Source organism: Pristiophorus japonicus, chromosome 15 (genome assembly GCF_044704955.1).
Source record: "Pristiophorus japonicus isolate sPriJap1 chromosome 15, sPriJap1.hap1, whole genome shotgun sequence".
NCBI classification, from domain to species: domain Eukaryota; kingdom Metazoa; phylum Chordata; class Chondrichthyes; family Pristiophoridae; genus Pristiophorus; species Pristiophorus japonicus.
Genome location: NC_091991.1, coordinates 159,661,264 through 159,805,442, shown reverse-complemented (window position 1 = coordinate 159,805,442; position 144,179 = coordinate 159,661,264). Strand labels below are relative to the sequence as shown.

Below are 144,179 nucleotides of genomic sequence, written 5' to 3'. Positions count from 1 at the left end.
AAATATCAAAGATCTGGGAATTAGAGTAAAACTCATAACAATTCACAGACTTGTCGTTACTTTAATATAAGTTGGGTAAATAACAGCCCTGTCGCTGCATCTGTTTAAGATTCTTCCAATTGTTCTCTCACTGGTATCAGCATTCCCTGCTACAGCAGAAAGACAAGATTGCTTTAAAAAGCAGCATGACTAAGTAGAGGCAAATTAACAGATGTAAATCGTTTGTAGCTGATATTCCAAGGAAATTCCCATCTGAATGCTGATCCTGACGAAGTTCACAAGCCATGCCAAATTCTTAAATCTGAAACTTTGAAACTTTCCCTCGCCTCCAAGTGCAATGAATAGGCAGCCCCTGGTGGTTGTGTCTGGTAGTGTTGCTTTTCCATTAAGATTTCTCATCTGCAGTACTTCCAGAAATATGTAAAAGCATCTGTTAATCTGGTCCTCACACACGTGGGAATTTACCCGGAGCTGCTCCTGCTCCATCGGCAGAAGTGCGGCGTGAGTCGTGAGAGTTTCCACTGCACTTCCAGTGAAGTCATGGTGACAGAGAAGGGGCATTGCTGAGGGAATTCCTGGCAATAGATTTTTAACATAAGTCACCAGTTATTGATCAGGAATACAGACCCTAGCTGATTTTCTTCCTCACTAACCCGGGAATGCTGAGGTCAATTGTATCGCTTCCTAGATCAGCTAGCTCAGCATGGACCAAGAAACAAATTTAGGGCCTTCCTGTCTAAATGTCAGTCAGTGGCTCTGAAACAGAAGGTTGTGGGGTCACGGCTCACTCCAGATACTCGAATGCAAAAATCTAGGCTGACACTCCAGTGCAGTGCTGAGTGGGTGCTGCACTGTCGGAGGTGCCGTCTTTTGGATGAGACGTTAAACTGAGACTCCGTCTGCCCTCTCAGATGAACATAAAATATCTCATGTCACTATTTCAAAGAAGAAGAGCAGGGGAGTTATCTCCGGTGTCCTGGCCAATGTTTATCCCACAATCAACGTAACAAAAACAGATTATCTGGTCATTATCACATTGCTGTTTGTAGGAGCTCGCTGACATCAAATTGGCTGCTGTGTTTAATAAGAACATAAGAAATAGGAGCAGGAGTAGGCCATATGACCCCTTGAGCCTGCTCCGCCATTTAATATGATCATGGCTGATCCGATCATGGACTCAGCTCCACTTCCCTACCCGCTCCCCATAGCCCCTTATCCCTCATTGGTTAAGAAATCGTCTATTTCTGTCTTAAATTTATTCAATGTCCCAGCTTCCACAGCTCTCTGAGGCAGCAAATTCCACAGATTTACAACTCTCTGAGAGAAGAAATTCCTCCTCATGTCAGTTTTAAATGGGCGGCCCCTTATTCTAAGATTATGCCCCATAGTTCTAGTCTCCCCTATCAGTTGGAATGTCCTCTCTGCATCCACCTTGTCAAGCCCCCTCATAAGATCACCTCTTATTCTGCTGTTTCTTACACTTTAAATAGCTTCATTGGCTGTAAAGCGCTTTTGGATGTCCGGTGGTCGTGAAAGGTGCTATATAAATGCAAGTCTTTCTTTCTAGTTATCGAACTGTTGGTTTATCTAGCTGAGCCATTGGCAACACATTACAAGTAGGATCTAATTAAAATAAGTGTACAATTTAAAATATCATTCATTAGATTCAGTGCATCCTGAGTTGTAACCCTGAGATAATATCCAAAGTCCTTGTGGTGCAATATCTGGATAATAGAAATCATCGTATCATTAGAGTGTAACTGGTGTTACAAAGCGACGCATGGGACCGCTAAGTCACACACACCATCCTGATTTGAAAGTATATTGCTGTTCCTTCATCGTCCCCGGGTCAAAATCCTGAAAATCTTACCTAACAGCACTGTGGTGTACCTTCACCACATAGACTGTAGCGGTTCACGAAGGTGGCTCACCACCATCTTCTCAAGGGAAATTAGGGATAGGCAATAAATGCTGGCTCACCATTGATCAGAAGTTTAATTGGACCACCCATAAACATAAGAACATAAGAATTAGGAACAGGAGTAGGCCATCTAGCCCCTCGAGCCTGCTCCGCCATTCAACAAGATCATGGCTGATCTGGCCGTGGACTCAGCTCCACTTACCCGCCCGCTCCCCGTAACCCTTAATTCCCTTATTGGTTAAAAATCTATCTATCACAACACTGTGGCTGCATAACAGAATGCAGGCTGGGTACTCTGTCACATGTAGCTTAACACTTGACCCCTTAAAGCCCTTCCATTATCTACAAGGCTCAAGTCAGGAGTATGGTGGAATATTCACTAGTTACGTGCAGCAGCAATAGCACTCAAGAAGCTTGACACCATCCAGGACAGAGTAGTTTGCTGGGTTGGCATCACTGGGTGAACATTCACCAACACACTATTGGTGGCCAATAGTGTCCAACTTGCAGGACACACTGCAGCAACTCACTAAGCTTTCTTTAACAGCACCCTGATGTCTAGCACCAAGAAGGCCAAGAGCAGCCATGGCTCAGTTAGTAGCACTCTCGCCTCTCAGTCAGATGGTTGTGGGCTTAAGTCCTAGGGTACTGTTAAAGAAAGCTTAGTGACTTGAGCACCAAAATCTAGGCTGACACTCCAATGCAGTACTGAGGGAGTGCCGCACTGTTGCATGTGGTTTCTTTTAGATGAGAAGTTAAACCGAGGCCCCGTCTATCCTCTCAAATGAATGTAAAAGATCCCATGGCACTATTTTGAAGAAGAGCAGTGGAGTTCTCTCCGGTGTCTTGGCCAATATTTATTCCTCAAACAACACCTTATAAACAGATTACTTGGTCATTATCATATTGCTGTTTGTGGGAGCTTGCTTTGTACCAATTGGCTGCCATGGTTTCTACATTTCAACAGTGACCACACTTCAAAAATACTTCATTGGCTGTAAAGCACTTTGGGACATCTTGAGTCTTGAAAGGCGCTATAGAAATGCAAGTCTTTTATCACGGGAACAGCATCACTTCCAAGTTCCCCTCCAAGTCATAACCATTCTGACTTGGACATGTATCATCTTCTTTCGTCAATAGATCAATATCCTGGAATTCCCTGTCTTGCATAACCAGGGAAGCACCATCAGCACAAGGACGGCAGCAGTTCAAAGAGAAGGCTACTCCAGCCTAATTAGGGAAAGTAGGAATGGGGAATAAATGGAGCCTTGCCAGCAGCAGCCACATTCCTCAACCACAGAAGGCCTTCAAATGCAGAGTCATGTGGAGGTAGAAAGAGAATTAGGCATTCTAGTGCATACATCTTTAAAGGTACACGAGCAATGCCATGAAGTGATAGATAGAGCAAATAGGACAACCGAGTACAAGGCAAGACATACTATTTTGTCCTTGAACAAGACCTTGGTCAGGCCACACTTTAAATACTGTGTCCAGTTTTGATCTCCTCACATGGTGGGTGATATTGAAGCTTTGGAAATGGTGCATAGAAGGGCCACTAGACTAATTTTCAGTTTAAAGCATCTCAGTAGCAAGATAGGCTAAAAGAGTTGGGATTCTACAGAACGTAGACTTAGAGGTGATTTGATTGAGGTTTAGAGGATAATGAAGGGAATAGATTGTGTTCCAGTTGACTATTCCAATTAAATAGCTTAGGGAGGATCAGGGGATCACAAATTTAAGTTACATAAGGCCAGACCTAGGTTAGATGTCAGGAGGTGGTTCTTTTCTCAGAGAATAGTGGTCCTCTGGAACAGGCAGCCGTTTCGTGTGGTCGATGGTGATTCGCTGAATTCTTTCAAGCGAGAGTTGGACCTGTTTCTGGCCGGGGCGGAGATCATCTCTTACAGAAGGTAGGTACTATAGGGAAATCCAGGCCAGAGTGACGTCCTGAACTAGTTTCGATCGCCTCGATGGGTTGGAGAGGAATTTCCCACATTTCCCCCACCACCTCACCCCTGTATCAGTCTGGGTTTTTAATCTGTTTTTTCGCCTCTCCCAGGAGATCACATGGTTTTGGGTGGAGTGGACAGTATCATCATCATAGGCAGTCCCTCGGAATCGAGGAAGACTTGTTTCCACTCTTAATATGAATTCTTAGGTGGCTGAAAAGTCCAATACGAGAACCACAGTCTCTGTCACAGGTGGGACAGATACGTGTTGAGGGAAAGGGTGGGTGGGACTGGTTTGCCGCATGCTCCTTCCACTGCCTGCGCTTGATTTCTGCTTACTCTCGGCGATGAGACTCGAGGTGTTCAGCGCCCTCCCGGATGCACATCCTCCACTTAGGGCGGTCTTTGGCCAGGGACTCCCAGGTGTCAATGGGGATGTTGCACTTTACCAGGGAGGCTTTGAGGGTGTCCTTGTAACGTTTCTGCAGCCCACCTTTGGCTCGTTTGCCGTGAAGGAGTTCCAAGTAGAGCGCTTGCTTTGGGAGTCTTGTGTCTGACATGCGAACTATGTGGCCTGCCCAGCGGAGCTGATCAAGTGTGGTCAGTGCTTCAATGCTGGGGATGTTGGCCCACTATCGTTGTTGCGTCTGTCCTCCCAGGGGATTTGTAAGATCTTGCGGAGACATCGTTGGTGGTATTTCTCCAGTGACTTGAGGTGTCTACTGTACATGGTCCCTGTTTCTGAGCCATACAGGAGGGCGGATATTACTACAGCCCTGTAGACCATGAGCTTGGTGGCAGTTTTGAGTGCCTGGTCCTCAAACACTCTTTTCCTCAGGCGGCCAAAGGCTGCATTGGTGTACTGGAAGCGATGTTGGACCGCGTTGTCAATGCCTGCTCTTGTTGAAAGGAGGCTCCCAAGATATGGGAAGTGGTCCATATTGTCCAGGGCCGCGCCGTGGATCTTGATGTCTGGGGGACAGTGCTGTGCGGCCAGGACAGGCTGTTGGAGGACCTTTGTCTTACTGATGTTTAGCGTAAGGCCCATGCTTTCGTACACCTCAGTAAATATGTTGACTATATCCTGGAGTTCAGCCTCTGTATGTGCGCAGATGCAGGCGTCATCTGCGTACTATAGCTCGACGACAGAGGTTGGGGTGGTCTTGGACCTGGCCTGGAGACGGCGCAGGTTGAACAGGTTCCCACTGGTTCTGTAGTTTAGTTCCACTCCAGCAGGGAGCTTGTTGACTGTGAGGTGGAGCATGGCAGCGAGCAAGATTGAAAAGAGGGTTGGGGTGATGACGCAGCCCTGCTTGACCTTGGTCCGGACGTGGATTGGGTCTTTGATGGATCCGCTGGTAAGGATCACGGCTTGCATGTCGTTGTGGAGCAGGCGGAAGATGGTGACGTACACCTACACAAGGTATCTCGATTGTGTGGGACATGCTCAATGGAGCAGAGGGTCTTTAGCTGTCTATCATTGTTCGCATGTTCGTATTTGGGGTTGGGAGACCAAAGGCTAGTTATACCATGCAGGGGTACCCATTAAACGTAACAAATCAAGGGAGGGACCTGGAGGTCATAGTTAACCACTCTTTAAAGGTACACAAGCAGTGTAAGCTGGCTACTTGGAAGGCAAATAGCATTTTAAATTATATTCCAGGCTTAGTGTGAATATGATTGAGGTTTTTAAAATGATAAAGGGATTGAATACTGATAAGCTCATAATAAAGGATGAAACTGAGTACTGTGTGTAATGAGCGACAGCTCCTTTTATTGTAGTTCCAGAGTGCAGCTACCTCGTGGGTGGCCTGCTTATATACCATGCTCCCAAGGGATGCTGGGATCCCTTGGGACTCCAACAGGTAGGCCCTCTGGTGATAGTGTAATACAGGTTGAAAAGGGTTAAATACATAACATTACCCCCCCGTGAAGTCAATAGTACACTTATTTACAAGGTGAGACGATCTTTTTGCTCCCTTGTCGATCGTTTCGGTACAAATGCGGGTGTGGGTGAGTTGGTTAGTTCTTCCCTGGGCTGCTGGGCAGCCGGCCTTGCCGGGCTGCTGGGGATGGTGAGTTCGGCTTCGTGGTCAACCGTGATGTCTGTTGCCACTTGTGTGTGTGTTGGAGGGTCAAAGTTCATGGTGTCTTCTTCGGTTTGTTCGTAGCTGTTGGTGAACCGCAATTTGATTTGGTCCAAATGTTTTCTGTGCATTAGTCCACTGGCCAATTAGACCTGAAACTCCCTATTCCCCTCTTTGGCTGCGACCGTGCCAGTGAACCATTTGGGACCATTTCCATAAGTGAGTACAAACACAGGGTCATTGATCTCAATCTCGCGTGACAAATTTGCGCAGTCATGGTACACACTTTGTTGATGCCGCCTGCTCTCCACGTGATCATGGAGGTCAGGGTGGACAAGAGAGAGCCTTGTTTTCAGCGCCCTTTTCATGGGCAGCTCGGGTGGGGGATCTCCGGTGAATGAGTGGGGTTCGGTGCGGTAGCTGAGCAGCACTCGGGACAGCCTGGTCTGCAGGGAGCCTTCCGACACACATTTCAAGCTTTGCTTGATGGTCTGAACTGCCCGTTCTGCCTGGCGGTAGGATGCGGGCTTGAACGGGGCAGATGTGACGTGCTTGATCCCATTGCGGGTCATGAATTCCTTGAATTCAGCACTGGTGAAACACGGCCCATTGTCGCTGACCAGGACATCAGGCAATGCGTGGCAAACATGGCTCGTAGGCATTCGATAGTGGCTGTGGACATGCTTACAGACATTATCACACATTCAATCCATTTTGAATAAGTATCCACATCCCCACATAGTCCACGCGGATCCTCGACCACGGTTTGGAGGGCCACGACCACAAACTTAGCAGTGCCTTTCTGGGTGCATTGCTCAGCTGAGAGCAAGTGTTGTACTGGCGCACGCATTACTCTAATTCGATGCCGGGCCACCACACATGGGATCTGGCTATGGCTTTCATCATTGCAATGCCTGGGTGGGTGCTGTGCAGTTTACAAATTAACGTATCTTTGCCTTTCTTGGGCAAGACCACACAATTGCCCCACAACAGACAGCCTGCCTGCAGGGTCATTTCGTCTTTGCGCCTGTGGAATGGCTTAATCACCTCATGCATCTTCGCTGGAATGCTGGATCAGTTCCCATGGAGGACACAGTTTTTTACCAAAGACAGTAAAGGACCCTGGCTGGTCCAGGTCCTGACCTGGCGGGACGTGACGGAGGACTTTTCATTCTCGAATGCATCCATTACCATGAGCAAGTCCGCTGGCTGTGCCATTTCCACCCCGGTGGTGGGCAGTGGTAGCCGACTGAGAGCATCTGCGCAGTTCTCTGTGCCCGGTCTGTGGCGGATTACATAGTTGTATGCCGACAGCGTGAGCGCCCATCTTTGGATGCGGGCAGAGGCATTGGTGTTAATCCCTTTGCTCTCAGAGAACAGCGATATGAGCGGCTTGTGGTCAGTTTCAAGCTCAAATTTGAGGCCAAATAAGTGCTGGTGCATTTTCTTACCCCGTAAATGCATGCCAGAGCCTCTTTTTCAATCATGCTGTAGGCCCTTTCGGCCTTGGACAAACTCCTGGGTGCATAAGCGATTGGTTGCAAAATTCCCGATTCGTTAGCCTGTTGTAACACACACCCGACCCCATATGACGACGCATCGCAAGCCAGCACTAATCTTTTACAAGGGTTATACAGGACAAGCAGTTTGTTTGAACACAACAGATTTCTGGCTTTCTTAAAGGCAGCCTCTTGTGAATTCCTCCATACTCAGTCATCTCTTTTGTGCAGTAGTGCCTGTAGGGCCTCTAGCAGGGTGCTTAACCCAAGTAGGAAATTACCAAAATAGTTAAGGAGTCCCAGGAACGACCGCAGCTCCGTCATGTTCTGTGGTCTCGGCGTGTTCTTGATGGCCTCCATCTTGGTATCGGTGGGTCTGATGCCGTCTGCTGCGATTCTCCTTCCCAAGAACTCGACCTCCTGCTCCAGGAAAGCACACTTCGAGCGTTTCAACCTGAGCCCCACGCGATCCAACTGACTAAGAATCTCTTCCAGGTTCTGCAAGCGTTCGATGGTGTCCCGACCTGTAACCAGTATGTCGTCCTGGAAAACCACGGTGCAAGGAACCGACTTTAGCAGGCTCTCCATGTTCCGTTGGAAGATTGGCATGGCCGACCGAATCCCAAACGGGCATCTGTTATAGATGAACAGATCTTTGTGCATGTTGATGCAGGTGAGGCCTTTCGAAGACTCCTCCAGCTCCTGCGTCATGTAGGCCGAGGTCAGGTCCAGCTTGGTGAACGTCTTCCCTCCAGCCAGGGTCGCAAATAGGTCGTCTGCTTTGGGTAGTGGGTACTGGTCCGCAGCGAAAAATGGTTAATCTTTACTTTATAGTCCCCACAAACTCTGACCGTGCCGTCCTCTTTAAGTACCAGGACAATTGGACTAGCCCATTCGTTGAATTCCACTGGCGCGATGATGCTTTCTCGCTGCAGCCTGTTCAGCTCAATTTCCACTTTTTCGCACATCATATACGGTACCGCCCGTGCCTTGTGGTGAATGGATCGCGTACCGGGAACCAAATGGATCTGCACTTTCGCCTCCCGAGAAGCTTCCAATGCCTGGCTCAAACAACGATGGAAACTTGCTCAGAACCTATGCACATGAGGCATCGATGACGGACGAGAGTGCTCGGATGTTGTCCCAGTTCCAGCGGATTTTTCCCAGCCAGTTTCTGCCAAACAATGTGGGGCCATTCTTGGCACAATCCACAGTGGGAGTTCGTGTACTGCTCCATCATAGGAGACTTTGAATTCTGCACTGCCAATTACAGGGATTAGTTCCTTGGTGTAAGTCCTTAGTTTGGTGTGAATGGGGCTGAGTTTGAATCTATGTGCATTGTTGCACCACAGCCTGGCGAAGGCCTTTTTATTTATTATGGACTGACTCGCACCCGTGTCGAGTCCCATCGATACTGGAATTCCGTTCAGTTCAACTTTCAACATTATTGGTGGACATTTCGTGGTGAATGTATGTACCCCATACTCATCTGCCTCCTCGGTTCAAGTCTCCGATTCAGTCTGATCCACAGTGGATCGATTTTCCTCTGCAACGTGGTGGTTTGCAGGATTTGCAGGGTTTGCAGCTCGCCTGCACATTCACTGGAAGTGTCCCATTGTTCTGCAACCGTTGCATGCATAGTGCTTGAAGCGGCATTGATGGGGCCGATGATCACCTCCACAGCGCCAACAAGGTATTAACTGCTTCGCATTAACGATTGATAGCGGACTCTGGGTCACCTGAGGTTGGGCAGCAGCAGCCAGCGTGTACATTCTGCCATGTATATTCCTGCTCGAAAACGACGTTACTTTGTTGACAGTACTGGCCGAAACTTCTTTACTCTGCAAAATCTGTTTGGTGTTGTCGCTGGTGGACATAAATGCCTGGGCTATCGTTATGGCTTTACTTAGATTCGGAGTTTCAACAGTTAACAGTTTGTGAAGGATTGCCTCATGGCCAATGCCCAGCATAATAAAGTCTCTCAGCATTTGTTCTAGGAATCCCTCAAATTCATAATGTCCTGCAAGGTGCCTTAGTTCGGCGACATAGCTCGCCACTTCCTGGCCCTCCGACCATTGACACGTGTAGAACCGATATCTCACCATCAAAACGCTTTCCTTAGGATTTAGGTGCTCCCAGACCAACATACACAATTCTTCATAGGATTTAGCTGTTGGTTTTACCAGAGCTAGGAGATTCTTCATGAGGCCATAGGTTGTTGCCCCACAGACAGTTAGGAGGATCGCCCTTCATTTGGCAGCGTTCTCATCCCCTTCCAGCTTGTTGGCCACGAAGTATTGGTCGAGTCTCTCCACGAAGGCCTCCCAATCGTCTCCTTCTGAGAACTTCTCCAGGATACCTTGTGTTCTTTGCATTTTCGCACGGTTGTTCGTTACCTCGTTGCCAATTGCTACACTCATAATAAAGGATGAAACTGAGTGCTGTGTACAATGAGCAAGTATGACCTTACCTCCTTTAATGAGACTCCAGAGTGCAGGTACCTCGTGGGTGGCCTGCTTATATACCGTGCTCCCAAGGGATGCTGGGATCGCTTGCGACTCCAACAGGTAGGCCCTCTGGTGGTAGTGTAATACAGGTTGCAAGGGATTAAATACATAACAAATACAGTCTGGTTGGATAGGTTATTTGAGATAGAAAGGGGCGCTAGGACTAGGAAGCATGTATATGAAATCCATTAACAAAGAGAAAGATTAGATGTCAGGAAAGATTTATTTTCTCAGAGTTATCAGCCTCTGAAGAAGATTATAAAGCATGAAGTGGGTATAGAATCGCTAGAATCATTTAAAATGATTATGGCACATTCCCAAGAGAAGCGGACATTTGTAGCTAGAGGTTAAATTGCTAGCTAGCTGGGATCATGAGGATTACAAGCTATCATTGATTGCCTAAGGGAGTTGGAAAGGATTTTTCTAGAGTTATTCCCGCATTGGCCGCAGAGTTTTTGTTTCTCTGTTTTTGCCTCTTCCAGAAGCTTGTGGGGTTGGGGCAGGTGTGTGGAGGCCATTTTCCTCACCCTTTTAGATTCTTTGCATGTTCTGTTTCCTCTGGTACATGTGGATTATGCTGAACAAAATCTTGTACATCTTGTTAAGTTGAAAATAATTTTTTTTTAAACTGTATAGCAAAGGAAGAAAATGCAATCTTGGTAACACAACTACAGCCTGCAATTTCTACGGGAGTTCTCTGATCTGTCATAACTATGGCAGAAGAATTACTTTAATGGCTGTTGATGCCATTTCTCCATGAGTTCTGCCAATCTTCTGCCAAAGTTACACATGGGAGATCAGGAAAATGCTGCAGAAATTCTACCTCCAAAATTGGAGTGAAACGTCTTTACTGCAGTGTCTACCAATTCTTGTCATCTGCCTGTACCTTGACTGTCAACGTGTCAATAATTTGTCTGTGTATTTACGTAACGATGTAACAGTAATATGTTATAGGGTGTGTGAAACAACAATTAGGATGTGTATATACTGTATGAGAATGAAATGAGAGGGGTAATTCTGTAATCCACTAGTGAGCTGTGCTCACACGAAGTACAGGTTGGATACTCTGACCTGAGCTTCCTGAGTCACAGCAATTTAGGGGCCGAACTTGGCCGCCGAGAGACCGGGCGGCACTTTGGGCGGGAAATTGATGAAAAATAATTTCAAAGTTGGGCCGGCGACAAACGAGCGACATACGGCGTCAAACTGGGCTGGAGCGGGCGGGAGCTCCCAATCTCGGTGGCAAAAGCTCTTGCCGCCAAAGTGCTGCCGAGGATGGAGTCGGGCCCACGGAGGGTCGAAGACGTTCAACTAAAAATGATTGGGGAAAAAAAACTACCCGGAAGACCTTCAGGGGAACCCATTAAGGTAAGTCGCTGTGAAAAAAGCGACAGCACCTCCCAAATCCGTGACTTCTAGGCAGCAAGCGGATGGGAAGACCACCACGTGCAAGTTCCCTCCGAGTCACTCAGCATCCAGACTTGGAGATATATCGCCGTTCCTTCATTGTGGCTGGGTCAAAATCCTGGAACTCCTTCCCTAACAGCAGTATGGGGAGTACCTTCACCACACGGACTGCAGCGGTTCAAGAGCATGGCCCACCATCACATTCTCAAGGGCAATTAGGGTTGGGCAATAAATCCCACATACCAGGAATGAATAAAAAACAAAGTTAGAGATTTAACAGTTTATAAGCAGGGACAGAGGTAGGAAAAAGATGGGCGTAAAGAAGAAAAGTCTGCGATCTGGTGGAGGGCAAGAGTGATTAAATGACAAAAAGGGTGATGGTGAAAGGTAAAAGGGGGTGGTAATGTGACAATAAAGAAACAAAAGATGGGTTCAGAGGATGTGTAAATGGTCACGGCAGAATCATTACCAGCGCTCGCTCTCCGAGAAAATGGGAGGGGTGATTATGATTTGAAGTTAAACTCAATGTTGAGTCCAGAAGGTTGTAAAGTACCTAATCAAAAGATGAGCTTGCATTGAGCTTCATTGAAACAGTGCAGAACACTGAGGACAGAAAGCACAGAGTGGGAGTGGAGTGGAGAATTAAAGTGACTAGAAGCTCAGGGTCACACTTGTGGACTGAACAGAGATGTTCAGCAAAGATTAAATCAGAATAAATCCCGTGCCCAGTTAGTTTAGTGTTGTAATTATCACTTTACAACTGCAACCAATTTAGAATTCAAAAATATTAACTCAAGAGAACTTTTTTTTTGTACACAATCTATACAGATTAAAACAAAGCTAAAGAAATTTAAAGAATTTCCCCCATTTTTAAATAATTTCTATGTACATGGATATGAGTGGACCATACAGGAAAAAAAGAATTAGAACAAAATATGCAGCTATACAACAATTACTGAACAAACCACTAAATGGCTTTTTTATACTTGTGGATGGACAAAAGTTTCCAAAGCTTGGACTGAGCCTTTCTTTTAGCACAAATATACACCACCTGGCTTTAAATTAATCTATTGAATGTACTCATTTCATGCAATGATCAACTCTGAAAAAATGGCGGAGGATAATCTGTTGAATGAGAAGGCTGGTGGGGTGGAAGTTGAGGACAGGTGAGACACTATCGTGGTTCTGGGAGGGAGGAGAAGGGGTGAGGGCAGAATAGCGGGAAATGGGATGGACACGGTCAAGGACCCTGTCAACCCCAATGGAGGGGAAACCCCAGTTGAGGAAAAAGGAAGCACTGGTTAGAAGGTGGCATCATCAGAACAGATGCGATGGAGACGGAGAAACTGGGAGAATGGAATTATGACCTGACAGGAAGGAAATGTAATCAAGGTAGCTGTGGGAGTCAGTTAGCTTATAGCAGATATTGGTGGACAGCCGATCCCCAAAAATAACAACTTGCTTGTGTCCATTTCTTTCTTGGGGTGCTTTCCTCTAGGATATACAGGAGAAGAGAAACTGTGTACAGGGAAAGTTTAGCTGTGATCTGGGAACATGTGGAGTGGGACTAGCTGAAGTGCTCTTGCAGAGAGCAAGCACGGGCTCGACAGGCCGAATGGCCTCCTTCTGTGCTGTAACCATTCTATGATTCTGTTATGTATTTATGCTTGGGGTCACCAGACACCAGGGGGCACCACTGTCGGAGGTCATTGGGCTGTACGCGTGCTTGCGCGGTCACTGGTATATAAGTGCGGGTACCATGTCATGCAGGTTACTTTGGGCGCGAATAAAGTTGGATCAGGTTTACATCTGAGGCAGTTTACAGTAACGTCTTTTGAGTCATTACATTCATTACATTTGGCGACGAGGTAACTTAAGAACCTTTGCATGTACAATGGGCACTATTGGAATTCCGGAGATATTCGCGGAGAGATGGCGAAGATTGCGCGGATTTTATTGACTGCCTGGATTAGTATTTTGTGGCCAACAAAATGGAGGGAGAGGCTTTCACAGTTCGGCGCAGGGCAGTTTTCCTCTCCATTTGTGGTCCAAAATTTATGGCCTCATGAAGAATCTTCTCTCCCCTTTATGTCCAACAGACAAAGAATATGGAGATGTGTGTGCTTTGGTATGTGACCATCTTAAGCCAAAAGAGGGGATCATCATCTCACGCTATCGCTTCTACACGCATGTTCGAGCTGAGGGCCAGGATGTGACGGGATTCGTCGCCGACCTGCGATGTCTTGCTGAGCCATGCAAGTTTGGGAACATGTTGGAAGACATGCTGCGAGATTTCTTTGTGATAGGCATCAACCATGATATGATTCTTCGGAAGTTATTGGCTGAAGAGAAGCTGGATTTGAGCAAGGCCATTGCAACTGCCCAGGCATGCATGACGATTGATAATAATTTGAGGCAGATATCATCGAAGAGCTCCACGGCAAGTACTGTAAACAAGATTGTGTCGTTATCTGGCATTGCTGCTAATGGCAGGGCCTACTGGACTGCTTATGTGAATCCAGTAGCTGCTCAAAGTCTGCCAACTGATACAAATCCAATTTCACCCTGTTGGCGTTGTGGGAGCAATCATCGGCCTCATCAGTGTCTGTTTAAACAGTACTCCTGTAATGGCTGTTCAAAAGTGTGGCATCTTCAGAGAATGTGCCCACAACTGAGCAAGCGTGCTGCCGCTCGTCACATTGCTGATGATGACCAGTCCAGTGCTAGCCCGGATACACAACCCGAGGAGGAAGTGTATGGTCTGTATTCATTCTTGGAAGGAGCCAGCCAATAATTGTTAATGTGAAGCTGAATAGCGTGCCTGTCTCAATGGAGCTGGACATGGGTGCGAGTTAGTCGATAATGAGCCAAAGGACATTCGACAAGCTGTGGGACACTGAGGCTGTGAAGCCTAAGCTGAGTCCAGTCAATGCCAAGTTGCGTACTTACACTAAGGAACTCATACCGGTGATTGGCAATGCAGTAGTCAAGTTGTCATATGATGGTGTGGTTCATAGAAACATAGAAACATAGAAAATAGGTGCAGGAGTAGGCCATTTGGCCCTTCGAGCCTGCACCACCATTCAATAAGATCATGGCTGATCATTCCTTCAGTACCCCTTTCCTGCTTTCTCTCCATACCCCTTGATCCCTTTAGCCGTAAGGGCCATATCTAACTCCCTCTTGAATATATCCAATGAACTGGCATCAACAACTCTCTGCGGCAAGGAATTCTACAGGTTAACAGCTCTCTGAGTGAAGAAATTTCTCCTCATCTCAGTCCTAAATGGCCTGCCCTTTATCCTAAGACTGTGTCCCCTGGTTCTGGACTTCCCCAACATCGGGAACATTCTACCCGCATCTAACCTGTCTAGTCCCGTCAGAATCTTATATATTTCTATGCGATCCACTTTCATCCTTCTAAACTCCAGTGTATAATGGCCCAGTTGATCCAGTCTCTCCTCATATGTCAGTCCAGCTATCCCTGGAATCAGTCTGGTGAACCTTCGCTGTAACTTTCAAAAGGGAATTGGATAAATACCTGAAGGGGAAAAAATTGCTATTATAATGTGTAAAGAGACAGGGGTTGTGGGACTAATTGGGCAGCTCTTTCTAAGAGCTGGCACAGGCACGATAGGCCGAATTGCCTCCTTCTATGCTGTAAAATTCTATGAATAAATAAAATCAGGTATTGCATTGTAGCACCAAGGTAAGGTGATGGAGTGGTGAGATACGGGTTTGATCTGCTGAGTCTGTGATCTCAGTTGCATCCTTTTTATTGTACACACATGCCTGTCCACAAGGAAAGAAGGGTGGAAAATGAGCGAGGTGGGGTAGAGTAAAGAGAGACTACTCAGTGGGCCATGCAGTTTACTCGAACAATGTAGGGATAGGTGTGGGAACAAATCACTTGCCGGCCATTAGGACACACATGGCTCAGTGAGATAACAAGGGATACAATTAATGCATAATATATTTTCAAACAAGAAGAAAAATCACTTTGGTGTTTCTCAGTTGTACAAGGCCTTGGTGAGGCCCCACCTGGAATATTGTGTTCAGTTTTGGTCTCCTAATCTGAGGAAGGACGTTCTTGCTCAGACAGCGCATTCCAGATAACAACAATTTGCTACGGAATAGAATTCTCATCTCCCATCTGGTTCTTTTTTCAATTACTTTAAGTTTGTGTCCTTTGGATGCCGCCTCTTCTGCAAGTTTCTCCTTAGTTGCTCTATCAAAACCCTTCGTGATTTTGAATGCCTCTGTTAAATCGCCCAATTTCTGCCGCACAGATGTCCTTCTCCCGGGGATGCGGTTGGTCTTTCAAAAGAAATTTTAACAGATCGGAAAAGCCGATGTTCAGTGCCTGTGCATCGCGCCCTGAGAACCGGCTTTTGCGAAGCCTCGCCAGGTCTGTGTGCACTTCACCCAGTGTGGCTGGAATTTTTGGCCCATTGTCACAGTCTCTTAAGCAATTTAAAAGTCAAAATAAGAGCAATGCGGAAAAGGGATCCTCTGATCTGAAAGTCAGCCACATTGAATACATTTTATCAGCAGCTCATATGAATCAGAGAGCTGAACCTGGACTGCTCCTTGGCAAAGACTGTTACCGGTATTTTAGGTCGGCAATGTCATGTTCAAGACGATGGTGCCATTTTCAGTTTTGTCTATTCTTGTTCTCCAGAGACGCAAATCAAAATGGATGTCAAGACTCAGCTTTGCAGGATATGTTGCTTTTCGATTTTCGGCATAATACCTCTAAATCTGTTCATGCAGCTTTTCAACATCCTTCAACACCATCATGATCTACCATTATGGATCATCCCAGGCAATGGTCCAACGCTGTTCGACAGGAATTGGCTCGAGAAAATCAAGTGGAATTGGCATGATATCAAAGCGTTGTCATTCATGGATGACACTTCATGTGCTCAAGTGTTAAAGAAGTTTCCTTCTTTGTTTGAACTGGGCACTGGTAATTTTACTGGAGCCAAGGTGCAGATTCACCTGGATTCTGATGCAAGGCCTGTCTATCATAAAGCTTGGTCTGTTCCCTACATGATGAGGAAGAAGGTTGAAATTGAGCTTGAAGGGTCATATCACCGGTCGAGTTTAATGAGTGGGCCAGTTCTATTGTTCCTGTGTTGAAAAGTGATGGCACTGTCAGGATGTGTGGAGACTACAAGGCTACGATTAACTGATTTTCAAAACAGGATCAGTACCAATTACCGAAGGCTGATGAGGTGTTCGCCATGCTAGCTGGTGGAAAGTCATTCACTAAACTGGATCTGACGTCGGTCTATATGACACAGGAGCATGTCAACACTTTGAAGAAACTCACCTGCATCAACACCCATAAAGGACTGTTTGTCTACAACAGGTGTCCTTTTGGAATTCGTTCGGTTGCAGCCATATTTCAGAGGAATATGAAGAGTCTACTGAAGTCCGTTCCTAGAACTGTCATGTTTCAAGATGACATTCTGGTCACAGGTTGTGACACAACTGAACATCTGAACAATCTTGAAGAAGTCCTACATCGTCTGGACAAAGTGGGACTCAGGTTGAAATGTTCGAAGTGTGTCTTCCTGAAGTTGAACTCCTGGGGAGGAAGATTGCTGCTGATGGCATCATGCCTACTGTTTCGAAAACTAAGGCCATCAAAAATGCACCCAGACTTCAGAATGTGATGGAGCTGCGTTCATTCCTTGGATTACTCAATTACTTTGGTAATTTCTTACCCAGATTGAGCACTTTGTTAGAGCCACTACATGTGCTCCTCAGAAAAGGTTACAACTGGGTCTGCGGTGTGTCTCAAGATAGAGCCTTAGAGAAAGCTAAGAATCTGTTCTGTTCAAACAAGATGCTTGTTCATGATGATCTGTGTAAGCATCTTGTATTGGCCTGTGATGCTTCATCATATGGGGTTGGCTGTGTACTCCAACAAGTAAATGAGTCGGGTAAGCTACAACATGTTGCGTATGCTTTGAGAAGTTTGTCAAAGCCTGAAAGAGCTTACAGCATGGTAGAAAAAGCTTTGGCCTGTGTTTAGGGGGGTCAAAAAGATGCATCATTACCTGTTTGGTCTCGTTTTGAATTCAAAACGATCACACATTTCATTGTTTTCGGAAAACAAAGGTATTAATACCGATGCATTGTCCTGTATCCAGAGGTGGGCGTTGACATTGTCTGCCTATGATTATGTTATTCGTCATAGACCTGGCACTGAGAATTGTGCCGATACACTGAGTCCTCTGCTGTTGCCCACACCTGAGGTGGAGGTGTCTCAACCTGCAGATCTACTGTTAGTAATGGATGCTTTTGAGCGTGAAGGAACTCCTGTCACTGCTCAACAAGTTAGGATCTGGACCAGCCATGACCCTATTTTGCCGGTTGTGAAATGTGTCCTCAGTGCTTATTGTTCTGCAATATCTATGGAAATGTGTGATGAGACCAAACCCTACAACCGTCGCAAAGATGAACTGTCCATTCAGTCAGATTGTTTATTGTGAGGTAATCGTGTTGCTATGCCTAAGAAAGGTAGAGAAAAATTTATACGTGAACTACATAGCACTCATCCTGGTATTGTCATGGTGAAAACCATTGGCACGACTTATGTATGGTGGCCTGGAATTGACTCTGATCTGGAATCATGTGTGCATCAGTGCAATACTTGCATGCAGCTAAGTAAAGTACCAGCAGAATCTCCGCTGAATCTTTGGTCGTGGCCATCTAAACCATGGTCGAGGATCCACATCGATTTTGCGGGCTCTTTCCTAGGGGAGATGTTTTTTGTTGTGGTGGATGCATATTCTAAGTGGATAGAGTGTATTATTGTCATCCAGTATGTCTACCGCTACTATTGAGAGCGTTCGTGTCATGTTTGCTACTCATGGTTTGCCTGACATTGTTGTGAGCGACAACGTATCTTGCTTCACAAGTCTGGAGTTTCAAGAGTTCATGAAACTCAATGGTATTAAACATGTGAGGTCAACCCCATTCAAACCTGCTTCTAATGGTCAAGCAGGGCGTGCTGTTCAAACGATCAAGCAGAGTATGAAACGTGTAACCCAAGGTTCACTGCAATCGCTTGTCCTGAATACTGTTCAGTTATAGGACTAGACCTCATGCGCTTACTGGGGGCTCCCCTGCTGAACTACTGATGAAGAGAAATCTCAAGAGCAAGCTCTCTCTTGTTCATTCCGATTTGAGTGATCGTGTTGAAAACAGACGTCAAAGTCAGCAAGGGTGTCATGACCGTGCTGCTGTGTCACGTGACATCTCGGTCAACGATCCGGTTTATGTACTGAACTATGGTCAAGGTCCAAAGTGGATCGCCAGTACTGTTACAGCCAAAGAGGGTAACAGAGTGTTTATTGTCGTGCCCAAGAATGGGCAAACATGCAGGAAATATGCGGCACACGGATGAACTGGAACCGCTTGAGGAAGATGCAGTCAGTGACTAACCAACCAATGTTCATTCATCAGAGGACTTTGCTGTCATTACTGAAACTGGACCTCCAGTCTCTGATGTGGTCATTACTACTCCCATCAGATCGGTTACTCAGCCCTCAGTCACAACTGACTCAGAACACTCACCTAGAACTGAAGTTCAACTGAGACGATCAACTTGTGAGCGGAAAGTCCCAGACCGTCTTAATTTGTAAAAAGACTGATATTAAGATCTTGAAAGGGGATGTTGTTCTGTATTTATGCTTGGGGTCACCAGACACCAGGGGGCACCATTGTTGGAGGTCATCGGGCTGTACGCGCGCGTGCGCGGTCACTGGTATATAAGCGCGGGTACCATGTCACGCGGGTTATTTTGGGCACGAATAAAGTTGGATCAGGTTTACACCTGAGGCAGTTTACAGTAACAAGTCTTTTGAGTCATTACATTCGTTACAGATTCTATTATGCAATTCAGCCTATCCTGATGGCAAAGAGCTTTAAGGTTAAGTATTATGCCCCACCTGTAAAAGGGACACTTGAAGCCATGAAGGGACATTGTAACCTTAAAGGCCATGCAAGTCTGTGTTAAACAAAGGATTTGTTACTTGAGCTGCAATTAGACCTTGATCAGTAAGTTACAAATGAGAGCTTTTATTTTCATCAACAGAGCTGCATACGAGCCTATGAGCACCACACTGTTCAACATTTGCAATCACTCCAGGAATTATATTTCCTTGGAGTGTTGTTTCCCAGTGACTGTGAAATGTACAGAAATAGAAGACGCACTTAATGACGTTCATTATTTTATTTTGTGGAATTAATTGTTTTCTTTTGCATGGATACTACTTTCTGGAATTTTTGTTTAGTAGGAATATTTTATGCTGATTACCCTGTGGTGCAGCCATAATTTTACACCTGTAGGTGACGCAGGGCTACTAATGTAGATCATGTGAAATAAATTCAGTGAGCAGAAACTCTTACGCTTCCTGATTTCTTCTGTATCCTAGACACAGAGCAGATTCAACTGGAAGAAATCAGTTCCTGCAAAAACAAGGGCTGTGCCAAAAATAGAATAGAAATATATTTGGGTAAAACTTGGGTAGGACATAGACATTCATGGGCCACAACTAATTTTGTTGAAGCAAAATCCTAAAGCTCTGGAGCAAAATTCCATTTTAAAGAACTTTTCTCATTTAAAAAAATATATATATACCTATATAAATTCCTTCTCGGGGTGTGGGCACCTCTGACGAGGCCAGCATATATTGCCCATCCCTCGTTGCCCTTGCGAAGATGGTGGTGAGCCTTCTTCCTGAACCACTGCAGTCCCTGTGGTGAAGGTACTTCCACAATGCTGCTAGGCAGGGAGTTCCAGGATTTTGACCCTGCGACAATGAAAGAACGGCGACATGTGTCCAAGTCAGGATGGTGTGTGACTTGTAGACAGTAAAACCTAATTAAAAGACATTCCAGTCACAAAGCTTTAGTTGCTAAGGTTTTTAAAATTAATTCACAGAATGTGGCCGTCGCTGGCAAGGCCAGCATTTATTGCCCATCCCTAATTGCCCTTGAGAAGATGGTGGTGAGCCACTTTCTTCAACCGCTGCCGTCCGTGTGGTGAACGAACTCCCAAAATGATGTTAGGGAGGGAGTTCCAGGATTTTGACTCTGCGACGATGAAGGAACAGCGATATGTGTCCAAGTCAGGATGGTGTGTGACTTGGAGGTGAACTTGGAGATGATGGTATTCCCATGCGCCTTCTGCCCTTGCCCTTGACCTTCTAGGTGGGAGTAAGCAAGCGAATCCCAGGAGGGCTGAGAAAACGCATCAAGGACATCCTCAAAGCCTCTTGAAAAAATGTAACATCCTCACTGACTCTTGGGAATCCCTGGCCCAAGATCACTCAAAGTGGAGGAGAAGCATTCGAGAAGGCGCCAAACGCTTTGAGTCTCTTCATTAGGAGCACATGGAAGCCAAGTACAAACAGCGGAAGGAGTGTACGACAAACCAAGCACCCCACCCACCCGTCCCTTCAACCACCACCTGCCCCACCTGTGGCAGAGTCCATAGATCCCACATAGGACTCATTAGTCACCTTAGCATTGTGCACATAAACATGTGTCCTACCACTTTGTGGTGTAGTGGTCAGAACTGGTGCAGTGTGCCAGTACAGTGCTCCTCTTTATCTATAGTTTTATTTCCATAGAGATGGAATTCAATTCAGTTCAAGACCCTGTCCCAACCAGGGTATATTTTCTCTTTAGGCCATTCCTGCAGCAGGGAGATTCAATTACTCAGTTGACACAATTGCTGACTTTCAATTTCCAATCAAAATGTATAAATATACAAATGTCAATAGTATTAACCAGATGAATATCTCCAGCTTCCAGTCTCAGACAATCCCAGAAGGGCAGACAAGTAACTTTTCTGTGGATCAGAATCAGATTAGTTTTATACACGTGATTTTGCTTAACAACGTCCTTGAATTTGTCGCTCACGTGCACTTGGAACTATGGTATAAATGGAATATTGATTGGCTGAACAGGTTAGTCACTTAAAATTAGATTTTCTTCTATAGTTGTTCATCCCTTTGATCTGTAGTCTGCACCATAATTACACATTGAGGATCAATGTTTAGTCTCCTAGCAAAATAGCCTCAGAATGTATTCATAACTTTCATAAAAGTGCACAGAGGCTGCTGCGTCATTTTCCTTTAAAGCGTATAATTTTCTTCAATACACTATCTCCGTTATTGTCCTCTGGTTTATATGCATAGCACATGTGCAAGCAAAGAAACTTAGAATTTAGACTTAGGTCACGGCAAATATTGGGGGTAATTTTAACCCCCAAGAATGGGTGGGTTTTGGTTGTTAAAATTTTTAAAATGTCAAACTTGACCCCAACCCGCCCACTTTCGGTTTTAATGGAGTTGGGATGGGCGATCATTCCGCTCTCGGGAGGCAGGTCATGCCTCCATTTTAAAAAGCTTTTTATTGTTAACCCATTTTGGACGGGTTTCCCAGGATTCAGGAAATCTGGCTGGTAAAAGGGTGCATCCATAAGGTAAGTGCATTTACAGCACTGCTTGTGGGCCAGGTGGAGCAGAAGTGATTCCCTCCGGACCAACAAGCTTACCTGCTTCCAGCTGTATAATCCCCAATGCCCTCTGTGATCTCTCCTCTAGCCCCTCCCCCCAACCACAATTTGCCCCCTGACCAGGAGACCCCCCCCCCAATCACGATCTCTCCCCCAACCACAATCTCTTTCTCCACCCCCCACTCCCCACGATCTCTCCCTCCCTACCTACCTACTCTCTGCTCTTCAGCTGCGGCCTTGTGCCGCGGGCTTTCCCGTCCAATAGGCAGCTAAACCTGACAATCAGGCTGGCTGTCAGGCAGGAAACCTGCAAAAAAAATTAAAAGACATCCTGCAGTTAATGGCGTCGAAATCCCGGCCTCCCCGGGTCCGTACTGAGAGTCCACATGCGCTGAAAACCGGCTTTCCCAATCTGTCAAGCTGGAGATTGACAGTTTCTCAGCAAATCGGGAGCGTGGATATTTGCAAGGGTAAGATTGCGGTATTTATCCATATCTTGCCCAGCAAATGTCCTCAAAATTCTTGTGCTGGTTAAAAGCAGGTGCATAGCCTACTTTTACAAGTGCAAGAGAGTTTAAAAACATACAAAAATATAATAAAATTAAATTTAAAAAACACATGTTATTTTTAAAACCCTGCCCATGTTACAGTTAGTTTTAACCATAATTTTAAAAACTTTTTAAAAACTTGGAAAAAAATAATTTCTCTAAGATATTTATTAATTTTAATTTCAATTAATTTTAATTATGTGAGGTGCGTTTTTTATTTTTTATTACATGTGTTTAGTGTCTTTGTTTTTTTTTCTCATTAATAGCAATGAGAACTGGTAGATACGGAGTTCTCAATGCTATTAATGAGAAAGCTGTGGAATACTGTACCTGATTGGCTGAGCAGTCACACGTGACTGCACATTCTGCATGGGAACCTGGAGGGCGGGAGCGCGCTACGCAGCGTGGGAAGAGAAGGCTTCCCCACCGGAATTTCACGCTCCCCCCGGACCACCGGGTAAATTCGTAGAAATGTTTCAGGTCGGAGGCAATTGCCGTGGAAAGCCAGCATTTTCTGTTTTGATTTAAGGTTTCCAAATCACTTAGTGGGCAGAAATATTTTTCCCCTAGGACTGAACTGGACAGGCTGGAAGCTCCCTGGTTTACTGATCTAAGTCAGGACAGCAGCTGGAGTTTACAACTGGCTACAGTGCTCGGAAGTGGAATTATCAGGCAGGGTTCCTGCTCCTGTTTACTATCGAGTAATCCCTACCAGAAAACATAGAGCTGATTTTCATCCTCAGGTCAAGGTCAGTTCTAATTTTATTTACGTTGCTTTGAGCTCAGTCTGAACCTCAAGGACAATCAGCACTCATTCTTCCACTCGAAATGCAAAATCTGATTGGTCTCGGGCTGACACCATAGGGGTGATGGAAAGTTCCCTCCAACTGAAGGAAAGTCAAAAATTGAAAAAAAATTAACCACTTTTAAAATGCACATAGACACACAGACTTTGAAGAATATACAAACCTACGTGTGCTGTGCCTGCAGAATGGCCACAGGGAAAACTTCTGCCCATTACTTTGACCTGCCACTGACTGTGTTCCAGATTTTGGGATTGCGGGCATTTTAATGATAAGAGGCGAGTTTATACTGTACTTATACTTGCAGTAACGTAATGAACTGGAAAAAATGAATCCCCTGAACAGAAACCACATAAATTCTATAATTCCCAAGAGATTAATATCTAGAAAATTGCTACTACAATTATTGTTGGCCTGGCAATAATACTTGGATTCGAATATATGCCATCCTCACAAGATGAGAATTAATGGAAACAGAAGTAGAGCTAAAAGTATAACATGTGTACCATTCCCACATGAACACCAAAAAGCTTTTTCAAACATTGAACATTTGTGTTATCCTATGTTTACCCTTTTTAATTTTATCACAACATTTGCGGTATGTTTTATTTGATATTTCGTAGAAAAATCATCAAGAACACATGGATGGTTTGTCATGTACTGTGCATGTTTTTGTGCCATCTAAGTCAGATTAGATGTTCAGTACCTGAAAACTCAACATTAGCAAATCAGGGGTAAAATTCCTCCCTCGATTATTTTATTGTAGCACAAAATGTGGCAATCGTGTCACCAAGTGGTATTACATCTGAGAATATCAGCATTGCATATGAGAAAACTGTAACAATTGGTTGAATTTACAAAAAATAACAGAAATACAGCTGCTAAGCATGGTGATCTTTAACTAGAAAGGCCATTTTCAAGCTGCACAAAATGAATTGACCTTTTAAAATCAGTTTTGTGATTAAATTCTTGTTTTAATTACATTTTTGATTACAACATATATAACATATCATTCAGTGTGAAAGGGTGTAACAGCCTTGTGTGAATCAATGGCCGATTAATTCAGCTTGGATTCCATGGCAGCCAGTCAGCTCCCACTATCACACTCAGGCTAGCAATCGTTCTTGCATCCTCTACACTTAGAGCTCAGTCATTAGCTACTTTCTGTGGCTTATGTTTTTTTATCCCTTAACCTGCTACATTTGGTTTTCTGCTAGTTATATATAACATTTTCAGGCTTATGGCTTAGACTAAATATAGATCCTGCAAATCATCGCTAATAATTATATGCCGAAAGTTATGCCGGCGATAAATGGTGGTAATTGGGTGTTAGTTTCCATTTTTAATCAAATATGGGCGTTAACATAGAAACATAGTAAATAAGTGCAGGAGCAGGCCATTCGGCCCCTCGAGCCTGCACCACCTTTCAATATGATCATGGCTGATCATGCAACTTCAGTATCCCATTCCTGCTTTCTCCATACCCCTTGATCCCTTTAGCCGTAAGGGCCACATCCAACTCCCTTTTGAATATATCTAATGAACTGGCCTCAACAACTTTAGAATTCCACAGGTTCACAATTCTCTGAGTGAAGAAGTTTCTCCTCATCTCAGTCCTAAATGGCTTACCCCTTATCCTTAGACTGTGACCCTGGTTCTGGACTTCCCCAACATCGGGAACATTCTTCCTGCATCTAACCTGTCCAATCCCGTCAGAATTTTAAACTCAATCTCAGCGGTTAAATGGGCAGTAACTGGGCAATCCCGATGGAAAGTCTAGCCCGATAATTTGCTCTTGTGCTAGCAGAATCATATCAGCCCCGATCTTTACTGGGACAGGAGTTACAAGCGGTAGGCGGGGGTGGGGGGGAGTTCTGACCCCCAATGGGAGTTCAGGCGGGGTCAGTAATTGCGGGTGGGTTGGTGATTGTGGCGGGGGTTTTGATCATGGAGGTGGGGGATGTCCTGTCACAAGGAGGGAAGCAGGTTAGCTTGGGAGCTGGGGGGAAGCATTCCTGCTCCTCCTGGCCCACAAGCAGTGCTGGAAAAGCATTTACCTCTTCCATGCAGCAGTCCTCGCCTCCCTTTAGCTGTCGTGTTTCCTGAAGCCCAGAAAACCTGGCTGTCCGGGGTAAAACCTGGAAGAGAGATAAAACCTGAGGCATGCGGCCTCATTAAAGTATTTAAATGACCAACCAGCCTCCTGGGAATGGGTTGGTTGCCCACCTCCCCTGCCACCTCCGTTAAAACCGGATATGGGTGGGTTCGAGGCCGGCTGAGTTTGGATTTGAGATTTTTTTAATTTTTGCATCCCAACTGACCCTATTGGGGTTAAAATTCCTTCATAGTCTCAGTAACCCTGCAAGAACTCACATATAATTATATTTTCCAAATGATTCTGCTTCCAACCTATCTTGTTAAACTCTCAAATAATGGCAGAGGAATAACGCATCTGACATCCAGGAGTGGAATTTCCTGTGTACTTCTGCCCAGAGACATACATAATTGGGCGTAAAGCAAATAAGCAGAGTAAAAGATCAAGAAAACTTGGGTGCATGTGTTGCAAGTAATTATGCTATGCCCGAATTTCCTCAATCTATTGATCCCTAGCCCCAGAATGCATCTCAGCTCATTATGATGACTCCACCTCCAGGCTAAATAGCCGTACAAGCAAATTTCTTGCAATTACACTGGTTCAAAATGTGTGTCAAAGTATGCCCAGAATTTTAGGAGCAGTAATTTTTTTTTAAGCAATTTTCTTTTATCTTCACTGAGACCTGCACTATATTTTCTGTTTCTTCGAATGCATTTTTGTGTCATCAGTATGAGTCACAATAAAAATTGAAAAGCTTCCACAATTGCATGTTAGATAGTATTACGTAGTATTTACAGCACAGAAACAGGCCATTTGGCCCAACAAGTCCATGCCGGTGCTTATGCTCCACACGAGCCTCCTCCCACCCTTTGTCTCTCAACATATCTTTCTATTCCTTTCTCCCTCATGTGTGCCTTTACCTGGCAGTATACAACCCTGGCTTCGTAACCAATTCCAACAATGACTGGAATGCCCCATATCAATAACTAAATATTGGAATGCATAAAATGAACAGTTTAAACTTACTGTCAAGTACAGTACCCGTGATTGGGTTTCCCTTATGGCTTAATGGGGTAAATTCACTGCCACTAGGTAGTTCTGCTGTGCCATACAGACCAGAAAGAAATAACTTGCATTTATATAGCACCTTTCACGATCTTAGGGATGTCCCAAAGCACTTTACATAGGATTACATATATAGGATGACATAGGTCATACAGCACAGAAACAGACCATTCGGCCCAACCAGCCCATGCCGGTGTTTATGCTCCACTCGAGCCTCCTCCTGTCTTTCCTCATCTAAATCTATCAGCGTAACCCATCTATTCCCTTCTTCCTCATAAGCTCATCCAGCCAACCCTTAAATGCATCTACACCATTTGCTTCAACCACTCCCTGTGGTAGTGAGTTGCAGATTCTCACCACTCTTTGAGTAAAGAATTTTCCTCTGCATTCCCTATTGGATTTCTTGGTGCCTATCGTATATTGATGGCCTCAAGTTATGATCTTCTCCACAAGTGCAGACATTCTCCCTGTATCCATGCTATCAAAACCTTTCATCATTTTAAGCCTTCACAGCCAATTAAGTACTTTTGAAATGTAGTCACTGTTGTAATGTAGGAAAATGTGGCAGCCAATTTGCACCCAGCAAGGCCCTACATCAACAGCAATGAGATCAGTGACCAGATAATCTGATAAAGTGATGGTGGTTGAGAGATAAATGTTGTGGATATCACTGGGAGAACTCCTTGGGACTTTTTATAACCATCAGAAAGGGAGTTAGGGCCTCGGTTTAACATCTCATCTGAAAGATGGCACTTCCGATAGTGGAACACTCCCTCAGTAATTGTACTGAAGTGCCAGACTGGATTTAAGTCTTTGGAGTGTAGCTTGAACCCACGACCTTCTGACTCAGAGATGAGAGTACAAAGGCCTCAAGTTCAATCTCTGGTCCATGGTGTGTTAGCTGATCTTAGTCAGTGTTGTAACAGTAGCAAGGATAATGTTCTAATTCCCTTCATTGTTTTCAAATCCTTTCATGGCCTTGCTTCTGCCTATCTCTGTAACATCCCCAGTTCTACAACCCTCAGAGATCTCTGTTTTCCTTCAATTCTGACCTCTTGTGCATCCCCGATTATCTTTGCACCACTATTGGCAGCCGTGACTTCAGCTGCCAAGGAATTAAGCTCTGAAATTCTCTCCCTAAACCCTTCCACCTTTCTCCTCCTTTAAGACGTTCCTTAAAACCTCCCTCTTTGACCTTACGTGGATTGGTGTCAAATTTTGTTTGATAATTGCTCCTGTGAAGCGCCTTGGGATATTTTACTACGTTAAAGGCGCTATATAAATGCAAGTTGCTGTTGCCTTTGTCCTTCTTGGATGTGGTAAATGTTGGAACTCAACAAATAAGATTTATTCTAACACCACTGCAAAAGCACAACTTTACTGAGATAGGGCAACGTATAGGACTGAATCTGCTGTCCCGCACTCCAGGAGGCAGCTATGCTCAGAATGGCTGCGCAGCCTGTGATTTTCCAGTCATTAAAGTTAACGTATGGAACATCGGAGGCAGCATGGCTATAATTTCCCACCATCCACTTCTCATTCCTCGCTGTAAGTGTGAGATTAGGAAAAGAAAATCATATTTTTATGTAGAATTTAGCTGATTCTTTATAGCTGCGTCAAGTCAAAGCTAGCTTTGCGTTTAAGCACTAACCACATTTCAGAATATACCCATATTATTTAATAGTAATTACAATGTGGTCTTTTTTTTCCACACATGAAATTGGGCCATAGTGCATTCTTCGTGTTGTACGCGGCCGTCTTTAAACAATTTGAAAACTGCACGTCACATTCGCAAATCATCCTTTCACAATTGTTATAGACGTATCCTGTAATAAAAACAAATAAATAAAAAGAATGTCATCACTTGCTGTTAAGTAATTTGGTATTAAGCACTCAGTTGATGGTACTCTTGCCTGAATCAGAAAGTTGTGCGTTCAGACCTTACTTAAGCACCTTACGTAGGCTGAAACATCAGTACAGTACGCAGGGAGTGTTGAATTGTCACAGATGTCATTATTTCAGATGATATATTAAACTAAGGCCCTTCTCTGCCTAGTTAGGTGGGTGTATGAGATCCCACAGCACTATTTCAAGAAGATCATTGTAGCTGTCCTGATGTCCTGCCCAACATTCATCCCTCAACCAACACCAGCAACAATAAAAAAAATAACTGATCATTTATCTCATTGCTGTTGTAGAACCTTTCTATGCACAAATCAACAATGACTGCACTTCAAAAGTAATTAATTGGTTGTGAAGCACTTTGGGATGAAGCAAATTGTGAGGAGGACACAAAAAATCTACAAAAGGATATAGACAGGCTAAGTGAGTGGGCAAAAATTTGGCAGATGGAGTATAATGTGGGAAAATGTGAGGTTATCCACGTTGGCAGAAATAATTTTAAAAAACAAATTATAATTTAAATGGAGAAAAATTGCAAAGTGCTGCAGTACAGAGTGACCTGGGGGTCCTTGTGCATGAAACACAAAAAGTTAGCATGCAGGTACAGCAAGTGATCAGGAAGGCAAATGGAATATTGGCCTTTATTGCAAGGGGGATAGTGTATAAAAGCAGAGAAGTCCTGCTACAACTGTACAGGGTATTGGTGAGGCCACACCTGGAGTATTGCGTACAGTTTTGGTCTCCGTAATTAAGGAAGGATATACTTGCATTGGAGGCTGTTCAGAGAAGGTTCATTAGGTTGATTCCGGAGATGAGGGGATTGACTTATGAGGATAGGTTGAGTAGGTTGGGCCTATACACATTGGAGTTCAGAAGAATGAAAGGTGATCTTATTGCAACTTATAAGATAATGAGGGGGCTCAATAAGGTGGGTGCAGAGAGGATATTTCCACTCATAGGGGAAACTAAAACTAGGGGACATAGTCTTAGAATAAGGAGCCACCAATTTAAAACTGAGATGAGGAGAAATTTCTGTCTCTCCGAGGGTTGTAAATCTATGGAATTCTCTGTCCCAGAGAGCTGTGGAGGCTGGGTCATTGAATATATTTCAGGTGGAGCTAGACAGAGTTTTGAGTGATAAGGGAGTAAAGGGTTATGGGGAGCGGGCAGGGAAGTGGAGCTGAATCCATGATCAGATCAGACATGATCTTATTGAATGGCAGAACAGGCTTGAGGGGCCAAATAGCCTACTCCTGCTCCTATTTCTTATATTCCTATGTTCTTACGATGTCCTGGGAATGTGTAAAGAGCTACATAAAGTCAACTTGTTCTTCTTCATCTTCATTAGATTAAACAACCTTTTAAGTTGTTGCTCCAGGGCTATGCCCCAGGACTAGGTGTGAAAATCATTAATATACTAATTCTGGCACGAATCATTGAAACATGCTTTTTCTTCAGGGAAAATGAGAAAAAACACTCCTGTATACTCATTGGACACACTCAAATCAAAACAAATTCAGAAATGGCAGCTCGGGTGATTTCTTGGTTTTGTGTTGTAAAATGATAAATGCAATAGGCTCACTATCCACATCTGTCACTGCACCTAACTCAAGGTTACCGAAGTTTGGCGAAACTGTCTTTTTTGATAGTGTACTACCTTTAAAAAATCAAACTAAATTAAAGTAAATAAAAGTTTCAGATTTTAAAATGTTCCAATTGGAATTCAATAGGCTTGGTTAAACTCGATTTGCAATCTGATCTGTTTTATTACTAAAAGAGGCTTGTCCACTGCTGAGACCAAACGCACTGTATTGCTGAGGTATTCCAATCACTCAGAAGTTAAGGGAGATGGAAATATCAGTAATAGGAGTCGTGGGTAGCTGGGTCATTAGATGTATTACAAGCTCAGTGATGTTATGTTTCACAGTTTAATTCATTCAAGGTGAAAGTTGGTAAAATGGTGTCTCCATATTTATTACGTGAAGAAATAAAACTTAAGAAAGGAGTTCCAACAGTCTTATTAAAAATCAAATTGGGACAGATAAGGTGCTGACCTTGAGGAATCGATCACTAACTTTCAGTGCAATGGAATGGGACAACTCTCGGTCCGATCCCCGTTTGCTCAGCTCCCTATTTGAGCTGAGCTGAGCTGAGAGGTACCAACTGGAGATTTGGGTGTCATCTTGTAGGGGATAAGGGAGAACCTCAGCTGGGTAATCAGTGCTCGAATGCTCAGTGTCACCGCCTGGCCAATAACCATTTGATTATTAATAGGACTGTTGACTGCGTAACTCGCTCTTTAAACTTTATGGGTTTTTGTTTCACTGCAGAACAAATATGGAGACACCTAAGAATAACGTTTTCCAGCTTTCACGTTGAAAGATTAGCTACACATGGCCCCGTGCTTAACATAGGAGGAGATAGTGAGGGTTCAGAGCAAACATGTTCCCACAAAGATAAAGGGTAGGACTCCCAAATCTAGTGCCCTTTGGATGTCAAGGAGCATAAGGGGACAAAAAAAAGGAAGCTTTTGTCAGTTACCAAGTGCTCAATACTGCAGAAAGGCTGGAGGTGTATAGAAAGTACAGGGGTGAAATTAAAAAGATTAGGAAAGCAAATAGAGGGCATGAAAAAAATTAGCAAGTAAAATCAAGGAAAACCCAAAGATGCTTTATAAATACATAAAGAGCAAGAGGGTAACTGAGATGAGGAGAAACTTCTTCACTCTGAGATATTTGTGAATCTGTGGAATTCTCTACCACAGATACTTTCCTTTATTAGTCGAGACATAGAATATAAGGGCCGGGAGGTTATGCTAGAACTGTATAAAACATAAATTAGGCCACAGCTAGAGTATTGTATATAGTTCTGGTCAGCACATTAGAGGAAATATGTCATTGCACTTGAAAGGGTACAGAGGAGATTTATGAGGATGTTGTCAGGACTGCAGAATTTTAGTTCTAAGGAAAGATTGGATACATTGGGGCTATGTTCTTTGGAACATAGGAGGCTGAGGGGAGATTTAATTGAGGTGTATAAAATGTTGAGGGGCCTAGATAGAGTAGATAGGAAGGTCCTATTTCCGTTGGTAGAGAGGTTAATAACAAGGGTCATAGATTTAAAGTCATTGGTGGAAGGATTAGGGGGAAGTTGGGGAAAATCTTTTTCAGCCAGAGGGTGGTGGGGGTATGGAATTCACTGCCTGAAAAGCTGGTAGAGGTAGAAAACTTCATTGCATTTAAAAAGTACTTGGATATGCATTTGAAATGCCGTAACCTACAAGGCTACGGGCCAAGAGCTGGAAAGTGGGATTAGGCTGGATAGCTCTTTTTCGGCCGGCACGGACACAATGGGCTGAATGGCCTCCTTCTGTGCTGTAAACGTCTATGATTCTATGAAGAACTTTGCTGGGTTTTCAATGTCTCTTGACCCAGCTACCCTTGACTTCTGTTAGAGAGACTTTCAACTGTTGGTGGTGAGGAAGTAGACTATATGCCTACTCTCTCTAACAGAAGGATGAAGGCTTCACAAATCATCTTTTAAAGGGTTACCAAAAATTATAATTAAATCTATCAACCTTTGTGTTCTGTCATTTCCGTAGGCTTACACAAGAAATATAGAAACATAGAAACATAGAAAATAGGTGCAGGAGTAGGCCATTCGGCCCTTCGAGCCTGCACCGCCATTCAATGAGTTCATGGCTGAACATGCAACTTCAGTACCCCATTCCTGCTTTCTCGCCATACCCCTTGATTCCCCCTAGTAGTAAGGACTACATCTAACTCCTTTTTGAATATAAATGAATTCTGGTGACATTACTGAGAGCCCTGAGTTTAAACAGCCGCTGTGCCTTGGGTTGTGGAGATAAATTTAACATACCCAGTCAAAATAAAATAATTACCGAAGCACTTTAGACTCGTGACTATCTTTGATGATGTTAAGTTAGCTGTTGGGTACAGTAACTTCTTCAACTCAGTTCCCTAGATATCATTAGCACTCACTGTTCAACAACAATCAAAAGCTCAGCAGAAGTAGATTAATCATTTAAAAAATGGTAATCTTAAGTAAGTAATTTTTGAAATTACATTTTTAAAAAGGAGTCCTGATGGTTAGACCACCTCTTGAAAATTAAGGGAGGGAAATTGCTCCTTTTTATAGCTCCCATAGACGCTAACAGGGCGCAATGGTGTTTTCGCCCGAGGGAGGGGATGCTACTGCCTGGGGAAATTGTCCCAGAAGTCTGGGGGGGGGCGCTGTTCCGGCAGTGCCACGCCCCGCAATTAGTGCCCCGGGCCGGCGCGTAACCAGCAATGATGTCACCGCCTGCTTAGCGCCCCACCAGGGAAATCGCCCCGTGGGCCGTGAGGCTGGTGCGGTCAGATGTTAATGCCACATTTGCGGGCCACGAAGCTGGCGGACATCCACCGCTGGGGCGTGCCTTAAAAGGGGAGGCCTTGAGTGACCCGGGCCGCCATCTTTATTTGTCAGCCGACTCTTGGGTCGGGCCCGAGAATAGCAGTCCGCGCATCGAGCAGCCCGGCACTCCGTTTTGGGTGCCGGGGTTCTGGCCCGGTTAATCGTGTCCCTGGTGGCCCAGTGGCAGTCACCAAAGGGCCTGCAGTGTGCACAGCGGCCCTCCCTTTTAATGGAAGGGGATGGGCGTTGTAGTATGTCAGCACCGCGCTATCGCCCCGGGAACACCCCTCAAAAGAAGCGGAGCACCGAAGACAGTGCTCCGCTTCCTTTGAGGGGCTTACGGCCCAATTCCACATCGGGGGTAGGAAGTGCCGGCCCTTGGAAGGTTCCCACCCCCAATCTGGGTGAGGGGCAATTTCTAACCCTAAGCATTTGGGATGAAAGTGTTTTTGGAAATAAATCACATTAGTTAAACAATGAGGAATTCTCAGCAATTACTTCCAAATAGTTTGTGGTGCTCATTAGAGTACATCATCCCTGGTATCTGTTAACAGACATGATGCTTTCCCTTGGAGTACTGAATGCCCTTTTCACTACTCATCATGTTCTTTATAACAAACTCAATGAACCAAAACAATTGTGAGTTTTGTATATTGTTTTATCTTGATGTTCAAACTGTGCCGCTGGGCACCTCATTTTCTAATAACTTTCAAGCTGTGAGATCAGTCTCAGGGACTGGAAAGGGAGTTGATTCCCATTCGACTTTAGATTGAAAGTATTCCATCATTCCTCTCCCTCAAATACATTATTGCTCCCCCTTTAATTCTAAAGTAGATTGTTTTTTGCCAACATTGATCTTACATCTGATGTGTTTGAAACCTGGAAGGAAGTTTCAATTTCCTAAAAGCAGCACCATATTTCTGAAATATTTCAATTATTTTGACTTGATTTGACTAAGATTGATTAGAAAATATAACATTCTCAAATACTAGCAATGGTTGTTGCGCAGGACAAACACTCTGAGGCACAGATTGTTGTTACAACCATTGTGGCTTCTCTCCAAAAGAGGAAAAAACAAGTTGAAACAGGTCAGAGGAGAAATTCGGGCCTGCCTCAGTTGGGGCGGTGTCCCTGACGGAGCTGTAAATTTTGAGCTGGCAAATGGCTTGCGTCTGCCGTGGCAAAATTCATCAGCTGGGCCCGGAGTTTGGAGCGGGGCGCTAAGGGAGGCGTTGGACACCTATTTTAGGACGCTAGGCCGGCTGAGCAACTGAAAATCCAGAGTTAAACAGCCGGCCTCGGAGCATCATAACAGAGGCCTGAGGGGGAAACCTGAAAAAACCCAACAAAAACGTTCCCAATACATAGCTCACGTCACCACAACATAAATCACAAAAGAAAATTTTAAAAACACTTATCTGAGGTCGACATTACTTATCTCACTGCAGCCGCTACAGCTCGGAATGCCAGCCTTCACAGGCGGTCCCAGCATGGCGCACTACGGAGCGCTAAGGGTCGGGCGGCAAACAAAAATCAAGCTGGTGTTGTAACCAGTGGCGTTGCACACTGGCTCGCCACTTCCGCGCTCCGTCAATACCAGCATCTAATGTCCCGGGGGGGTGCTGAAGCTGGCCATCCGGGCGCAAGTGCTTTCCACCGCCATTGCCACCCCTCAGGGGCCCTAAGAGGGGCAGCTGAAAACTGAAAATCCAACCTGTTGTGTTTTAACATTGGTAAGCCCAGGACCACTCTCAATACTTGGAGTGAAATATCCAACTATTGATCTAGTATCAAGACACATATTTTAACACTGCGCTATTCATTAAACTAAATCTATATATACTGGTCGTGTTTGTTGATGGTCATCTTAATTTTAAAATTGCAGATGGCTTCCGATGATGTCATCAGGGCCTGACTCCAACATTAGCCAGATGCCTGAGTGGGGCGGGGGGGGGAACAGTGATGGCTTCTCCACAAGGTCAAACCTGCTGGATCAAAGGCCAAGAGAGACTGTGTAAGAAAGGTAAATTTCTTTACATTTCCTTGTGGGTCAGGAGGGGCAAAGTGCTCCTCTGGGCCCCTCAAGGAACCTTGGAGCCCTCCCCTGCACCGGACATCCCTCCCCCGTTCCCTGATCAACCTATCTTACTTTTGGGGACTGCTCCAGCGAGTCCCCGGCAATGGACTCCTACTGCCAGAAATCACACTCACACCGGCTGGGCGGTTGGGTGAGGTACCAGAGGCAGTGGTTTTGGATGGAAAGCCGACAATCTCCATGTAAGTGAGGCCTGGCTGGTAAAATCGGCTGGGTCTTGCTTAGTTCCCGATTTCCGGGTTCACCGCTCACTTCGGGCCCCTCAAGCACCGGTCCCAATCCCGCCTTCTACTAAAATCGACCCCTTGGTGTTTATTACCTTCCGAGGTACTCTGCCCCTTTAAGAGTTACCTCTTGAAATACTCACCACATTTAGGAATCTTGTATCTGCAAACCCAGTTATAATGGTCTGACTTGGGATGACAACCGGCTGACTCTGCTCTCCCATAACAGCAGTCGTGAGCATGGCAGCACCTTAAGTAAAAAGAAGGAATAAATGAACGAGGAAAATAAGTCTAATGTGAGTGTGTGGAGGGACACAATGTGCGGTCAGTGTCTCAACAAAAGATTTCCTTCCATGGATGCCAGTGTCTGCCATAGAAGCAAGTGATAAGTGACATTTTTCTTACCCACCAATTCCCGCCCCCCCCCATTCTTCTTCTGGAAGCACTGACTCGTGCCAGGGGTACAATTCTATGGGTCATCATTATCACCAAGGAAGTCCCTTGAAATCGAGGAAGATTTGCTTCCACTTTAAAAGTGAGTTCTCAGGTGACTGTACAGTCCAATACTGAAATTACAGTCTCTGTCACAGGTGGGACAGACAGGCGTTGAAGGAGTCTGGTTTGCCGCACGCTCCTTCCGTTGTCTGCGCTTGGTTTCTGCATGCTCTCGGCGACGAGACTCGAGGTGCCTCTGCTACCTCACTCAACTGACCATTGTCCATGTGTGCATCGAGACAGTGAGTATCAGCAGAGTTTTTGGCCATCGTAGCTGAGCCCAGCAGCCACACACACACATGCAGATGTTACTGGAGAGTCATCAATAACAGAAATCCTGTCTCAATGCTGCTCTTCCTAACCCAGGGGCACCAAGGCCTCTTGTGGCAGACCCATTGCTGTCCTGGCCGAGATTGCCTGAACTCAGCATTCAATTGTGCACAAGGCAGTGATTTCACTTGCGAGACTATAAGGGAAGTTTATAAGTGGTCTTTTTATTTATAGGAATGGTTTGGGGGTTAATTTTCAGTTGGGCGGGTGAATCCTTCCATCCTACAGAATTAAGGCAGGCTCTGTGTTCTCAGTCGGTGTGATAAGCTCTTCATTTAAATTAATTTGTTATCACTATCAGTAGGCAGGCTTCGAACATTTCAAAAATTTCATTTTAAGAAAGAAGCACACACCAGGATAATTTTTTTACAATTTTCCCGGCGATAAAAGTTAAAATTACCCCCAGGCCTTTAAGGAGCAACTGATCTCTGGGAGGGGGGACAGGATAAACAGGAATGTATTTTTTCTAAGAATGTAGATCAAATTGTTAAATTATTACAGCTAACTTTTCTGTTGCCTTTTACACATCTCGATCAGAAAATGAGGACTGGGGAAAGCAATCTCGTTCCTGGGAGTCTGGTGGTAAATAGATGTTTGCAAGCACTATTGATCTTGTAGGTGCGGACCATATGGGAGCAGCCACTGGTTAGGCAAGTATGTAACAAGTGACCTAGTGGGTGGACTTTATGACTGCACCCAAGAAAAACATTCCTGACTCCTAGCAACTGCAGCCATTAAAAAAGTACAGAAGCCTCCCTTACCAATCTGTGTCATCCCGTGGCCAGCCTTTCCCTCCGATTCCGCAGTAACAACCGTACATGAGGTAGGAAATAGAGCGGCTTGTGCTACACCGAATCATTCCCACCAGGTTTAAAATACTTCTGGCTTGCCGTCTGTGATGTTCTTTCACGGCTGTGATGGGCACTGGATCAAAAACATAAGAACATAATGTTGTGTATGCAATAACTGTTAGACTGAGTACTGTTTAACTCCAAGAGGTATGACCTTGGCTCAGCTTTATTAAGGCCCAAAGTGACTCATATACAAAATGGCTGGCCTTTTTTTTATACTTGGGCTGCACACACGTGCGTGCAGCCCAATGGCCTCCAACAGTGACGCCATCTAGTGGCTAGTGATCCCAAAAGTACATACATGACAAAACCCCACTCTGAGATATTAACACAGTCTTTTACAAATTGAGACGGTCCGGTGTTTTATGCTCCTGGGTTGACAGGTCTCAGTTCAACTCCAGCCTTGGGTGAGTGTTCAGAGTCTGTTGTGACTGGTGGTTGGGTGGCTGACCTGGTGGGAGTGGCAATGGCCATGTCAGGGATTGAAAGTCCCAATTCACTGGTCACCACTGAGTCCTCTGATAACTGGGGGTAGGTTGGTTGGTCGTTGATTGTCTCTTCCTCCGACTATTCTGGTTCGTCTGTGTGCCGCAGCTTTGTCTGATCCATATGTTTCCTGCATGTTTGCCCATTTTTGAGCTTGACAATAAATACTCTGTTGTCCTCCTTGGCCATGACAGTCCCAGTGATCCACTTGGAACCCTGACCATAATTCATAACATATACAGGATCATTTACAGAATTATCGTGTGACACAGCTGCGCGATTGTGATACCCTTGCTGAGTTTGTCTTCTATATTCAACATGATTATTCAAGTCAGTGTATACAAGAGATAGCTTGGTCTTAAGACCTCTCTTCATCATTAGTTCAGCAGGCGAGACTCCGGTAAGCGTGTGTGGTCTTGTCCTGCAACTAAACAGTATGCATGACAGGCGGGTCTGCAGTGACCCTTGGGTTACTCACTTCATACTCTGCTTTATGATTTGGACAGCACGTTTTGCTTGCCCATTAGATGCAGGTTTCAATGGTGCTGACCTTGATGTTTGATATCATTGAGTTTCATGAACTCTTGAAACTCCTGACTGGTGAAGCACGATCCGTTGTCGCTAACAATAATGTCAGGCAGACCATGTGTCGTGAACATGACACTGAAATTCTCAATGTTAGCTCTGGATGTGCTGGATGTCATGATTATACACTCTATTCACTTCAAATATGCATCCACCACAACTAAAAACATCTTCCCCAGGAAGGGACCTGCAAAGTCTATGTGGATCCTGGACCATGGTTTCGACGGCCACGACCACAAACTCAGTGGTGATTCCACAGGTGCTTTGCTGAGCTGCATGCAAGTGTTGCACTGATGCACACATGATTCCAGCTCAGAGTCAATTCCCGGCCACCATACATGAGACCTGGCGATGGCTTTCATCATTACAATGCCGGGATGTGTGCTATGTCGCTCACGTACAAATTTCTCTCTCCTTTTCTTGGGCATAACAACACGGTTGCCCCACAGTATACAATCTGACTGAATAGACAGTTCGTCTTTGCGACAAATGTAAGGTTTGGTCTCCTCGCACATGGCAGACCAATCACCTTTGAGGATGCAACTCTTCACCACGGATAAAATCGAGTCCTGGCTGTTGAGCCATGACAGGGGTTCCTTCACTCTCAAAAGTATCCATAACTAACAATAGGTCTGCCGGTTGTGGCATTTCCACCTCCGGTGTGGGCAACAGCAGACTGCTCAAAGCATCGGCACAATTCTCCGTGCCAGGTCTATAGCGAATGACGTAATCATAAGCGGATAATGTCAGCGCCCACCTCTGGATGCGGGACGAAGCATTGGTATTGATACCTTTGTTTTCAGAGAACAGTGAAATGAGCGCTTGTGATCTATCTCCAGTTCAAACAGAAGATCAAACAGGTGCTGATGCATCTTTTTAACCCCATACACACAGGCTAGTGCTTCTTTCTCTACCATGCTGTAGACTCTTTCCGCTTTAGACAAACTTTTTGAAGCATACACAACTGGTTGAAGTTTACTCGACTCATTAGTTTGTTGGAGTATGCAACCAATTCCATATGACAAAGCATCACAGGCCAATACTGAACGTTTACATGGGTCATAATGTACCAGCAGCTTGTTAGAGCAAAGCAGATTAGTGGCTTTCTCAAAAGCTCTGTCTTGAAACGCACCTCACACCCAGTTGTCACCTTTTCTTAGCAGCATTTGCAGTGGTTCTAATAATGTGCTCAATTTAGGTAGGAGGTTACCGAAGTAGTTGAGTAGACCCAGGAACGAACACAGCTCCGTCACATTCTGCGGCTTGGGTGCATTCTTGATGGCCTTGGTTTTCGCATCTGTGGGCCTGATGCCATCAGCAGCAATTTTCCTCTCTAGGAATTCGACCTCTGGTGCCATGAAGACACACTTCAAGCATTTCAGTCCGAGTCCCACTTTGTCCAGACCATGTAGAACCTCTTTCAGGTTATTCAGATGTTCCTCGGAGTCACGACCTGTGATCAGGATGTCATCTTGGAACACGATGGTTTTGGGAATGGACTTCAGCAGACTCTCCATGTTCCTCTGAAATATTGCTGCAGCCGAGCGAATTCCAAAAAAGCAACTGTGATAAATAAACAGTCCTTTATGCGTGTTAATACACGTAAGTTTCTTCGACGTCTCGACCAGCTCCTGTGTCATGTAGGCCAACGTCAAGTCCAGTTTGGTGAACGACTTCCCCCCGGCTAGCGTTGCAAACAAGTCATTAGCCTTCGGTAACAGGTACTGATCCTGTTTCAGAACCCTGTTGATCGTAGCCTTGTAGTCTCCACAGATTCTGACTGTGCCATCACTTTTCAGCACAGGAACAATGAGGCTGGCCCATTCATTAAATTCAACCGGTGATATGATCCCTTCATGCTGGAGTCTGTCCAGTTCGATTTCGACCTTCTCCCTCATCATATACGGAACTGCCCAAGCTTTATGATGGATGGGTCTTGCATCCGAGTCCATGTGGATCTGCATCTTGGTTCCCGTGAAGTTGACGATGCCTGGTTCGAACAGTGAGGGGTACTTGCTCAGTATTTGGGCACATGTATCTTCCTCCGGTGACAATGCCTTGATGTCGTTCCAGTTGGATCTCATTTTTTTCAAGCCAGTTCCTGCTGAACAGCGTTGGGCCATTGCCTGGGACAATCCATAGCGGTAACTCGTGAACCGCACCGTCATACAACACTTAAATTGTGGCACTGCCAATCACCGTTATGAGTTCTTTGGCATACGTGCGTAACTTAGCATTGACTGGACTCAGCCTGGGCCTCACAGCCTTAGTATCCCACAGCTTGTTGAATGCCCTCTGGCTCATTATCGATTGACTCGCCTCCGTATCCAGTTCCATCGCTACCAGCACCCCATTAAATTTCACGTTGATCATTATCGGTTTGCTCTTAGTTAGGAATGAGTACAGTCCATACACTTCCTCCTCTGGTATCTCGGATTGCATATCCGGATCCGCGCTAGTCTGACCATCATCCTCCACGTGGTGTGTCGCAGCATGCTTGCTCATCTGTGGACACTTGCGCTGGAGATGCCCTGCTCTATATTAAATCGACACTGCTCGTGCTGGTGATGTCCCCCACAACGCCAACATGGAGAAATCAGATGCATTCCCGCTGGCGGACTTTGGGCAGCCACAGGCTTCGTGTACGCAGTCAGGTAGGCCCTGTCTTGTGCCGCTCTGCCGAACGCCGAATCAATCACATTTACAGTACTTGCTGAGTTTCGATTTTTCACTGATATCTGCTTTAGACTTCCATCCGCCGTCATGCATGACTGAGCGATCGTGATGGCCCTGTTCAAGTCCAACATCACCACCGCCAGTAGTTTATGCAGGATCACCTCATGGTTGATGGTGATTACAAAGAAGTCTCACAGCATGTCTGCCAACACAGCCCCAAACTTACACGGTCCCGCTAGACGTCTCAGGTCGGCAACGATTATGGTCCTCTGAGCGAATGTGCATGTAAAATCTGTATCTCGAGATAATGATGCGTTCGTCTGGCTTAAAGTGGTCCTGTACCAGTGTGCACAATTCTTCATACATCTTCTCTGTTGGACTCACAGGCAAGAGTAGATTCTTTATCAAACCATAAATTTTTGGACTGCAAACTGTGAGGAACACCGCCCGGCGCCGATCTGCATCGCCGACCTCCATTTTGTTGGCCACGAAGAACTGGCTCAAATGGCTCATAAAGTCTGCCCAATCTTCTCCTTCCAAAAATCGCTCCAACGGTCCAATTGTGCTCATTTTTGCATACAAAGGTTCTTATCGCCTCATCGCCAAATGTTGTGTGTGCAATAACTATTAGACTGAGTACTGTTTAACTCCAAGAGGAATGACCTTGGCTCTGCTTTATTAAGGCCCAAAGTGACTAATATACAAAATGGCTGGCCTTTTATGCTTGGGCTGCATACACGTGCGTGCAGGAGGAACAGGAGTAGGCCATACGGCCCCTCGAGCCATTTAATATGATCATGGACGATCCAATCATGGACTCGGGTCCACTTCCCTGCTTGCTCCCCATAACCCTTTATTCCCTTATCGGTTAAGAAACTGTCTATCTCTGTCTTAAATTTATTCAATGACCCAGCTTCCACAGCTCTCTGAGGCAGTGAATTCCACAGATTTACAACCCTTTGAGAGAAGAAAGTCCTCATCTCAGTTTTAAATAGGCGGCCCCTTATTCTAAGATTATGCCCTCTAGTTCTAGTCTCCCCCATCAGTGGAAACATCCTCTTTGCATCCACCTTGTCAAGCCCCCTCATAATCTTATACGTTTCGATAAGATCACCTCTCAATCTTCTGAACTCCAATGAGTAGAAGCCCAACCTACTCAACCTTTCCTCATAAGTCAATCCCCTCATCTCCGGAATCAACCTTGTGAACCTTCTCTGAACTGCCTCCAAAGCAAGTATATCCTTTTGTAAATATGGAAACCAAAACTGCACACAGTATTCCAGGTGTGGCCTCACTAATACCCTGTTTAACTGTAGCAAGACTTCCCTGCTTTTATACACCATCCCCTTTGCAATAAAGGCCAAGATTCCATTGGCCTTCCTGATCACTTGCTGTACTTGCATACTAACCTTTTGTGTTTCATGCACCAGGAGCCCCATGTTCCGCTGTACTGCAGCACTTTGCAATTTTTCTCCATTTAAATAATAACCTGCTCTTCGATTTTTTTTCTACCAGAATGCATAACCTCACACTTTCCAACATTATATTCCATCTGCCAAATTTGTGCCCACTCACTTAGCCTGTCTATGTCCTTTTGCAGGTTTTTTGTGTCCTCCTCACAATTTGCTTTTTCTTCCATCTTTGTATCGTCAGCAAACTTGGCTACGTTACACTCGGTCCCTTCATCTGAGTCGTTAATATAGATTGTAAATAGTTGGTGTCCCAGCACTGATTCCTGCGGCACCCCACTAGTTACTGATTCCCAACCCGAGAATGAACCATTTATCCCGACTTTCTGTTTTCTGTTAGTTAGCTAATCCTCTATCCATGATAATATATTACCCCCAACCCTGTAAACTTTTATTTTGTGCAGTAACCTTTTACTCGCCTGAAACAAGTGGAAAGAAGCAGGTGGGCGGCTTCGCGCAGGTCAAAATCACGGGGCCCAGAGGTCGGCCTCCAGCACCAAGGAAAATTGCGGGGGTGCGAGTTGGGGCTGTTTTGTACGTGGGAAAGCGGGAGGGAAGCGTATAGTGCAGCAATGGCATAGACTTTCCTTGTGAGGCCTGAAGTATCATTCTTGCTTCTCCTGCCCCGACGAAGGAATTGTTTTGACTTACCTTAGAGGGCCTCCACTTCTCCTATTGCCTGTTATCCGCTCTGCCCGATATTCACTGACCTCAAAAGATCTAAATATCAGGCAGGGCATATAATGGTTGGAAAATGCGAATGTTTTGCGTCTTCACCCATGCCGAATCTCCCCCCCAGCAGAGTTTGTCAATGGCTGCACGGGGCGGATTTTGAAAATATTGTACTATTTCTGCTGAAAATAGGCATACTCACACGTTGTATATTTTTCCACATCAGTGCTAGGGGGTCTTTGCGTTTGTGTCAGCATGGATTTATGAAGGGGAAGTCATGTTTGACAAATTTGCTGGAATTCTTTGAGGATGTAACGAACAGGGTGGATAAAGGGGACCCAGTAGATGTGGTGTATTTGGACTTCCAGAAGGCATTTGACAAGGTGCCACATAAAAGGTTACTGCACAAAATAGAAGTTTACAGGGAAAGTGTGAAGTTATGCATTCTGGCAGAAAAAAAATCGAAGAGCAAGTTATTATTTAACCATTGCCAGCCCTCCGGGGCGAAAACACAGGCAGCTGGGAGCAGAAAATCCAGCCCCTACTATCTACTGCTTTTTATGGTAGAGAATTCCACACTTATACCACCCTTTGCTTGAAGAAGTGTTTCCTAGCTTCTTTCCTGAATGGCGTGGCTCTGATTTTAAGGTTATGTCCTCTTGTCCCAGACTCCCCTACCAATACAATCAAACATTCCTTCAAATATCTATACGGCTTTCAATTTTTCCACAATATTTGTTTCCACTTTTTCCCTGGGCCGTTTATTCCACACCTACACTATCTTCTGTGTAAAGTAGCCAAATCTAAACTCTCTGTGCACCTTAGCCTGTCTACCATTTTGTTGCTATTCTACAGTGCTCAAACACCAAAGAGGTGGGTGGGACTGGAAGGTGCCACGAGCCCGCACGCTGTCCATTTACTTACGGAGCGTGGGTTTGAATTTGGTCTTTACCGATGGGAAGAAAGTTTCCTCTGTCTGCTGGCTGTAAGGTTTCCACCCATGAAATGTAGGAGTTGTCATTCTACAGCAAGCTGTGCAAAACTTGGCCTGGAATTGCTTTGTGTTGACACTGGGTCACATTTAAAGTTAAAAAAATTCTACTCCCCAGAACTAACATCCTTCCACCGATAAAATAAGTTAAAGAAAAGGTTCCAGTAAGTCTAACTCCCTTGTGCTTGCTGGCTCTGAAAGTCATCTGTATGTACTGCAGAATGTTACGCCTAGTTAGCACTTTAACATTGGTTTGAATGGATACTCACTTAAGAATCCCTGAAGTTTGATTAAAAAATAAACATTTGTTGAAAAAAGATGGCTATGCATAAATGAGTGCTGTACATGCATCAATGTGCAAACAGAGGAGGGAAGCCATGGGCAGGAGAGGTAGCAGCCACAGAAAATTCTGGAAATACACAGTACGCCACTCTGAAAGACAAAGACAGATTAACTTTTCTGACTTAAACAAATATGACTCTGGTGTCTTTGTTGTTGTCCGGTCATATTGTAATCACAAAAATCTGCTGAATTTACAATTTTAAAAATGGAAACACAGCCCAGTGCTCTCTGGAATCTTACTGAGGAAATTATGTGTATTCCAGTCAATCACTGTTGTGTATCAGTGCCAGCTAATCTTGGCAGCGCACAATACAATGGCTAAAAGATAATGCCAGCTTGGGCCACATCGGAGTCACACCGCAAATGGCAAAAGGAACTGAAGCAGACCTCAAATTATGCAACTAAATTATACATAATGAGGACTATATAGAGTTGGAACAAATAAAAAAATCAAAAATCAAAACAGCAACAAAGGAGCAGTAACTTGTTAACCCCTTCATTCTAAGACAGTCAGGTGAATCTGACTGAAATGCATTATCTCGATGGAAGATATGGAAATGGCTATCAGTGAGCACAGAGTAAGAGAAAAGGAGCAATTCTGACAGTGCACTACACTAGAACCTCTATTATCTGTACTCCAACTAGCCACCTTCCCGATTATCCTTCAGTACTTCCACAGGATAAAGCCTTGATGGTACACAGCCTTGCAAAAAATAATCCATCCCAGCTATAGAGTTTGAATATAAAGGGAATCAAGGGATATGGGGATAGTGCAGGAAAGTGGAGTTGAGGTAGAAGATCAGCCGTGATCTTATTGAATGGTGGAGCAGGCTCGAATGGCCTACTCCTGCTCATATTATGTTCTTCCCCCACCCTATCTCACAGTCCCGAAAAATCAAGTTCAATTAATGTTATTTTAATTTTGTACTTAATTCCCAGGATATTGCTGCACCACAGATTTAAGACCAAACTGTAGGAACACTTAACTATCCATCAGTTTCTGTTATCCATCCGAGGTCTCTTCCATTGTGGCAGACAATGGATGTGCCACTGTAGTTAAATTCCCTCACTGACTCACTAGGAGGCTTGTATCTTTAAATATGAAATATTAAAGACATGATCGGCTTTACCCTGATTATTCTTTTAGTGTTTCTTGTAGAACGTTAAAGGCAGTACAGGTTGAACCTCTCTTGTCCGACACCCTCAGGATCTGGCTTGTGCCGAATATGGGATTTTGCCGGACGAGGGGAGGTCACATTAAATTGGATGGTACAGGTACTGAGCAAGAGTATATTAGGATTGTGGCAGAGAGATGGGGGGAGCGGTGGATCGTGGGAGTCAGCAGCGAGGAAGGACTTCAATTTATTCATGTCGGAGCAGCCGGGAATGGTGCTGGACAAGGGGTGGTGCCGGATAAGGGAGTCTCGCATAAGGGAGATTCAACCTGTATTACTTTGAACTGTTGTGTTGGTAGAAATATTCCTCCGAGCAAACAGTCTTAGCGCTTAAATGTCTCCAATTGAAGGAACAAAAGTGAAACAAAATAAGAGCAATTAATAAAAAGTTAGGTTAAGATTGTTTACCTGACAGCAGTAAAAACAGGCCAAGGAGCAGGGATTCCATTGATGAAAGCACAGGCAGGTCTCGGCTCCACTCAGGGTAAGGATGAGCTGATGGTTTACTGGTTTTCTCAAATGGTCCGGAACTAATGCCAGCTACTTAAACCCTCCAGCGCCATCATTTCCTGAAAGCAGGCATATAGTAATATGTCTGTTCCAGCTATGTCCACCAAGCAGCCTCACACTTCCACCTTTGAGTTACATAATTGTTGAAAAGGAACTGAAAGTTAAGACTACTTTTCATATTCAATCAAATGCAAATCTGCACTAGAAAAACTTCTATTCATCATGCAAATATCCATTCCACAGAAAGAATGCCTGGCACTGTCACAAACCGCAGTGTAATTTTAGCAGCAGAAATTCTAGTATTGCAGCATAACGGAAAATCTCACAGGTTTTGAAAATTCAAAACATGCGACACAAGGTTATTTAAGGCTATTGGTACAAAGGAGCCTTTGTTAGTTTCGGCTCCGATGTGGTACATTGTTTCCTGGATTTTAATGTAACGTAAGAAGATTACTTAGTAGAATCTGAATCAGAACTTTTCTGTTGTAGTAACCTTTCTTGTTGTTCAATTAGGTACATCAGAGGTAATTATCACCATTCTGAGTTATTTGAGGTGAGGGATGTTGTACTCAGCCACCCAGTGTCAGAATTAAACATTCCCAGTCAAGCACAGCAAAATAAGACTTTCTCTATCTACTCTGTCTAATTAACATGTCCTGCACCCGACCTTGTAAGTGCACTTTCTACGAGTGCAACATGTTCTCTGCACATCAGCCATTCTTGTGGTCTCTCTGAGTTTGATTGCCAATTAGTGACAGATTGAGATAAAGTTTCATGCTGTGGACCCACACGCACTGGAAACTGGACTGAAAGCGCCCAAACTCATTTCATATTCACAGCTGTCAACTGACCTCTCTCACCATTGACAGATCGCTTCTGTCATCTCAGCCTCACTTGCCATCTATTCCAGCAGTATCGCTGCCCTTGAAAAAATCTGATCTTGGTCTTCAGAATCATAACATAAGAACATAAGAATTAGGAACAGGAGTAGGCCATCTAGCCCCTCGAGCCTGCTCCGCCATTCAAAAAGATCATGACTGATCTGGCTGTGGACTCAGCTCCACTTACCCGCCCGCTCCCCATAACCCTTAATTCCCTTATTGGTTAAAAATCTACTTATCTGTGATTTGAAAACATTCAATGAGCTAGCCTCAACTGCTTCCTTGGGCAGAGAATTCCACAGATTCACAACCCTTTGGGAGAAGAAATTCCTTCTTAACTCGGTTTTAAATTGGCTCCCCCGTATTTTGAGGCTGTGTTCTAGTCTCCCCGACCAGTGGAAACAACCTCTCTGCCTCTATCTTGTCTATCCCTTTCATTATTTTAAATGTTTCTATAAGATCACCCCTCATCCTTTTGAACTCCAACGAGTAAAGACCCAGTCTACTCAATCTATCATCATAAGGTAACCCCCTCATCTCCGGAATCAGCCTAGTGAATCGTCTCTGTACCCCCTCCAAGGCTAGTATATCCTTCCTTAAGTAAGGTGACCAAAACTGCATGCAGTACTCCAGGTGCGGCCTCACCAATACCCTGTATAGTTGCAGCAGGACCTCCCTGCTTTTGTACTCCATCCCTCTCGCAATGAAGGCCAACATTCCATTCGCCTTCCTGATTACCTGCTGCACCTGCAAACTAACTTTTTGGGAGTCATGCACAAGGACCCCCAGGTCCCTCTGCACCGCAGCATGTTGTAATTTCTCCCCATTCAAATAATATTCCCTTTTACTTTTTTTTTCCAAGGTGGATGACCTCACATTTTCTGACATTGTATTCCATCTGCCAAACCTTAGCCCATTCGCTTAACCTATCTAAATCTCTTTGCAGCCTCTCTGTGTCCTCTACACAACCCGCTTTCCCACTAATCTTTGTGTCATCTGCAAATTTTGTTACACTACACTCTGTCCCTTCTTCCAGGTCATCTATGTATATTGTAAACAGTTGTGGTCCCAGCACCGATCCCTGTGGCACACCACTAACCACCGATTTCCAACCTGAAAAGGACCCATTTATCCCGACTCTCTGCTTTCTGTTAGCCAGCCAATTCTCGATCCATGCTAATACATTTCCTCTGACTCCGCGTACCTTTATCTTCTGCAGTAACCTTTTGTGTGGCACCTTATCGAATGCCTTTTGGAAATCTAAATACACCACATCCATCGGTACACCTCTATCCACCATGCTCATTATATCCTCAAAGAATTCCAGTAAATTAGTTAAACATGATTTCCCCTTCATGAATCCATGTTGCGTCTGCTTGATTGCACTATTCCTATCTAGATGTCCCGCTATTTCTTCCCTAATTGATAGCTTCAAGCATTTTCCCCACTACAGATGTTAAACTAACCGGCCTATAGTTACCTGCCTTTTGTCTGCCCCCTTTTTTAAACAGAGGCGTTACATTAGCTGCTTTCCAATCCACTGGTACCTCCCCAGAGTCCAGAGAATTTTGGCAGATTATAACGAATACATCTGCTATAACTTCAGCCATCTCTTTTAATACCCTGGGATGCATTTCATCAGGACCAGGGGACTTGTCTTCCTTGAGTCCCATTCGCCTGTCCAGCACTACCTCCCTAGTGATAGTGATTGTCTCAAGGTCCTCCCTTCCCACATTCCCGTGACCAGCAATTTTTGGCATAGTTTTTGTGTCTTCCACTGTGAAGACTGAAGCAAAATAATTGTTTAAGGTCTCAGCCATTTCCACATTTCCCATTACTAAATCCCTCTTCTATTCTTCTAAAGGACCAACATTTACTTTAGTCACTATTCCGTTATATATATCGGTAAAAGCTTTTACTATCTGTTTTTATGTTTTGCGCAAGTTTACTTTCGTAATCTATCTTTCCTTTCTTTATTGCTTTCTGTGTCATTCTTTGCTGTCGTTTAAAATGTTCCCAATCTTCTAGTTTCCCACTAACCTTGGCCACCTTATACGCATTGGTTTTTAATTTGATACTCTCCTTTATTTCCTTGGTTAGCCACGGCTGGTTATCCCTTCTCTTACTGCCCTTCTTTTTCACTGGAATATATTTTTGTTGAGCACTATGAAAGAGCTCTTTAAAAGTCCTCCACTGTTCCTCAATTGTGCCACCATTTAGTCTGTGTTCCCATTCTACTTTAGCTAACTCTGCCCTCATCCCACTGTAATCCCCTTTGTTTAAACATAGTATGCTCATTTACGACACGACTTCCTCACCCTCGATCTGTATTACAAATTCAACCATACTGTGATCACTCATTCCGAGAGGATCTTTTACTAGGAGATCGTTTATTATTCCTGTCTCATTACACAGGACCAGATCTAAGATAGTTTGCTCCCTTGTAGGTTCTGCAACATACTGTTCTAAGAAACAATCCTGTATGCATTCTATGAATTCCTCTTCCAGGCTATCCCGTGCGATTTGATTTGACCAATCGATATGTAGATTAAAATCCCCCATGATTACTGCTATTCCTTTTTCACATGCCTCTATTATTCCCTTGATTATTGTCCACCCCACCGTGAAGTTATTATTTGGGGGCCTATAAACTACGCCCACCAGTGACTTTTTCCCCTAACTATCTCTAATCTCCACCCACAGTGATTCAACATTTTGTTCATTAGAGCCAATATCATCTCTCACATCTGCCCTGATATCATCCTTTATTAACAGAGCTACCCAACCTCCTTTCCCTTCTTGTCTATCCTTCCGAATTGTCAGATACCCCTGTATGTTTAATTCCAAGTCTTGGCCACCCTGCAACCACGTTTCTGTAATTGCCACCAAATTATACCTATTTGTAATGATTTGTGCTGTCAACTCATTTACTTTATTTCGAATGCTGCATGCATTTAGGTAGAGTGTTTTAATACTGGCTTTTAAACCATGATTTTTAGTTTTGACCCCTCCTGCAGCCCCTTTATATTCATACATATTGTCCCTTCCTATCACCTTGTGGTTTATACTTACCCCAGTGCTACTCTGCTCTGTTGCCTCCTGCCTTTTGCATTCTTTCTTGGGATCCTGTTCATCTGCGCTCTCACCCACTCTAACTAGCTCAGAACCCTCTCCTGGGTTCCGAATACTCGCATTGCACCGAGCTTTCAGGCTTGCCTTTTTATTACACTTTGACCCTTTAGAATTTTGCTGTACATTGGCCCGTTTTGTTTTTTGCATTGGGTTTCTCTGCCCTCCACTTTTACTCATCTCCTTTCTGTCTTTTGCTTCTGTCTCCATTTTGTTTCCCTCTGTCTCCCTGCATTGGTTCCCATCCTCCTGCCATATTAGTTTAACTCCTCACCAACAGCACTGGCAAACACTCCCCCTAGGACATTGGTTCCGGTCCTGCCCAGGTGCAGACCATCCAGTTTGTACTGGTCCCACCTCCCCCAGAACCGGTTCCAATGCCCCAGGAATTTGAATCCCTCCCTGCTGCACCATGCTCAAGCCACGTATTTATCTGCGCTATCCTGCGATTCCTACTCTGACTAGCATGTGGCACTGGTAGCAATCCCGAGATTACTACTTTTGAGGTCCTACTTTTTAATTTAGCTCCTAGCTCTTTAAATTCGTCTCGTAGGACCTCATCCCTTTTTTTACCTATATCGTTGGTACCAATATGCACCACGACAACTGGCTGTTCTCCCTCCCTTTTCACAATGTCCTGCACCTGCTCCGAGACATCCTTGACCCTTGCACCAGGGAGGCAACATATCATCCTGGAGTCTCGGTTGCGGTCGCAGAAACGCCTATTTATTCCCCTCACAATTGAATCCCCTATCACTATCGCTCTCCCACTCTTTTTCCTGCCCTCCTGTGCAACAGAGCCAGCCACGGTGCCATGAACTTGGCTGCTGCTGCCCTCCCCTGATGAGTCATCCCCCTCAACAGTACTCAAAGCAGTGTATCTGTTTTGCAGGAGGATGACCGTAGGGGACCCCTGCACTACCCTCCTTGCACTGCTCTTCCTGCTGGTCTTCCATTCCCTAGCTGGCTGTGAACCCTTCACTTGCGGTAATACCAACTCGCTACACGTGCTACTCAAGTCATTCTCAGCATCGTGGATGCTCCAGAGTAAATCCACCCTCAGCTCCAATTCCGCAATGCGGACCATCAAGGAGCTGGAGGCGGATACACTTCCCGCACACTTAGTCGTCAGGGACACCGGAAGTGTCCCTGAGTTCCCACATGGTACAGGAGGAGCATATCACGTGACCGAGCTCTCCTGCCATGACTTAACCCTTCGATACACTTAATTTGGCGACAACAATGTTAACAGGTTACTTACTGATATAAAAAAGAAAAAGAAAAGCTTGTCACCAATCACCAGTCAATCACTTACCCCTTTGGCTGTGACGTCACCTTTTGATTCCTTTCTACTTCTTTTTTGCTTTTTTTCACAGCTGGAACAGCACCATGCACCTCGAGCTCCCGCCTCTGACTGCCGCCACCTCTCGCAGCCGCTGGGACTTTAAAGGCCTCACCACGCAGCTCAAGCTCCTGCCTCCGATCTGCCGCCGCCTCTCACAGCCGCTGGGCCTTTATAGGCCTCTCTACGAACTTCGAGCTCCCGCCTCTGACTGCCGCCACCTCTCGCAGCCGCTGGGCCTTTATAGGCCTCACCAACGCACCTCGAGCTCCCGCCTCTGATCTGCCACAATCAGCCCCAACACCAACATCACTAAACACACCAGCATCACCAACAACACCAACCTTCTCTGCAATCATCAGATGTGACACAGGACACAGAGCATCAGCACCCGACCACATTGCTGCCCAGGCCAGGAATGGCCTCACCATGGCCACATTTACTTCACTTGATGCTGTGCACCCTGGCTGCCACATGATGCGCCAGTTTGGTACCACACCACACCAGTACCGTAAAACATCCTTGCAATGCCCAAGCCATTCCTTTCACACTCATCACCATTGAGCAGGGGGACCCTTATGTCTCACCATTCACTACAACTCACTAAGACACTTCCAAAGGTGCTCACAAATCTATCCAAGAACGCAAAGTCCTGTTATTGGACATCAGCAGATGCCAGAAATTAGCAAACGGTGACTCTCCATTTAAATTTTTCCTCAGTCTTGCTTGGACACAGAAATCAATAACGAAACAGACTACTATTCAAATCTTCATCTGTACCAGTTCCACACAGCTCAGCCTCCAGGTGTTAACCACTTGGTTCGAAAACTGGGGTTCTTTGTTTTTTTCTCTCTGAGTTTTTCCCTTCCCCTCCTCTCCTGCAGGCGTTGACTCCTCGCTGCGATATGTTCCTCCGGACATTGGTCACCTTTTGCTGCCTCATCCAAATAGTCATTATTGATGTATTGACAGTTATTTGGCAGGTTATTAAAGACGGGGACATCATATCTGAACCTGATCCTGTCTACACATGCATACTTCCCCAGCTGGCATCACTGGATCACAATAGGAATGGTGACCAGGAGCAGAAACCTTGGATGATTTTCTCCTCCCTATCCCTGAACGATTATTTCACTACGTGTCAGCTGTGGCTGAGTTAGTAGTATCCTCACCTCTGAGTCAGAAGGTTGTGGGTTCATTGTCCCACTCCAGGGACTTGAACACAAAAGTCTTGGCTGACACCCTAGTGCAGTGCTGAGGGAGTGCTGCACTGTTGAAGCTGCCGTCATTTTGGATGAGACGTTAAACCGAAGCCCCGTCTGCTCCTTCAGGTGGACGGAAAAGATCCTATGGCACTATTTCGAAGAAGAGCAGGGGAGTTATCCCTGGTGTCCTGGTCAATATTTACCCTCAATTAACATCACTAATACAGATTATCTGGTCATTATCACATTGCTGATTGTGAGAGCATGCAGTGTGCAAATTGGCTACTGCGTTTCCTACATTACAACAGTGACTACACTTCAAAAAGAGCTTAATTTTCTTTTTCCTCAACCCATGGATATTGAAGCTAATTTAAACACCATTACCACCATCCAAGTCAGGGATTTGTTCCAATAATTTTATGATTACCAGCAGACCACTATTATTTACATTATTATCCCATTCAGCTATGGCACTTGCATACATGCAGGTCTGCTGTATCTACTATGTACACTACTACTCTGTCTACTATGTAAGCCCACTATTCCAATTATCCCCAATCCTCTAACCCTGCTTCAGTCGAAGTCTACCCTTGGTTTCAACTCCTTTTCAGCCCGGTGCCATTTTGGTGAATCTGTGCTGTTCCCCCTCCAAGGCCAATATAACCTTCCTGAGGTTCGGTGCCCAGAACTGAATGCAGTGCTCTAGATAGGGTCTAACCAGGGCTCTGTATGTAACATAACCTCCAAACCCTTTGTATTCCAGCCCTCTAGAGATAAAGGCCAATATTCCATTAGCCGTTTTATTAAGATTTTGTGACTGTCCACTAGCTTTTAGTGATTTCTGTCCTTGGACCCCTAAATCTCTCTGCGCTCCATGGAACCAAGTCTCTCGACATTTAGAAAATGCACTGATCTAGCTTTCTTAGGTACAAAGTGGACCTCACACTTTCCCAGGTTGAACTCCATCTGCCACAGTTTTTCCTGCTATCTTAATCTATTAATGTCCCTTTGCAACTTTCTGCTCCCATCTACATTATCTACTGTGCCATCTAACTTAGTGTCGTCAGCAAACTTAGAAATATTGTTCTCTATGCTTAAGTGATTAAAGTTGGTCCTCTTAAAATTTGGCAATTTTGTTTGGGTTTCCGTCACCTTTCCAATTCTTGTAATGTCAGATATGATCATATTATGACCACTGGTACTTTGATGTTGGAGAGTTAATCGGCCCTGTTACTCATAGTCAAATTCAGGAAGGTTTCTCCCTTTATTGGCTCTCTTACAAACTGAGTCATAAAACAGTCTTCCATTAACTCTAGAAATCCCTTGCCTGCCTTACCAGTAGAGACATTATTGTTCTAGTCAATTTAGGCTAAACTGAAATCTCCAACTACTATAGTTGGTTCCTCACCAGTCTCCATCCTTATTGATAGAGAATTCAAACAGGCTGAATTTAGACAGGCTGTGAAAATTCACAGACCCCAAGTCAAAGCTGCTACGTGCAGTTCAGCATGTTGCATTAAGTCATCAATCAACTTGACATTTTAGGACTTTGGGTAGCGAGCCAATTAAAGGTTAAAAGACTATCAAATGAGCCAATAAGGTCAAAGAAGGCGAGTTCTTTTCTGCAACTTGCACCAGGTATAAGTACAGCCGTTTTGACCATGTGGTCTCAGAAGGACAAAGGCCTGGCTTAAAGCCAGAAGCTTGTTGCTGCTGCTCAAATAAAGTTACATTAAAACTACAACCGGAGTTCGTATTTCATTGGAAATTAAGAGATATAACAATTTTGGTGTCACGAACAGGATCGCTGAGGAAAGAAACTGAATTTTGGACATCGGACCTACATACTGAGGTAAGGATTCCTCATTATAAAAGTCCTCGGTCAAAAGTCTAAATTCGCCTCTCCTTCTATGCGATTCCGAAAGCCACCGGTTTGCGAACCCTCCGGTTGGTAGTTGGCTCGAGGTCCCATAGACGTCTAACTTCGGCGGTGTGTTAGTTAATTAATCACCGACCCACTGATCGGCTGGAAAGCCTACGACTCGAGACCCCAGTAAAGAAATCAGTATTATGGCAGCAGGAGATAAGAGTAAAGAATTGCCTACAACTGTTAAAGGTGGGCAGGCACCACCTGAGGTTTCAATAGATGAAATCCTCCAACAGTTGAAAGAATACATAGAGCAACAATTCAACTTATCTAAAACCTGTATTAAGATCGAACAAAAGTACGGAACCTCCAAAGGACAATGGTCCTTGGACGAGATTAAAAGGGTCTGGGGAAAAACGACCCGTATGAAAAATAAAGAGCGAATCACATGGTCCCTAGCGGTTATGGGACAGATTCGAAAGCGGAATGAAATTATAATGCGTTCCCAACATGATCGAGAACTGACCAGTACAAAGGATCAATTGCAAGCTGTTTGTGCGCAGCTGCGACAGAAAAAGCTTGAACTTGAAAAGTCGGAAGCGGAAGTTAAAGATCTTAAAGGTGAAATTAAAGAATGGAAAAAATCATTAGGTCAAGAGACAGTACTAGGAAAAGGAAAATGTATTGGTCAATTCCCAGGGTACCCATGTTTGGATAAATTAAAAGTGGAAACCCGAAGACACGACCGAGGAATAGATACGGATTCTGGATCCTCCGACGATACAGGGTCGGGGGATGACGAATTAGGGGTGTGCTTTGCCCCATTTAAAAAAAGACGAGTTATAGTCAAATCAGAAGAGACTGCGGACGAGGGCGGAACCAAAAAAACGAAGAAAAGGCTGTATAAAAAATACTTAGTTCATGATCCGGCAGACCCAGAGAAAATTGATCAATGGTCCAAGGAATTTCCCAATCCAAAGAAAGGGGGAGTGAAAACATGAGACCAATTGGACCGCTTATGAAATATATATCAACTTCATCCCTGGGACGGAGTGCAAATTTTGACCATAATGGTGCCAAAAGACACAGGGAAGAAAATTGCACGACAAGGTAGAAGAAGCTTTGGAGCAGGATGAGCAAGAATTAAACGCAGGATGGGAGGCGATTAAAAACTGGCTGCAAGCCTTCAGTCCAGCTAAGACAGACTGGGAAAAAATTGCAGCCTGCCAACAGAAAGGAACAGAGGAGGTCCTGGAGTATGACGAACGGTTTAGATGCACTTGGCTAGAACATTCGGGTATGAATAATACGGATGAGGAAATGGATGAACAAGTGTTTGGACCCCTGAAAGCAGCTTTCGTGGCAGGTCTAAAGCCAGAACTGTCCAAAATGCTTAAGGTAGTGTTACCGGACTGGGAAGGTAGAGGAACTACCTTTGCAGCATTGGAGGATCGTGTAAACAATTAGATTGGGATATGGGAGCTAAAGTCCGAGCTGTACAGGCTGTGGGATGGAAATCCCAGGATTCCGATAAACAGTTATTAGGAAAATTACCCGGAAATTACATTATTGTGGGAAAGAAGGTCACTGGGCCAAGACATTCAGGGCAAAACAGCAAGGTCATGGCCGGGGAAGAGGACGCAGCCAGGGATACAATTCAGCCAACAAACCAGGCTTGCCACAAGATAACGACCTCATAGAAGCATTTAAGCGATTGACAATACAACAACAGAAGGAGTTACTTGGGATAGCAAAAAACGATTAGAGCCCACCCTGGCCCCCTTCCTCGCACTAATACAACAGAGGGGAGATGGGCTATATATAACTGTGAGGGTGGGCGATAAGGATGTGGACTGTCTTTTAGACACAGGGGCGGAATTAACATGCTCACCCATACAATATGGAGACTTTTTGTCGTTGGATGGTAGGGCACGTACAGCCTATGGAGTTGGGGGCCATAAAATGGAAATTAAAAGGACAACACCGGTACTTATAGGGCTGGGTCCACATGAACTAACCACGCCGGTCTGGATAGGTCCGGTAGATCAACCCCTTTTGGGAATGGACGTTCTAATCCAAGTAGATTCATCGTTGCATTTTGAGGACGGTCGGGTGACATGGTCAATTAGAACTTTGAAGAAAGAAGAATTAAGGGAACACCCGATATGGGCTAAAGATAAGAACGATTGTGGCCTACTCCAGATGGAGCCTGCGTCATTTACCGGGACCAAGCCTCCATGCACTAAACAGTATCCCATCAGTCCAACTGCCATCGCGGGAATCTTACCGGTTATTCAGCAATTGGAGAAACAAGGGGTGCTTATTAAAACACATAGCTCCTCCAATAGCCCCATGTGGCCGGTACAGAAATCTAATGAGACTTGACATTTGACTGTCGATTATAGGAAAGCTAACCATTGTATTGATCAAAAAGCTCCTTTGGTCGCGAATCCCTCCACCATTTTTAATGCCCTCAAACCGGAACATAAATATTTCTCGGTTATAGATATGGCCAATGGATTTTGGTCGGTGCCTCTGGCACCGGAGGTTCGACAGTGGTTTGCTTTCACTGTCCAAGGACAACAGTATACTTGGACCCGGTTACCGCAGGTTTTCCACAACAACCCTACGGTATTCCACATGGCTTTACAAAGCCATTTGCGCGAATTACCTCCCCTGTCATCCACAGTCATCCAATATGTAGACAATATCCTGCAAGCTTCAAACACGGAAGAAAAGCATGAACACGATTTATGAGCTTTGCTGGACCACCTTCGGCTGAAAGGACATAAAGCCAGCATCGACAAAGCACAAATATCCCAAGAAGAGGTTGTATACCTGGGACAAAAGATTTCACAAGGAAAGAGAGAACTTACCCAGGATAGAACTGCAGCCATTCGGGCTGCTAAAAAACCACCACTATTCAGGAACTAAAGTCTTTTTTGGGATTGTGTAACTTTAACAGAATTTGGATTGACTCCTTCACACAGCTTGCTCAGCCACTGAATGATATTTTAAAGGGGAAACATGGCTCTAAAGAAGCCATCACCCTCACTGAGGAACAGCAAGAGGCTTTCCTGAGTTTGAAAAAGGCTTTGTGTTCGGCACCGGCTCTGGGAATCCCCGACAGTGGTAAGCCATTTACCCTGTTTGTTCATGAGAAAGAAGGATACATGACAGCTATACTGACACAAGAACATGGGGATCGGCAAAGACCTATTGGCTATTATTCGGCAAAACTGGATGCGGTAGCCCTCGGATGGGGAAGTTGCCTAAGAGCCATGGAAGCTACATGTCGAGTGGTAATGATCACTGCGGGTCGAGTCCTCGACCAAAAGCTGATTGTCAAGTGTCCCCACACCGTACGTGCTTTGCTGTCTATGAATAGAATGTCTCAGGTGACGGCAGCTAGATGGACCCGCTGGACAGAAGTTTTGGAAGCTCCTAATCTCCATATCGTCCGGTCCAGCCCGGTTAATCCCGCAACTATGCTCCTGATGTCAGAATCGAGGGAGCAAGAGGGGGGAGAATGTGAAGAGCATGACTGCGTGGAGATTTTAAAAGAAACAGAAGAAGCAGCCTGAGTAGCAGAGGAGCCTCTGCACATCCTGTTTACAGATGGTTCCTCCTTTGTTGACAATGGTACCAGAAAAGCAGGATGGGCAGTTACAACCTTATCTGACATAGTGGCAAAAGGATGTTAACCCTTAGTAACGTCAGCACAATAGGCCGAGTTACGGGCCGTGTCAGAAGCATGTCGAATAGCAGAAGGACAGACAGCAAATGTCTACACAGATTCGCATTATGCTTTTGGAGTCGCTCACGACTTTGGTCTGTTATGGCGGAAAAGAGAATTCCTCACTGCTGCTGGTACACCTATCCGAAATGGAAAAGAAGTCCGAGACTTACTAGAGGCCATACCATTACCTCAGGAAGTGTCCATCCTGTAGTGTAAGGCCCATACCAAGGAAAATACCACAGAAGCACAGGGAAATGCCCTAGCTGATCAGGCAGCTAAAGATGCCGCCTCACAGGGCGTTCCCCCAGAAGAACCAACACAGATGTGCAGATTGAAAGCACTCAGGACTCTGACACGAGACCTTCAAACAATGCAAGGCGAGTGCTCCCGAGAGGAAAAATGGACATGGATTGAGGCAGGAATTAAACTATGCGAAGATGGTGTCTGGGGCCAAAGAGTTACCGACAAGCCAGTTGCGCCACAAGCGCTTATGCCTTTTTTAGCCCAACAGATCCACTCGTGGGGACACTTGGCCTCACAACAGATGACGGCACGGGTCCAGAAAAGCTGGTGGGGTCGGGGATTTAAAAAACATGCCCAGCTGGTAACAGACCGCTGTGTGGTCTGCCAGAAAAATAATTCTGGACCCATCACGGTAATGCCCCAACTGAGGCCCCCTGCCCCTATCGGACCATTCTAGCATCTGCAGGTTGATTATATATCTCTTCCTTCATGCCAAGGATACACTAACATTCTTGTCATGGTCGACAGATGTGACCACAAGACCTACCCTTGGCTGCCCCAGAATTGGACGGGATCCTGCTATTTAGCCTACATTGTGCCTTATATGTATCATATAAAGTCACTGTCGGAACATTTACACCGTCCTAAGGGAGCTATCACAGAAATAGAGAGGTTCTTTGCCATTCTGATCCCCAGGTATGGGACCACCAGACTGGCAAGGGAATCCATTAACATGGCATCCGTTGTGGAACCTCAATGATACCTCAGAGGCCCTAGTTAAAATCAATGCAGAAATGGTAGCAATCCGCACAGTAGCCCTACAGAATAGACTGGCCCTTGACTACATCCTGGCTGAAAAGGGGGGTTCTTGCGCCCTACTCGGAACTGAGTGTTGCACATATATCCCAGATAGCTCCGAAGAAATTACCCACTTAGCGGAGCATATCCAAAAGGAGGTAAAAAAACTTAAGCAACCCCCATCATTCACTTTGTGGAGTGGAGCCACTGAATGGCTAGGTTCAATAGGAACTTCATTGGTGGAAGGTTTAATTCTATTTGTTGTAATTATTTTACTTTTATATTGTTTGTTTATGTTGATTAAATGTTGTTGCGACCAGGCGGCTGTAGCTGCTGTCCCGCAGGTGAGACACCTTGCAGATCCCAGCAGACCATCTGTACGTGGCACAGAGGTATGTTATGCTTAAGCGAAGGTTGTTTACTGGTTGAATTAAGATATTGATTTGGATTAAATTGGAATAAGGTTAATTAACCTACTAACAGCAGACTTCCATTGTGGCCACGATGGAACTCGGGTTGGTGTAAATTTGTGTGGAAGCTACTAGTCCAGACATGTGGCGAAACACATCAACAAATTTTAGAAGGAAACTCTATTAACATGTATGAAATTATTTTGTAGAATGTTTAACCAGTGATACCTGATGTTTTATGATTCAGTTTGTGAAAGAATCAAAGGGGGGATTGATAGAGAATTCAAACAGGCTGAATTTAGACAGGCTGTGAAAATTCACAGACCCCAAGTCAAAGCTGCCACATGCAGTTCAGCATGTTGTATTAAGTCATCAATCAACTTGACATTTTAGGACTTTGGGTGGCGAGCCAATTAAAGGTTAAAAGACTATCAAATGAGCCAATAAGGTCAAAGAAGGCGAGTTCTTGATGCTATTGCAGATCATGAACTCGTTGAATTCTGAGCTGGTGAAACATGATCCATTGTCACTAACAAGGACATCGGGCAAACCATGGGTGGCGAACATGGCCCCGGAGGCTTTCAATGGTGGCAGTGGACATACATGATGACATTATTATACATTCAATCCATTTAGAGTAAGTGTCCACTCCTACTAGGAACATCTTTCCTAGAAAGGGGCCAGCGAAATTTACATGGACCCTGGACCACGGTTTGGAAGGCCATGATCACAGACTCAGTGGGGCCTCCCTTGGTGCATTGCTCAACTGTGAACAAGTGTTACATTGGTGTACGCATGACTCCAATTCCGAGTCAATGCTGGGCCACCAAATGTGCGACCTGGCGATAGCCTTCATCATGACTATGCCTGGGTGGGTACTGTGTGGGTCGCATATAAACGTTTCCCTACCTTTTTTTGGCAAAACTACGCGATTCCCCCATAGGAGACAATCCGAATGGATGTACATTTCATCCTTGCGTCGGTAAAACGGCTTAATTTTGTCTTGTATTTCCCCGGGAACCACCGACCAGCTCCCATTAAGAATGCAGCTTTTTACTAGTGATAGCACATGGTCCTGGCTAGTCCAGGTCCTGATCTGCCGAGACGTGACGGAATGCCCCTCGCTCTCGAAAGCATCCATTACAAGAAGCAAGTCTGCTTTTGCTAGCTGACTGAGGGTATAATCATAGTTCTCAGTGCCTGGTCTGTGGTGAATTACATAGTCATACACAGATAACTTTAGTGCCCATCTTTGAATGTGGGATGAAGCATTGGAGTTAATATCTTTGCTTTCTGAGAAGAGCGAAATGAGCGGTTTGTAGTCGGTTTCGAGCTCGAACTGGAGTCCAAATAGGTATTGGTGCATTTTCTTAACCCCGTATACGCATGCTAATGCTTCTTTCTCAACCATACTGTAGGCTCTTTCAGCCTTAGATAAACTTCTGGATGCATATGCAACCAGTTGCGGTTTGCCTGGAACATTGGCTTGCTGTTACATACAACTGACCCCGTACGAAGATGCATCACAAGCTAGTACTAAACGTTTATGTTGTGTATCTGTAAAGTATGCACTCCCATGTTCCACCATCAGGGAGCGCATCCCCTGAAGTCCCAAGGGATCCCAGCATCTCTTGGGAGCACTGTATATAAGCCGGCCCCGAAGGCCTGTTCCTCACTCTGGAGTGTCTTAATAAAGACGGAGGTCACTGTTACTTTAACCTCCCTGTGTGCAGTCTCATCTGTGTTAGGAACACAATAGTTTACACGAGTCATACAATACAAGTAACTTATTAGAACATAGCAGGTTTCTGGCCTTATTAAAGGCTGTCTCTTGAGAGTTACCCCAAACCCAGGCATCACCCTTGTGTAGCAATAAATGCAAGGGTTCCAGCAAAGTGCTCAACCCCAGTAGAAAGTTACCAAAATAGTTGAGGAGTCCCAGGAACGAAAGCAGCTCTGTCACATTCTGTGGTCTGGGTGCATTCTTGATGGCCTCCATCTTGGGGTCCGCGGGTCTGATGCCATCTGCTGTAATCTTTTTCTCCAGAAATTCGACCTCTGGCATCAGGAAAACACACTTGGAGTGTTTCAGCCTGAGTCCCACTCTGTCCAGTCGCTTTAGAACCTCTTCTAGGTTGTGCAAGTATTCGGTGGTGTTGCAACCAGTGATCAGGATGTCGTCTTGAAACATTACGGTGCGTGGAACCGATTTCAGCAGACTCTCCATGTTCCTCTGGAAGATGGCCGCAGCCAAGCGAATCCCAAAAGAGCATCTGCGGTATATGAACAGTCCTTTGTACGTGTTGATGCCTGTCAATTTTTTCTAAGGTCCAGCCAGCTCCTGTGTCATGTAAGTAGAGGTTAGATCCAGCTTGGTGAACGACTTCCCCCCTGTTAGTGTTGCGAACAGGTCATCCGCTTTGGGTAGTGGGTCCTGTAACGAGACTCGGTTGATCGTTACCTTGTAGTCCCCGCAGATTCTGACCGTCCCATCACTTTTCAACACCGGAACAATTGGACTGGCCCACTCATTGAACTCGACTGACGATATGATCCCCTCTCGTTGAAGTCGGTCCAGCTCGATCTTGACTTTCTCTCGCATCATACATGGACCCGCTTGAGCCTTGCGATGAACGGGTCATGCATCAGCGACCAGATGGATCTGCACTTTGGCGCCTGTGAAGTTGCCGATGCCTGGCTCAAATAACAATGGGAATTTGTTTAGCACTTGGGCGCACGAGGCGTCATCCACCAAAGACAGTGCTTTGATGTTGTCCTAGTTCCATCGGATCTTTCCTAGCCAGCTTCTGTCGAACAGCGTTGGGCCATCGCCTGGTACAATCCACAGTGATAAATCATGCAGTTCCATCGTACGATACCTTCACTGCCGCACTGCCAAAGACTGGTATGAACTCTTTGGTGTAAGTGCGCAGCTTGAATAGAGCTTAGTTTTGGCCTTTGTGCCTTGTTGCCCAGTTTCTCAAAAGCCTTCTGGCTCATAATTGACTGACTCGCCCCGTGTCCAATTCCATGGAAACTGGAATGCCGTTTAATTTGACTTTCAACATTATCGGAGGGCTTTTGGTGGTGAAGGTGTGTACCCCATACACTTCCTCTTCAGCCTCGGGTTGAGTTGCCTCTTTTACTCGTTCAGCGTGATCCGCGCCGGATCGGTCATCTTCTGCCGACTGTGCCACGTGATGAGTCACAGCACGTTTGCACATTTGCTCCGCAGCCTTTGCACACGAAGGGCTTGAATCGACATTGATGAGCTCGATGATTACCCCCACAGTGCCAACATGGTGTTAATGGATTCGCATTCACGTCCCACAGCGGACTCTGAGTCATCCTAGATCTGGCATCTGCAGGTGTGTAGGCCCTTCCATGTACAGTTCTGCCTGCTGAAGGTGTTATTTTATGCACAGTACTTGCCAGTGAGCTTCGATGCTGCAAAGATATCTGTTCAGTGTTATCGTTCGTGGAAATGAAAGCCTGGACTATCGTGATGGCCTTGCTCAAATCTAGGGATTCGGCAATCAGCAGTTTGTGAAGAATGACCTCGTGGCCGATTCCAAACGCGAAAAAGTCCCGCAACATTTCCCCCAAAAATCCAGCAAATACTCACGGTCCTGCAAGGCATTTAAGGTCGGCGACATTGCTCGCCACGTTCTAACCCTCGGAGCGATGGTGTGCGTAAAAGCGATACCTGGCCATTAAGATGCTCTCCTTCGGCTTGAGGTGTTCCGAACCAGCGTGCACAACACTCCATATGTCTTCTCCATTGGTTCCGTCGGTGCTAGCAGATTTTTGATGAGGCCATATATCGTGGACCCACAAACGCTGAGGAGAATCGCCCTGCGCTTAACCGCGGTCTCTTCCGTATCCAGCTCGTTGGCCACGAAGTACTGGTCAAGACGCTCAACGAAGGCTTCCCAATCATCACCCTCAACAAATCTCTCAAGAATACCAACGGCAGCCATAACCACGTGAACGTTTGTGATCTCTTACTCGTCGCCAGTTGTCATGTTCAGAATAACTGTACCTCAAACTGTTGTGACTTTGGTCTCTTTAATGTAACTCCAGAGTGGGGAAGCAGCATAGTAGACTGCCTTTTATACTGCTTGCCCGGCGTGTGCAGGTGACCAAGTCTTACACACTAGTAAAGTTTACAAACATAACACAATGACCCAGCCTCCACAGCTCTCTGGGCAGAGAATTCCACAGATTTACAACCCTCTGAGAGAAGAAATTCCTCGTCATCTCAGTTTTAAATGGGCGGCCCCTTATTCTGAGACTATGTCCCCTAGTTTTAGTTTCCCCTATGAGTGGAAATATCCTCTCTGCATCCACCTTGTCGGGCCCCCTCATTATCTTATAGGTTTCAATAAGATCACCTCTCATTCTTCTGAACTCCAATGAGTATAGGCCAAACCTACTCAACCTATTTTTATACGTCAATCCACTCATCTCCAGAATCAACCTAATGAACCTTCTCTGAGCAGCCTCCAATGCAAGTATATCCTTCCTTAAATACAGAGACCAAAACTGTATGCAGTAGTCTAGGTGTGGCCTCACCAATACCCTGTACGGTTGTAGCAGAACTTATCTGCTTTTATACTCTATCTCCCTTGCAATAAAGGCCTCAGGTGCCTTCACTTCACAAAGGAGGCTTGTCACTGAGCTATTTCACCTGTTGCAGCCGCAACTCGTACCAGGCACTGACAGCCCTGCCTGCAGCTGTCAAGGTCACTGTGAACCTTAACTTTGATAGCACAGGCTTCTTTCAAGCTGCAGCAGGTGACATCAGCGACATGTCCCAGTGTTCAGGCCACCACGATATCAAGTTCACTGAGGCTCTACACCAGGAGGGACACCTACATCTCATTCCCCATGGACAAAGTAAAGCAGAACGAGATCTGCGTGCAGTTTAGGTCACCTTACTTAAGGAAGGATATACTAGCTTTGGAGGGGGTACAGAGATGATTCACGAGGCTGATTCCGGAGATGAGGGGGTTACCTTATGATGATAGATTGAGTAGACTGGGTCTTTACTTGTTGGAGTTCAAAAGGATGAGGGGTGATCTTATAGAAACATTTAAAATAATGAAAGGGATAGACAAGATAGAGGCAGAGAGGTTGTTACCACTGGTCGGGGAGACTAGAACTAGGGGGCACAGCCTCAAAATACAGGGGAGCCAATTTAAAACCGAGTTGAGAAGGAATTTCTTCTCCCAGAGGGTTGTGAATCTGTGGAATTCTCTGCCCAAGGAAGCAGTTGAGGCTAGCTCATTGAATGTATTCAAGTCACAGATAGATTTTTAACCAATAAGGGAATTAAGGATTATGGGGAGCGGGCGGGTAAGTGGAGCTGAGTCCACGGCCAGATCAGCCATGATCTTGTTAAATGGCGGAGCAGGCTCGAGGGGCGAGATGGCCTACTCCTGTTCCTAATTCTTATGTTCTTATGAGACAGCTCTAGGCACTGGCTGCATGGCAAGCTTCCCCAGGGTACAACGTGCCATAGACTGCACGCACATTGCCTTACATGTTCGCAATCACCAGCCTGATAATCTGTTATGGGTGATGAACTCAGAAGTGCCAATTGTTATGTGACAATCCCATGGCGTGAGCTAGAGACTGTTTACATAACTTCGAATACCAGTCTTTTATTGTGGTCACTATGAAATTCAAGTTTTTATAATTTCATAATTTCATCAGCAATTCAGTCTGTAGACTCAGGTTAGTTACCTTCAATTACTTCAGTTCTGTTCTGACCCAAAAATAGGATTCAATGGCTCCAATATTCGCTTGGAGCTGGGAAGAGAGCGGGGTAGGGTGGATTTTATGATGGAAAATCCGGAAGTGAGGATTACCTGCACAACCTGCCAAATTTAACAGCAGGACGTCTTTTACACTTTTTCAACAGGTCTTCCGCCCAATAGCAGGCCAGATTAACAGGTGTTAGACATTGCGGGCGCGGGGGAATTGGACATCACGGGGGGGGTTCGGACATCGTGGGTGTCTCAGACTTCGAAGGGGTGTCGAACATTGCTGTGGGTGAAACATCGTTGGCGGGGGGGGGGGGACATTGCGATGGGGGGTCAGACATCACAAAAATCGGACATTGCGGGGGGTGGGACATTGTTGTGGGGGGTGGTGTTGGACAGCATGAGGGGGGTCAGACATCGCTGGCGGTTGGACATCGCAAGGGGTCAGGCATTGTAGGGGGTCAGCGGATTGCAGGGTCCGATTGCACAGAGGTAAGCTTGTTGGGCCTGGGGGAAGTGCTCCTGCTGCTCCTGGCCCACAATGAGTGCAATAAAGGCACTGACCTCATGGATCCAGCTCTTCTCATCTCCTTTTGCCTGATGGGATTTCCGAAGTCCGGGAATCCCGACCTCCATGTGTTAAAAACAGATTGGGAAGGATTGGAGACGGGTTGGGGTTGGGTTTGTGAATTTTAACATTTTTACCTCCCACCCAGCCCCAACCCACATGACCTTGGGGATTAAAATTCGCCCCAATATCTCAAAATAACACACACATATCTATATATATATATATATATATAAAGTTATAGAACAACCAGTAAATTACATCATCGTCCTCTTGTTCTTTGTTCAGGCACTTTTCTGAATGACTCTAAAATTGCTTATCACTGAAGATAAAGTTAGCTTTTGCAATTAAACAAAGCTTGAAATCTTTAGAACATTCTTAACGTTGTCTCAATTAAAGCTTACCGAAAAGTGCAAACGTCGCGACTGGAAAAGGGGTGGAGCCAGCAGCAACGAGCAGGCTCTCCAAAAGTGAACTCGTTCACAATCATTTTTAAAGCCATAGTACGCTGAAAACAAAAGAAATCCTGCAACCCTTTGTATCATTCTTACCTCCAAACAATTGTCATTTCTGACGTTTGCTGTGAGCTTTTCATCCTAACTTTGTGTTATACTCATAATAAATGGACAGACCGAGTACTGTGTGTAATGAGCAAGTGTGACCTTAGTTCCTTTATTGTAGTTCCAGAGTGCAGGTATCTCGTGGGTGGCCTGCTTATATACTGTGCTCCCAAGGGATGAAGGCCCTCTGGTGGACAGGTGTGATGCAAGTTACAAGGTTACAAGGAGTTAAATGCATAACTCTTTGGACAGAGAGAGGTGTAATGACCCAGAATACATTGGGGCACCAGTCGAAAGTCCGAGTTTATCTGTGCCTCTCTCACTGCTGGTATCAACCCTAAACAGCCATTCCTCCGCATTCCTTTAAGTTATGAATACACTCCCCACATAACTTCTCACTAAATTTATTACAGTGTTGTAACTGCTTGATCAAGACTTGACAGGTTATATATTACCTTTGAACCACCATGCCCTTTTTGGTCTAAGGCCCCCATCATCGAAGAGGGCTCTAACCACTTAAATAGTGTCTTTGTGTCTGAATGTGTCCAATGCAAATTGTGATCCTTGGTGTTCAAGGACAAGTTTTGCTAAATTCTCATCTAGATTAAGATTTTGATTCTGTCATGGCATAATAATTTGCTATAACGTGCCAGCACTGAAGGTCAGTAGAAGGCTCGAAGCACTACCCTACCTATCAGAGAAATCAGGGTGCAACCCATAAGTCTCTGTTCTATGATACATAGAATGACATAGAATTTACAGCACAGGAACAGGCCATTCGGCCCAATTGGACTATGATGGTGCTTATGCTCCACATGAGCTACCTCCCACTCGACTTCATCGAACCCAATCAGCATACCCTTTTATTCCTTTCTCCCTCATGTACTTATCCATCTTCCCGTTAAATGCATCTATGCTATTCCCCTCACCTTCTCCTTCTGGTAGCATGTTCAACAATCTCACCACTCTCTGGGTAAAGAAGTTTTTCCTGAATTCCTTATTGGATTTATTGGTGACTATCTTATATTTATAACCCCTATGGACTCCGCCATAAGTGGAAACATCTTCGCTACATCGACACTATCAAACGCCTTCATAATTTTAAAGACCACGATTCGATCACGCCTTTAGGTCAACATAAACACTACCTTTCTAAGGTGCCTGTAATGTATGTACATAAGGTCTGCCCACCAACAGGGGGCACTACCATCGGAGGTCCTAGGGTCATAGGTACACTCATGCTAGGCCCGGTATATAACCTGAATTTCACCTTTGTATCTTCAATTCTGGAAGCCATTAAAAACTGACCAGGTTACACTTGGTCACTGGTTCACAGTACGGAGTTCATTGTATCATTTCATACACCACAACTGACGACGAGGCAAATACGAACCCACGCAAAAGTATGGCGAGCACAGCACGATCGAGTACTGTTGGAATTCTCGAGAGATTCAATGAGGGAGAGGATTGGGGAGATTTCACGGATCGTCTTGACCAGTATTTCGTGGCAAATGATCTAAACAAAGACAAGGATGCAGAGAAGCGCAGGACATTTCTTCTCACCGTCTGTGGCCCCACAATCTATGCATTCGTCAAGAATCTGCTCTCACCCACTCTTCCTACAGAAAAGGATTACAAAGAATTGTGTGCTCTAGGTCGGGAACACAGTAAACCCACAGAAGAAATCCTCATATCCAGATATCGTTTCTATACGCACGTTCATCCAGAAGGCCAGGACGTAGTGGCATTTGTTGCCGACCTGAGATGTCATGCAGGGCCTTGCACATTTGGGCCTGTGTTGGAAGACATGCTGCGTGACATTTTCATGATCGCCGTCAACCACGAGGCAATCTTAAGTAAGCCGCTGGCTGCGGAAACGCCGGATCTCAGCAAGGTCATCACCATCGCCCAGGCTTGCATGTCCACGCAAAAAAGCACGGAGCAGATATCGCGACAAAACAGGAACTCCACGGCAAGTACTGTGCACAAATTTGTATTGACGGCCGGCAGAGCTGCACATGGCGGGGCCTACTCGACTGCGTACGCGAGCTGCTCAAAGCCCTCCATCGGGCGCAAATCCGAGCTCAACGTGTTGGCGCTGCAGGGGTAATCACCGACCCCTTCAGTGCCGCTTCAGGCAGTATGTATGCAGAGGGTGTGCGAAGACGGGGCACCTTCAGCGGATGTATCCACAGCAGAGCAAGCGAGCTGCGACACACCACGTGGATGATGATCAATCCAGCGTGGATGTGGCAGTGCAGCTCGAGGCATTTGAGAGCTCCGAGGAGGAAGTGTATAGCATATGTGCGTTCCTAACAAAGAGCCAACCGATTATGATGGAGGCAAAATTACTAACAAAAGCCAACCAATAATGATGGAGGTAAAATTAAACAGCATGCCGGTATCCATGGAATTAGACACAGGTGCGAGCCAATAGATAATGAGCCAGAGGACTTTCGAAAAGTTGTGGGAGATCAAGGCAGAGAGACCCAAGCTGAGTCTGATAAATGCGAAGTTGCGTACCTACACCAAAGAGCTCATACCAGTGATCAGTAATGCAGCAGTAAGAGTGTCGTATGAGTAAGCGGTTTGTGATCTACCATTATGGATTATCCCGGGCAATGGCCCATCATTATTCGACAGGAGTTGCTCGAGAAAATAAAATGGAAATGGTACGCTATCAAAACTTTGTCATTAGCGGATGATGATTTGGGTCTCAAGTGCTGAGCAAATTTCCCTCACTGTTTGAACCGGGAATTGGCAGCTTCTAGGGAGCCAAGGTGCAGATTCACCTTGGCCCAGACGCAAGGCCCATCCATCACAAAGCCGCACATGATGAGAGAAAAGTACGAGCTCGAATTGGACAGGCTACAACGCGAGGGGGTCATCTCACCGGTCGAATTTAATGAATGGGCCAGCCCTATTGTTCCGGTGTTAAACAGCGATGGCACGGTCAGGATTTGTTGTGACTACAAGGACACGATCAACCGAGTTTCAAAACAAGATCAGTACCCGCTACTAAAACTGATAACCTGTTTGCAACGCTAGCCGGGGGAAAATCGTTCACCAAATTGGATCTAACGTCGGCCTACATGACACAGAAACTGGTTGAATCATCAAAGAAACTTAAGTGCATCAACATGCACAAAGGACTGTTTATTTACAACAGGTACCCTTTTGGCATTCTTTCGCCAGCAGCCATATTTCAGAGAAACATGGAGAGCCGATTGAAATCCGTCCCCAGGACCGTGGTATTCCAAGACAACATCCTAGTTACAGGTCATGACACCGCCGAGCACCTGCACAATCTGGAAGAGGTTCTGCGTCGTCTGGACAAAATGGGATTCAGGCTGAAATATTTGAAGTGCATTGTTATGGCACCAGAGGTCGAATTCCTTGGCCGAAAGATTGCTGCAGACGGAATCAAGTCAACAGACGCGAAAACAGAGGTCATCAAAAATGCGCTCAGGCCCCAGAATGTGACGGAGCTGCGTTCATTCCTGGGTCTTCTCAACTACTTCGGTAACTTCTTACCCAAATTGTGCACAGTATTAAAGCCTTTGCACAAGCTGCTCAGGAAAGGAGACGACTGGGTGTGGGGTGAACTTCAAGACAGAGCCTTTGAGAAGACTAGAAATCTGTTGTGTTCACACAAGCTACTGGTACTGTATGACCCATACAAGTGTCTAGTTTTGACCTGTGATGCATCGTCCTATGGGGTCAGCTGTGTACTCCAGCAAGCCAATGAGTCAGGCAATCTACAACCAGTTGCATACGCGTCTCGAAGTCTGTCCAAGGCGGAAAGAGCCTACGGCATGGCAGAGAAAGAAGCTTTAGCATGTGTTTATGGGGTTAAAAAAAATGCCCCAGTACCTGTTTGGGCTTCGCTTTGAGCTGGAAACCGATCACAAGCCACTTATATCGTTGTTCTCAGAACATAAAGGTATCAATACCAACACGTTGTCCCGCATCCAGAGGTGGACGCTAACATTATCTGTCTATGATTATGTCATTCATCATAGATCAGGCACCGACAACTGCACTGATGCATTGAGCCGGTTACGGTTGCCCACACCGGAGGTGGAAACGCCAATGCCCGCAGAGCTACTCATGGTCATGGATGCCTTTGAGAGTGAAGGGTCGCCTGTCATTGCTCAACAAGTTAAGACCTGGACCAGCCAGGATCCGACCCTATCGGTTGTAAAAAGTTCTGTTCTTAACGGGGACTGGTCGACCGTCCCCAAGGAAATGGGTGATGAAACCAAACCGTACAGCCGTCGCAAAGATGAGCATTCCATCCAGTCCAACTGTTTACTGTGGGGTAATCATGTTGTAATGCCCAAGGCAGGGCGAGATTTGTACGGGAGTTACAGAGTACGCATCCCGGTATTGTCATGATGAAGGCTTTCCCCAGGTCAAAAGTTTGGTGGTCTGGCATTGACTCGGACTTAGAGTCATGCGCGCATCAATGCAGCATTTGCATGCAGTTAAGCAATGCCCCAAAGGAAGCTCCGCTCAGTCTGTGGTCATGGCCATCCAAACCGTGGTCTAGAATCCACATCGACTTTGCGGGCCCCTTCCTCGGTAAAATGTTTTTTGTGGTGGTAAATGCATTCTCCAAATGGATAGAATGTGTGATCATGTCATCCAGCATTTCCACTGCTACCATTGAGAACCTGAGAGCCACGTTTGCCCCACGTGGTCTGCCAGACATCGTTGTCAGTGACAACGGACCGTGTTTCACGAGCCTGGAGTTTCAAGAGTTCATGAAATTCAATGTCATAAAACACGTCAGGTCAGCCCCGTTCAAACCCACGTCCAATGGTCAAGCGGAGCGGGCAGTTCAAACCATCAAGCAGAGCCTGAAACGCGTAACTCACGGTTTCTTGCAACACGTCTGTCACGCATACTGCTCAGTTACAGGACAAGGCCACACACGCTCACCGGGGTCCAGCCTGCGGAACTATTGATGAAGAGAGGCCTCAAAACCAGGCTCTCTCTAGTCCATCCTGACCTTAACGATCATGTCGAAACCCGACGTAAACGCCAGCAGTGGTATCACGACCGTGCCGCAGTGTCACGCGACATATCTGTAAATGACCCAGTGTATGTACTTAACCATGGTCAATTGTCCAAGTGGCTCCCAGGCAATGTTATGGATAAGGAGGGTAACCGGGTGTATATAGTTAAGCTCAAGAATGGGCAGATGTGCAGGAAACACATTGATCAAATCAAGCTAAGACACATTGACGAACTGGAACAGTTGGAAGAAGACACCGCGAACTTAGACGACCAACCAACTCACGTCCAGCATCAGAAGAACCCACTGTGGTCAACGCCCAACCCCAAGTCGTGAGAGACTCGGAAAGCACTGGGATTGTACTGAGACGGTCAACCAGGGAGCGAAAGGCTCCGGACCGTCTGAACTTGTAATTATGGACTTGTGCCAAGAACTGGGGGAGGGGAATGATGTAATGTATTTACATAAGGTTTGCCCACCAACAGAGGTCCTAGGGTCATAGGTACACTCGTGCTGGGTATATAACCTGAACTTCACCTTTGTATCTTCACTTCTGGAAGCCATTAAAGACTGACCGGGTTACATCTGGTCACTGGCTCACAGTACGGAGTTCATTGTATCATTTCATACACCACAGTGCCAACTGTTAAGAGGATTGGTGTTCTTACTTATAAGTTGCTCCTCAAAATAACATGGTTCACAGCAGTGAATGTAGATGTTCACAGATTTATTAAGCATACATTAATAACTATTATTGACAAAAATTAAACATACCCTTAACAGCAACACTTACAACAACATCGTGCGAGCTTTAGCCAGGAAATTTAAAACACATTAAAGTTCTGAGCTTGGTATACTTGATTGGTCAAACCTTCGAATTCCAAAGTATCTGTTCTAACACACATGCTTCATACCTTTTTCCACCACTTGTACGTGACATTAGCCTCGTTCCGTAGCATTACCTAATACATAGTTATCACTCAACACTGATTTGATTGTCCTGTCCTTGCAGCACACAGATCCGAATCTCCCCAGCTTGTTACACTCCCTAACTTTCTCAGGTAGGTCCTTTACCTTTCAAGGCTTGAGTGAACAAAGAAAGCTTCTCTGCCCTTTCGTGTCTGTGCAATAACTGATGATTGTTATAGGCCAATCACCTCAGCTCCAGGACATCGCTGCAGGAGTTCCTCAGGACAGTGCCCGAGGCCCAACCATTTTCAGCTGATTAGAAAACTGCAAATGTAATGCCTCTATTTAAAAAAGGAGGCAGACAAAAAGCAGGAAACTATAGACCATTTAGCCTAACATCTGTGGTTGGGAAGATGTTGGAGTCCATTATTAAAGAAGCAGTTGCAGGACATTTGGAAAAGCAAAATTCGGTCAGGCAGATTCAGCATGGATTTACGAAGGGGAAGTCATGTTTGATAAATTTGCTAGAATTCTTTGAGGATGTAACAAACAGGGTGGATAAAGGGGAACCAGTGGATGTGGTATATTTGGACTCCAGAAGGCATTTGACAAGGTGCCAAATAAAAGGTTACAGCGCAAGATAAAAGTTCATGGGGTTGGGGGTAATATATTAGCATGGATAGAGGATTGGCTAATGAACAGAAAACAGAGAGTCGGGATAAATGGTTCATTCTCGGGTTGGCAATCAGTAACCAGTGGGGTGCTGCAGGGATCCCAACTATTTACAATCTATATTAACGACTTGGAGGAAGGGACCGAGTGTAACGTAGCCAAGTTTGCTGACGATACAAAGGTGGGAGGAAAAGCAATGTGTGAGGAGGACACAAAAAATCTGCAAAAGGATATAGACAGGCTAAGTGGGTGGGCAAACGTTTGGCACTTGGAGTATAATGTTGGGAAGTGTGAGGTCATGCACTTTGGCAGAAAAAAATCAAAGAGCAAGTTATTATTTAAATGGAGAAAGATTGCAAAGTGCAACAGTACAGCGGGACCTGGGGGTACTTGTGCATGAAACACAAAAGGTTAGTATGCAGGTACAGCAAGTGATCAGGAAGGCCAATGGAATCTTGGCCATTATTGCAAAGGGGATGGAGTTTAAAAGCAGGGAAGTCTTGCTACAGTTGTACAGGGTATTGGTACACCTGGAATACTGCGTGCAGTTTTAGTTTCCATATTTACGAAAGAATATACTTGCTTTGGAGGCAGTTCAAAGAAGGTTCACAAGATTGATTCCGGAGATGAGGGGGTTGATTTATGAAGAAAGGTTGAGTAGGTTGGTCCTCTACTCATTGGAATTCAGAAGAATGAGAGGTGATCTTATCGAAACGTATGAGGGGGCTTAACTGGGTGGATACAGAAAGGATGTTTCCACTGATAGAGCCGACTAGAACTAGAGGGCATAATCTTAGAATAAGGTGCCGCCCATTTAAAACTGAGATGAGGAGAAATTTCTTCTCTCAGAGGGTTGTGGATCTGTGGAATTCGCTGCCTCAGAGAGCTGTGGAAGCTGGGACATTGAATAAATTTAAGACAGAATTAGACAGTTTCTTTAATGATAAGGGAATAAAGGGTTATGGAGAGCGGGCAGGGAAGTGGACCCGAGTCCATGATCGGATCAGCCATGATCGTATTAAATGGTGGAGCAGGCTCAAGGGGGCGTATGGCCTACTCCTGCTCCTACTTCTTATGTTCTTATGTTCATCAATGATTTTCCCTCCATCGTAAGGTCAGAAGTGGGGATGTTTGCTGATGATTGCACAGTGTTCAGTTCCATTCGCAATGCTTCAGATAATGAATCATAGAATCATCGAAATTTACAGCATGGAAGGAGACCATTTCAGCCCATTGTGTCCGTGCCGGCCGACAAAGAGCTATCCAACCTAATGCCACTTTCCAGCTCTTGGTCCATAGCCCTGTAGGCACTTTAAGTGCATGTCCAAGTATTTTTAAAATGTGGTGAGAGTTTCTTCCTTTACCACACTTTCAGGCAGTGCGTTCCAGACCCCCACCACCCTCTGGGTGAAGAAATTTCCCCTCATATCACCTCTAAACCTCCCTACAATTACTTTAAATCTATGCCCCCTGGTTGTTGAGCCCGCTGCCAAGGGAAACAAGTCCTTTCTATCCACTCTATCCAGCCTCCTCATAATGTTATACACCTCAATCAGGTCTCTCCTCAGCCTCCTCTGTTCCAAAGAAAACAGATCCAGCATCTCCAATCTTTCCTCATAGCCAAAATTCTCCAGTCCAGGCAACATTCTTGTAAATCTCCTCCGCACCTTTTCCAGTGCAATCACATATTTCCTGTAATGTGGTAACCAGAACTGCACACAGTACTCCAGTTGCAGCCTAACCAGTGTTTTATACAGTTCAAGCATAACCTCCTTCCTCTTGTATTCCATACCTCAACTAATAAAGGCAAGTATTCCAAATGTCTTCTTAACCACCTTATCTAACTGGCATGCTACCTTCAGGGATCTGTGGACCTGCACTCCAAGGTCCCTTTGTTGCTCTACACTTTACAGTGTCGTACCATTTAATGTGTATTCCCTTGCCTTGTTAGACCACCCCAAATGCATTATCTCACACTTATCGGGGTTGAATTCCATTTGCCACTGTTCTGCCCACTGACCAGTACATTGATATCTTCAATGTTTCATTTCCTACATTACAACAGTGACTACACTTCAAATAAAGTAATTAATTGGCTGTAAAGATGTCCTGAGGTCATGAAAAGTGCTATATAAATGCAAGTCTTTTTTTTAGGTTTGTAGCTGGAGCTGATGTAAATGCATTGACAATTCTGGTAAAATCTGCAGTGATTAAATTGGTGAATTTGTGAGATTTCTTCGTATTCTAACCTGGTTCCGGTCTATCCTCGGAGCGAGTTCCAGGATTTTGACCCAGCAATGATGAAGGAACGCCAATATAGTTCCAAGTCAGGATGGTGTGTGACTTGGAAGGGAACGTGGAGGGGATGGTGTTCCCATGCGCCTGTCGCCCTTGTCCTTCTGGTCTACTGGGTTTACCTGCAGCCTTTTGGCTCCAGATCACGTTTAAAGTGTTATGTATAGAACTTGGAAGCCCTGTTCTTGAAGTTTCAATTACTAATTAAGTGTCAGCTGTGGCTCAGTTGGTAGCACGCTTGTCTCTGAGTCAGAAAGTTGTGGCTTCAAGTCCCACTCCAGAGGTTTGAGCACAAAAACATCTAGGCTGACACTCCAGTACAGTGCTGAGGGAGTGCTGCACTGTTGGAGATGCCATCATTCAGATGAGATCTTAAATCAAGGCTCCATCTGCCCTCTTGGGAGATGTAAAAGATCCCAGGGCACTATTTTGAAGACAAGCAAGAGAGTTCTCCTGCTGTCCTGGCCAACATTTATCCCTCAACCAATATCACTAAAACAGATTATCTGGTCATTTATTTCATCGCTGTTTGTGAGACCTTGCTGTATGCAAATTGGCTGCCACATTTCCTACATTACAACAGTGTCTACATTTTAATAAGTACTTCTTTGACTGTAAAACACTTTGGGATGTGCTGAGGTTGTGAAAGGCACTATATAAACCTATGTGAGAACACCACCATAGGTCAGGGCTATAAATAGAGCTGGAGCGCCAGGTCCTGGAACATCGTGGGCAAAGGTGCAGCGAATGAGGGTATGGGGCCCAGAAGAGCTGAGGGCCTGCCCTCACTGCGATATGTGTGCGCACTAGGTCTGTGCAGCAGAGCTAGTCTCCAGTCGTCCTGGTTCAACCCTTGCCACTGGACCAAGACCTAGCCCTGTCAAGCCCGTGTGGTGGCTGGTGTGCAACGGTCACCACACGTTAAAAAAATCCACGCACAGGCATCTTCCACCCCCTCAATTGGAGTTCAGGACTGGAACATCGGGTTCTTCGTTGAAACATCTGTGAACTCTTGTGGAAGCAAGTCTTCCTCATTCGAGGGACCGCCTATGATGATGATAAATGCAAATTCAGGTTGAAGGACAACCTTAGCAGATATTTAACTAATTGCCTTTTATGTAGCAAAATAAACATGTCCATTACTCCAATTTATAGTTGGCACTTTAGAAAAATTAATTTTGTACCTATTTTAATTGCAACCTCTTTCTGCTTTAATACAATTTTTAAGAGGGGAATTGTTGCTATTTTTAAGAGTGTAGAAGAATGAGTGTTAATTTGTCACTGGTGTATTATGGTAGTGTTATCTTGGACATTGAGTATAAGATCAACTTCCAATAAGTAGAGCCCTGCCAATGCTGTGATATACTTCAACTGACTTTGTAAACTCTGATATGAATTCCATCAGTCAATAATATCTACCTCAGTACCTTGGGTTCTCTGATTGTTTAATATTGGCATGCTGCAAATTGTATTATCATAAGTGTGTTAACGAAGAGATGTTAATAGTTCATCATCCTCTTTGATGAGTTTAGCAAGAAGTGCTTGACTCATTCATTACAAGCGTATATGCATCCTAATGGGGGTTTGTTAACATAACTGTTGATATAATTTGCTCCGGTTGATGTAAGACAGATTCAGTGACACAAATTCAAGCATCTAGGGCGAAGGTGCGGTGAGAGATTGTAGAGGGATGTGATTGGGACCCAGGAGAAGCGTGAGTTCGGGACCAGAAGAGGCGAGGGCCCAGGGGCAGCACCGGCCAGCCCACACTGCGATATGTGTGCGCACTAGGTCCGTGCAGCAGAGCAGGTCTCCAGTCGTCTTGGACCACTGGACCAAGACCTAGCTCTGTCAAGCCCGTGTGGTGGCTGGTGTGCAACAGCCGCTACATGTTAAAAAAATTCACGAACAGGCATCTTCCACCCTTCAAGATGTAGTTCTGGATCTGGAATATTAGGTCCTTCATTGAAACACCTGTGAACTCATCCCTTTTTGGCAGGGACTGCCTATAATGATGATGAGGCAGAGGGATAATGAATTTCATGGGGATTCTTTGATGAGGAGTTAAGGTGAAGGAGTTAAGGATTTGTTTCGCTCCATTTGATTAATATCTCTTTCAAGATTTATGAGGGCACTGATCGCAGTGTTTTTACATTTATTAGGAATGGAACAACCCAAGGATTTGAGGGGTATTATTAAACTGGTATTAACTTTTAACAATTTAATTTAATACCATTGTAAGTACATAGCAACTAAGTACAAGTAAGTGAACTGATTCCTTCCAGAGACCATAGAAATAAAAGTTTGAAGTAGTTTTTTAGTTTTAAACTTGTATTTGCTGATATGCTAATCTGCTAGTTAAAGCAGAAGCTGCAGACAAGAGTAACACCCTGCGGAGCTGACAGTGAAAAAATCAATAGAGCCACCACAGCTGTCAGTTTAGAAAGCCAAGTGTACAGTCATCACTAAAAGAAATGACGCAAGTTAATAAGGCCATAAAATGCAAACCAAGCACTAGGGTTTATTTCTGAGGGATTGAAGTGAAAAATAGAAAAGTTATGCTAAACTTATATCGAACCTTTGTGAGATCACACTTGGGAGTACTGTGTATAGTTCTGGTCACCATATTATAAAGAGGATATAGAGGCTGGAAAGGGTGCAAAAAAGATTTACAAGGAGGATACCAGAAATGCGAGGTTATACCTATTAGGAAAGAATGAACAAGCTGGATCTCTTTTTTCTTGAAAAGAGAAGGCTGAAGGGTAATGTTGTGTATTTGTAAAGCATGCACTCCCATGTTCCGCCACCAGCGAGCTCATCCCCTGAAGTTCCAAGGGATCCCAGCATCCCTTGAGAGCACTGTATATAAGCCGGCCCCTAAGGCCTGTTCCTCACTCTGGAGTGTCTTAATAAAGACTGAGGTCACTGTTACTTTAACCTCCCTGTGTTCAATCTCATCTGTGTTAGGAACAAAATAACTGGCGACGAGAATATGAATCCAACGCAAAGATGCAGCAAACTGTGGGCATCCTGGAGAAGTTCCCGGAGAGTGAGGGCTGGGAAGCCTATGTCGAATGGCTAGACCAGTACTTTGTAGCCAATGAGCTGGACGGAGAAGGAAGCAAAAAGGAGAGCGGTCCTCCTTATGGTCTGCGGAACACCGACCTACAGCCTCATGAAGAATCTTCTGGCTCCGGTGAAACCCACAGATAAGTCGTATGAGGAACTGTGTACACTGGTTCGGGAGCATCTTAACCCGAGGGAGAGCGTGCTGATGGCGAGGTATCGGTTCTACACATGCCAGCGATCTGAAGGTCAGGAAGTGGCGAGCTACGTTGTCGAGCTGAGGCGACTTGCAGGACAATGTGAGTTTGATGGCTACCTGGAGCAAATGCTCAGAGACTTTTTTGTGCTGGGCATTGGCCACGAGACCATCCTACGAAAACTTTTGACTGTAGAGACACCGACCCTCAGTAAGGCCATTGCGATAGCACAGGCGTTTATGTCCACCAGTGATAACACCAAACAAATCTCTCAGCACACAAGTGCTAGCAATGTTCATAAATTATCCGGAAATGTTTGCGAGCAGAAATGTACAAGGCAGAACCCACAAGTCTGCAACTGCCAGCAGGCCTCAGGTGATCCAGATGACTCAAAGTCCCCAACAAAGGATAAATGCAAGGCAATTCACACCTTGTTGGCGTTGTGGAGGCTCCCATTCAGCCTATTCATGCCGCTTCAAATGTTTGCAAGAGCTGTGGAACAATGGGGCACCTCCAACGAGCTTGCAAACGAGCTGCAAGCTCTATAAAACCTGCTAACCACCACGTGGCAGAGGAAGATCAGTCCATGGTGGATCAAAGCAATTTCGAGCCTCAGAGAGAGGAGGCAGATGCTGAAGTACACGGGGTGTACACATTTTCGATGAAATGTCCACCTATAATGCTAAACATAAAATTGAATGGCTTACCCATGAAACTGGACACTGGTGCTAGCCAATCCATCATGAGTAAAAAGATGTTTGAGAGACTGTGGTGCAACAAGGCATTCAGACCAGCCCTGAGCCCCATCCACACGAAACTGAGAACGTACACCAAAGAGCTTATCACTGTCCTCGGCAGGGCCATGGTCAAGGTCACCTACGAGAGCACGGTGCACGAACTGCCACTCTGGATTGTCCCGGGCGATGGCCCCACACTGCTTGGAAGGAGCTGGCTGGGCAAAATCCGCTGGAACTGGGATGACATCCGAGCGCTATCACATGTCGATGAGGCCTCATGTACCCAGGTTCTTAACAAATTTCCTTCCCTTTTTGAGCCAGGCATTGGAAACTTTTCTGGGGTGAAGGTGCGGATCCACTTAGTCCCAGAGGCACGACCCATTCACTACAAGGCGCAAGCGGTACCTCACATGATGAGGGAGAGAGTGGAAATCGAGCTGGACAGGCTGCAACGCGAGGGCATCATCTCCCCAGTGGAATTCAGCGAGTGGGCCAGCCCGATTGTTCCAGTACTCAAAAGTGATGGCACGGTCAGGATTTGCGGCGGATTATAAAGTAACTATTTATCGTTTCTCATTACAGGACCAATACGGCAAACGGCCTATTTGCGATGCTCGCAGAAGGCAAGACGTTCACCAAGCTCGACCTGACTTTGGCCGACATGACGCAGGAGCTGGAGGAGTCTTCGAAGGACCTCACCTGCACCAACACGCACAAGGGACTGTTCATCTACAACAGATGCCCGTTTGTAATTTGGTCGGCTGCAGCGATCTTCCAGAGAAACATGGAGAGCCTACTCAAGTCGGTACCGATCACAAGCCCCTCACATCCCTGTTCGCTGAAAACAAGGGGATAAATACTAATGCCTCAGCCCGCATACAAAGGTGGCCACTCGCGCTATCAGTGTTTAACTATACCATCCACCACAGGCCAGGCACCGAGAACTATGCGGATGCTCTCAGTCGGCTACCATTGCCTACCACGGGGGTGGAAATGGCGCAGCTTGCAAACTTGTTGATGGTGGCGCAGCCCGCAGACTTGTTGATGGTCATGGAAGTGTTTGAAAATGATAAATCACCTGTCACGGCCCGCCAGTTTAGGACTTGGACCAGCCAAGATCCTCTGCTGTCCCTAGTAAAAAACTGTGTACTGCATGGGAGCTAGGCCAGCATCCCCGTTGAAATGCAAGAGCCAATCAAGCCGTTCCAGAGGCGAAAGGACGAGCTGTCCATTTAGGCAGACTGCCTGTTGTGGGGTAATCGCGTAATGCTACGAAAAAAGGGCAGGGAGACGTTCATCTCGGATCTCCACAGCACACACCCGGGTATAGTAATGATGAAAGCAATAGCCAGATCCCACGTGTGGTGGCCCGGTATCGACTCTGACTTAGAGTCCTGTGTACGGCAATGCAGCGTATGTGCTCAGTTGAGCAACGCGCCCAGAGAGGCACCATTAAGTTTGTGATCCTGGCCCTCCAGACCATGGTCGAGGATCCATGTCGACTATGCGGGCCCGTTTCTCGATAAAATGTTCCTGGTGGTGGTGGATGCTTTTTCAAAATGAATTGAATGTGAAATAATGTCGGGAAGCACCGCCACCGCCACCATTGAAAGCCTGAGGGCCACGTTTGCCACCCACGGCCTGCCTGACATACTGGTCAATGACAACGGGCCATGTTTCACCAGTGCCGAATTTAAAGAATTCATGACCCGCAATGGGATCAAACATGTCACCTCGGCCCCGTTTAAACCAGCCTCCAATGTGCAGGCAGAGCGCGCAGTACAAACCATCAAACAGAGTCTTAAACGAGTCACAGAAGGCTCACTCCAAACCCGCCTGTCCTGAGTACTGCTCAGCTACCGCACGAGACCCCAGTCGCTCACAGACGTGCCCCCGGCTGAGTTACTCATGAAAAGGACACTTAAAACCAGACTCTCGCTGGTTCACCCCAACCTGCATGATCAGGTAGAGAGCAGGCGGTAGCAACAAAATGTAAACGATGGTCGCACCACTGTGTCACGGGAAATTGATCTGAATGACCCTGTGTATGTGCTAAACTATGGACATGGTCCCAAGTGGATCGTGGGCATGGTGATAACTAAAGAAGGGAGTAGGGTGTTTGTAGTCAAACTAGACAATGGACAAATTTGCAGAAAGCACCTGTACCAAACGAGGCTGCAGTTCACAGACTGCCCTGAACAACCCACAGCAGACACCACCTTTTTCGAGCCCACAACACACACCCAAAGGATCAACGATTACCACGCCGGACCAGGAAATTGAACCCATCACGCCCAACAGCCCGGCAAGGCCAGGCTCACCTAGTAGCCCTGCAGGGCCAACAACACGCCAGCCCAGCGAGGGCACAGCCAACACACCAGAACAGACATTTGTACCGAGGCGGTCCACCAGGGAAAGAAAGGCTCCCGACCGCCTCACCTTGTAAACAGTTTTCACTTTGACTTTGATGGGGGAGTGATGTTGTGTTTCTGTAAAGCATGCACTCCCATGTTCCGCCACCAGGGAGCTCATCCCTTGAAGTCCCAAGGGATCCCAGCATCCCTTGGGAGCACTGTATATAAGCTGGCCCCGAAGGCCTGTTCCTCACTCTGGAATGTCTTGTTAAAGACTGAAGTCACTGTTACTTTAACCACCCTGTATGCAGACTCATCTGTGTTAGGAACATAATAGGTAACCGAATAAAAGTCTTTAAAATTATGAAAGGTTTTGATAGAGTAGACACAGTGTTTCCACTTGTGGGGAAGAGCAAAACGAGAGGCCATCAATATAAGATAGTCACCAAGAAATCCAATAGGGAATTCAAAAGAAACTTCTTTACCTAGAGTGGTGAGAATGTAGGAACTTGCTACCACAGGGAGTGGTTGAGGCGAATGGTAAAGATGCATTTAAGGGGAGGCTAGACAAGCATATGGCGGAGAAGGGAATAGAGAGTTATGCTGATAGAGTTAGATAATGAGGGATGGGAGGAGGTTCAAGTGAAGCATAAATGCCGGTATAAGGGCCGAATGGCCTGTTTCTGTGCTGTACATTCTATGTAATTCCATGTAACTGAACAAGTCGTGAAATAAAGGCACTGCCATAACTCAAACGAGTTCTACGTCAACCCTGTGCCATGAAAGGCTGCTTCTGTTATTATACGAGGCCACCTGAGCCACAAGAAATCCTGGTACCTTAGAAAATTTGATAACCGGAAAGAAATACAAAGCTCTGAAATTTTCTACTGTTTTTGATGAATCTACAGTATTAAATCAGGGCAAGTATTTTTTCTGGCCAGCAATTTCGCGTAGAAGCCATTTCTGCTGGTTTTCTGCCCCGAATTCAATGAGCCCAAATTTCCAAGCATGATTTGGCCCTTCCCAGGGTCTGCCCGCTGCCCATCTATTTAATTAAAATATATGTAGTGGCCCCAGGTTACCTGATTCCTACTCACAATGCACTAACAGTAAGTTAGAAAATACAGCTGTAGCAAGGATCAGCTGAGACAGCCAGTGAGCCTGAAGACTGCTGAAAACTTGGGTGTCAAATACTGCCACTGGGAATGACTTTTCAGAGCAACTGTTTTGGTATTCGGCCGAGAGAGCCTTAAACATCCATTGAGCTTCATTGGAACTGTGTAGGAGGCCAAGGGCAGAGAGGTCAGAGTAGGAGGGCAGAGAATTAAAATGGCAAGTGACGAGGTGTTCAGGAGGTGTTCGGCAAAGCTCGAGGAACAGCACCTCGTCTTTTGATCAGGCACTTTACAGCCTTCCGGACACAACATCGAGTTTTACCGGATGGTACGTGCTGGTAATGCTTCTGACTGACAAAGGGTCATTGGCCTGAAACGTTAACTCTGTTTCTTTCTCCACAGATGCTGTCTGACCTGCTGAGTGTTTCCAGCATTTTCTGTTTTTATTTCAGATTTCCAGCATCCGCAGTATTTTGCCTTTTGTACTCTTTCCTTGCCCTGTGCTTCCCTGACTACACTTCAAAAGTACTTCAATTGCTGTAAAGCGCTTTGGGATGTCCTGTGGTAGTGAAAGGCACTATATAAATGCAAGTCTTTCTTTCTTTCCCCGGGGAAAGAATGTGTCTTTCTTTCTCCTGTTCTACTGCTTCTCCTGGGTGCAACCTGAGAGCCAGTATCGCAAGGGGTGATTTGCTGCTCCCATGCTGCAAAAATAATAACTTTTACTCATATAGCGCCTTTAACGTAGTAAAACATCCCAAGACGCTTCACAACAGTGTTACAGACAAACTGATAAATTTGGCACCAAGCCACAGAAGAAATTAAGGCAGATGATCAAAAAGCTTGTTTAAAGAGGTAGGTTTTAATGAGAGTCTTAAAGGAGGAAAGAAACATAGAGAGGCAGAGAGGTTTAGGGAGGGAGTTCCAGAGCTTACGGCTCAGGCAGCTGAAGGCATGTCCACCGATGGTTGAGCAGTTATAATGAGGGATGTTCAAGAGGCCAGAATTTGAGAAGTGCAGACATCTTGAGAGATTGTGAGGCTGAAAAAGATTACAGAGATAGGAAGGGGCAAGTCCATGGAGTGATTTGTAAACAAGGATGAGGATTTTGAAATCGAGGCGTTGTTTAACTGGGAGCCAATGTAGATCAGAAAGCACAGGGGTGATGGGTGATCTTGACTTGGTGCAGGTTAGTACACGGGCTGCTGAGTTTTGGATGACTTCAAGTTTATGTAGTGTGGAATGTGAAAGACTGGCCAGGAGAGAGTTGGAGTAGTCAAGTCTAGAGATAACAAAGGCATGATTGAGAGTTTCAGTAGCAGAAGAGCTGAGGCAGGGGCGGAGGCGGGCAATGTTAAGGAGGTGAAAAAGGCTGTTTTAGTTATGCCGTGGATATGTGGCTGGAAACTCATTTCAGGGTCAAATATGACACCTAGGTTGTGAACAGTCTTATTCATCCTCAGATTGATGCTAGGGACAGGGATGGAGTCAGTGGTTAGGGAACGCAATTTGTGGCGGGGATCAAAGATAATGGCTTCGGTCTTCCCAATATTTAACTGGAGAAAATTTCTGCTCATCCAGTACTGACTGTCAAGCAATCTGACAATTTAGATACCAAGCAGGGGTTGACAGAAGTGGTGGAGAGGTAAAGCTGGGTATCGTCAGCGTACGTGTGGAAACTGATGCAGTGTTTTCGGATGATAGCGCCAAGGGGCAGCATATAGATGAGAAATAAGAGGGGACCAAGGACAGATCTTTGGGGGACACCAGAGGTAATGATGCGGGAGTGGGAAGAGAAGCCACTGCTGGAGATTTTCTGGCTACGATTAGATAGATAAGAATGGAACCAGGCAAGTGCAGTCCCACCTAACTGGACATTGGTGGAGAGGCTTTGGAGGAGGATGGAGTGGTCAACTGTGTCAAAGGCTGCAGACAGGTCCAGAAGGATGAAGAGGGATAGTTTACCTTTGTCACAGTCACCAAGGGTGATTTGAGAAGCAACAACACGTTCAAGTAATTTGGACAGGAAAGGGAGGTTGGAGATTGGGCGATAGCTAGCAAGCAAAATGGGGTCAAGGGTTGTTTTTTTGAGAGGGGTGATGACAGCAGATTTGAAGGAGAAGGGAACAGTACCTGAGGACAGAGAACCGTTAACAATGTTGGCTAACATTGGAGCCAGAAAAGGAAGTTGGGTGGTCAGCAGTTTAGTGGGATTAGGGTCAAGAGAGCAGGAAGTGGATCTCATGGATAAGATGAGTTTGGAGAGATTAAGAGGGGAGACCAATGAGAAACTAGAGGAAGATATATTTAGGCTAGCACAGGTGGGAGCGTCAGATGAAGTTTGGCCCTGTGGCCTAGGTGAAGGAAGGGAACTCGCAGAGGCAGCTGATCGGAGGGTCTCAATCTTTGATACAAAGAAGTCCATGAGCTCCTCTCACTTGTTGTAGGAGGTGAGTGTGGTGAAGACAGGGGAGAGGGATTTAAGGAGACAGTTAGCAGTAGAGAATAGTAGCCTAGGGTAATTTTCGCAACTATTTTTGCAATCCAGAACAATCAAAAGGTTCATGGGACTGAGATGCTCCTCTTCTCATTGTAGCATGGGAGGGAGCCACTGCTGGCTGAATCTCTGCATGTGCCTGGGCATAGAATCATAGAAATTTACAGTACGAAAGGAGGCCAGTTCGGCTCATCGTGTCCGTGCCGGCCGACAAAGAGCTATCCAGCCTAATCCCACTTTCCAGCTCTTGGTCCGTAACCTTGTAGGTTACGGCACTTCAAAGTGCATATCCAGACTAGGGTCACCTCCTATGTGCCACTGGAGTGATGCTCTGAGGGAAGTGGCTGGAGGCCTGGCATGTGCTGCTGTCCTTAGAAATATCAGCCTCAGGTTGATCCTTTCCAGCCATCACAATTCCTCTGGGCCGTGGATCTGTGTCCCCACTGATCGGTGAGCTGGCTGGTCTGAGGGCAGCTATCTTGAAAGCTTCCCAGAACTGAAAGCTGGTATGCAGGGGACTGTGTGATCTCTCCCCTACTACCACCAGTGGTACAGTTTGTGCTTCGGTGGAGGAGGAGACGCCAACTGATTCTTGGCTGCTTCTTAGGTAGGGGGCCTATTACAAGTTCCAATGAGCTACATGCTCCATGAACACTTGTAACAAAGAAAAAGCTTGTCTGATGTTGCCACAAATAAGGGCTGTTGATTCTAAAGTTACAGCTGTCAGTTGCTGCACATCTTCAGGGACCAATCTCAGAGCATGGATGTATGTATGGTTTCCCACATTACAACAGTGACTACACTCCAAAAGTACTTCATTGGCTGTGAAGTGCTTTGAGATGTCCGGCGGTCGTGAAAGGCGCTATAAGTCTTTCTTTCTTTCCTTGAATATCCTTCTTTTCAGATGAGTACCCATGGGATCTGGGTCCCACAACTCCAAAGCCATTGGCAGCCTCCACCTCGGCCTCCTCTGGGAAGGTGGCATTTCCTGACCCACTCCCTGCTCCTCAAGCGACCTTGTGCTAATGTTGCAGCTATACTTACACTATCTAACTCCCTCAGCATGAAAATATATGGAATCCAAGGAATCTCTGAATTCCTTCAAGCAAATGCTGGATTTCTTTCTGGCTGCAGCGGAGATCATCTCTTACAGAAGGTGGGTACTGCAGGGAATTTAATGGCCAGAATGATCTCCTGGACTAGTTTCGATCGCCTAGATGGGTCGGAGGAATTTCCCATGTTTTTTCCGCAAATTGGTCTGGGTTTTTAATCTGTTTTTTTTGCCTCTCCCAGGAGATCACATGGTTTCAGGTCGGGTGGAGGGTATATGTTGTGATACTCAATTATGTGGGACAGACTCAATGGGCCTGTCCGTCATTGTTCGTATATAGTGCGTCCAAGTGATAGAAAGAGTGAAATTGAGCGGGTTGTGGCAGTGGCACATGGAGCAGGATCTAGGTCCGGTACTAATGGGTGGGCTTGGGCGTCACATCCTCTCACTCAGTACTATCCTCCATGGTCAACAGCTTCCTCCTCTTTTGCCTCCCCTTACTGTGATGGGCTTGTAGGAAAGAAAGGTGCAGCGAAGAATGGGTGAGCATAACCCCTTCCGGATTAAGGGGACCGAGAAGGGTGGGGGAGGGTGTGTTCGGCTTTCACAGAGCTGCCACGGTGGCCGTGTAGGTGCGCCATTAGCACCATGCCATCAGCCTCACCCAACCCGCTGGATATTCCTGGTTTCATTTCAATGGAAGGAATATCAGGCGGGCTCTGATACTGGCCCTGCAGCCCTCCCCACTAGATTTTCCTTTCTGCGCTTCAACCAAGGATTAAGATGAAAATCTTCCTCAAAGTGGCTTACTTCAATTGCGGTCCCAAAACAGTGGCTGCCAAAAAGGGTTTTACACAACTGGGAAGGACCTTATCGAATCAGCCACAAATTGTTTAGCAAATTTATCGTGACAGATAAAAAGAAATCGTATGAATGGATTTATCGTAATTTTGCTATGAGCCTGAAGTAAATAGGGTATCATAGGGGCCAGACAGGATTACCGAGAAAGGACTTTAATTATTCAGTTTCTGATACATATGAAGCTGCTTGGCACAGTTCCAGCACAGCTTATTTCAAAACTATCTAAATTGTCCTCTGAGTCATCAACCATGACTCAGTCTTCCATCTGGAGTCCTGCTAAGGGAAATGCCAGGCTTCATGGTTTGCAGAACTTTGGGTAGTGTCCAGATCATATAATCATAGAAATTTACAGCAGAAGGAGGCCATTTCAGCCCATCGTGTTCACGCCGGCCGACAAAGCTATCCAGCCTAATCCCACTTTCCAGCTCTTGGACCGTAGCCCTGTAGGTTATGGTACTTCAAGTGCACATCCAAGTGTGATGAGTGTTTCTGCCTCTACCACCCTTTCAGGCAGTGAGTTCCATACCCCTACCACCCTCTGAGTGAAGAAATTTGCCCTCAAATCCCCTCTAAACTTTCTACCAATTACTTTAAATCTATGCCCCCTTGTTGTTGACCCCTCTGCTAAGGGAAATAGGTCCTTCCTATCAATTCTATTTAGGTCCCTCATAATTTTATACACCTCAATGAGGTCTCCCCTCAGCCTCCTCTGTTCCAAAGAAAACAAACCCATCATCTTCAATCTTTTCTGAGTCTACACAATCCTTGACAGCCAGGCCATCATTCACCAGTACTTGGGAAATGGTACGCAGAAACTGACACCAGGAATGTAACCATGGTTTCAGGATTATGGCGAACATGCGCAGCTTGAGGTGAGCTCAAGAAAAGTCTAGTTTAGGATGAGCGGCCCATCGGTGGGAGGCGTGCTAAAAGAGATAAAGGCTTCCTTAGGATAGCTGCATCTGCAATTGGGTTGTTGTTCTACTGCTATTACCATTAATGTTGCCACCCTTTAAGAGTGCTGCAGCAGGAAATACAAGACCTCCGGAGACAGGCCTCTGTACTGCAGAGAGCACAGACACCGTTAGGCCAAACCCTCCAGGACCCTGTGGTTCTAGGTGATTTGCTCACAGAAACTTTGAAGCAGTTTGCTGGCCAGATTGAGCATCTAGCACCCCTGATAAGAGGATAAGAGGCAGTGCAACTGATGTTCCAGAGTCTAGTTTAAAAGGTAGACAGTAGTTTGGATCCCCCAAGAAGTGCTGACAGAGATTTTGTGGAAAGCCTATTGCTATACTGCTCACCAGACACAGAGAAAGGTGATATAAGGCTTAGGCAGTGCTATTCCCCTTCATGTAAATAGCATAAGGATGGAGGTTGCTTTTTTGGTAAATCTATCCTACACTGAACCTGAAAATGTTTACCCAGTCAAGATGGTTCTGTACTTAGGCTTGTAGTGTAACACACCTTTGAGGCGAGAGAGGGGCAACTCATCTAATATTGCTCATCAGGAGCAATATCCTGGACAATATCTCGTGCCCAATGAGCAAATGTGTGAAAAAGCCAAATCTATACATTAGCCATGCTTAGGATGCCATTCTTCAAAGACATTACCAAAGTTCGATGTGGTCTTATCCAAGGTATTTATGTGGAGAAGTGTAAGCTGAACCTCTAAAGATCCAAGGACCTGGCAGAATCCAAGATCATCATAGCTAATGCACAGTAGTTGGTCTGCACTGAAGGAGATCAAAGTAGCCCACTATAAACATCACACATTCATTAGGCTAGATCTACCTGGCCATATTTCACTCATGCTACCATGCTTTAGCCCCCACTGGTGGGCTGGGATGAATCCACGCAGACATTAGCCCTTAATTTATCATACAACTGATAATTTGATGCTTTAAATGTTGATTACAGTTGATTACAAGGCAGGAGTAACTTAGTTATTTCATTATGCAGTCTAATTATAGAATTGTGTAGATTGTGAAATGTTATAACAAATACTGGTGTTATTTAGTACTTCATTATATTCATGTAGTATGTGTACCACTGGTATTTGACAGAAACTGCTGCATGAATTCGCTAACTTAAGATCCTTGACAAGAAATAAAACCTCTCCCTCCCTCCCCATCGGCCTCCACCCCTTCTCTTCCTCCCTCACTCTCCTGGTCGCTCTTATTTACATTGCTTATCTCAAATCATTGGATTTTAATTAGTTGTTAAAAGAAATGACTTTGAATTATTAGGATGAATATACATCTGACATTTGAATCTACAGCAGTTCTCTCCTTAATATGGACCGACCAACCGTGTTTTTCTAGCATTTTTGGTTTTTGTTTCAGTTTAGCAGATTTTTTTTAATTTACATTATCAGGAATGAGCTGCATGTATGAAGCATTAGAGATGTTAACGGTGAACTTTAAATTCCTCCATGGCCCAACCCCTCCCTATTTTTGAAATCTCCTCGAGCAGCGCCCCCCCCCCCCCCCCCCCCCCGAGATATCTGCGCTCCTCTAATTCTGCTCTCTTGACCATCCCTGATAATAACCGCTCAACCATTGGAGGCCGTGCTTTCTGTTGCCTAGGCTCTAATCTCTGGAATTCCCTCCCTAAACCTCTCTGCCTCTCTTTCCTCCTTTAAGACGCTCCTTAAAACCTACCTCTTTGACCAAGCTTTTGGTCACCTGCCCTAATTTCTCCTTATGTGGCTCAGTGTCAAATTTTTTGTCTCATAAGACTAATGTGAAGTGCCTTGGGACATTTTACTACATTAAAGTCGCTATATAAATACAAGTTGTTGTTGTTCTATTATGTTTCTGGATGAGCTAAATCCCAATGGTTCCTGTGAGGCTAAGCACCATCTCGATTTCAAAATTCTCATCCTTGTTTTCAAATCCCTCCGTGGCCTTGCCCCTCCCTATCTCTGTAGTCTCCTCCAGCTCCACAACCCCCCACCCCCGAGATGTCTGCGCTCCTCTAATTCTGCCCCCTTGAGCATCCCTGATTAGAATCGCTCAACCATTGGTGGCTGTGCCTTCAGCTGTCTGGGCCCCAAGCTCTGCAACTCCCTGCCCAAACCTCACTGTCTCTCGGCCTCTCTTTCCTCCTTCGAGACGCTCTTTAAAACCTACCTCTTTGACCAAGCTTTTGGTCATCTGCCCTAATTTCTACTTTGTGGCTCGGTGTCAACTTTCTTTTTGTCTTATATTACTCCTGTGAAACGTTTTACTACGTTAAAGGCGCTATATAAATACAAGTTGTTGTTCTATGTTGGCGAGGTAAATCCCAACGATTCCTGTGAGGGGCGCCAGGACTCCACAAATCCGGGCCGGAACCTTTATTCCGGATGGAGGCGGGGGGAGGGTTTTGGAGGCGCGGCTTCCGGTGTTACACGTTCAGGGTCCGGGTGCTGAAGCTGCGGCCTCCCGTGGTGCGAGCCATGGCCCGCAAGAAGAAGGTCCGCGCCATCGCAGCCATGGCCCGCAAGGTGCGCGAATACTGGGCGCTGAAGCGGCGGCCGCGGGACAGCGAGCGCTTCGCCCTGGACTACGCCACCATGAGCCGGCCCTACAGCGGCAAGAAGCTGCCGGCCCTGGCCCACCGCGACATCCGCGCCGAGAGCCGCCTCTTCCAGCTGCTCAACCGCCTGCCGCTCTTCGGCATCGGCCGCCTGCTCACCAAGAAGTCCTGGCTCCTGGCCTACGACCAGCCCTGCTACTGGGCCGTCAGCAAGGTCAAAGTGGATTACACGGCCCAGGTCAGCCCGCCATCCATCTGTCCAGCCCCCCGGCCTCAGTTCACCAGCAGAGCCCCAGGAGGAGCCTTCAAAACCACCAGCTGCACCTGGGGCCTTCTCCAAACTGATTTTGCCCACTGCCGTGAGATCCACCTCCTGCTTGACCCTGTGCTCATTAAACTGCTGGCCGCCCAGCTTCCCTTAGCCAATGTTGTAAATGGTTCCCTCTCCTCCGGTACTGTCCCTCTCCCTTTCAAAACGGCTATCAGCACCCCGCCTCTTCAAAAAACAAAATCCATCCGTGACACCCCCCCTCGGTCCTTGTAAACTACTGCCCCATCTTTAACCTCCCTTTGCTCGCCAAAGCCCTCGAATATGTGGGTTGCCACCTCCCGCCGTCTCCCAAATCCAGGGGCAGAGGGTTGGGTCAAAGTCCGAGTTGTTTACTTCGCTGATGATGGAAAACTTTCACTCGCCCAGATCCAACTCTGACCACATCCAGCACCATCCATCTGCTCCTGCTCTCCTCTGTCAAAACTGCTCACTGCTCCCAAGATCATCCTGGAAATCAAAAATAACCCCCTGGCTGCTTTTATTCACTATCGGCCTCGTTCTCAAACCCCTCTCCCCCTCCACCATCACTTCCCAACAATGTGCAAGGAGCTCATGGACTTTTTAATCACTAACATTGAGACCATCTGTTCAGCTACCTGTTGTTTCCCCTCCCTTCCCCTAGCTGCCCAGCCTGAACCTGCATCTTTCTCTAGTTTAACTTCTATCTCTTCTCATGCCTTCTCAAACTGATTTTGTCCATTCTGTGAGATCACCTCCCGTTTGACCCTATTATTAAACTGCTGGTTGCCCAACTTCCCTTCCTGTGCTAGCTAATATTGTAAATGGTTCCCACTCCTTCAGTACTGTCCCTATCCCTTTCAAATCTGCTATCATCACCCGGCTCCTCAAAAAGCCCACCCGTGATCCCCCCTTGTAAACTATAGTCCCATCTTCAACCTCCCATTCCTCTCCATAGTCCTCGAATATGCTGTTGCCTCCCAAATCTGTGCCCATCTTTCCTGGGTCTCCATGTTTGAACCCCTCTAATCAGGTTTCTGCCCCTGCCACAGTGTGGAAACAGCCCTAATCAAAGTCCAAATTACATCCTATGTGACTATGACCATGGAACACTAACCCTCCTCATCCTTCTCTGCAGCCATTAACATGATTGACAACACCATCCTCCTCTGTTGTCCAGCTGAATGGGACTCTCTTTGCCTGGTTCCACTCATGCCTATCCAATTGTAACTGCAGAATCTCCTGCAATGGCTTCTCTTCCCACCTCTCGAGTTCCCCAAGGATCTATCCTTGGTCCCCTGCTATTTCTCATCTACATGCTGCCCCTTGGTGACAACATCTTGTGAACAGTCTGGTTCTTGTGGTAATTTCTTATCAGTGTCTTTTTTTGAGCCTGAGCTAAGCTTCTGACCCCATATCCTTCCCATCACAAAGACTGCCTACTTCTACCTGTGTAATATCGACTGTCTCCACCCCTGCCTCAGCTTATCTGATGCTGAAACCCTCATCCTGCCTTTTGTTGCATCCAGGTGTGACTATTCCAGTGCTCTCCTGTCCAGCCTCTGTAAACTTGAGCTCATCCAAAACTCTTCTACCTGTATCCTAACTCGCACCAAGTCCTCTTCACCTATCGTCCCTGTGCTCGCTGACCTACATTGGTTCCCGGTCCACACATACCTTGATTTAAAAATTCTCAACCTCATGTTCAAATCCCAATGTGGCCTCGACCCCCAGCCCCCCACACCTTTCGTAGCCATAGAACCCTCCCAGAATGGTGCATTCCTCAACTCTGGTCTTTGCAACATTCACTCCCTTTACCCAACCGTTGGCAGCCATGCCTTTAGCCATCAAAACCTAAGCTCTGGAACTCTGTCCCAAAACCTCTCTACCTCCATTTAAAGAAAGAAAGACTTGGATTTATATAGCGCCTTTCATGAGCACCGGTTGTCTCGAGGCGCTTTACAGCCAATGAAGTAAAACCCAACCCACCTCTTGGATCGCCTTTTGGTCGCCTGTCCTGATATCTCCTCCTTGCTCGGTGTCAATGTTTGTCTGATTATGATCCTGTGAAGCACCTTGGGATGTTTTCCTACATTAGAGGTGTTATGTAAATACAAGTTGTTGTTGTCGCTACATCAGTCACAGGAGTTTAGAAATCTTACAGGCTGTCCTACCTTGCAGCTTGTGCTTTTAAGGTGACTGGGTGTTTCTATTTTGGAATGTTAGCTTTCCCATTCAATTAAAGATGTCATAATCATCGCATGAGGCAATGGTCGGGCAGTGGTAAGAATTTTGTGACTCAATTAAATTTGTATCACAGTTGTAAATCCTTCTGAACAAAGCCAATTGTGCAAAGGTGGAGAGGGTTAAGAACATAGGAATGTGCAGGAGCATGAAAAACAACAACAACTTGCATTTATATAGTGCCTTTAATATAGTAAACCATCTCAAGGCGCTTCACAGGAGCTTTACCAAACAAAATTTGACACCGAGACACGTAGAGAGATATTAGGACAGATGACCAAAAGCTTGGTCAATGAGATTGGTGAAAGACCATTGTCCCTCTGACCAGTCTTAAAGTTAGCAGTGGTCTGACTAAGTGCACCCAAATGGACATGCAGCTTAAAATTGCGATATAAAATTAATGTCCTATTGAGGCAGAAATTCCTAGTTTGTTGTACACTGACTTTAGCAGCGGAGCCATCAGGCAGCTCCAATACAAGTTATTTTAATTGGGTGCACACGCGGACTGTAGAGCACTGACTAGTAATTACAGATCTAATTTTTGCTGTAATGTGTGCAAGGTACTTTATACCCCCTGGATGTTTACAATATCTCCTGTAGTAACCACGTTCCTGTAGGAATAATATAATTATACACCATTCCTAAATAGAGCAAACTTGTCTTGGCTTGTCCCATCATTGATGTTGCATAATTGCAATTAGCACCAACCTTGTTTGTGAAGTGCACACACACATGCGATGCCAAGCAAGGTGCATATGAGAAATCGAAGTCAACTGCAAAATGAAAAAATATTTTAGGTCAAGAATTTGATATGGATGAGCTGCCTTGTTCAAGGTGCTCTTCTGAAGTGTACGTTTCAATAGTGCAATTATCTAATGGTGCAAACATATATTTATATTTGGAAAAATGTGATTTGGGAAAATGTATTAATTAACCCCAACTATTGGATTGGGAACATGCTTAATTCTGTAAGTTTCACACTTGCAGAGCCTGACTGTTGACCTTGAGGCTAAATTTAACAATCCTGCGTAGTCAGTGGGTCAGAGAATCACCACCTGTCTCCCACCAGTCTCTATCTCTGCTAGGAGTATCGGATTGGTGAATTTATTGTGGTGTGTTTATTGGCAGTGGTTTCTGTGCAGGGGACCCTGCATATATTGATTCCCTGTCTCTGGTTATGAAAAGTTCCTTCACAGGAAAACGTTTTTTTTTACAATAACTTCAACAACTATTGAGAGAGAGTGTACAGCAACAGAAATAACATACTAGGAAGTTAAATACACAATAGAATACAGAATTGTCAAGACATTAAGTTCACTGTGTGCAGTTTATCCATTCCCAATGGACAGACATATCATCATAGGTAGTCCCTCGAAATCGAGGAAGACTTGCTTCCACTCTGACAGTTAGCTCTTAGGTGACTGAACAGTCCAATACGGGAATTACAGTCTCTGTCACAGGTGGGACAGACAGACAGTCGTCGAAGGAAAGGGTGGGTGGGGCGTCTGGTTTTCCGCACGCTCCTTCCACTGCCTGCGCTTGCTTTCTGCATGCTCTCGACGACGGGACTCGACACCTGATACCCTCATGATCACAATTTGGAAACCTATGGTTTAAAGGTTTATTATGCAGTCATATTTGTTTCAGTAAATAGTTAGTAGAGATCGAGTCTGCACACACCAGTCCTGCTGATATGGAGTGGACACTGCAGGGAGGGAAGTTGTCCCCAAAGTGTTTTCTACTCTGAAGTGGAAGTAAAACACTATATATATTTGTGAAATAAACTCTTTTTAAAAATGCGCTGGAGAGCATTCTATTCCCCATTCTATATTTGGAGTGACCCTATTTAGGAAAAATGACCGAAGGTCACTGTTGTACGTTAAAATAAAAGCAAAGTAGTGCGCATTCTGGAAATATGAAATAAAGACAGAAAATGCTGGAAATACTCAGCAGGTCAGCAGTATCTGTGGAGAAATAGCGTTAACGTTTCAGGTCCATGACCTTTCCATCAGAACATTAATTGGATCTCGGGGATTCCAATGTCGGTGAGGCCCGCACAATGAAGTTCTGCTGAAAACCAAATTACAAATCTTAAGGCTTTTAGCTTACATTTTTCATATTTCATGCGTGGGATCATAGAGGACAAACATTGTGCTGAATAAGATCGCTGAGAATCCTCCCCAAGGCTTTGTCTAATATTGAGCTTGGAAGGGATACGCGATGGTACATAATATTACACTCCATTTCCTGTCAAATCTAGTTTTCGTCAGCACATTTTCCTGTGTCTCCAATTGTCACTAGCATCCTCTTTAAGTGGTCATTCAAAATGTTGTAATAGTAAAGAATAAAAGCTCCTGCTGTTCCTGTAATGAAGCTGTTTTTCTGCCTACAGGATATGGACCATGGAAAAGCATGGGGAGTGCTAACATTCAGAGGTAAAGCTTCACCGTGCTTTTTAACAGCTACTTAACTCTACAGAGGAATGGTAGTGGACCTGTTGGGACTTGGGTTTGTCTTGGTGATATCGTATGTAAGCATGTGAAAAGGGGAGTGTGTGGAGGGGAATGAGGGAGGGCGCGTGTGGAGGGGAATGAGGGAGGGCGCGTGTGGAGGGGAATGAGGGAGGGTGTGGAGGAGAATGAGGGAGGGTGTGGAGAGGAATGAGGGAGGGCGCGAGTGGAGGGGAATGAGGGAACGTGTGGAGGGAATGAGAGAGGGTGCGAGTGGAGGGGAACGAGGGAGAGCGCGAGTGGAGGGGAACGAGGGAGGGCGCGAGTGGAGGGGAATGTGAGTGGAGGGGATTGAGTGAGAGCACGTGTGGAGGGAATGAGGGTGCAAAGGGAAGGATAGAGCTTGCGTGGGGGGGGGGGGGAATGAGGCAAGGCGTTTGTGGAGGAGAAGGAGAGCGCATGTGTGTGAAGGGGAGAGGCGAGAACGTGTGGGGAAGGGAATCGAGGCTGTGAGAGCTGGGGATTGATACCGTGAGAGGGCTGGGTTTGAGACTGTGTGTGGAGGGGAGGGAGTCCACGTGGGAATCTCTGAAATGAAGAAAAGGAACATTTGGCAGATCACCTTGTGATTCTGGTGGCCAGTTTAAGAAAAGTATTCGCCTGAAATCTGGTCATTGGTGTCTTGGGTGGAAGTGTTTTATGTGATGAAGAGACCTAAAGAGAGGCAGAGAAACAAAATATTTCTTAAAAGGGGGGTGTGGGGGGGGGAGTGGCGGGAAGCATGAAGAATGAGATTAAGCTATTGTACTCTGTAATATTGCAGACATTGAGTTTGATTCTTTAGTTTGCATTACTGAACCTCCAAGATTCTTGTGTTTTGTCAAGTAAATTATTTTCCTTGTTCTCTTGCACGTAGGAAAGACTGAAGATACAGTTAAAGAAATAGATAAAGTCATGTATCATGATTGGCGTTTGGTACCAAAACATGAAGAAGCAGCTTTCACAAGCTTCACGCCTGTTCCTGAGACGACTATCCGCTATGTCCCTTATCCTCCTTTGCTTCGTGCCATGATACTGGCTCAGCGACAGAAAGAGGGAAAACCTATAGGAGAGGAGCCCATGATTGATCTAGAAAGAAATCGCCACTTTCCAAAGGACTACTTTAAAAACCTGGACTTGAAGAAACAGGCAGAGGGCACCCCAGTGTAATAAGAATCTGCATTACTCATAGCTACTGATGGACTAAAGTGTTACTGTTCCCAGCAATTTCTGTCGTGCTAGTCATGTATAATAAAATCCGTTTTTTTGTACTAAGCTGTAAATTCTCAGTCGAACGCACAGCACTGATGGGCAGGAAAAGACCAGCTGGTCCATCAAGCCTGCTCAACACACCATGGGGGCTGGAGAATCGGGACTAGACCCTTCCATCCTCTTTCTCCTCCAACCCCTCATGCCACAGCCATGTAATCTCCTGGGAGGGCCAATAAGGGATAATAAAAAAAATCTAGATAATTTGTCTCTGATCCCCTCAGCAATATTTCCTGTAATCTCTGCCTGTTTCTTTTAATGCGCAGTCCCTTTAAATTGCTGCACATGCGCGGCATTTACAATGTAAAAGCCAGTGAGTATCCTGCGTGGCTGCAGTTTAGCAAGAACATTGCACCTCAGGCAATCAAAACTAGTCTAGGCGATCACATGGTCGAAAATGACACCTATATGATGTGATTTTTACCCCAGTCAAACAACGGCCCAGCTTTCTCTTGAATGCATTAAGAAACATTCACTTACCCCAAGAAAACTTGCACCTTTTTGTGTTCTTGATGCGGCAGGATGGCCTGGTGCCCTTGGATTAAGGTGATAGCAGTGTGCATTGTTATGGCTATGCTTTGTTATTTTAATACTATCGAGAACTATTTTGACTTAAATTGAAAATGCGTCGGCGTTTTAAGTGTTGATAATTTGGCTCAGTGTCAGATTTACAGTTATAGCTGAAAACTATAAAGTGAATCTTATTAAAAAAAAGGAAGACTTGCATTTATATAGCGACTTGCATTTGTACAGCGCCTTTCACAACCTCAGGATGTCCCAAAGCACTTTACAGCCAATGAATTACTTTTTGAAGTGTGGTCATTAAGCACCATTACTTGAAAATGATGCGGCAGTCTCTGGTTCGATTTATTCAACTAAACTCTGACCTTAATGGAGTAGAACTCTGGGAAGTTCTCACGATCTTCCCATCGTAACGGTGGAAATCCTGAAGAATCAGCACAAATGGCCATTTACATTGTTTCCCTGCTGATCTCCACTGAAGTTACAATGGGAGCTCGGGAGAACAGTCATGGACATTCTACCCCAGTGTCTTCCCTCGCCCCGGTACTCTGATGTTACAACTTATAACCATTGGCCCGTCAGAAATCCACTATAATGAACACAGCATTCCTACACCTCGGGTAGTATTTGAGTCCGTTTCTTTCTACACTATAAATCTTCCTATGCCTACTCAATAATCGGATACTAATGGTTAGAAATCGGGATAGAATTTCCATGGGGATTACCCAATTTGACCTATTAACGGGGTTGACCTATAAGTGATGCAAGAAAAATGAATTGTGCAATTTTGATTTTGTTTCACTTTGTTAGCTATGGCTCAGTGGGTAGCACTCTCGCCTCTGAGTCAGAAGGTTGAGTTCAAGTCTTACTCCAGTAAATTGAGCACAAAAAGCTAGGCTGACACTCCAGTGCAGTACTGAGGGAGCCTCTGCTGCACTGTCAGTGGTGCTACCTTTTGGATAAGAATTTAAACAGGGACCCTGTCTGCTCTCTTCGGTGAATGTAAAAGATCCCATGGCACCATTTCGAAGAAGAGCAGGGGAGTTGTCCCGGGTGTCCTGGCCAATATTTATCCCTCAACATCACATAAAAAACATTATCTGGTCATTATCACATTGCTGTTTGGGGGACCTTGCTATGTGCCAATTAGCTGCCACGTTTCCTATATTACAACAATGATTACACTTCAAAAGTACTTCATTAGCCGTAAAGCAATTTGGGAAGTCCTGAGGTTGTGAAAGGTGCTATATAAATGCAAGTCTGTATGTGTATCATATGAAACTATTTAAATTGAGGCAGAACTGACACTAGATGGAGCTGTTGCTCTTCTAAGTTCCCAATAGCTGGACCCTTAGACTGGAGCTTGTCTTGTGTACAAAGGTGTACGGTACAACACATTTGTATATCGATATTGAGAGCTCCTATAAATGTATGCATGAAACTGTACCACCTGGCTCTCTCACAAATGGTAATGGAAATATGGAACTCTCTTTCCCCCAAAACGTTTTTGAGGCTGGTTCAATTACAAATTTCATAGCAGAGATTGATAGATTTTTGATAGGCAAGGGTTTTAAGGGTTATGGAACCAAGGCGGGTAAATGGAGTTAAGATGCAGATCAGCCATGATCTCATTGAATGGCGGAACCAGCTCGCAAGTCTAAATGGCCTACTCCCGTTCCCATGAAATACTGCAAAATTCTCCATTAATATTTGGAAAGCAGCTACGAGAGATAGTTGTCAGACTACAATGGGGGAGAATTTCCATTGGGTTCCATTGCCATATCTTCGGTGGAAACTCTGGAGAAATGACGCAAATGGGCGTAAATCGGGAGGACCCCTGCCTAAACTGCAGGCTAAGTTAATTATCACATGTCAAAGATGTACAATTTTGAAATAGCCAGCAGTCTGACAAAGTAAACCAGAAATGTTAAGCTACTTTTCCTTTTTACAGATGAGGGGGTTGACTTATGAGGATGGGTTGAGTAGAACATACATAAGAACATAAGAAATAGGAGCAGGAGTAGGCCATATGGCCCCTCGAGCCTGCTCCGCCATTCAATAAGATCATGGTTGATCTGTATGGGCCAGTAGGTTGAGCCTATACACATTGCAGTTCAGAAGAATGAGAGGTGATCTTATTGAAACTTGTAAGATAATGAGGGGGCTCGACAAGGTGGATGCAGAGAGGATATTTCCACTCATAGGGGAAACTAAAACTAGGATTGCTGGCTTCCCAAAGGTGCAGAACTGCATTGATTGTAGCCACATCACCTTGCAAGCACCTTTGAAGGTTTCCGAGATGTACAGGAACAGAAAAGGCACTTTTGGGAAGCCAGCAATCCTGGAGAAGCGCACAGCCCTGCCATGGATTGCTTGGCCAGTCATGGGGAACCTTATGAAGTCATTCCTCTGTGCATACAGTGCAGCTGTCACCTGGCGAATGCAGACATATGTTGCATGTTGAGAGATGGCACACACATCCCCAGTTGTAGCTTGAAATGAGCTGGTGGCACAGAATGAAAGTGCAGCTGTAACCTTCACTTCAACTGACAAAGCAGTCCTCCTGATGCTTGTAGGTTGCAGTGCTCCATTAATGTGCAGCTCGTGTGTGACGACATGCATCGTATCATATCAGACAATGCAAGATACCCTGGGAGCACCCATGATGTGTTCATATGTGACAGCGTTATATCTGCCATGTTTGAGCAGCAGCCAGAGGAGCAGAGCTGGCTATTGGGAGGCAAAGGGTACGGCCTCGCCACCTGGTTCATGATGCCCCTACGCGTAACCCGGACAGAAGCTGACTGTGAATCCAACATGTTGCACATTGCAATGCGCAGCACTATAGAGAGGACTATTGGCATCTTGAAACAGTGTTTCCGATGCCTGGACCATTCTGGAGGCTACTTGCTATACTCCACTGAGATTGTCGGTCAGTTCACTGTTGTGTGCTGCATGCTCCATAACTTAGCCATCAAGAGGTAGCAGCACCTGGTAGTGGAAGATCCACTTGAGGTGAGAGTGGCTGATGATAATGATGCAGAAGATGCAGATAACGAGCAGGAGGAGAATGAGGAAGCCATGCAAGTGCCTGAGGCCGGAGCACGAGGGCAGAGGAGGGCGGGCCATCGTACCTCTTTAATGATTGCTCGATCCTTGCACAAGCAGCTCATTCATGAACGCTCTACTGCTGCCTGAGGGCTCAGCGACAACTATTCCACATGGATCATGTTTACTGTTTGGGGCTGTTTCGTAATGTGTTATGTTAATGGAACAAATGATGGAAATTATTCTTGTTTACTTCAAAATTTGTTTTAATAATCGAACAAATAATGGGAATGATTCTTCTTGAGTTCCAAAGGTTGTGTTAAGTATGGAACAAATAATGGAAATTATTCCGTTTTAATGGAATAAATATTTTATTCAAAAGTTTAACAAACTGTTCTTTTGTACTTAACTTTAATATAATTATTCTTGTATCAAACTTTACTTTAAGATCACTCTTTAAGATCACTTACAAACTTTTAAACTTGTAAATTTACATAACTGAGAAAAAACTTTACATTTGAGAACAGTTACAACAATAATAATAACAACAACAGCAAAGAAAGGCTGCACCCATCTCTCTTCCACTTTATTCTAAGACCACCCGCTGCACTTGGTCTTGGACATGCCACCAGCTCTGCCCACAGGCGGTGGCACAGGGTTTCTGGGTTTGGTACCAAGCTTATTCTTTCTAAGATCTCGGGTATTGCACACCTCTTGAGGATGGGGGCTGTTGGCATCAGGCAGCAAGTTGGAGGGCCCGGCTTTGGGCTCTTCAGAGGCTGGTGTGGGGATTGGAGTGGGAGTGGCAGTTGATTCTGTCGATGGGCGCGGGGTCTGGGCGTCTCCCTTATTGCAGAAGCTAACTCCAACATGCCGTCCCTCATGAATCCTGACAGTGTCTCAACAACCTGCAATATTCTCTCCCTCATGTTGAGCAAAACTGTCAACTACCTGCAGCATTCCCTCCATCATGGTCAGTGACAGTGTTTGCACTATCTCTGACATTCCTTTACTCATGGTCACTATTCCCTCACTGATGGTCCCGGACATCGTTGCCATTTCTCGTGTCATTGCTGTTACTTCTCCCGATAGTCCTGCTATCTCATCATTCACCCCACTGATGGCGCCTGGGGTGATCGGGTAAGGTCAATGCTCTCTGCACTCAATGACATCATCTGAACCACATCTGTTAGATCCTGCACCTCAGGAGAGCGCAGTCAAGCTCTCCTTCAAGCTCTCCTTCCCCTCCTCTCCACGGGTGTGGCTCGCACCCCACCACTGGGATCCGCAGCCTGGGATGGTGGGGCCCTGGGTGTGCCTCGCTGCACCCCACCACTGGGACCTGCAACCATGGAATGTCCCACCACCACTACAACCAATGAGCGGCACCACCTCCTCCAAAGTCAATACAACAGTGGAGGCTTCATCCAGCTTCATCCTCTCCCCCTCCCTCTCACCCACATGTTCTTGGTTTGGAGGGTTGGATTCGAACATGTTATCCTGTTCAGGCTGGTCCTCGTCTGAATTTTCTTCTAAATTGTCAGCGTCGACCTCAAGTTCTGCAAAATATAACAGAACAGACAAATGGTTAGCAGCAGAGGAGGGGGCAGGGTGGGTGGCATGTGTAGGCTCACACAGCGCAGGCAGCAGGCTGATTTGAAGGACCACAATGAATGATAGCACATTGCATCAGCTGAAGCATAGCTGATGGAGACATCCTCAGGAACCGAAGTATAGCTAGCCCGCGCTGTATATGACATTTAACAAAGCCAGACTGGAATTTGCAGGACTTACCCTCTTCCTTGAGTGTGGGGCCAGCTTGTGCCGTTGTGGTTGCTTTTCTCCAGGCAGGACAAAGCAGTGACCCTCTCTTCCAAGGGTCAGTGGCCGCAGATTTTCCGGGCCTCCTCCTGTTCGGGTTCTTTCTCGTTTGTTGTGTGCCACCTTTCTCTGCAAAGATAAAAACATAACTTTTTAGAGATGGTGTCTTTCTGCTAGGTGGGACATATACAGCTGGTCACATTTACAATTGCAATTGCATTGAATAAATTAAAATATTACTTACACGAACCACTTGACTAAGGTCCTGCCACTTCGTTTTGCACTGGCCTCCAGATCCCGGGATGATCTCCATTGCGCAGTAATCTTCTGCAACTTGGTTCCAGCGTTTCTTCATTTCTTTGGGTGGAACTTATGTGACCTCTGCTGGCGTCCAGCTCGTGTCATCTGGCCTCAATCACAGTAACTAGTGCCTCCACTTCATCCTGCAAGAATTTTTTGGTCCTTGCACCGCGTTGCATCTTGTAATGCTGCAGCTCCGTATTTTCCAATGCTCTCATACAGCACTCAACGTTCTCACACACACAACTGGCTCTTTAAAAATGGCCGATTGCCAACTCAAAGCTGTTCTGTGCATGTGCGTCCATTGCAACGACATCAGAAACGTAACTTTTTCCCCCCACATACGCAGAAGGTGCGGCTTCGTTTTTTGGCGCAGACAGCAGGCTCCACCCCCCCCCCCCTCCCCCCCCCCCTCCCCTGCCCCCCCGAGGCGACTGGACACACTGCGTGGCACCAAATTCAAATTATACATCGGGGAAACCTTGGCAAATTATTTTCGGTGCATTTCTGGCCTAGAAAAGCTGGCATAACTCTGCCAATATGCCAGAAAATGGACTCGGGGAAAATGGAGCCCTATGATAGTAAATAGAAGAGTGAGGAACCCAAATCATCAAGAGGTTAGATAGGCAAATAAAAAAAGTTGGAGAGCGTGCTTCCAGACATGGTGCTTATGTTGATGTATTTACCCTCACCCTGTGTTGATCCGTTTTGTCCTCCTGTGCAATGGTTTAGGTGGGGAAGAGGCGCTCATGTATCAGCTGCCAGAAGGGTGCAGGTCCAAACTGCCTGGTGCCTCCCCTGTTACAGGCATCACTCATTCTGCTTACATGTGCTCCACTGATGTTTCATCCATTCTTGTCATGGGAAGAGCTGCACTCTGCCACAGTAAGGAGATATGCCTATTGCAGTTCACAGTGAGAGTTGGCAGTAGTCTGCATACTGGGGTGGGGCAAATGGATACTTGAGGCATAATTTTAACCTAACCCGTTCAAATCAGCTGCCCATTTTACTCCCCTCCTGATTGTACTCTTCAATGAAGTCAATGGAAAGTGATATCGGGCAGGGTGTAAACCGGGCATCCTTTGCAGTCACTGAGCAGGCCTGCAGTTATTGGAACTGGGCCTGCAGAGATTTTCAGGCCCTTCTACTTGCATCCTCTTCCAGGAATTTTACTGGTTCATATAGTACTTCAATGTCACCAAAGATATTTTTATTTTCCGGCCTCCATCCCAAAATATCTTGCTTGCTCGCTACCTCTCTGAAGAGAATGGATCAAATTTTATGAGGCCCCATGTTCCAGGTCCTTGCACAAGAAGGCGGATTATTGGCAAATCATGGTGAGTTGCCTGTAATTTTGTATCCATTCATTTTGTGAGAAAGAAGAATAATGCAAGAATCATCATCATAGGCAGTCCCTCGAAATCGAGGAAGACTTGCTTCCACTTTAAAAGTGAGTTCTCAGGTGACTGTACAGTCCAATACGGGAATCACAGTCTCTCTCACAGGTGGGACAGACAGTGGTTGAAGGAAAGGGTGTGTGGGAAGTCTGGTTTGCCGCATGCGCCTTCCGCTGCCTGCGCTTGATTTCTGCATGCTCTCGGCGACGAGACTAGAGGTGCTCAGCACCCTCCCGGATGCTCTTCCTCCACTTAGGGCGGTCTTTGGCCAGGGGCTCCCAGGTGTCGGTGGGGATGTTGCACTTTATCAAGGAGGCTTTGAGGGTGTCCTTGAAGTGTTTCCTCTGCCCACCTGGGGATTGCCTGCCGTGTAGGAGTTCCGAGTAGAGCGCTTGTTTTGGGAGTCTTGTGTCGGGCATGCGGACTATGTTTCCCACCCAACGGATCTGGTTGAGTGTGGTCAGTGCTTCGATGCTGGGGATATTGGACTGATCGAGAACACTGATCTTGATGCGTTTATTCTCCCAGGCAATTTGCAGGATCTTGCGGAGACATCGTTGGTGGTATTTCGCCCGCGATTTGCGGTGCCTACTGTATATGGTCCACATCTCTGAGCCATACAGGAGGGCGGGTATCACTACAGCCCTGTAGACCATAAGCTTGGTGCCAGATTTGAGGGCCTGATCTTTGAGCACTCTCTTCCTCAGGCGACCGAAGGCTGTGCTGGCGCACTGGAGGCGGTGTTGGGCCTCGTCGTCGATGTCTGCCCTTGCTGATAATAGCCTCCCGAGGTTTGGAAAGTGGTCCACATTGTCCAAGGCCGCGCCGTGGATTTTGATGACTGGGGGGCAGTGCTGTGTAATGCTTGCGTCTGCACACATTCAGAGGCTGAACTCCAAGCCATCGTCAACAGCTTCACCGTGGCGTATGAAAACATGGGCCTTACACTAAACATCTGTATGACAAAAGTTCCTCCACCAACCTGACCCCGCCACACAGCACTGCTCCCCAGTCATCAAATGCAAGGATATATATACACTAAATGACAAACCTTTAATAGGAGTAGAAGAGCAGAAATCCTTAGGTGTTCAAATACCCAAGTATTTAAAAGGGGGAAGACAAAATCATAAAGCTGTATGAAAAAGCATATGGGATCCTTGGTTTTATAAATAGGTGTATAAAATGCCAACACAAAAAAGTAATGCCAAATTAATACAAATCATTGGTTAGGCTCTAGTTAGAATATTGAGTCCATTTTTCGGTGACTTATTTTAGGAATGACATCAAGGCCTTGGAAAGGGAGTGGACCAGATTCACGAAGAACGTTCCATGGGTCAGAAGATTTAGTGATGAGGGAAGACCGGAGAAACTGGGGCTCATTTCATTAGAACAGCAAAGGTTAAAAGGAGAGTTGAAAGAGGTGTTTGAGATTATGAAAGGTTTCAGCAAGGTAAGTTGCTAAAAACTATTTCCATTACCAGTGAGTCCATAAGTAAAGGGCAAACATTTCAGATCGTCACCAGAAGAATGAAGGGAGAGCTTTCGGAGAAATGTTTTTGTACACATGCAGAGAGGGGTTGTTAGGACATGGAACGCTGTTATCAGCAACAGTGATGGAAGCAAAGTCTATAATAGATTTGAAAAAGAAAAATGTATCTGGTAAAGGCAGCAGAATGGGATTAAGTGGAGAGCTCTTTCAGAAAGTTAGCATGAATATGATGGGCCAAATGGCATCCTGTGCTGTAAAAGTTTATAATTCTAATATCAATTGATGGAAATTTCTGGCAAAGCACCCTTGACTTTCCAATAAATTGCCCCTCTGTGAGGTCCTACTGATGGTGTAGGGCTTCAAAGTTCCGCCTCTAAATTCATGCTGGTGAACAGTTCGATGTGTACCAGCAGCCAATCACCATCTCTTATGGGTACAGTAGCATCGTGGTTATTTTACTGGAATGGTCACCCAGAGGCCTGGGCTAATGATCCGGAGACGTGAGTTCAAATCCCACCACGGCAGCTGGGGGAATTTAAATTCAGTTAATTAAATAAATCTGGAATAAAAACCTGCTATCAATAATGGTGACCATGAAACTACCGGATTATCATAAAAACCCATCTGGTTCACTAATGTTGTTAGGGAAGGAAATCTGCTATCCTTACCCAGTCTGGCCTATATGACTCCAGACTACGGCAATGTGGTTGACTCTTAACTGCTCGGAATTGGCCGAGCAAGCCACTCAGTTGTACAAAATGATGAGGAAAATCTTCACCACACGGAGTACAGCGGTTCAAGAAGGCGGCTCACCACCACCTACTCAAGGATAATTGAGGACGGGCAATAAATGCCGGTGATGCCCACCTCCCATGAAAGAATTAAAAAAAACAAGTAGCCAAATTCCATTTATGAGCCTCAACATTGAGTGATGGATTATTCAACTGTGGGAAGATCCCCACAACTGAGGTTGATCCTGCACTTTCAGCATTCACATTGATCATTGCATAGTGACTGGGTGAGATGGTTCGCCCAATTCTTGCCATTCCAAGTCCAGTTTTAGATCCCTCTCTCCTGCCCTGGCTGAGATCCGCTAACTCAGAACAGAACATTAAAAATTTAGTCCTCCGGAAGATTTTTTTTTTACACTGATACTATTTCCAAGTGTAACAGAGAAGAAAGAAAAGAATTGATTGCAATCTAACTACTGACCTCATTGCGCAAGGGACTGCAATCTTGATATTAACTGATTATATTACCAAATTAGCCCTTGGCTAAGCTCAATCTTGATATTCGTTGGTGGCATACTGATTAATTGACATATTCCTTTATCCAAGCTGAAATTCATTATTATAATCTAAATGAACAATCAGTCTTCATCTTTAAGTAAGATTGTTGACATCACCACGCATACTTTTGGTACATACTTTTCTCATTCTCAATGCTGCTCCTTTTTTTCCATAGCTGATATCACTTTCACAGTGGTGTTTTGTTAAAATGAAAGTTGCTGAGGGAAGCCCCCCACTTATTGACTCCACAAGTTGCCACTGAATGATGGCTGCGTTTTGCTTCACTGGCAAGTAATTGTATGAAAACTGGATCCTCTGAGGACATTCCTTTAAAGTAGCAGTGGATAGTTTAGCTTAACTCACTGTAGTAGGCAACTACTAAATGCTTATTTTTTCCAAATAAACACGAGTTCACAATCAATTTTCTGTACAATTTACGTTAAATGAATGGAAGTAATGAGCTAAGTTAATATTTTTTTGTATATTTTCTTATAATTATCAACTAATCACAACTTCTTAACTTACCTTGCCTTTTCCCCTAATCTTCAAACTTTATAGACCTGACCCTTCATCTAGCTGGGCCAACATCCCCAGCATTGAAGCACTGACCACACTCGATCAGCTCCACTGGGCAAGCCACATAGTTCGCGTGCCAAGCACGAGACTCCCAAAGCAAGCGCTCTACTCGGAACTCCTTCACGGCAAACGAGCCAAAGACGGGCAGCGGAAACGTTACAAGGACACCCTCAAAGCCTCCATGATAAAGTGCAACATCCCCACTGCTACTTGGGAGACTTAAGTGGAGCAAGTGCATCCAGGAGGGCGCTGAGCACCTCGAGTCTTGTCGCTGAGAGCGTGCAGAAATCAAGTGCACGCAGTGGAAAGAGCATGCGGCAAACCTGTCCCACCCACCCCTTCCATCAACGACTATCTGTCCCACCTGTGACAGAGACTGTGGTTCTCATATTGAACTGTTCAGCCACTTAGGAACTCATGCTAAGGGTGGAAGCAAGTCTTCCTCGATCCCGAGGGACTGCCTATGATGAAGATGAAGCCTGACCCTTCGTCTAGCTGTTTCATAGCCCCAGACTTTATCCTTGGTTTCTCCATTTATATCTCGCGCTATAGGCCCATTGCATCGGCTTCACCATTTAAAAAAAAAATAACCGTTTACCCTGCCCCAGAAATTGCGCAAAGTTTCTCTCCTGCAAAGTGTGAGACTGGCAGAAGTGCCAAAGGAACAGTATAACTGGCTGTAATCAGACACATGCTGTTTTTCTGGGTTTCCACTGGCTTCCTACCACGGTTATGGCGGGAGACAGGAGAACATGCAGGGAATTTCAGGCCCCATGTTCTAACGTTAGACTTCTAGTCCTGCATACGTCCTCAAATCTTCATTTAACAGTAGAAAAATATAGGAAGAGTCTTTATTACTGTGATGTTCCCATGTTAAACCTCATATGGAGTATTTGGGGTACTAAATATGAAATACTATAAATGTTTGAGAGCTAATATCACATCAAAATAACAAATAATAAATAAATAAATAACTCTTAAAGATTTATATATGGTTAAGAGCAAAGACAGCTATGAAAGTTTCTAAATAACCATAGAAACCATTTGATTAACAGGAATACGTGACTAAACTAATCATGCAACTTGAAATCAATTTTTTTTAAATAACATTATTCAGTTTCTATTGTTTAAACAGAAAAGTCTGCTGATATATTAGGAATTGATTGATTGGATGACTGTTATTTCCTCCTGTCCCTTTACTCTATAACAGTTGATTTATATATTTGGACTTTCAGAAGGCTTTCGACAAGGTCCCACACAAGAGATTAATGTGCAAAGTTAAAGCACATGGGATTGGGGGTAGTGACATGGATTGAGAACTGGTTGTCAGACAGGAAGCAAAGAGTAGGAGTAAATGGGGACTTTTCAGAATGGCAGGCGGTGACTAGTGGGGTACCACAAGGTTCTGTGTGGGGCCCCAGCTGTTTACATTGTACATTAATGATTTGGACGAGGGGATTAAATGTAGTATCTCCAAATTTGCGGATGACACTAAGTTGGGTGGCAGTGTGAGCTGCGAGGAGGATGCTATGAGGCTGCAGAGTGACTTGGATAGGTTAGGTGAGTAGGCAAATGCATGGCAGATGAAGTATAATGTGGATAAATGTGAGGTTATCCACTTTGGTGGTAAAAACAGAGAGACAGACTATTATCTGAATGGTGACAGATTAGGAAAAGGGGAGGTGCAACGAGACCTGGGTGTCATGGTACATCAGTCATTGAAGGTTGGCATGCAGGTACAGCAGGCGGTTAAGAAAGCAAATGGCATGTTGGCCTTCATAGCGAGGGGATTTGAGTACAGGGGCAGGGAGGTGTTGCTACAGTTGTACAGGGCCTTGGTGAGGCCACACCTGGAGTATTGTGTACAGTTTTGGTCTCCTAACTTGAGGAAGGACATTCTTGCTATTGAGGGAGTGCAGCGAATGTTCACCAGACTGATTATCGGGATGGCGGGACTGACATATCAAGAAAGACTGGATCAACTGGGCTTGTATTCACTGGAGTTCAGAAGAATGAGAGGGGATCTCATAGAAACTTTTAAAATTCTGACGGGTTTAGACAGGTTAGATGCAGGAAGAATGTTCCCAATGTTGGGGAAGTCCAGAACCAGGGGTCACAGTCTGAGGATAAGGGGTAAGCCATTTAGGACTGAGATGAGGAGAAACTTCTTCACACAGAGAGTGGTGAACCTGTGGAATTCTCTACCACAGAAAGTTGTTGAGGCCAATTCACTAAATATATTCAAAAAGGAGTTAGATATAGTCCTTACTAATAGGGGGATCAAGGGGTATGGCGAGAAGACAGGAATGGGGTACTGAAGTTGCATGTTCAGCCATGAACTCATTGAATGGCGGTGCAGGCTCGAAGGGTCGAATGGCCTACTCCTGCACTTATTTTCTATGTTTTTCTATGTTTCTATGTAACATCATTGCCATCACATGAGTCAATTGATAAAGATATTTATAAGAACATAAGAAATAGAAGCAGGAGTAGTTCATACGGCCCCTTGAGCCTGCTCTGCCTTTCAATAAGATCATGGCTGATCATCGACCTCAACTCTATTCCCGCCTGATCTCCATATCCCTTGATTCCCCTAGACTCCAAAAATCTATTTATCTCAGCCTTGAATATATTCAGAGACTCAGCATCCACAGCCCTCTGGGGCAGAGAATTCTAAAGAGAATTTTTGGTGTATTTTATACTCAGTACTATATTTCGACCCATATTGCCTGTACACAGCTGTACGATGTGACCGTATTGTTCAGGGTAGTATTCAGGGGTGCACAAGGTATGGTATATTTTTTGTATACCGTGCATTTTACCTATGATTCGATTTACACAACATGGTTTATACCACTTTAAAATGCAATAAAGTAGTGCGCAGAATAACATTTTCTACTGTTGTTGAGAGGATTTTACTGCCAATTTTATATTGGCGTTAGTGATAAGAGCAAATTCATATAATGAGTAAAAAAGGCAGGAATTGCAGTCTGAGACACACTATTTTTGGAGATTTGATTTAATTTTTAAAAACTGCCTCGTGGGCTGGGTGAGGAATTATGAGAACATTTAGAATCAGAATTGCACCAATGTACCAGTGGTGCCAGTGAAGGTGTGACGACTGTGTTCATTTTCAGTGTTATTGGCAACTTTCAAGACCCCGGCCTCAGGTCAGCAATGACAGAATCATTTCTCAGTGCAGCGTTATGCTCAGGCAAACACCAAATGATATCAGCTTCCCAGCATTGTTGAGCAGTGGCAGAGAGCTAAAGAAGCATTGTGTGTTATTGTTGCACTCTACTGTTGTGTTCATACTCTGTTTGTTACACAAACCCTCACGAGACAGGCATTAGGACCCTGAGGGAGCTATTCACTCACTCCTGTAGGTTTTGGGACATCATTTTGGGAGTTGCTATAAAGGACACAGTTACATTACTCCTGTTTCAGTTAGTCTGTTTATTTACGTACACAACATCCACAATGTCCGAGGTACTATTAACTGTACCCACAATGCACCAGGTGAGAGTGCACATATAGATCATAACAGGAATAGCTTCCATTTTGTTAATGGATTGTGATATCAATAAAATCATTAGCAATGTATGTGTACTTCTAGTGACTCTCTTATCCTTTACAATAGTGATCCAGGCTGGAACTTTTTATTAAAGCAGAACCAGCTAGTGGCTGGACGCTAGGTACGAGGCTAACCTATGGACCTCATGACCTGGAATTTCCCCAGGGGATCTCCCAATCTCCCACTGTAACTTTGGGGGATGATCAGTGGAAATCCTGGAGAACGGTCAAAAATTGGGTTTCTGACAATGTTCCTGGTGTCAGCTCTTGCCTCTGAGTCAGAAGGTTGTGGGTTTAAGTCCCAATCCAGCGACTTGAGCAGGCTGACCCTCCAGTGCAGTGCTGAGGGAGTGCTGCGCTGTCGGAGGTGCCATCTTTTGGATGAGGCGCTAAACAGAGGCCCCATCTATCCTCTTAGGTGGAAGTAAAAGATCCCACGGCAGTATTCAAAGAAGATTAGGGGAGCTCCGCTGATGTCCTGGTCAATATTTATGCCTCAGCCAATATCTAAAACAGGTTAAAAAAAAAAATTGGTCATTTATTCCCTCGCTGTCAATGGGACCTTTTTCCCTCCTTTTCTCACTCTTTTGACTTAAATGAATATAAAAATGGGGAGAGGTGTAAAATGGGCTGTCGATTCACTATCACTTGTTTTACACCATCGTACAAAGTCAAAATGACCCTCATTGAGTGAAATGTAAATGTGCCATTAGATTCAGTTCTGTGTAGCAGGACAGCTCTGATTTTCAAAATGAGTTGAGTTGTTCTCCATATTTTGAGTCATGCAGCTTAAGCCGAGTCCTGATTGCATAATTTATTGCTGCAAAAGTTTGGATCTAAACTGCAAGCATATAGCTGGTAAACTGAGTGTTAATTGGGAAAGGGAAGTTAGAAAGCGAAGTACAAAACAAGTTAATGCACAATTTTATCACAAACATGTGTGACATATGCTCATATCATGCATTTGTGTAACAATATAAATATTAGTTTGTCATATGGGAAATCTCAAAATGTTTCTTTAAAATTCTAACGTTAAATGGGAAGGATATTTTTCTGAAGAGTTCACTGTATAATGGAAAAGTACAGATATTCATATGTATTGTTACCTTAGCCTTAGAGTTACTGGGTATGGAAAATTAATTGGCTCAATGTGCACTTCAGTGAATTCCAGATGAAGTTATATTCAATTTCACATCATCTCCCAGTATTAGAGTGACTGAAATATTAAACTATACAAACCATTCTGTTAATAAAAAGTGCCTTCCTCTGTGTCTTTTTGAAAAGGTTTCTGTCAGTTGATACTGGAGGGTATTCAGTCTTCCCTCATGTAAAGGATATCTGTTTCTGTTTCATAATGAAATTCAGCTGCTGTGCTCATATTGATTAATCACTGCCAGGATTATATGAGATCAAAATCAAGAAATGCTATCTTTGTAATTCCATTTAATCTGCAAGGACGGAGTTTGTGAGGAGCACAGAGATCTGTCAAAGCCAGACTGGGAATTGTGACCTGCAATGGAATTCTAAAATAAATAATCATTCCCAAGTTACTTCAAGTTGCAACAAATAAGCTCGCCAGTGAGAGAAAGTGGTCTACTGGCTGGTGAAGAGGAAATGCTTCCCATAACTGCACTTGGGCAATCTTCACAAGCAGTCCTCAGTGCCAAAGTACAACTGTGATGCTTTCGGGATTATTTCAGATCTTGTACCTTAGATCTCTCTGGTGGATGAGTCCCGGCTCCCCATACATTTTCAGACTTTCTATTCTTGCCTTGGGATCTAGGTGGGCTGTCGGTAATGTGTCCAGGACCAGGACATGAACAGTAAGCCCTGTCTGGTAATTAATTGCTTTTAGCCATTGGATTCCTTACTGTGTCTCTATCGAGTCTCACTCCAGACCTCAAGAGCACGTTTTCAATTTAAAATATCGAGCAAATGTATTTTACAAAAGATGTAGAAGCAAATAAACGGCAATAATATAGAGTTATATATTTACCAAACTCCTTGAGTGGATTAAATATTAGCAATACTAAGATCGAAGTTAATACTTTGTAAATGACATGTAAATATTGCCGTGTTTCTTTTCCTAGAATTCCTCACCACAGTGAGTGCCTAATTGATTTAAACTGTTTCTTGGGTATTGAATGCAAGGAGGTTGTTTCCTCTGGCTGAGCAGTCTAGAACCAGGGGTCACAGTCTCAGAATCAGGGGTCGGCCATTTAGGGCTGAGATGAGGAGAAATGTTTTCACTTTGGAATTCTCTACTCCAGAGGGCTGTGGAGGCTCAGTTGTTTATATTCAAGGCAATGTTTTTGGATATTAAGGGAATCAAGGGAAATGGGGATAGTACAGGAAAATGGAATTGAAGTAGAAGGTCAGCCGTGATCTTATTGAATGGCGGAGCAGGCTCGAGGGGCTGAATGGCCTACTCCTGCTCCTGTTTCTTATGTTCTTATGTTATGAAGCTGATTTTCCTCTCTTTCAGGAGTTTCAAACTGATCGGTTCCTTCTTTGATATTTTCAGACTCTTTTGATTTTCTTATATCCCAGAACAGAGTTAGCACGGCCTCCAGCATTTTGAATATCTTACCTCTCAAATTTAAAGATAAACTATCCATCATGTACAAACTGAACCAATTACACAATATTATTTAAATATGAATTATTTATTTCTGTAGCGTGTAACCAATGCAACTTGCAGCATTGTATCATGATATGTTTGTACAAGATTCTGGCTTAACTGGCTGTTAAATACCTGGGCCTGGAACTTCCTCTGTGGACCCAACCTGGAAGTTAGACCTGAAAATACGACCACACCCACGCTCATTCTGCCAATGTCAAATTCCTGTTAATCTCATTAGAATACCCCCCCGAACGTAAAATGGGCCTAAAACAGCGTAAACCATCGGGGCCAAAGAACAACTCCCACCATGTATTTCTTCTTTAAATATGAAAATTAACATTTCAACTCACTTAAATCATCATTCATGCACATTAGGCATGGCCTGCTTATGAACCTGCAATCAGGGAAGCTTTTCACTTTGTAATGTGAGGAAAATACCTACACAAAACCAGAGAATACAGAGTAGTCAAAGCACTCAAACAAATGCAATAAAACACCAGAAAAATTATATTGTTTCCTGCTGTACCAGAAAATCTGATCATAAATTTGGCAAACAGACTCTGAGCAAGTGCAATTATTATGAGCAGTGATGCGTTCTGACAGAGGTATCTATAGACATAAGAACATAAGAATTAGGAACAGGAGTAGGCCATCTAGCCCCTCGAGCCTGCTCCGCCATTCAACAAGATCATGGCTGATCTGGCCGTGGACTCAGCTCCACTTACCCGACCGCTCCCCGTAACCCTTAATTCTCTTATTGGTTAAAAATCTATCGATCTGTGAACGATTGAGGAGATTTGGTTGTATGGTACTTATGAAAGGTGATCTTATTGAAACGTATAAGATTCTGAGGGGGCTTGACAGGGTAGATGCAGAGAGGATGTTTCCCCTCGTGGGGGAATCTACAACTAGGGGGCATAGTTTCAGAATAAGGAGTCGCCCATTTAAAACGGAAATGAGGAGGAATTTCTTCTCTCAGAGGACCGTGAATCTTTGTAATTCTTTACCCCAGAGAGCAGTGGAGGCTGGGTGATTGAATATATTTAAAGAGCAGATAAGACAGATTTTTGAATGATAAGAGAGGCAAGGGTTCTGGGGCGTGGGCAGGGAAGTGGAGTTGAGGCCAAGATCAGATCAGCCATGATCTTATTGAATGGCTCAAGGGCCAAATGGCCTATTCCTGCTCCTATTTCTTATGTTCTTATGTTCTTATGGTCTTATGTTATGTATGTAACTCATTCACACCCAAAATCCTGCCATCTTTTAGGCCACGTATTTGATTTGCGCCCAGATTGTGCATGCCTTTGGGTATAAATACACAGGAAATTCCAGGCAAAGGGGCCTGAAAATACTTGCTACACTGCTGACCTCCGTTCCTGGCCCCACTGGAGTATCTGGGATCAGGATGGAGTTGTCTTATTTAAATAATTTTAGTTCACGTTTGTGCCAAGGTGCATCTTGGGAAACCATTGGGGAGGGGGAAGCAAATGGAGCGGTGCCAGAGGCCATATGGGTTGCAGTTGGCAGGCCGCATACCTTAGATTTCTCTCATGGATGGGTCCTGATTCCCCATACCTTTTCAAACTTTCTATCCTTGTCTTGGGATCTAGGTAGGCTCTCTGTGATGTGCCCAGGAAATGAACAGTAAGCCCTGTCTGGTCATTGTTTTTAGCCATTGGAATCCTTACTATGGACATCAGGTCTCACTCAGATCCTTAAAGCCTACCTCTTTGATTAAGTTTCTGGCCACTTGTCCCGATATCTCCTTGAGTGGCTCAGTGTCAAATTTTGTTTGGTAACGATCCTGTGAAGTGCTTTGGGACATTTTACTACATTAAAGGTACTATATAAATGCAGGTTGTTGTTATTGATTACATTTAAAAAATCATTGGGGTAGAGGAGCAAGGTATCTGGAAATACAGATACATAAATCGTTAAAAGTAGCAACACAAGTTGATAAGGCCATAAAGAGTGCAATCAAAGTACTGGAGTTAATTTCTAGAGGAATAGAACACAAAAGTATGGAGGCAACGTTGAATTTATATAGAACCTTGGTTAGACCACACTTGGAGCACTGTGTGCAATTCTGGTCTCCATACTACTACAAGGAGATTGAAGCACTGGAGAACGTACAGGGAAAGATTTACAAGGATGTTACTAGAGTTGAGATGATGCAACTATAAAGAAAGACTGAGCAGGCAGGGGCCTAAAAATAAGATAGAACTAACAGATCAAATAACCAACTTAGGAGGGATATGTTTACACAGAGCGTGGTGAGAATATGGAACTCAATGCAGTAAGGAAGGGTTGAAGAAAATAGAATTGATGCATTTAAGGGGAGGCATGATGCATATACGAGGGAGAAGGAAATAGAGGGATATGAGGGAAGAGTGGGAAGAGATAATTAGAGTGGGAGGAGGCATAATCCAGTTGGGCTGAATGGTCTGTTTCTGTGCTGTAGTTTCTATGTAATTTTGGGCAATGTCATTTAGAGAAGGGAACCTCCCACCCTTCCCAGTCTGGCATGCATGTGACTCATGACCCACGCTCTGTGGTTGACTCTTAATGTCCTCATTGCAACTGGAGATGGGGAATAAAAGGCAGCATTGTCACTGTTGTCCACGACCTGCAACCAAATAATTTTTAAAAGTGCAGCAAAATGCATTGAAACACAGAGCAACACAATACATGCAGCACACTCTAATGCACTTATACCTTCAGAAAGTTTCCAGAGTAAAATTATGTGTTACTGTACATGTATGAGATATTTTAAATTCTACTTATTGCACCGGATTACTCAAACAAGGTCATTAAAAGGTGTTGACTCAGTTATAGCACTCTTGCCTCTGAGTCAGAAGGCTGTGGCTGTACTGTCGTGAGTGCCGTCTTTCGATTGAGACATTAAACCGAGGCTCTGTCTGCCCTCTCAGGTGGACTATTTGAAGAAGAGCGGGGAAGTTGTCCTGGTCAACATTTATCCATCGACAAAAACCTAAATACAGATGGTCTTTTATTTCCTTGCTATCTGATGGACCTTACTGTGCGCAAATTGGCGCAATTACAATAATGACCACATGCTTTGGGATGTCCTGAGGTTGTGAAAGTTGCTATATAAATACAAGTTATTTTCTTTTTCTTTAATTTTGTGAAGCCCACTAGAGGGAATGCAGGGTGCATGATCAGCACTATAATGTTATAGCCTGATATCCCACCTACACTGCTGATTAACAAGGCTCCATGCTGGTCTCCTTGGCTCACAAAATGACTCCTTACAAGTTATTTCATCCCCATGGCAAGTAAACAAATAAAAGAATCACTTATTAAAAGATCTAACATAACTTTCACTGACAAGGAAAATATAAAATCAGTCTGAAAACAGAAATGACACTAAACAATTCTTAACGACTATAGCGAGGCTGGACAGGAACAATAAACTAAACCATATTAATACAAATAGCAACAGATTGAGAAGATGGAAGATTAGGATCTCAGGTCTGATAGACAGCATGACAAACAAAATCGGCAAAATACTTGGAGCTGGATTTTCGGTTGTCTAACGCCTCAGTTAGCAGCCAGAGAGGGCGTTATCGCGAGCGTTAAAGCTTAGCGACCGGGTGTGCAGCTTTTAGTGCCCCGACGGAAAATTCATTAGAGGCTGACTGGGGACGCAAACCGCTAGCGCCTGGCTGTTGTCGATCATTCCGATCATGGCGTATTCCTGGTGCAATTCGCCACTTGCGCCCCGGTCGCTAGATTCAGTGTATGCGTCTCATTGAGCGCCTGCCAATGACAACATCTGGAAAAACAGTCAGTACAGGCTTGCAGAATCGTTAACTGCTGGCTACTTAAAGGGACGAGGGTGCGCTTCCCTCGGAGGTCACGTTTACACACAGCACGGTGCGTGAGCCTCCGAGTTTGCAGCGGCAGACAGACACAACAGTTCAGGCTGAAAACAAGTGATTTTGAAAACTTTAATGGGTGCATTACTTTGCTGCGCCTTTAAGACTTGGCTTTTCCCAGGATCTGATTCGGAGTACCGCACATGCACAAGGAGTCCGCAAAATTAACCGACCAAACTTTCGTTATCACCCCCCCACCCCAGCTCTGGTGTGTAACGACTGATTTAGCTCCCCTGTCAGCTCTTCAACCGATTCTGACCAATTTCTGGGCGGGAGGCACAAACATTTTCAAGGCGCTAAAAGTACCGCTCCACCTCGATTACGCCGCAACCGAGGAGCGACTGAATTTCTCCCCCTAAGATTGTAATAAACGAGGCTTCCAAAAAATAAAGATAAAGTATTAAACATCTTCTAACAAACAGAAGACAAAGCGTGTAGGAAAAGGACAGTGACATTTACAGACAAATCTCACAGAAGTCCTATATAACCACAGGCCAGTAAATCATTTTCAACTGCCGTGTTTTGGCATGTTCCGCCTAATTATATACCAAGATTCAATAACACTAAGTTAACAATGTAATTTGTGAAACACTTTGGGATGTTTCTGAAAAGTGTGCTAATGTGTTTTGTAAATGCTACTATCTTTCCTTTCTTTCATTCAGTGGTCAAAGTACAAATAATTATATACACAACTCAAACATTTGCCTTCTCTCCTCCAAATTCACCAATCTCCTAGTCCCTCTAAACTCTCCCATCCATATTTGCAGCCATCCCCTCGACTTCACCTTCTCCATTTATGTGGTCTCAATCAGCAACAAGGCTATCTTCAACCATTTCCTTGTTTCTCCCACTACCCACCTCCTCCATCCACCTCTGGAACAAATCTTTCCCGAAGTTGCTTGTGATTCCACTCTCGAGTTTTGTACTGCCTAACCTTTGGCCTTCCATTCACCAAGATACCTCTGCAGCTGCTGATTTTCTCAAGCAATCCATCATCCCTACCTTTGATGTCCTTGACCCCAGCAAAACCTTCATTGTTTCCCATCGAGGTCCTTTCTCCTGGAATGGCCCCCCTATTCTCTCCCTCAAGTCCAAGGAGCACAAAGTTGAGTAGAGCTGGCACACAACTGGCTTAGCCATTAATTGCCAGATCTGGCTGTACCACATCAAGCACTACCAGGACTTGCTCTCCTCTGCCAAAACTGCCTACTACTCCAGGGTCATCCTGGAGAGCTAAGGTAACCCCAACTTCTTTTCTCCACTACCAACTGTCGCCTCAAACCCCACTTCCCTGGCCCTTCCACCATCTAACAACGTGCAGAAAGCTCATGGATTTAGAAACATAGAAACATAGAAAATAGGTGCAGGAGTAGGACATTCGGCCCTTCAAGCCTGCACCGCCATTCAATAAGATCATGGCTGATCATTCCCTCAGTACCCCTTTCCTGCTTTCTCTCCATACCCCTTGATCCCCTTAGCCGTAAGGGCCATATCTAACTCCCTCTTGAACTTGTTTCCAGGATAGAGACCATCTATTCAGCTGCCTCTGCTGCTTCCCGCATTCACTCTGGCCAGTAAACCAAACCTCCCCCAGTCCCATCCCCATCCCAGCTCTGAATCTTTGTCTCTCTTTAGTTTCTCCCACAACTACCCCCATGCCCTCTCCAAGCGCACCTCATCCACAAGACCTCCCTCATTCCCTCCACCCCATTCCTACTAACCCACTGATCAACCAACTTCTGTCAACTCCATACCTTGCCACCAACTCTATTCTCCATCCTGGCCACTGACTCGAGCTGAACTGCACTGCTCTCAACCTTGGCATCCAATCTGACCCAGAGCTCCGTTTCTGATCTTCATAGCAACTCCCTAACATCGTCTGCCTCTGCCCCTACCTCAGCCAATCTGCCACTGAAACTGGCAATCATGCCTTGTCCCCTCCAGACTAAATTATTTCAATGCTCTCCTAGCAGACCTCCCATCCTCCACCCTCAATAAACATCAGCTTGTCCAAAGTCCTGCTGCTTGTATTCTATCTGATATCAAGTCCTGCTCACCCATCACATTGGCCCTTGCTGCCTGACATTGCCCCCCAGTCTCGCAACACCACTGAATTACAATTCTCATCCCTTTATGGCCTTGCCTCTCTCTGTCTCTCTAACTCCTCTAGTGCTATAAACACCCCCCCACTCCCCCTCCCTTCACCCCCAAATTGTCCGTTCCTCACTCCGGCCTCTTATACATTTCCCTTCCCTTGCCCCAGAATTGGCGGCCGCAGCTTTAGCCACCTTAGGCCTATGCTCTGTAATTTTCTCCCTAAACCTCTCTGCCACTGGGAAGCCCATTGTGCAGACCTCAGCTTCGATCTCAGTATTTCTCTTGAAATAGAATGCCTTCCGTATGTAATGCAGAATGCAGGGAAAGATTTCCTGGGTGTACCAGTGAAAACATTTCTTTCCGATATCTGCAGTGAGACGCAATATATGGCCATCAGGGTAATTCCCTGGCCTGTGCTGACTTGACTTCGCCCAGATTGGCAGTGCGGCATTACAATTAGTCTTAATGTCCCTTGGCTGGGTAAAGGAAAAATCACTCATGATTGTCTCCAGCAGTACATGCTGGAAATGTCTGTGCATGTATGCTAAGGTGGAAGTATGGGTGCCACAGCTCACCTTAGGGTCCTCTCCTCAATCCAGGGACATTCAGCAAGTGTTAAAGCTCCTGAACTCTATGCAGCAACTCCTGCTGCAAGTACATGTGGTGTGTGGATATCAGGCAAAGATGGGATTTTTCTCAGCTGTGATGCCTTCTCTTCCCTGGTCACTGCTGGCATTCACTGTCATGGAATCATGGAATCTCACAGCACGCAAGGAGGCCATTCGGCCCATCGTGCCTGTGTCTGTGCCTGTGCCAGCTCTTTGAAGAGCTATCCAATTGTCAAAGGCTTTAGGGCACAGGGAACAAAGAGCATTGAAGGAAAATGGAGTGGAAAATGTACTTATAAATAAAAGCCACAGCTAATGAAAGTTTGAAGAACATATTAAGACTTTGAGGTTTGTTATTCCTTGGAATAAAATGTGGATTTAAAAGCAAAATAAGGAAAAGTAAATTTCTAGTTTTTCTTTTTAATTATAACTGAATTAAACCTCATGTCAACCACAATTACAGTTTAGACCTGAATGCAAATTGCTACCACAAAGTTAAATTTCTCTTGAAATTTACATAAACAAGAATATTTTGTGTTACATCTGTGGAACTGGGAAAGTTGTAGCAAAGAAACTTGAAAACATTCAAATTCTCGGTAGTATTGGATCATGTTTACTAGGCAACCAAAATGACTGCAGTACCTTGGTACGATTCCAGTGCAAAGTCTTTTCAGTTTAATTTTCTGCTTCACAATGAGACAGTGAAACTCACCAAAACCAAACTCCAAAATGGCCCAAATCCCTCTTTAAAAATCACTTTTCAATATTCAAATCAATTTTTCTTCAGTGCAGGAAATCTTACATTCGCCCCAAAATGAGATCAGTCTCTGAGGATGTGCGACAAGTGACAGCTATGACCCTGGAGTCAACAGCCCTCATTTGCAGCAAAATCAGGAAAGCTTTTTCGTCATCGCAGGAATCAAAAGTTGTCATTCATAACTTGGATATTGAGCGAGTTTCTGTTCAGGAAATTGAAAGGGGTTAACCATGGTTTCTTGCACAAAAACCTGGGTGCCATTTATTTTATCCTGCACCTTGGGAAAGCCAGCACCCTCATAAAACTGAATGGCCCTATCTCACTGCTGCCTTGCTGTAATGCCAAACTGGATGAATTCCCCAGCTCCCTGGAAAAGGATATCAGTTCCCTGATGATTGCGTGATCCCAGGTTTACACAGATCCCTCATGCCTGCTTGAAACGACGGCATAATAAAAAGTTGAGTAATGTCGCCTGGAAATCACGGCCTCCTGGGTCTGTACGGAGTTTCTACGGATCCAGGAAGGCAACGGAAAAGCCGGTTTCAGCACTGAAAACAGGCTTTTCCGATCTGTCAAGCCTCACAGATCCTCCGCATATTGGGAGCAAGGAGACATTTGCAAGGGCAAAATTGTGGGATTTATGCATATTTTGCCCAGCAAATGTCCTCAAAACTCTCAGGCGCATAGCCTACTTTCACAGGCATAAGAGTTTTAAAACACACAAAAACATTGGTAAATAAAATTTTAGAAACATGTTATTGTTTAAAAACCCTCCCCACTATGGTAAGTTTATTTTAAACCAAAATTAAAAAAGCTTTTTTAAAAATCGGAAAAATATATATTTTTTAAATACATAAATAACTTTAGTTTAAATTAATAAAAATATATTGTGCATTTTTTCTATCTTTTATTATTAGTTATTAGTGTTTGGGGGGGGTGGGGGGGATTCTCATTCAAAATAATGGGAACTCCAACTTACGGAGCTCCCATTACAGAAACATAGAAACATAGAAAATAGGTGCAGGAGTAGGCCATATGGCCCTTCGAGCCTGCACCGCCATTCAATGAGTTCATGGCTGAACATGGCTATTATGAATGGGAATAGACTACACCTGATTGGCTGCCCAGAGCCATGTGACTCCAGCTCCAGGCCTGCGCATGTCCTGACGTGCACAGGCTGTGATGCGCAGTCAAGAGAGGCCGCAGGACCAGGATCTCGCCTGGCCGCAACAGCTTCAGGTAGGTAGGTGTGTTTCTTTTTTCTAAAGTCTATTCGAACGACCGCGGGAAGGGGAAACCGCGATTTTTGGGCCAATAATATTCATAGCCACAGACAGATCTGTATGGGAGATAACTAGCTTTAAAAAAGTGCTAAAGGACAGATCTACCAGTTGTAGGTTGACAATTGAATTACCAATTTTAACTAAGAATAATGATGGAAATATTGACAGGATAATAGACAAAAGTGCAAAAATGGCAGACTAACCATCTAAACTAAAAGAAAAACTTGCATTTATATAGCGCATTTCACAGCCATCAGACATCCCAAATGCTTTACAACCAATGAAGTACTTTTTGAAGTATAGTCACTGTTGTAATGTAACAAATGCTGCAGCCAATATGCGTACAACAAGCTCTCACAAACAGCAATGTGATAATGACCACATAATTTGTTTTTAGTGTTGTTACTAAGAACATAAGAACATAAGAAATAGGAACAGGAGTAGGCCATATGGCCCTTCGAGCCTGTTCCGCCATTCAATAAGATCATGGCTGATCTGATCAGGGATTCAGCTCCACTGCCTCGTCCGCTTCCCATAACCCCTTATCTCCTTATCGTTTAAGAAACTGTCTATTTCTGTCTTAAATTTATTCAATGTCTCATCTTTTACAGCTCTCTGAGGCAGCGAATTCCACAGATTTACAACCCCCTGAGAGAAGAAACTCCTCATCTCTGTTTTAAATGGGCGGCCCCTTATTCTAAGATCATGCCCTCTAGTTCTAGTCTCCCTCATCAGTGGAAACATCCTCTCTGCATCCACCTTGTCAAGCCACCTCATAATCTTATACATTTTGATAAGATCACCTCTCATTCGACTGAATTCCAATGAGTAGAGGACCAACCGACTCAACCTTTCCTCAGAAGTCAACCCCCTCATCCCCAGATCAACTTAGTGAATCTTCTCTGAACTGCCTCCAAAGCAAGTATATCCATTCGTAAATATGGAAACCAAAACTGCACGCAGTATTCCAGGTGTGGCCTCACCAATACCTTATATAGCTGGAGCAAGACTTCCCTGCTTTTATACACCATCTCTTTTGCAATAAAGGCCTTCCTGATCACTTGCTGTACCTGCATACTATCCTTTTGTGTTTCATGCACAAGTATCCCCAGGTCCCGCTGTACTGCTGCACTTTGCAATCTTTCTCCATTTAAATAATAACTTGCTCTTTGATTTTTTTCTGCCAAAGTGCATGACCTCACACTTTCCAACATTATACTCCATCTGACAAATTTTTGCCTACTCACTTAGCCTGTCTATGTCCTTTTGCAGGTTTTTTGTGTCCTCCTCACACATTGCTTTTCTTCCCATCTTTGTATCGTCAGCAAACTTGGCTACATTACACTCAGTCCCTTCTTCCAAGTTGTTAATATAGATTGTAAATAGCTCGGGTCTCAGCACTGTTCCGTGTGGCACCCCGCTAGTTACTGGTTGCCAACCAGAGAATTAACCATTTATCCTGACTCTCTGTTCTCTGTTAGTTAGCCAATCCTCTTTCCATGCTAATATATTACCCCCAACCCCGTGAACTTTTATCTTGTGCAGTAACCTTTTATGTGGCACCTTGTCAAATGCCTTCTGGAAGTCCAAATACACCACATTCACTGGTTCCCCTTTATCCACCCTGTTCGTTACATCCTCAAAGAACACCAGCAAATTTGTCAAACATGACTTCCCCTTCATAAATCCATGCTGACTCTGCTTTTCCAAACGTCCTGCTACTGCTTCTTTAATAATGGACTCCAACATTTTCCCAACCTTAGATGTTAGGCTAACTTGCCTATAGTTTCCTGCTTTTTGTCCTTGGTGGAGCCAGTCACAACAACAACAACTTTCAGTTATATAGCAGCTTTACTACAGAGAGGGGAAAAAAAATCAGGGCCCGAACAACGAGAACCCTTAACAATGTTGACAAGTACTGGGGTGAGGAAAGGTAATCGAGTGGTCAGGCATAGGGTGGGGAGAAGATTGAGGGGCAGAAGGTGGGTCCCATTTTCCCAACCACAGATGTTAGGCTAACTGGTCTGCAGTTTCCTGCTTTTTGTCTGCCTCCTTTTTTAAATAGGGGGGTTACATTTGCAGTTTTCCAATCTGCTGGGACCTCCCCAGAATCCATGGAATTTTGGTAAATTACAACCAATGCATCCACAATCCCTGCCGCTACTTCTCTTAAGACCCTAGGATGCAAGCCATCAGATCCAGGGGATTTATATGCCTTTAGTCCCATTATCTTACTGAGTACCACCTCCTTAGTGATTGTGATTGTGATTGTGTTAAGTTCCTCCCCCCCACTCCCATAGCCCCTTGACTATCCACTGTTGGAATATTGTTAATGTCCTCCACTGTAAAGACTGATACAAAATATTTGTTCAGAGTTTCTGCCATCTCTATGTTCCCCATTACTAATTCCCCGGTCTTGCCCTCTATGGGACCAACATTTACTTTAGCCATTCTTTTCCTTTTTATATACCTATAGAAACTCTTGCTATCTGTTTTTATAGTTTGTGCTAGTTTACTTTCATAGTCTATCTTCTCTTTCTTAATCATTTTTTTAGTCGTACTTTGCTAGCTTTTAAAGGCTTCCCAATCTTCTGTCCTCCCACTAGTTTTGGCCGTTGTTTTTAATTGGATACTGTCCTTTATTTCTTTAGTTAGCCACGGATGGCTATCTTTTCTCTTACACCCTTTCCTCCTCACTGGAATATATTTTTCTTGAGAGTTGTGAAATATCTCCTTAAATGTACACCACTGTTCATCAACTGTCCTACACGTTAATCTATTTTCCCAGTCCACTGTACCCAATTCTGCCCTCATACCTTCATAGTCTCCTTTATTTAAGCTTAGTACGCTGGTTAGAGATCCAACTTTCTCACCCTCCATCTGGATTTGAAATTCAATCATGCTATGATCACTCATTCCGAGGGGATCCTTTACTAGGAGATTGTTTATTAATCCTGTCTCATTACACAGGACCAGATCTAAGGTAGCCTGCCCCCTGGTTGGTTCCATTATATACTGCTCAAGGAACCCATCCCTTACGCACTCTATGAACTCCTCCTCAAGGCTACCCTGACCAATTTGATTTGTCCAATCAATATGGAGGTTAAAATCACCCATGATTATTGCTGTTCCCTTTTTATAAGCCCCCACTATTTCCTGGTTTATGCTCCGACCAGCAGAGTTGTTACTGTTATGAGGCCTATAGACTACACCCACCAGTGACTTTTTCCCCTTATTGTTCCTTATCTCCGCCCAAACTGTTTCAACACCCTTATCATTTGAGCCAATATCGTTTCTTACTATTGCAGTGATTCCATCCTTTATCAATAGAGCTATCACACCTGCTTTTCCTTTCTGTCTGTCCCTCCAGATTGTCCAGTACCGCTGAATATTTAATTCCCAGTCCTGGTCACCTTGCAACCACGTCTCTGTAATGGCGATCAGATCATACCGATTTGTCTCAATTTGTGCCGTCAACTCATCTATTTTGTTACAAATGCTACGTGCATTTAGACAAAGTGCCTTTAAGTTTGTTTTTTTTACCCTTTTTTCCTGCTTGTTTCCTCTCTCCTTCAAACTCACTTTCTTTATTTTTGCTTTCTAATTTCAGCTTTACTCCCCTCCCTACTGAATCTATTTTCAGGTTCCCATCCCCCCCTGCCAGGCTAGTTTAAACCCTCCCCAACAGCACTAGCAACCCCGCCCCCGCGAGGAAATTGGTCTCGGCTCTGTTGAGGTGCAACCCGTCCGGCTTGTATGGGTCCCACCTCCCCCAGAAGCAGTCTCAGGAAACTAAAGCCCTCCCGCCTGCACCATCTCTCCAGCCACATATTCATCTGCTCTATCCTCCTATTTCTGTACTCACTAGCTCGTGGCACTGGGAGTAATCCAGAGATTACTACCTTTGAGGTCCTGTTTTTTTAATCTCACTCCTAGTTCCCTAAACTCTGCCTGCAGGACCTCATCCCTCTTCCTACCTATGTCATTGGTACCGATGTGGACCACGACCTCTGGCTGTAAACCCTCTCCCCCCCAGGATGTCCTGCAGCCGCTCAGTGACATCCTTGACCTTGGCACCAGGGAGGCAACATACCATCCTGGAGTCACGTCTGTGGCCTCAGAAACGCCTGTCTGCTCCCCTGACTATTGAATCTCCTACCACTATAGCTGTTCCTTTCTTCTTCCTCCCCCCCCCCACCCCTCCCCGTGCAGCTGAGCCACCTGTGGTGTCGTGGGACTTGGCTCTTGCTGCACTCCCCAGAGCCACCATCGCCCCACCGGTACTCAGAACAGAGTACCAGTTGGAGAGCGAGGTGCACTCAGGGGACTGCTGCACTCCCTGCCAAGTCCTCCTCTTCTGTCTGGCGGTCACTCACTCCCTCTCTGCCTGCACACTCTTAAGCTGCGGGGTGACCTCCTCGAGAAACATGCTATCCACGTAGCTCTCAGTCTCACGGATGCACCGCAGTGACCTCAGCTGTCGCTCAAGCTCCAAAACACGGAGCTCAGGTTGGTGCAGCTGGAGACATCTCCTGCTCACATGGTCGCCCCGGCTGCGCAAAGCGTCCGGGACTTCCCACATGCCACAGGATGTGCAATCCACGGGCCTGAGCTGCCCTGCCATCCCTCTAGTTACACTCGCAACTATCGAGTAGAACTAAACTCTAAACCTTAGCACAACACGCCCAGCCGCTACTCAGCAAACAGCCAATTTAATTATCTAGCTCTCCTTCGATAATAAAGATCACCTATATTTACTTACAGTTCCTACTTACAGCAATGCCAAAGTTTTCCTCCTGAAAAGAAAAATACTCACCAATCTATCAGCCAATCACTTACCCGCTTGGCTGTGACGTCACATTTCGATTTCGATTTTGAGGGATAAATATTGGCTAAGACACCAGGGATAATTCCCCTGCTCTTCCTCAAAATAGTGCCATGGCAACTTTTACGTACACCTGAGAGAGCAGACAGGGACTCAGTTTTAATGGCTCCTCTGAAAGGCAGCACCTCCGACAGTGTAGCACTCCCTCAGCACTGCAGTGTCAGCCTAGATTTTTGTGTTCAAGTCTCTGGAGTGGGACCTGAACCCACAACCTTCTGACCCAGAGGCGAGAGTGCTACTGACTGAGCCACAGCTGACACTAATTAATAACAGGAATAAAATTCAGCAAAATGCTAATAAAAATGCAAAATAAAAAGAAAGACTATCGTTAGCAACTGTAAGTCTCATCTCCATTTGAGTAGGCCAGGTCCCCAGGCTCCCATATTCTATGTGTGAGGTATAGTGCCTTGGGCAAAGCTTTTGCTGAAGGCACACGATTAGGCAAGGGACCTGGTTTAAATATTTTATGCACAATGTGGCCTTGTTTCCTTATCCCAAATTATGACACATCAAGCTGGGCATGTGACCCATCATCAGCATAGCCCTGCACAGCTGGTGAGGCTCACAAAGTCATGTTTGAGACTTACGCATCTGCATCTAAATCACTTCCTAATAATGCAACATATATTAATGAATGAACCACTCCTACCATGTTTCTACCCATCCAAAATGAACAATTCAGTGTTGCTTTAGCTAAATGTGCTTTTAGCAAAGGTTGCTTAACTGGCGATTTATGTGCTTAACAAGCGAGAAAACAGCACTATTACGGATTGACCCCTCTTTGTTCAACTCACTTCCACGAACCCCAATGGACTGGCAAATATAATCACAATCACCATCTTAAAATTGCTCTCTTAAATTATACAAGGATAGTAATAAAAACCACTAAATAAGGAACGTGTAGGCCTTCATCTTTAAATCTGCAGCAGCCCAGGTCTAGTCCGATTACTGTCGGAAATACTGGAAGTTGAAGGAGGACAGCTTGTGGTGTTGATTTACAAATAAAAAAAGCATATATAGTACGATGACATGACTGATAGCTGTACAAACAAGCCAGTCTGTTTTCTTAGTTCATCTCATCTACACTTCAACATTCCACAATGTTACCAGACAACAAGGGGGAGTCTGTAGGCCTGCTCAGATCTTGTTCATTCTGGCAGTCATCCACGTTAGGGAAAGTAACTTCGTCAAAGAATATCTTGTGATGTGTCACATGAAATGCTTCTGGAGTCCTCAGAAGACCGAGTTAAAGAAACAGAATTCATATCACTGATACCCTTCTTTGACTAATAATGAATATTTAAGAAAATCAGATTGGCACATCCTTGGCTGCTAGAATCAGGCAGTCTGGAAATATTAATTGACGGCAGCAGGTGTGACCTGGCATATCCCCGAATTTTCAGCTTCCAGGTACTAAACTTCAATTGAAGTGCCCACACTGTTAATGCCATGGGCTTCCCATAATGGCCGCTCCAGGCTCCTGTATCAGTGGTGTCTCTTCTCCCATAGTCACTACAGACATTCAACGGCATGACCATCGCCAAATCCTCCACCGCCAGCATCCTGGGGGTCGCCATTGACCAGAAACTTAACTGGACCAGCCACATAAATACTGTGGCTACAAGAGCAGGTCAGAGGCTGGGTATTCTGTGGTGAGTGTCTCACCAAAGCCTTTCCACCATCTGCAAGGCACAAGTCAGGAGTGTGATGGAATACTCTCCACTTGCCTGGATGAGTGCAGCTCCAACAACACACAAGAAGCTCGACACCATCCAGGACAAAGCAGCCCGCTTGATTGGCACCCCATCCACCACCTTAACATTCACTCCCTCCACCGGCAGTGCACAGTGGCTGCAGTGTGTACCATTTACAAGATGCACTGCAGCAACTCACCAAGGTTTCTTCGACAGCACCTCCTAAACATGTGACCTCAACCACCTACCACAAGGGCAGCAGGGGCATGGGAACACCATCACCTCCAAGTTCCCCTCCAAGTCATACACCATCCTGACTTGGAAATATATCGCCATTCCTTCATCGTCGCTGGGTCACAATCCTGGAACTCCCTCCCTAACAGCACTGTGGGAGCACCTTCACCACACGGACTGCAGCGGTTCAAGAAGGCAGCACCCCACCACCTTCTCAAGGGTAATTAGACAAGATCAATAAATGCTGGCCTTCCCAGCGACGCCCATATCTTGTGAACGAATAAAAGAAAAACTCCTGGATCAACACTCAAGCCTTTTTCCAACTGATGATTCAGGGCTTAGATTCCCCGTGCATGTTCCAGGATCTGATAACAGTGACAGCTTCTCTAAGGGGCTCTTTAGGTTCGAAGCAACATTAACTGATTCAGTAACGAATATTATAGGGCAGAGTTTTATTTTTGAATATTTTGAATACCTCTTGCAAATATTGACACATCCCCAAGGACCCTGCAAATATTGACACACTACCCCAGACTGCAAGTATGATGGACTACGGAGCAGCCCTTACAAATATTGACTCACCGAGCTCATCCTGTCCATGAGACCCACTTCCTGCTCCCTTGACCCTATTCCCACCAAGCTGCTGACCACCCAACTTCCTTTTGTGGCTCCCATGTTAACTGACATTGTTAATGGTTCTCCCTCCTCAGGTACTGTCCCCCTCTCCCTCAAATCTGGCGTCATCACCCCTCTCCTCAAAAAAACAATCCTCGGTCCCTCCGTCCTTGCAAACTACCGCCCCATCTCCAAACTCCCTTTCCTCTCCAAAGTTCTTGAACATGTTGTCACCTCCCAAATCCGAGCCCATCTTTCCCACAATTCCATGTTTGAATCCCTCCAATCCGGTTTCCACGCCTGCCACAGTACCAAAACCGCTTTCAACAAAGTCACAAATGACATCCTTTGTGACTGTGACAAAAGTAAGCTATCCCTTCTCGTGCTTGTTGACTTGTACGCAGCCTTTGACACGGTTGATCACTCCATCCTCCTCCAATGCCTCTCCACTGTCATCCAGCTGGGTGGGACTGCACTCGCCTGGTTCCATTCTTATCTATCTAATCGTAGCCAGAGAATCAGAGCGTCTCTTCCTGCCCCTGCATCGTTACCTCTGGTGTCCCCCAAGGATCTATAATTGGCCCCCTCCTATTTCTCATCTACATGTTGCCCCTTGGCAACATCATCCAAAAACACAACGTCGGTTTCCACATGTACACTGATGACAGCCAGCTCTACCTCACTACCACTTCTCTCGACCCCTCCACAGTCTCTAAATTGTCAGACTGTTTGTCCGACATCCAGTTCTGGATGAGCAGAAATTTTCTCCATTTGAATATTGGGAAGACCACAGCCATTGTTTTTGGTCCCCGCCACCACTCTGTTCCCTAGCCACTGACTCCATCCCTCTCCCCAACTTCTGTCTGAGGCTGAACCACACTGTTTGCAACCTTGGTGTCATATTTGAACCTAAAATGAACTTCCAACCACATATCCACAGCATAGCTAAGACCACCTATTTTCACCTCCATAGCATCGCCTGTCTCCGCCCTTGCCTCAGCTCACCTGCTGCTGAAGCACTCATTCATGCCTTTGTTACCTCTAGACTTGACTGTTCCAACGTACTCTTGGCTGGCCTCCCACATTCTACCCTACATAAACTAGAGGTAATCCAAAACTCGGCTGCCCGTGTCCTAACTCACAGCAAGTCCTACTCACCTGTGCTCGCTGACCTACATTGGCTCCCAGTTAAGCAACACTTCGATTTCAAAATTCTCATCCTTGTTTTCAAGTCCCTCTATGGCCTCACCCCTCCCTATCTCTGTAATCGCCTTCAACCCCACAACCCCCCGAGATCTCTGTGCTCCTCTAATTCTGGCCTCTTGAGCATCCCTGATTATAATCGCTCAACCATTGGTGGCCATGCCACCTGTTGCCCAGGCCTCAAGCTCTGGAATTCCCCCCCTAAACCTCTCCGCCTCACTCTCTCTCGTTCCTCCTGCAAGATGCTCCCTAAAATCTACCTCTTTGACCAAGCTTTTGGTCACCTGCCCTAATTTCTTCTTATGTAGTTTGGTGTCAAATTTTTTGTCTCATAATATTCCTGTGAAGCGCCTTGGGACATTGCAATACGTTAACGCTGCTATATAAATATAACTTGTTGTTCTTGTTGTTCACACACTCCTGGGTATCCCGAGTTTCAACCTTCAAAAGAAAACATCAGCTTATCCAAAAGAAAATTGTGCTTTCAAACATTTTTATTAGTGTACATCAATAAAGATAATCGTAGGTCACCAAGTACAGAAAACATATAGATGCAGAATTTTCCTGACACTGCACACAACACAGGGGTGAGGCGATACTGATTGCTGCTGTCGTTGATTGTATTGGATCCAGTCAACGGACTTCCTCCCTGATGGACTTTCCAGCCGTACAGATCTGCAAAAGGTTTCCCCCAGATTTTGAAGGCGCGCATCACAAATAAAAGCAGCATTTATCGGGAAGGAAAAGTCAGAAAAATGTTGGAAAACTTACATAATGTAACGTGAATTATCACAAGAGATTACTCAATTGATGCTGTCCAGTCAAATGTAATGGCAATGAATTCCCCGTTATATTTAATGGCCCCGAAATTCCACAGGGGTTCTGCTGGTCTATCGTTTTAACTCCAAAGGGAGATAGGTTAAACCCTCAGAGGAGTGGTGTAAATGGATGTTTTCAGCCACTCACGCTGATTCTCAGGGGTTCCACCACTCTCCCATTGGATTTATTGGGGAGACTGACGGGACGCTTACAGAATTTCAGTGTCGGTGTTCAGAGCAACAGAAATGAAGGGCTGAATTATTGATTGATACTGTGTGTTATATTTATGCTGCAGTAGAACTGCAAGTGGTGTGACGCCATCTTGTTAAATGATAAAAATAAAGCTTAACAAGATCCCAAGGGCACCACTGGACAGCCTTTCCTTTTTCAACATTAGCATTGAGCTATTAGGGCAGTCACTGTCACTAGAATTGTTACAGCACAGTAGGAGGCCATTCGGCCTGTTGATCCCATGCCAGCTCTCTGCCAGAGCACCACAGCTAGTCCCACTCCCCCGCCCTTTCCCGTAGCCCTGCATTTTATTTCTTTCAGGTGCTTATCCAACTCCCTTTTGAAAGGCATGATTGAGTCTGCCTCCGCCACCCTTTCAGGCAGTGCATTCCAGATCCTAACCACTTCCTGTGTTTTTTCTTATGTCGCCTTTGGTTCTTTTGCTAATCACCTTAAATCTGTGTCCTCTGGTTCTCGACCCTTCTGCCAATAGGAACAGTTTCTCTCTACCTAATCTGTCCAGACCCCTCATGATTTTAAACACTTCTGTCAAATAAGTAAACAAACTTGACAAAGAGAGCAACAAGTGACTGAAGACCCTTGAAGCCCCCTTACTGACCACATTCTGGGAACTTCCTTCGCTTCTTGCCACCCTTTGGCGGTGCTTTCGCCAAGGTTTTCTTACAGGTCAGAAGCCATGAAATTGTGGTCAAGTTCTCGGCCTGTGCCCCATTCAATATCATCATCATCATAAGCAGTCCCTCGGAGTCCAGAATGACTTGCTTCCACACTAAAGATGAGTACTCAGGTGACTGATGAACTCATTTTAAATGGTGGAAGATGCCTGTGCATGAATTCGTTTAACGTGGGGTGGCCGTTGCACACCAACCACCACACGGGCTTGACGGAGCAAGGCCTTGGTCCAGTGACAAGGGTATCCAAGACTACTGGAGACCAGGCTCTGCCACATGTGCCAATAAATACACACAAATTCAAACATACTCCTACTGTCCTCCTTCCTTCCTCCTTCCCACAGGACCTCCCTCTATGTGGAATTCATAGTACGCAATGTGAGCCTCATGACCTCACAGCCTCGCTATTGGCCCGTGCTGCGCCTTCCCTTGGTCTTGTCCACGCTGCTCTACATCCCATTCAACAGTGCTTTCTTTGGCTGTTTGAGCTCCTGTTGTAGACATGCTTAAAAAGTGGCACAAAAAGACTCATCAGAGTCATCAAGTTGGCTGAGAGTCATCAGGGGGAATTTTTCGGGGGGTCAGCGGGTGCGATCGGTGGCAGGTTGGGTGGGAAAATATTTTTTGACAGCGGGTCAGGACCCAGCTGCCAACCTGCCGCCACTCTCCTTTCCCAGATGTCGGGCCTGTCAATGCTGAAAAGACCCGCCCACCAGAGGCGGGGGAGGCAATTTAATCATTGTGACCTTGTTTACAGACCTCAAAACAGTATTTTGAGCTCACCGTACCATTTTACGAAGTTGTTCACGGGGTCTACACTGCTCAGGGATCATGTCAGGTAAGCAGGTCGGGAGTTATGTTACCATGAAATGATCTCTTTACTTGACAGCTCCAAATGTGCTATAAAAGCTGCCATCTCACAGCTGTTCACTTTCCAAGCTCAGAAGCTGCTCCTTACTGCATTTGGAAGACAGATTGAGCTTTATGCAGGTTGCAAGTGTTTGGAGCAAACTCTCTATCCAGCGTCACCTCATTGGAACAACCTTGCTCACCATTGATAGATCGCTTCTGTCATCTCTACTTCACCTGCCATCTATTACATCAGCATCGGTGTCCTTGAAATTATCTCACCCTGGTCCTCAGAATCCCACCATGATCTGCCCCAACAACCAGCAGCACCGGGCACACCAGCAGCACCAACAACAACACCAACCTTCTCCGCAATCACCTAATGCTGCACAGGTCACAGAAATCAGCACCCAACCACATTGCTGCCTGGGACACCAGGGATGGCCTCACCATGACCATTTACTTCACTTGATGCTGTACACCCTGGCTGTCACATGATATGCCAGGTTGGCAATTTCTTCATTCAATGGGTTGTGAATCTTTAGAATTCTCTACCCAAAGAGCTGTGGATGCTCAGTCATTGCATGTATTCAAGGCTGAGATAGATAGATTTTTGGACTCTAGGGGAATCAAGGGATATGGTGAGCGGAAGGGAAGGTGGAGTTGCGGTTGAAGATTAGCCGTGATTATATTGAATGGCGGAGCAGGCTTGAGGGGCCGCATGGCCTACTCCTGCTTTTAATTCTTATGTTCAAGATCGTGAGCTAAGCAATGTATCCTCCTGTCTTATTTTTCCCCCAGGCTGCTGTTGCAATCTTCAGCCACAGCTGGCATTTAATTTTCATGCATGCCAACAGATCATTCCCGTTTTACACAAATCACTACTCCGATTGATATGCAAATGAGCAGATCCAGGAAATTCTGGTGCAAATACCTTCTCCAGGCCTCAGCGGACTCAACTCTTTTCCATAGGCATCATCATCATAGGCAGTCCCTCGAAATCGAGGAAGACTTGCATCCATTCTAAAAGTGAGTTCTCAGGGGACTGGACTTTGCAGCGCAACAGCTGCAGGAAAAATGCACGGAGCAGCACCAGCGCTGATATATGGCCTTTTTCCATCTTACAAAGGCCTTTGACACTGTCAACTGTGAGGGTCTATGGAGCGTCCTCCTCCGTTTCGGATGCCCTCAAAAGTTTGTCAACATCCTTCGCCTGCTTCACGATGACATGCAGGCTGTGATCCTTACCAACGGATCCATTACAGACCCAATTCATGTCCGGACCGGGGTCAAAGAGGGCTACGTCATCGCTCCAACCCTCTTCTCAAGCTTCCTCGCCACCATGCTCACCAACGATGTCTCCGCAAGATCCTGCAAATCCCCTGGGAGGACAGGTGCACCAACATCAATGTCCTCGTCCATGCTAACATCCCCAGTATTGAAGCACTGACCACACTCGATCAGCTTCGCTGGGCAGGCCACATAGTTCGCGTGCCAGATACGACACTTTTTAAGCAAATGCTTTAGGCGGAGCTCCTTCATGGTAAACGAGCCAAAGCTGGGCAGCGGAAATGTTATCAGGACACCCTCAAAGCCTCCCTTGTAAAGTGCGACATTACCACTGACACCTGGGAGACCCTGGCCGCAGACCGCCCGAGGTGAAGAAAGTGCATCCAGGAGGGCGTTGAGCTCTTCGAGTCTCAACGCAAAGAGCGTGAAGAGGTCAAGCGCAGGCAGCGGAAGGAGCACGTGGCAAATCATCCCCACCTACCCCTTCCCTTGACAAATGTCTGTCCCACCTGTAACAGGGTCTCTGGCTCTCGTATCGAACTGTTCAGCCATCAAAGAACTCACTTTGGGAGTAGAAGCAAGTCTTCATCGATTCCAAGGGATGATGATGATGATATACAGTCCAATAGGGGAATTACAGTCTCTTTCACAGGTGGGACAGACAGTGGTTAAAGGAAAGGGTGGGTGGGAAGTCTGGTTTGCCGCATGCTCCTTCCGCTGTCTGCGTTTGTTTTCTGCATGCTCTCGGCGATGAGACTCGAGGTGCTCAGCGCCCTCCCGGATGCTCTTCCTCCACTTAGGGTGGTCTTTGGTCAGGTGCCGGTGGGGATGTTGCACTTTATCAAGGAGGCTTTGAGGCTGTCCTTGAAACATTTCCTCTGCCCACCTGGGGCTTGCTTGCCGTGTAGGAGTTCCGAGTAGAGCGCTTGCTTTGGGAGTCTTGTGTCGGACATGCGGACAATGTGGCCCACCCAACGGAACTGGTCGAGTGTGGTCAGTGCTTCGATGCTGCGGATGTTGGCCTGATCGAGAACACTGACGATAGTGTGTCTGTCCTCCCAGAGGATTTGCAAGGGATTCCATAGGCATAAACATGGTGCAACTCACTGTGTGAAATAACTATAATATATGAAGAGAAAAGACTTGTGGAAATTAAAAAGAAATGCTAGCAAAGATCATTTTAACAATTTTAATTCACAACCATTTATCTGTTGATTTATTCAATGTTTTCATTATTCCTTAGTTTAAAAATGTAACATTCCCATAGTGTTTCTGAGCAGCGTTATCTTTATTTGAATGTTTTCATTCAAATCTAAGTCTGTTTGATTCTATTTAACAGACAGGGCTTGAGTCTGAATTTACCTGCCAACTAAGTATGCTGGCAAATACCGCCAGAATGTGATTGATTCTTAGAGAGTTCACCAATCTTTTTCCATTCAATCAACGCAGCATTTTGTTGCATTAGTTACTCTAAATCTTCGAATGACGTATGGACAGAAGATTTTAATTCTACATATTCCAAACATTCCACACACCACAAGCAGCTAACTGAAATTTTACACATGTTGTGCAGCCTGTGGATCATTTTTCTGTCCATTGTTTCTCCTTCCCTTCCCCCTCAACTTCCTTTCCCCTTGTCTCTTCTTCCATTCTCTAGGTGCTGACCATTGTTGGGTATAACTTCTTGGGAAACATAGTAGGCCGCCCCAACCTGTGTGAGAACACCACTGCAAGTAGGGGTTATAAATAGAGCTGGAGCGCCGGGCCCTGGAACATCATGGCGGAAGTGCGCAGAATGAGGGTACGGGGCCCAGAAGAACCGATATGTGTGCACACTAGGTGCATGCAGCAGAGCAGGTCTCCAGTCATCCTGGTTAACCCTTGCCACTGGATAAAGGTCTAGCTCTGTCAAGCCGTGTGGCTGATATGCAACGGTCACCACACGTTAAAAAAAATCCACGCACAGACATCTTCCACGCCCTCAACTGGAGTTCAAGACTGGAACATCGAGTCCTTCATTGAAACATCTGTGAACTCTCGTGGAAGCAAGTTATCCTCGTTCGAAGGACCGCCTATGATGATAATGTTGAGAGGAGAGAAGGACGTGATCCAATACATTAGCCACTAGGTTCAGGCAGATATAATGACATATATCTATTTAATTGTTTTAAAATTATTTGAGGCCTTTCCTTTTTCAGTTTTGCAATGCTGAAGATATCTAATTGTTAAGCAGCATCAAGTGAAATTTAAGTCATAATTTTTGGTCTTGCACAAATATAATCCAGACAATATGCACACAACCTGCATAAAGCTTAGCTGTAGAAAACAGTATTAACACTAAAATCACTGAGAGCCACTGCATGCAACCATAGGTGATCCTTGGGATCTCTTCCAAATGGTTTTCATTTTATTTTAATTGATTTTTTAATTCTTTTAGGGACACAGAAAATTTCCACACCATTGCAGGGATTGGCTTCACAGCTTTGCACTAAGGCGCTGGAAAATGTTAAAAATTGACACGCACACAGAACCCTCTGTCAGATGACCTGAAACATGTGCTCATGCATTACAAAGAGCTTTCAACATGTTTTTCCATACAACCTGGGGGATATCATTGCTGCTTCTTACTATAGTATTACTTTGCTTGTGATGTTTTTTTCTGGAGAATCCTTAGCTTCTGATTTCTACAATGGGTTAGAATTTACTGTAAAAATAGCGCTCACCATTGTAATGTAGCCCCTGTGAGCATGCTCACATTCTTGTGGAGCTGTTGCACTGTGAGTGGCTTTGCCAGTCACGTGATGTTCACAAGTCTCAATAAAACTCCAGTTAATTGGGTTCCAGTTCTCCTGGTGGATGAACTGGTCGGGTTCAGTTTGATTGTTAAACCTTCACTAATAAACCAGCTAGTTCTTTACAGCAAATGTGTAGCTGTGAATTCTTAAGCAAAGAACCCATGAAGCACATACACTACAACCATTATTTATGCGCAAGTCGCATAATTTCAGGCAAGTGCAGATGTGCAGTTAAAAGACAAAAATTGGAATTTGCTGTCCGAGATGCGTCGCTCCTCCGTAAACAGTGTGAAAATGGCATCTCACCGTCTGACTCAGCATTCAAAGGTTCTGAATGGCGAGAAGTTCATGTACTTTCATGTTAGACACGGACTAAACTCACCATTCTCTTATTCCAATCTTTTTTACCCTCTCTTTATTTCACATTCTGTACCTGCTTTGACATTGAATTCACCATTCTAACTTACACTTCCTGGTTCAGACTCTGCACTGTTCATTAATAATATTTCAATATGATTGGTTAAAGAGACATACAGTTGCTTGTCCTGTTAATACAAGTCCCAGATGCCCTGTCTGGATCACCAACTTCCAGTGCAAAAGGTCATAGAAATGTAATGGGCAGATGCAAGTCTAACAAATGGCGAGTGCTGACTACAGTAAATTCAGGCCCAATATGTTATACTTTGTGGCCAGGCTATGCAACTTTCCACAATGTGCTGCGGGAAGGGATATGTTAGACATCTGAGTGAAGATTAAAATTGAAATATTATAAGTTTCATTTCTTCACAACACCCCAGCATATCCACTCTACAAAGTGATCTGGAATTCTGCATAGAAAAGAATGGATTGTATGTTTAGTTTGGAGTCTACTATCTCATTCAGCTTCCTCATTAAAACAATTATACAGTCGCATTAGGGTCAGACCCCTTGACAGATGAAATTGCTTCTGAGACTAGCTATTTAAATTTTGATTCAGTAAAGCTCCCACTTAAATGACAACTTTTCCTTAATTATTACTGTTGTAGATTTTTGAGAATGTGACCGTCACACTTTGTCTGGATTCTTCAATCACTTTGTATTACATGCTGTTATATTGCAGATTGCCAGCCGTTCAGGGAGTGGAGGAAACCAACAGAACTGAGTATCGGAACGCCATCAAACCTGCTGGTATTAGCTTTGCACTGCCCAAGGTGGCAGAGGAATGTGAATTCACCATGATTTTCCCCGCAATGTTATAATAATGGTAACAGAAGATTTGTATTTATATTGCACCTCGTCACTTCTCTTAGAAACATCTCAATCTTTAAATTGCTGTTTATATGCAGGCAAGTACAGTAGTAATTTTGCAAACATTAAGGTCACATAAAGAGCATTGAGATAAGTACCCACTTCTTCCACATTTAGCAGAGGAAAGAATGTTGCCTAGAACACCAGGAGAATTCCCTGCTCTTTTTCCAGTACTGACATAGAATCTTTCACATCCACCTAAACAGGTAGACAAGGCCTCGGTTTAACATCCCCAACAAAGACACTGCACATCCAGCAACCCCTCAATAATGCACTGGAGTATTCTGCTGTCCATATCGTAACTTGCACCAAGTCCCATTCACACATTAGCTCTGTGCTTGCTGATCTACATTGACTCCAGGTCTGGCAACACCTCGATTTTAAAATTCAATCCTTGTTTTTAAATCCCTCCATGGCCTTGCCCCCCCCTATCTCTGTAACCTCCTCCAGCTCTGCAACCTTCTAAGATATCCGCGCTCCTCCAATTCTGGCCTCTTGTGTATCCCCGATTTTCATCGTTCCACCATTGGCGGGCATGCCTTCAGTTGCCAAAGTCCTGAGTTCTGGAAGTCCCTCTGTAACCCTCTCCACCTCTCTCCTCTCCTTTAAGGTGCTCCTTAAAATCTACCTCTTAAACCAGGCTTTTGGTCACCTGCCCTAATATCTCCTTATGTGACTCAGTGTCAAATTTTGTTTGGTCACAATCCTGTGAAGTGCTGTGAACTTTTTAACGACATTAGAGGTGTTAGTGCAAGTTGTTTTTGTTGTATTAGTCAGGATTATGTGCTCAGATCCTGAATTGGAACCCGGAACCTTCTGCCTCAGAGGTAAGAGTGTTATTGATGCAGCCAAGCTGATACTTGTGGTATTTCAGAGTCCATGATAAGAAAGCTATTTAGCTATTAGTGCTGGAGCTGGTATGCATGATCCAGGCTTCTGTTGGAGTTACAAAACCATGGCAAATTGATTTCTATAGTGTCTGTAAACTGAGCTAACGCTTTGGTTATTTTTCACGATCTGAATATTTGACATATGAATTACTATTTAAATTGATCCGCCTTAGCAGACCCTTGTGTCAAAGCCAACCAGAGTGGTAAGTTTAAATTCCCAACCATGGTTGATTTTCGGATTCCTGTACTTTCATTAGGCATGTTTTGAGAGCTCTTGCGTGCATTGCTAGATGATGCGCTTGGGAGCACCATAACACAGGGAGCAGAAGTGTCCGAGAGAAGTGCACTACTGTTGATTGTGAAACAACATTGACAGAAGCTGTGGAGCGGCCTGGGGAATGCATCGTCCCCAATCTCCCAACTATACAAAGGAGCATGACCGTGGAACCTAGCAGTGCGGGGCCTAACGGAGAAATATTTTTAAGAATGCAAAGCAGTCAACCGTATAAATTCTAAAACCTGAGCAGACAGGCGTCATGTGGATTTTAGTTGTTATCCTTCAGAGTTTGGAGGAAAATTCATTTAATTCGACCCATGTTTCATGAGATTTAAAATGGCCATTTATTTATTTTATTTCTTTGACTGGAGGCGGAGAAATGATAAATTATTAAAATATTTCTAAGTGAGGCGCCCTGGCTACAAGAATCGTCTTTTGATGTGGTGATTTCACTTTGAGCACCCAGCTATATTTAAGCCACTTCTGTTGACGTTTTAAATCCGGATTCGATGAAGATCGATTTGAGCTTAGCTTACAGGATTAAATACAGAAGTTCTGTCAGTATTAAAGGGAGTAAGATGAGCAAGGGAAATAACATTCCAGGCGCATGACTGTTATCGTTGCTGATGAGAGTCTGAAATGTAACTAGAATTAAGAAAAGCTGCAGTGGGTGTGAATCACAAGATATTTATAGATGAGGAAGGCCATTTGGTTCATCTTCATGTATCCGTCCAGAACATTCCTATACTCCCCTCCCCCCACCACCCCCACACCTCGCATTGTACATTTACTTGTCTCTTAAATTCCAGTGTTTTGGCCTCCGACACTCTGCCCGGACATCTATTCCAAGTGTTGGTCGTTCTCCACATGAAGAAGAATTTCCTAATATCAACTGTAAAGTTACCCTTCAATAGTTTGAAGCTGCGTCTTCTTGTCTTACTTCCACAGTTTAATTTAAAGTAGTATTCCAGATTACCCTTTACCATATCATTTACTATCTTCTAAAGCTCTAGAAGATCACCTCTCAGATGCCTTTCCAGGCTGGAAAGCCTAAGACTCTCTTATATTTTCTCATATCGCAAGCCCTTAACACAAGAGATCAGCCACATGACTTTTCTCTGCACTGTCTCCAGTGCTTGGCTGTTTCCTTTGTTTCTCGGTGATCAGAGCTGGACGCAGGAGGCAAGAGGGTGCATTGTGACTTTGTGCGATAGTGTAGAACAGGCCAAAGCAAGTTGGCTGCCCATTTTACACCGAGAGAGATGTAAAACAGGCTGTCGATTCCCTATCACCCATTTTATACTATCACACAAAGTCAAGATCGACCCCAGAGTGTGATCTGACCAGAACATTGTATAGTTTGATCATGACTCCCTGTGACATATTCTAGTGCTTGGCTATATAGCTTAACGTTCTATTGGCTATGTTGACTGTTGCTCTACATTGGTTGGGTGTTTGAGGTTAGATGCTGAATTTGTGCGATAGTGTAAAATGGGCGATAGCGAGTCGACAACCCGCTTTCTATCTCTCCCGATTAAAGTCATGAAAATATAAATCGGGAAATAAAAGTCAAAATCTACCCCGTTGAATGTTGAGGCTATACTGTATGCTGTCAAACAGTTAATGGCACTGCATTTTAATGAAGATATAGAAAGGCTCCAAAGGTTCTCTGAAAGAAGGCGCTATGCTTCCCACTAGTTACACAGCCTCAAAGCCAATCTAAACAGCACACTTGACAGAGTTTGATGTTTTTACAGGAATACAGTTTCTGTTCCAAATAGTCGGCTACGTTTTCATGAACAACCAAAAAGAAAACTAAAATGTTTTAATAACGTTTTTCAAAGAGGCAGAAATTCTTTTGTTCTGCCAATGGGGTGTTTTTCAAACCTACTGAAAGTCAAAATTTCCTTTAAATAACAGCTCCACCCGACTTACCGTGAGCTGAAGTATCACTTGCTAAAACAGACAGTTTTTGTATTTCAAAGGTTGTCAGGAAGCACATAAACCCACTTCAGCCTTGAAGTTACACTGTGCAAATATTAGTGTATGAACGCTAACACCTTCCATGTGGAAACCTTTTCATCGGGAATTTCCTCCAAGGATGCTCCTGATCAGCCACTGTAACTTTAGCCAAAGAAGGGCAGAAACCCTGGATAGATGCGTAAAATGGGTTTCCGCCAAAATTAATTACGCCAGTCCATTAGGAGAAAACCCCCACCCCTCTCACCCTCAGGATATACTTGGCCTTCTTATCCACTATTTTAATGAAAGCTTCAATCCCTTTAAGAACAATGGAGTAGAGTCATCTCTTGATTACGCTATTACTATCAGCACAGCCTGGGTGAAATTGACCCGATCAGCACAAAAGATTGGGTAATTTTAAACGTATGTGAATTACACACCAAACCACGTACGTTCATGTTTTCTTCGATCTTTTACACTGGTTTAAGATTCAATTGGCCCAGATCAGGCACCACCCACAAAAATGGCCACACCCTCGGGTCACAATTGCGAGAATCTGCCGATTGCGTTGGTTTGGGAAGGCTCTTCAAATTGTGCTCATTATCTTAAGTGTACGGGCACTCGTAGGCACGCTCTTTAAAAAAAAATTCCATATCAAAAAATATTTAATTTAATAACAAACTGTAGTGACTTAAAAAAGGTGCCCTCTAGTACTTCACCCAAATGGTCATTTGTTTGTGAGCCTTGACAACAAGCAGTGTTAATTGGAGGACACCACAGCTAAGAGGCGTCCTGTTCTTTCTGCTGGAGGTCGCTGGATGGTGATCAAGAATGGAAACTGTTATATATGTGGACTTGTATTTACTCTGTACAGCCACCAGAGGGTTCATCCCCTGGAGTCCCAAGGGATCCCATAATCCCTTGGGAGTACAGGTATTTAAGAAGGCTTCACAGGTTGGAGAGGCACTCTGGAGACCTGCAATAAAAGACTACGGTCACACTTTACTTTGAGCTCACAGTGTTCCGTCTGACTCTTGCTCCATACACAACAGAAACCCTGTTTGATTTTCGCTTCCTGAACCCATGTGCATCCAGGTTAACTGTAGTACACCTACACTCTCCCAGCTGAGGTCAATCATGGCTATAACGCCACTTATCACATGGAATCAATAACTCAAACAGATTGTTCTGCAGCACTTCACATTAAGTTTTTTAAACTGTTTAAACAAAAAAACAGATTTATGCTTATTATTTGCTTTAATTTCATATGAAATATGAACATTCCTTTTCAATTATTCATGTTCAAATGCCACACTGAATTTAAAGTAAATCTGGTTACTGTTAAAGCAGATTCTTAAATATTATCATGGAGTTGCCAAGTCTCCACTCATGAAAACAGAAGAGTAGCGAGGACCACAGCTAAAATCCTACATATTGCCGTATCAGTAAAACGTGCCCCCAATCCCAGCCCCTAAAATCCATGACATGCCATTGTGCAGCATGTAATCCACTCATTAATCACAATGTCGTATTATCATGAAAGCAGCCTCCTACTTCTCTCGCAAACTGCTGACTTGCTTCATTTGTCGATGTGCTTGCTCATTATTTATTACACGTTGGCAGGTTGATGGAGAATGTGTGCAGAGTACAACTCCGCACAGCCTGCCTTGCTCAAGGATCTGATACAGTAAAAGAAATCTACTAAAGCTGCAAGGCAGAGTATGTTTATTCTCAAAACTGCTCAAGTGCACCCTCCCTGCTTTCTTAAGGGCACCGAAAACGTTTTCCTCTTGTGTACACTTTAACTGTGGCAGTCAACTCGCACCAGCTAAAACAACACCTTCTGCTTCATGTTCGAGGCTACAAGGGATACGACTTGCATTTGCAAGAGTACTGGCGCTGGAAATGGAGTGACCTCTCCGGGGTAATGGCTGAACTCCCTCATTTCGGTTCAATGCCAACAAATTTTCTTTTCTTACAAAATTGGACTTAGAGCTACATCGGGGGTTCTGCTGCTGTTCAAATACTTCTTGCTTGTTTGCCAAACAATTGACACAATGAGGCAGTTTGAATTAAGACATGTCATTGCAGTGTGAGAATATCACTTGTATATGATATCTGTGCAATGAAAATGACATGTGACTGTTCTGTCTCTTCCCCGTCCCTTGTGACAAAGACTGTGCGCTTTGAAGTGACCTATTATTGTTTGAGCTGATTATGTAGAGGGACCGCTAACAACAACAACAATAACAACTTGCATGTATATAGCACCTTTAACGTAGTAAAACATCCCAAGACACTTCACAGGAGCGTTACCAAACAAAATTTGACATCAAACCACATAAGGAGATATTAGAAGAGATAGGTTTTAAGGAGCGTCTTAAAGAAGAGAGGTAACAAAGTTATAGATGAGGTCTCATGGTCTGGTGACCTAAAG

General features: G+C 45.0%; 2 protein-coding genes across 6 annotated transcripts; one reads left to right on the top strand and one right to left on the bottom strand.

Moving 5' to 3' along the window:
• Positions 1-23,996: 23,996 nt before the first annotated feature.
• Positions 23,997-90,211, bottom strand: pla2g10 (phospholipase A2 group X). Of its 5 annotated transcripts, none has more exons than XM_070901207.1 (5): positions 90,059-90,211; positions 45,539-45,699; positions 36,645-36,807; positions 35,202-35,308; positions 23,997-28,247 (listed from the first exon to the last, which is right to left on the bottom strand). In XM_070901207.1, exons 2-5 carry the CDS (start codon positions 45,576-45,578, stop codon positions 28,099-28,101), a joined length of 459 nt encoding a protein of 152 aa, XP_070757308.1. In that variant the 5' UTR covers positions 45,579-45,699; positions 90,059-90,211; the 3' UTR covers positions 23,997-28,098. The 5 variants fall into 5 exon arrangements, with proteins under 5 accessions (XP_070757308.1, XP_070757307.1, XP_070757305.1 ...); XM_070901206.1 differs by lacking the exon at positions 90,059-90,211 and adding an exon at positions 71,945-72,010; XM_070901204.1 differs by lacking the exon at positions 90,059-90,211 and adding an exon at positions 66,142-66,265.
• Positions 90,212-90,318: 107 nt separating this feature from the next.
• On the top strand, positions 90,319-96,739 carry mrps34 (mitochondrial ribosomal protein S34). The gene is made up of 3 exons (XM_070901202.1): positions 90,319-90,684; positions 95,372-95,414; positions 96,346-96,739. Exons 1-3 carry the CDS (start codon positions 90,367-90,369, stop codon positions 96,636-96,638), a joined length of 654 nt encoding a protein of 217 aa, XP_070757303.1. The 5' UTR covers positions 90,319-90,366; the 3' UTR covers positions 96,639-96,739.
• The last annotated feature ends 47,440 nt before the right edge of the window (positions 96,740-144,179 follow it).

Bases quoted from the DNA above. Each gene is read 5' to 3' on its own strand.
- pla2g10 (XM_070901203.1), bottom strand. From the start codon at position 43,964: ATGCATGTACAGCACTCATTTATGCATAGCCATCTTTTTTCAACAAAT. The intron at 36,808-43,882 runs GTGAGTATCCAT...TTTTTGATCCAG, and splicing joins CAAACTTCAGGGATTCTTAA to TGCCCATCACAGCCGTGAAA. The intron at 35,309-36,644 runs GTAAGGGAGGCT...TTTTTACTTAAG, and splicing joins CCACGGGATGACACAGATTG to GTGCTGCCATGCTCACGACT.
- mrps34 (XM_070901202.1), top strand. From the start codon at position 90,367: ATGGCCCGCAAGAAGAAGGTCCGCGCCATCGCAGCCATGGCCCGCAAG. The intron at 90,685-95,371 runs GTCAGCCCGCCA...TTCTGCCTACAG, and splicing joins AAGTGGATTACACGGCCCAG to GATATGGACCATGGAAAAGC. The intron at 95,415-96,345 runs GTAAAGCTTCAC...TCTTGCACGTAG, and splicing joins GGGAGTGCTAACATTCAGAG to GAAAGACTGAAGATACAGTT.